The 144,179-nt window shown below is 43.2% G+C and overlaps 1 protein-coding gene across 8 annotated transcripts; it reads right to left on the bottom strand.

Moving 5' to 3' along the window:
* Positions 1 to 45,538: 45,538 nt before the first annotated feature.
* On the bottom strand, positions 45,539 to 135,701 carry LOC137372742 (MAP kinase-interacting serine/threonine-protein kinase 1-like). Of its 8 annotated transcripts, none has more exons than XM_068036936.1 (15): positions 135,616 to 135,701; positions 125,190 to 125,282; positions 121,916 to 121,978; positions 115,130 to 115,247; positions 104,045 to 104,146; positions 96,438 to 96,535; positions 93,141 to 93,220; positions 91,122 to 91,195; positions 68,252 to 68,356; positions 61,656 to 61,711; positions 59,676 to 59,771; positions 57,886 to 58,080; positions 55,226 to 55,390; positions 54,462 to 54,505; positions 45,540 to 49,572 (listed from the first exon to the last, which is right to left on the bottom strand). In XM_068036936.1, exons 2-15 carry the CDS (start codon positions 125,190 to 125,192, stop codon positions 49,320 to 49,322), a joined length of 1,452 nt encoding a protein of 483 aa, XP_067893037.1. In that variant the 5' UTR covers positions 125,193 to 125,282; positions 135,616 to 135,701; the 3' UTR covers positions 45,540 to 49,319. The 8 variants fall into 8 exon arrangements, with proteins under 8 accessions (XP_067893042.1, XP_067893040.1, XP_067893041.1 ...); XM_068036938.1 differs by lacking the exon at positions 135,616 to 135,701 and adding an exon at positions 135,429 to 135,496; XM_068036937.1 differs by lacking the exon at positions 135,616 to 135,701 and adding an exon at positions 134,662 to 134,853.
* Positions 135,702 to 144,179: the final 8,478 nt, after the last annotated feature.

Here is a 144,179-nt window from a genome sequence, read left to right as displayed (position 1 = left end):
TGGACAACGATTTAATTGAACCCAGGCCAAGCAGGTGGAGCTCCCCTATTGTACTAGTATCCAAAACCGACAGATCAACCAGACTTTGCATTGACTACCGCAAAGTTAATGCAGTAACAAGAGCAGATTCATACCTAATCCCCCATATTGTGGACTGCATCGACCAAGTAGGAAACTCCACCTACATTAGTAAAATCGATTTACCGAAAGGATACTGGCAAGTACCTATGATCACCCAAGCAAAAAAAAATTTAAGCATTTCTCACCCCTGATGGCTTATTTCAATGTAAAGTAATGCCATTTGGTTTAAAGAATGCCCCAGAAACTTTCCAAAGATTCGTGAACCAGGTGGTAGCTAGTTTAACCAACTATGTCATCTACCTGAATGACCTTTTAGCTTACAGTGATACCTGGGAAGACCACTTGAACCATTTAAGGGAACTCTTTAAGGATTTACAGAAAGCTCATCTAATGACCAATTTAGCAAAGAGCAAATTAGCCAAGGCTGAAGTAACCTTTTAGGCCACATTGTAGGCCAAGGTCAGGTGTTGCCAAGAGCAGCAAAAGTGCAAGGCCTGGTAAATTACCCCACTCCTGAAATAAAGAGGGAAATAATGTGTTTCCTGGGAATTGTGTGGGTTTTACCAAAAATTTGTTCCAAATTCCAACTCCCTAGCTGCACCTTTAACTTACTTGTTGAAGAAAAATGTAAAATTAGTGTGGTCAGAGTGGTGCAAGCTAGCTTTCGAAAAGTTGAAGGCAATTTTAACAAATGACCCAGTATTGGCAGCCTCAAATTTCAACAAGCCTTTTAAGATGGCTATTAACCCCAGTGATGTCAGAGTGGGAGCAGTCTTACTCCAAGATGATGATTCAGGCCCCCAAACCAAGATGAGTAGGGGTGAAGCAGCACAATTGTAACTGAATGGTCCCCATCCAGATGCCAACAGATAGCACTGATTTCCATATCTTAGACCATTGTGTAGTCACACCAGAGGAGAGGGCCCTGTAGCACATGACAGAGACTCAAATGTGATGGATTTTTACCTCTGGAGAGAGAAGGGAGATCAAGCAAAGATCAGAGAAAGCCAGTTCCAGCTAAAGGCTGTTAAATTAGTCTAGCCAAGGAATAAGCCCTGCTGCTGATACTAGACTTCAATTTGCTGCAGCAGAGAACTTAAAAAAGCGACGACCACCTCTGGACTGATGTTTTAACCACCAGAAAAATTTAACCTTCCTTTTTTAACAAATGAGAAAACCTATCATTTGTCTGCTTATTTGAACCTCAAAAAACACTCAGGGACTGGCATACCGGCGGGGGGTGGGGGGGGGGGGAATTTTATGCTCTCCCTAAGGCGGGGCAGCATAAAATTGGGTGGGATGGACCCCGCCATCTTGCCATCTCTGCCAAAGTTAAATCTGTCGCAGGAAGGCCTGTAGATGGCCTTCGCACCCGCCAAAAATTGAGACTTTTGACTGAGGAATTGATGCACAATTAAGGGCCTCATCCTGCTGCCACTACCACAATTAGCCATGTGGTGGGTAGCTCTGTCACCGCACAAGAAGCACAACATGAAAAACTGTGCGGGCTGCTTCCCGGCTCAGGGGGTGCGGTGGTCCCTCGTTAAAAGGCACTTAGTGCCTGAATGAGGGACACAGCATCGGCAGGAGTTGTGGGTGGGGGTGGGGTGGATGCTTTTTGGAGATGGCAGATAGATTGAACAGATATTTTGCATTGGTCTTCATTATTGAGGATGCAAGTAACAACCCAGTATTAGCTGTAAGTCAGGAAATGGAAGTGAGGGAGGAACGCAAGAAAATTACAATCACCAGGAAAGAGGTACTGAACAAATTGTTGGAGCTGCGAGCTGACAAGTCCCTGGGTCCTGATGGACTTCATCCTTGGGTGTTAAAAGAAGTGGCTAGTGAAATAGTTGATGCATTAGTTTTAATTTTCTAAAATTCCCTAGATTTGGGGAAGGTTCCTTTAGATTGGAAAATAGCAAATTTAATTCCTTTATTCAAAAAGGGAGGGAGACAGAAAGCAGGAAACTACAGGCCAGTTAGCTTAACATCTGTCTTAGGGAAAATGGTAGAAGTTATTATTAAAGATGTTATAGTAGGGTATTTAGAAAATTTCAAGGTAATCAGGCAGAGTCAACATGGTTTTGTGAAAGGGAAATCATGTTTAACCAATTTATTGGAGTTCTTTGAGGGAGTTACATGTGCTGTGGATAAAGGGGTACCAGTGGATGTATTGTACTTAGATTTCCAGAAGGCATTTGATAAGGTGCCACATCAAAGGTTATTGCAGAAAATAAAAGCTCATGGTGTAGGGGATAACATATTTGCATGGATAGAAGATTGGTTAGTTAACAGGAAACAGAGAGTAGGCATAAATGGGTCATTTTCTGGTGAGCCAGTTGCAATGAGTAGTGTGCCACAGGGATCTGTGCTGGGGTCATAACTTTTTACAATTTATTTAAATGACTTAGTTGAAGTGACTGAAGATATGGTTGCTAAATTTGCTGATGACACAAACATAGGTAGGAAAGTAATTTGTGAAGAGGACAGAAGGAGGCTACAAAGGGATATAGATAGGTTAAGTGAGAGGGCAAAGACCTGGCAAATGGAGTATAATGTGGGAAAGTGTAAAATTGTCCACTTTGACAGGAAGAATAAAAAAGAAACATATTATCTAAATGGTGAGAGACTACAGAGCTCTGAGATGCAGAGGTATCTGGGTGTCCTTGCGCATGAATCGCAAAATGTTAGTATGCAAGGACAGCACGTAATCAGGAAAGCTAATAGAATGTTATTGTTTATCATGAAGGGAATTGAATTCAAAAGTAGGGAGGTTATGCTTCAGCTATACAGGTCATTGGTAAGACCACATGTGGAGTACTGTGTACAGTACTGGTCTCCTTATTTAAGGAAGGATGTAAATGCGTTGGGGCAGTACAGAGAAGGTTTAATAGACTAATACCTGGAATGGGTGGGCTGTCTTATGAGGAAATATTGGACAGGCTAGGCTTGTATCCACTGGAATTTAGAAGAGTAAGAGGTGACTTGATTAAAACATATAAGATCCTGAGGGGTCTTGACAGGGTGGATGTGGAAAGGATGCTTCTCCTTGTGGGAGAATCTCAAACTAGGAGTCACTGTTTAAAAATAAGGGGTCACCCATTTAAGACAGATATGAGGAGAAGTTTGTTCTTTCAGAGGGTCGTGAGTCTTTGGAATTCTCTTCCTCAAAAGGCTGAGGAAGCAGAGTCTTTGAATATTTTTAAGGCAGAGGTAGATAGATTCTTGATAAGCAAGGGGGTGGAAGGTTATCGGGGGTAGGTGGAAATGTGAAGTAATCAGTTCAGCCATGAAATTGAATGGTGGAGCAGGCTTCAAGGGTCGAGTGGCCTACTCCTGCTCTTAATTCGTATATTCATACATATGCCCGTGCTACGACCACCATACAACCCCCTCCCCGCAACTCCCACCCTGCAAGACTCCCCCTGCCCTGACCTACCTTTGGCCTGGGTCCAGTGACGCTCCTGGGCCTTGGGTAGGTGCGCCACTGGCAGCGGCCACTGCCTCGGCGGACTTCCGTCACCGGGGTCCTTCATCCTGTGGAAGGCCCGCCACTGTCCAATTAAGTGCCCAATTGGCACTAGATTTGGCGGGCCTTCCACAGAAGAAGTGCCGCAGGGTTCTCGGCATCACATTTTCTGGACCTCGAGACCCCTGTCACCAGCATAAAATCCCGGCCATCGTTTTTAACAAACACTATCTCCGGTCAGTTAGGAGGTGAAAAGTAGAAGCCATTCACACCACTTACCACCTGTCTGTAATAAATGCTTCCTCTTGACTTTGTGGGAGGTAGAAGAGATTCCTCTTCATCAATGTATAGACAATCAGCAACCAGCAACCAGGATTAACAACAACAGCTTGCATTTATATAGCGCCTTTCATCTAGAAAAATGTCCCAAGGCACTTAGATCGAGCAGGTCAATATCTGCTTCCTGCATAGAAGTCAAGATACTTTTATTTCTGAAATTACAGTTGTGCACTGAATACTGCACAACTATGAGCTCAGGAAAGGAATTACTCTGCAGCAGGACAAGAGGAGGGGAAAGAAGGGGCAAAGGACAACAAACTGGGAGGCCGACCCTGAGGATTATCTGCTGCAGCAGCAGCATGCATGACAGATTTGATGTTTAGTGAAGAAACAATACTCCTAAGATTTGGAAGCTTTCCCATTAAAAGCAATGCTATATAACCTTCCCAACAAACTATCACACCCCCCCAACAGCACATGATGTCATGGCCCAGCACCACACGTCACATCGAGTTGTATCCTAAAATGCAGTATTAGACAAAGCAACTCCCAGTACAAAGTTGGAGTTAAAATTCTCAACATTTATTTGTGTAGTACTGGCTTTTTTGGTGCAGTGGCAGTGCTTTTTGCTCCAGTGTTTCCCAATGTTCCCTATAAACTTTGCGCATAGCAACCCAGAAGGAATTGTATAGGCCACTCATATGTTGTCCCCTTTAAGATAATGCGTAGCCAGGCAAAAAAACTAAAGGTAACTTTTTTAAAAAATTAAATGAACAGGCCATACAAAACAAAACAAAAAATTAAAGGGGACATTGGTGCTTCCCCATTGTGACAGCACGTGGTGTGTGCCTTACTAATTAATCTAGTGCTCCTTCTAATGGGAGAAGCAAATGAGGTGTCTGGCTGTTGAATGTTCCAGATGGCTTCCTGGGATGGAGGCAGCTCATTATTACTTTCTTCAAAGTCATCAGATATCCTTGCAACTGAAGTCATCATGCCTGCTATTATCTGCGACCTCTACTACCTAGAAGGACAAGGGCAGCAGATGCATGGGAACACCACCACCTGCAAGTTCCCTCCAAGCCACACACCATCCTGACTTGGAACTATATCGCCGTTCCTTCACTGTTGCTGGGTCAAAATCCTGGAACTCCCTTTCTAACAGCACTGTGGGTATACCTACCCACACGGACGGCAGCGGTTCAAGAATGCAGCTCACCACCACCTTCTCAAGGGAAAATGCGATGGGCAATAAATGCAGTCCTAGTGCGATGCCCACATCCCATGAACGAATAATTAAAAAAAATCTGCCTGAGTCTGCTCACTTTCAGGCCCAATTGGTTGGCACGAATAGTGCGCTGATAGACAGTTCCTTCAACCATGCCGATTGCTGCCATGGCCTACTGCTGGACATTCTGTTAGAATGTTCTGCCATCCCCTAGCAAAAACGTATCACAGAGATTGGAGCCCAGGATCTTGAGGGCTTGAGAGTTAAACTGCTCCTAAGAGAAACTTTGGACCTTAGTTGAGGGTGGTTTCCCTCCAGATGAGCCAGCAGGTACCACCGTCAGTTCTGTGAAGTGGTTAAACATCACGGCATAGATATGGATAGTGGAGTGGTCCATATTAACATTGTAGAATTCCTCGCACACTCTCAAAAGCCTCTTGGAAGTGACAGTGCTCAGAAATCAAACATTTTTTGGTAGGCAAATTTTAGATGGCACCAATCACCAAATCAGTATCTGAGGGTGGCCTAACGCTGGCCCTCTGGGTAACTTCCTTCTGCTCCTTGACTGCTGCCTGCACTTGTTCCTCCTCACTCATGCTGTTTGCTTTAGCTGCTAAGCCCAGCTCTAACTATTGCTGGACTAATTCTTTAGATTGATCGCTGTTGTGCTATTTAGGCTGACAGCCTCAGGCCCTGCAAGCTTCTGCTCCACTGAGGTTCCCATGGAAACACAAAAACTATACATTTCAATATGCAGGATACCCCTAATAACATTTTTCAGTAGACCATACATGTTATGATGTTATGTTACCTGGTAAGTTTTACATGTTAAGGTATTGTGGTACCTGGTAAGTTTCCTTGCAACAGAATGCCTGAGTGCGTGATAAATATATTGAGGGATAACAATGTGACAAGAATGGGTACTAACCTGCAGATACAGCTTTACCGGTTGGGCATCTGCATGTGGCGCTTTAATGGGCTCCACAGAATGTTAATGCACTAGAAATAGAGTTAGCTCCTCCTGCTATTTTAAGGGCTTAAAGATGGGTGTGCCCTAGGATTGACAGCCTCCCTTCTATTGTGGGCCTTCATCTCGTGCAATCATGAAGAGTTGGCAAAATGTGATTTGTTTAATGAACCCTACCATAGTTATGCAATTAGCCACTGCTACAGCATGCAAGTGGGTATTGGGGGAGCCTTGTAAACACCTATTCATTGCCAGTTTGCCAGTGAGAGATTTCCTCAGTAAAGTGAAAAGTGGCCAAACAGGTTAGGCCTTTATTCATCAGAGTTTAGAAGAATGAGGGGTGATCTTATTGAAACGTACAAGATTTTGAGGGGGCTTGACAGGGTAGATGTTGAGAAGATGTTTCCACTAGTGGGGCAATCTCAAACTAGGGGACATAGTTACAGAATTAGGGGACACTCATTTAAAACTGAGGTGCGAAGGAATTTCTTTTCAGAGGGTAGTGAATGTCTGGAATTCTCTATCCCAGAGAGTTGTGGAGGCTAGATCACTGAAAGTATTTAAAAAGGAGGTAGATAGATTTTTGAAATATCGGGGAGTTAAGGGCTATGAGGAGCTGGCACAAAAGTGGAGTTGAGGTCTGGGCAGATGAGTCATGATCTTATTGAATGGTGGGGCAGGCTTGAGGGGCCAAATGGCCTACTCCTGCTCCTATTTCTTGTGCTCTTATTAGTGCGGGAAAATGGCATTGAGGCAGAAGATCAGCTGTGATCTAGTTGAAAGGTGGAGCAGGCTCGAGGGGCCGAATGGCTTACTCCTGCTCCTGTTTCCTATGTTCCTATGTTCTGCGCATTCCACATCACATGGCTGCACCTACAGGTGAACAGCAGGTCGCTGTTGTCCTTGGTGCCTGTCCTCCTTCTCCAGATCTCCTCCGGGAGGAGCCTCCTCCAGAATGGACAATTCCCATGTCACCTGTGCACTGAATATATAATGGGGGTGCCTTTCCAGTGGGTGCTGAAAGGACACGTAATCCCAACCCCCATATTAGAAATCTCTTCCAAGATGGCCCTGCCAGGAGGATTACTTGCTTAAGTGGGCATAAGTGTGCCAACGATTTCTGCCCTTCTCCTTTCACTGTCCTTTAATTTGAAGCCTTAACTTCATTAGCCCTGGTCCTTCAGGTACCTGCATCTGCCGCCCCGTTGCCGCTCATTTAAAGGTGCCGAGGCTCCGACCCTCCTGTGTAGCAACATGTGTACCCCGTAAAATGCTACAGCGATCATAAAATACAAGTTAATTGGATTTCAAAATATCTTAATTGGCTTTTATCGGATGGTGAGCAGAGTCTCCAGCTTGCTTGCTGTCAATGCAAGTAAAATAGCGTTCAGGTATGATGCTGTCGGGAGCCTGAGCCGACGTCATTATGCGCCATTTTTTGTCCCCCCACCCCCCACCACCTCCAACAACATCTATTTTTCAAAGGTAATATTCCGTCCGAACAGTCTGTAAAGGGATATAGATAGGTTAAGTGAGTGGGCAAAAACTTTGCAAACAGTATAATGTGAAAAAATTGTGAGGTTATGAGGGTGGTGAGTGCCTGGAACTTGCTGCTGGGGGAGGTGGTGGAAACAGGTACGATAGCAACGTTTAAGAGGCATCTTGACAAATACATGAATAGGATGGGAATAGAGGGATACGGTCCCTGGAAGTGCAGAAGGTTTTAGTTTAGGCAGGCATCAAGATCAGCGCAGGCTTGGAGGGCCGAATGGCCTGTTCTTGTGCTGTACTGTTCTTTGTTCTTTGTGTCATGCATGAATATAGATTGCCTTATTCTTGTGCTAGAGGCCCATGAAAATGAGGAAGCATCATACTTGTGTATGCAGTGGTTGAACTGAAGGTAAGTGTGTGACATGCCAGAGTAGAATGCTGATAACATCAGCAGGCATGCCATTTAGCAAGCTTCTTTGAAATATTGAATTTTTCTTCATGTGGGAGGAAGGCCACCAGACATGAGGAACCTACAAAGGATATTGATAGGTTAAGTGAGTGGGCACAAAGTTGGCAGATGGAGTATAATGTGGGAAAATGTGAACTTACCCACTTTGGCAGGAAGAATAGAAAAGCAGTATATTATTTAAATAGTGAGAGGTTGCAGAACTCTGTGGCACAGAGGGATCTGGGTGTCCTGGTACATGATTCACAAAAAGTTAGTATGCAGGTACAGCAAGTGGTTAGGAAGGAAAATGGAATGTTGGCGTTTATTGCAAGGGGAATCAAGCATAAAAGTAAGGACGTTTTGCTACAGTTGTACAGGGCGTTGGTGAGACCACATCTGGAGTACTGTGTACAGTATTGGTCTCCTTACTTAAGAAAGGATATAATTGCATTAGAAGCAGTTCAGAGAAGGTTCACTCGACTGATTCCTGGGATGAGAGGGTTATCTTATGAGGAAAGGTTGGATAGGTTGGGTCTGTATCCGTTGGAGTTTAGAAGAATGAGAGGTGGTTTTATTGAAACATATAAGATCCTGAGGGGACTTGACAGGATAGATGCTGAGAGGATGTTTCCCCTTGTGGGAGAGACTAGAACTAGGGGACACAGTTTAAAAATAAGGGATCTCCCATTTAAGGTGGCGATAAGGAGAATTTTTTTCTCTCAGAGGGTTGTTAGTCTGTGGAATTCTCTTTCCCAGAGAACAGTGGAGGCAGGGTCATTGAATATTTAAGGCTGAGTTAGATAGATTCTTGATTGACAAGGGAGTCAAAGGTTATAGGGGGTGGACAGGAAAGTGGATTTGAGGCCACAATCAGATCAGCCATGGTCTTATCAAATGGTGGAGCAGACTCATGGGGCTGAATGGCCTACTCCTGCTCCTAATTCATATGTTCATATGTTGTATGACAACGGACACTGCATTGACATGCTCCACGACCTCTTCTTATGATAGATGCCTTGTGAGGAGCATGCTGCTCTGAGCCAAATATACCAACCTTCCATTGCACTACCTCAGTCAGAATACCTTCCAACGCTCTGTCCAAAAATGGAGCCATTCTCCCACCTCCCTGGCTACTTGCAGGCTGGTGTCTCATCTTTCAAAATATGCAGTGCATAAAGCAAGGCAAAAAAAAAAATTACAAGTGACGGTGCCTTTCTAAGGAGCTGCATCTGTACATTTAACCTCCTGCCGTAGATTTCCTCATCCCAACCCGCACATTCCCAGTGCTTGGGCCAGTCCATGTTGGGAACACACCACATTTATATAAATGATGGGACTGTCAAGAGTGTTGAGAGGTCCTTCACCATTCCAGTAATGTGGATTGCACTGGCACATTGTCAGCTGCTTCTGCTCCTTCTCCCCAGTAGATTAACAGCCCTAATATTTGTCCACATATGGGACATGTCACTTTAATTGCACCCATCACTTTAAATTTAACCTGAAGCCCAGGTGTTTCACATGTCCTCATTAGGCTTGCTCCTTACACAAGACCAAAACTGTACAAGTAGATATGAATAATTATTCAAATGACTTGACACAGACAACTAGAGGCAGTCAGCTCACATTGCTGATAGTTAGCTTTGCATCAGCAGGTAGCAAGAAAAGCATAAACTTAGCCTGGAGCAGAAAATGCCTTAATCAAGCAGGATTGCATAGATGTTCAACTTGTTTCAAAAATAATAACATTTCAAAAATGAGGAGGTGTTCATAAGATCAAAGAAAACTGTTAAGTGACCTCGGTAGGATGGTGAGCATACAGTTGACTTATAATAAAAAAAATTATGAAGGAAGCGCAAGAATTGAGATGAATTATCGATAGAATTAGATCCTCTATTAGAAAGAAAGGTATCCACACTTTTCCATCTCATGAGTAGGAACTGAGCACAACCAGTGAATTTTTAGAGCATGCAATGGCTGGATTCTCACTTTGCTGCTGAAAATGAGATAGACAAGATTCCCAGCTGACAACTGTCAAGACCATTAACCCTGTTGGGACTCAGTCATTTAAATAACTAGGGGAGACAGCTCTAGCCTGTAGAGATGCAACAGGGGCAAGCTTCCCCTTGAGAAATCAGAAAAATCGGAGTGGCACCCTGTCACTCCAAGAGAAGGAACTTCAGATCCAGAAGAGTTCATTTCAAACACAATTTTTTGGTCTCTTTGAGACATTTCCCCTCCCAATTATCCAGCACTTCTAGTATTTTTTTGTATTTCCAAAATATACTTTATTCATAAAAATCTGTAAAAATTACATTGCCAAACAGTTTCAAAACAGCACCAAAAAATACAAACATTGCAAGGGAGATCAGTTTCCTTCAATACTGTCATGAGTTTCTTCACAACCCTTCCGTTTCACAATTGTCATGTCAATTTCAGTTTTACATTTACAGCAATTGAGAATATTAACGATACAGTTCGAGGGGTTTCCCCTGGATCCAGCCCCTCAGTTCAGCTTGGTGGGGGGGCCTTACACTGTGGTCTTTCCCCATTGAGCCTTTGCTGCGGCTGCCCCAAGCTTTAGTGCGTCCCTCAGCACATAGTCCTGGACCTTGGAATGTGCCAGTCTGCAACATTCGGTGGTGGACAACTCTTTGCGCTGGAAGACCAGCAAGTTTCGGGCAGACCAAAGGGCATCTTTCACCGAATTGATAGTCCTCCAGCAGCAGTTGATGTTTGTCTCGGTGTGTGTCCCTGGGAACAGCCCGTAGAGCACAGACTCCTGTGTTACAGAGCTGCTTGGGATGAACCTCGACAAAAACCATTGCATCTCTTTCCACACCTGCTTTGCAAAGACACATTCCAGGAGGAGGTGGGCGACCGTCTCTTCCCCACCACAGCCAACGCGGGGGCACTGTGCGGAGGGGGCGAGACTTCGGGTGTGCATGAAGGATCTGACGGGGAGGGCCCTTCTCACCACCAGCTAAGCTACGTCTTGGTGCTTGTTTGAAAGTTCTGGTGATGAGGCATTCCGCCAAATGACTTTGACGGTCTGCTCGGGGAACCATCCGACAGGATCCACCGTTTCCTTTTCCCGTAGGGCCTTGAGGACATTCCGTGCAGACCACTGCCTGATGGACCGGTGGTCAAAGGTGTTTTCCCGCAGAAACTGCTCCACGAAGGATAGGTGGTACGGCACGGCCCAACTGCATGGAGCGTTCCGCGGCAATGTGCCCAGGCCCATCCTTCGCAACACCGGGGACAGATAGAACCTCAGCACGTAGTGACACTTGGAGTTTGCGTACTGGAGATCTACACACAGCTTGATGCAGCCGCACACGAAGGTGGTCATCAGGATGAGGGCCACGTTGGGTACATTTCTCCCGCCCTTGTCCAGAGATTTGAACATCGTGTCCCTTCGGACCCGGTCCATTTTAGATCCCCAGATGAAGCGGAAAATGGCTCGGGTGACTGCCACGGCGCAGGAGTGGGGTATGGGCCAGACCTGCGCCACGTAGAGCAACAACGTGAGCGCCTCGCACCTGATGACCAGGTTCTTACCCACAATGGAGAGAGATCGCTGCCCCCACATGCCCAACTTTTGTCGTACCTTGGCTACTCGCTCCTCCCATGTTTTGGTGCACGCCCCGGCCCTTCCGAACCATATCCCCAGCACCTTCAGGTAATCTGACCTGACGGTGAAGGGGACAAAGGATCGGTCAGCCCAGTTCCCAAAGAACATGGCCTCGCTCTTGCCGTGGTTAACTTTGGCTCCCGAGGCCAGTTCGAACTAGTCGCAGATGCTCATCAGTCTGCGCACGGACAGCGGATCCGAGCAGAAGACGGCGACGTCATCCATGTACAGGGAGGTTTTGACCTGAGTGCCTCCGCTGCCTGGGATTGTCACCCCTCTTATGCTCGCATCCTTCCTAATAGACTCAGCAAAGGGTTCAATACAGCAAACAAACAAGACCGGGGAGAGAGGACAGCCCTGTCTGACTCTAGATTTGATCGGGAAACTTTCCGATTCCCACCCGTTGATTGAGACTGCGCTACTGATGTTTGTGTAGAGCAGTTGGATCCAATTGCAGATTCCCTCCCCAAACCCCATTTTGGAAAGCACGTCCATCATGTAGGTGTGCGATATCCTGTCAAAAGCCTTCTCCTGGTCCAGGCTGATGAGGCAGGTGTCCACTCTCCTGTCCCGTACGTAGGCGATCGTATCCCTGAGTAGCGCGAGACTATCAGAGATCTTCCTGCCGGGTACAGTACGGGTCTGATCGGGGTGAATCAACAACTCCAGAGCAGATTTGACTCGACTGGCTATGACTTTGGACAGAATCTTGTAGTCAACATTAAGCAGTGAGATGGGCCGCCAATTTCTGATTTCTGCCCTCTCCCCCTTCTGCTTGTAAATGAGGGTGATGATGCCTTTCCTCATGGATTCTGCCATGCTGCCGGCCAGGAGCATACTCTCGTATACTTCCAGCAGATCCGGGCCGACCCAGTCCCACAGGGCCGAGTACAACTCGACCGGTAAGCCGTCGCTCCCGGGAGTTTTACTCGTCTCGAAGGACTCGACGGCCTTTGTCAGCTCGTCCAGAGTTAGCGGCTTGTCCAATCTCTCCCTCCTGCTGTCATCTAAGACCTCTGTGATAGATGACAGGAAGGACTGGGAGGCTCTGCTGTCTGTGGGCTTCACGTCATACAGCCCAGCATAAAAGGATTTGCTGATCCTTAGTATGTCGGACTGCGAAGACGTTACCAAGCCATCTTCTTCCTTCAAGCTGCTGATAACAGAGCTTTCTCTGTGTACCTTTTGGAAGAAGTAACGCGAGCACGTCTCATCCTGCTCGATGGAGCGGACTCTGGACCGAAAGATGATCTTGGACGCCTCCTTGGCAAAGAGCGAGGCCTGCTGGCTCTTCACCTCTTGGAGGTCCTCTTTGACCTCGACCCCCATTGACTGCAACCGGAGTAGATTTTGCATAATTTTCTGGAGTCGGGACATTTCCCTCTGTCTCTCTCTCGCCCTCTGAACACCTTTGTGGATGAAGAACCTCTTGATGTTCTCCTTGATCGCTTCCCACCAGTGAACTGGAGACTCAAAGAGGGGTTTCACAGTCCTCCAACCTTTGTAATCCCTTTTGAGTTCCTCAACGTTCTCTGGGATCAGCAGTGTAGCATTGAGCTTCCACATCCCTCTGCCAACCCGCTGGTCGTCCTGTAAGTGACAGTCGGCCAGTAAGAGGCAGTGGTCGGAGAAGAACACCGGCTTGACGTCGGTGGATCCGACCGTGACAGCACGGGACACAAACAGGAAGTCAATCCTGGAACGGGCAGACCCGTCCGATCTTGACCATGTGTATCTGCGCTGCGCTTCGTCTGCAGGTTTGCTGAAGACGTCGTACAATTTGGCATCTTTAACTGTTTCTATTAGGAATCTGGACGTAGAGTCCAGTTTGCTGGTGTCACTGCCGGATCGTCCAGCCGCATCGATGATGCAGTTGAAGTCACCGCCTAGGATGACCGGCCTGGACGTCGCCAGCAGCAGTGGGAGCTGCTGGAAGACGGTCAGCCGCTCGCTGCGTTGTACCGGGGCGTACACGTTGATCAACAGGAGCGGAGCGTTGTTGTACATCACGTCTGCTACGAGGAGGCGACCGCCCGCCACCTCCTTAACTTCGGAGAAGCACTTCTAGTTTTTTTTTTATTTCCAAAATATACTTTATTCATAAAAATCTGTAAAAATTACATTGCCAAACAGTTTCCAAACAGCACCAAAAAATACAAACATTGCAAGGGAGATCAGTTTCCTTCAATACTGTCATGAGTTTCTTCCCAACCCTTCCGTTTCACAATTGTCATGTCAATTACAGTTTTACATTTACAGCAATTGAGAATATTAACGATACAGTTCGAGGGGTTTCCCATGGATCCAGCCCCTCAGTCCAGCTTGGTGGGGGAACCTTACACTGTGGTCTTTCCCCATTGAGCCTTTGCTGCGGCTGCCCCAAGCTTTAGTGCGTCCCTCAGCACGTAGTCCTGGACCTTGGAATGTGCCAGTCTGCAACATTCGGTGGTGGACAACTCTTTGCGCTGGAAGACCAGCAAGTTTCGGGCAGACCAAAGGGCGTCTTTCACCGAATTGATAGTCCTCCAGCAGCAGTTGATGTTTGTCTCGGTGTGCGTCCCTGGGAACAGCCCGTAGAGCACAGACTCCTGTGTTACAGAGCTGCTTGGGATGAACCTTGACAAAAACCACTGCATCTCTTTCCACACCTGCTTTGCAAAGGCACATTCCAGGAGGAGGTGGGCGACCGTCTCTTCCCCACCACAGCCAACACGGGGGCACTGTGCGGAGGGGGCGAGACTTCGGGTGTGCATGAAGGATCTGACGGGGAGGGCCCTTCTCACCACCAGCCAAGCTACGTCTTGGTGCTTGTTTGAAAGTTCTGGTGATGAGGCATTCCGCCAAATGACTTTGACGGTCTGCTCGGGGAACCATCCGACAGGATCCACCGTTTCCTTTTCCCGTAGGGCCTTGAGGACATTCCGTGCAGACCACTGCCTGATGGACCGGTGGTCAAAGGTGTTTTTCCGCAGAAACTGCTCCACGAAGGATAGGTGGTACGGCGCCGCCCAACTGCATGGTGCGTTCCGCGGCAATGTGACCAGGCCCATCCTTCGCAACACCGGGGACAGATAGAACCTCAGCACGTAGTGACACTTGGAGTTTGCGTACTGGGGATCTACACATAGCTTGATGCAGCCGCACACGAAGGTGGTCATCAGGATGAGGGCCACGTTGGGTACATTTTTCCCGCCCATGTCCAGAGATTTGAACATCGTGTCCCTCCGGACCCGGTCCATTTTAGATCCCCAGACGAAGCGGAAAATGGCTCGGGTGACTGCCACGGCGCAGGAGTGGGGTATGGGCCAGACCTGCGCCACGTAGAGCAACAACGTGAGCGCCTCGCACCTGATGACCAGGTTCTTACCCACAATGGAGAGAGATCGCTGCCCCCACATGCCCAACTTTTGTCGTACCTTGGCTACTCGCTCCTCCCATGTTTTGGTGCACGCCCCGGCCCTTCCGAACCATATCCCCAGCACCTTCAGGTAATCTGACCTGACGGTGAAGGGGACAAAGGATCGGTCAGCCCAGTTCCCAAAGAACATGGCCTCGCTCTTGCCGTGGTTAACTTTGGCTCCCGAGGCCAGTTCGAACTGGTCGCAGATGCTCATCAGTCTGCGCATGGACAGCGGATCCGAGCAGAAGACGGCGACGTCATCCATGTACAGGGAGGTTTTGACCTGAGTGCCTCCGCTGCCTGGGATTGTCACCCCTCTTATGCTCGCATCCTTCCTAATAGACTCAGCAAAGGGTTCAATACAGCAAACAAACAAGACCGGGGACAGAGGACAGCCCTGTCTGACTCCAGATCTGATCGGGAAACTTTCAGATTCCCACCCGTTGATTGACACTGCGCTACTGATGTTTGTGTAGAGCAGTTGGATCCAATTGCAGATTCCCTCCCCAAACCCCATTTTGGAAAGCACGTCCATCATGTAGGTGTGCGATATCCTGTCAAAAGCCTTCTCCTGGTCCAGGCTGATGAGGCAGGTATTTTTTTTTTTTTTTTTTAATTTCCAAAATATACTTTATTCATAAAAATCTGTAAAAATTACATTGCCAAACAGTTTCCAAACAGCACCAAAAAATACAAACATTGCAAGGGAGATCAGTTTCCTTCAATACTGTCATGAGTTTCTTCCCAACCCTTCCGTTTCAGAATTGTCATGTCAATTACAGTTTTACAGTTTTACATTTACAGCAATTGAGAATACCTGCAAATGAGGCAGGTATATTCCCACTAAAGTTACATTGGGAGTATGCCAGTAATGCTGTGGACTTTAGTAAGCTACCCTAAGGTCATCTCAAAGCACTTTACAGTCAACTAATTACTTCTTGAAGTGTACTTTTGAACATCACAAAAACAAATCATTTCCTTTGTTGTAGTTTGTGTAGTCTTGCTGTGTGCAAATTGGCTCCAGGATTTCTCTAAATTGCAACAATGACTACACTTCAAAAGTACTTCACTATCTGTAAAGCAGTTTGGGATGCCCTAAGGTTGTGAAGGGCACTATGTAAATGTGAATTCTTTCTTTTCTAACTGTTGCTGAACCAAAGTTGTGAGTACTTCATGTTAACACTTTAAGGCTTAATTTTAGGTGACTGCGCTTTCAATGGGCACCAGAAGTGCATATTGGGAATTCATGTTTGCACTCCACGTGATCTTCCATCTGGTACAATTGTCTTTTATGTGTCAAAAGTGAAAAAATGTCTCATCCTCCATCACCCATCCTAAACCCGCAATCTCTATTGCGTAGAAGGACAAGGGGAGCAGGAGCATGGGAACACCACCTCTTGCAAGTTCCCTTCCAAGCCACACACCAACCTGACTTGGAAACATATCACTGTTCCTTCATCATCGCTGGGTCAAAATCCTGGAACTCCCTCCCTAACTGCACTGTGGGTGTACCTTCACTACATGGACTGCAGCGTTTCAAGAAGGCGACTCACCACCACCTTCTCAAGGGCAATTAGGATAGATTATTAATGCTGGTTTTGCCAGTGATGCTCACATCCCATTAACAAATTTTTAAAAAAACATCCTGACAAACAGAAAAAGTCATGGGAAATAGTTCTTTTGAAACCGGCACAGGAATGAAAAATAAATATATCAGTATGTATCATCCCAGAATTTGTTGGAGTGGAGCATCTCATGGCATGCCCATTAGTCTTTCCTCCTCATCTTTCAGTTCAAACTTCTCTTGTGCTGGATGTGCAAGAAGGCAGCGGGACATTTGGGACCTTAGTAAACAGCTGGACAAACAGTCTATCTCCTTGACCAATGAAACTGAATAAACAAAGAAATAAGAAAGAGAAATGAGGGTGAATTAGAGTCAAATTAGATACATAGAGTCATAGAGTTATACAGCACAGAAACAGGCCCTTCGGCCCATCGTGAAACAGAGAGAGAAATAAAGAGAGGGAAAGAAAGGTTGGATTAAGAGAATAAGAAAAAAGAGACGAAAGGGAAAAGTAAGAAAAAAATTTAAATTTTAAACTTAAATTTTAAAAATCTGTAGAGCAACTTAGCACATGCAGAAATTAGACTTCTCAGTTTAAATTGTTCCTTTCTGTGCCAGAGAGGTTGAGTGGCGTTGTAGGAACCTAAATCTTGTCATTAAAAGGTTCCTGATACTGTTAACTACAAGCCCTAACATTCTATAGCAAGTTTAATTCATATTTACTGCAAAAATTCAGCAATTTCTTGCAACTCACGGCCACAAATTGCTGAACAATTTACATACTAATAATGGTGCTGCATTAAACTCACCATTATGTCACCACCAAATATTTAGGAGTGAAAGAAAGGATAAGAAAAATGGTCGAGTGGCAATATTATTAAAATATGTGCTGCAGAGATGGTTGATGCAGACAACAAGGAGCGCAATCAGTCAATATGGTGGAGCTTAATGTTGCATTAGTCGGGGTATAACAGGATTACAGAGCAACAGTGAGATGAATTTAAAAAAAGAGATTCAAAACTACAGAATAAATACATTCCATGAAAAGAGAAGGAAACTACAAGAGGTTTCAGGATGCCATGAATAAGTAAAGGAGATAAAAGTCAATTAAAATTGAACAACAAGAATGGAAAAAACTAAAGGAGAATATCAGAAAATAATAAACGTCATTAATAGAAGGATAAAGAAAGTTAAGAGGGAGTACTGAAAAAAAATCAATGACCATCAAAAGGAATAATAAAATATATTAAAAGTACATCAGTGTAAATAGAATTGCTAAAAATGAGACTTAACCCTGTGAGATGAGAGAATTATCAATTTGTAGATAATAATCAAAAAATGCCAGAGACGTTCAATAAGCATTTCGTAGCAGTCTTTACTAAATAGAATGATATCGGCGAAGAGATGAATCCTGAAATGATCAAGAGTGAGATGAATGACATTATGGATAAAAGGAAAATTTTACATAAGTTAGCTGGACTAAAGGAATAAGAAGAAGAAGGAACAATAAAGCTAAAGCCTGCGGGATGTATCCTAGGATCATGAAGGAATAAATTGCCAAAGCTCTAGAAATTATATTTAATCGCTTGATTGAGTGTAGATGTGTGCCAGAGGTCTAGAGAGTGAATGGTAGTATCCACTTTAAAACAGGAGGCAGATCCAATCCAGGCCAGTTAGGGTATCATTAGTGGTAGGGAACATTTTAGAGTCTTTAAATAAAGATGAAATTACAACATAACTAGAAATAGAGAAAATAGTTAAAAATAGCCAGCACAGATTTAGGTTTGGTACCTTATGTTGCCAGCTTCTCCTGATATTTGAAACCAGGTCCTTTGGTTGTTGCGAACAGTGTCCCCCTGCCAGATTTGTTGCATCAGTAATTACTGTGCAGGGTGCTCTTCAGTGCCAAGGAGGACAGCCCTCCTTTCCGGCAATTCATACCTTTCCAGCACAGCATTCACAAATCTGGTGGTGTTGTCAGTGTCCAGAGACATTGCAGCTCCAGACTTCTTCCCTTGTGTTCCAACCAAAAATGCATCATTTTAATTACTTCTGAAGCCTTTTAGAGGAGGCCAGCTTCTGCGAACACTCCATTATGCAGGCTATTGTATAGAATAGACCAAATATGCCAATGCAAGATAACAGAGGAATAAATGGCCATGTGAGCGTGATCACAAAAAATTATTGTCCTGTCCAGTAAAGACATGTCATTTTCCTAACATTTAAATTGACTTTTCCTTTAAAAAAGGAGACTATGTGCTGCAAAGGTGGCCATCGAAGGCCAGATGACCTAGCCTGTGTATTCAAAAACTGCCACACAGTCTCAAAGGGAAAAAAGGATACATTCCATACTAAGAGGTGTTAACTACATTCATCCTGAAACCATTAAGAGACATTCCTTGAATGGGTTTCTTTTGATACAAAGAAGGAGGGATGTAGCCACATCATAACAGAATGGTACCCATCCAGACATCAAAAGATAGTCATGGATTCTACATCCTGGTCCATTGTGTGGTCACACAGGGGAGAACATCATGTGTCAACTAACAGAAATGCTACTGTGATGGATTTTGACCTTAAAAGGTAGCCCTCTAGAAAAAAAGAAGAGATCACAGCCACATCTTGGAAAGCAGTCCAGCCAGTGTCTGTAGCAAGAAGTCCGGCCAGGCAAGGAAGGAGCCCTGCTGCTAATCCTGCACATCAACTTGCTGCAGCAGAGAACTGAAAGTGACCACCACCTCCAGTCTGAAATCTTAACCACCAGAAATCTACAACACCTCAACAAGCACAGATGTGATGGGCTGAATGGCTTCCTTCTGTGCTGTAATCTTTCTATGGTTCTATGATTCTAAGTTCAAGATTACAAACACCCAGGCCTGCACCTTTTAAAGAGTTTGTCCTCCTTAGAAGATTCAACAGGTTTACCATAAACACAAACACGTACCTCACCTTGAATTGCATCCTATCTTTCTCTATCTTATGTATGCATATGTGAGTGAATGTGTGTGTGTGTGTGTGTGTGTGTGTGTGTGTGTGTGTGTGTGTGTGTGTGTGTGTGTGTGTGTGTGTTGCGAACATTTCGGGAATTGTGTAAAAATAAAAGTTATCTTTTGTTTAACCTATGAGAAAACCTATCATTTGTCTGTTTATTTGACCCTAAAAACACTCAGGGGCGAACACATCGCTTTAAACAAAACATAATTGTGGTCCTGTTGGGAGGTGGGCAGCAGGAACCACCCACACCCCTTACCACCTGTCTGTAACATAATGGTAACGTAACTCTTACTCTGATTTGTAAACAGCCAAAAAATTTTAGCCTCATATGTTGGCAGTGCAATTGAGCAGCAATAGAAATAACTGGGCGAGAATTTCCTTAGAGTTGCTCCTGCAAGTATATGGGGTTTCTCCCATACTTCTGCCAACATTACAGTGACGGAGCAGGAGCAGCTCCAAGGAAATTCCCGGCCAATGAACCTGCAGGCTTTGGATGAGGGCATTATATTTATTTATGATTTTAACATGCAACTGAAATATCCAAATACTAGAATACCTTCTCCATAATAATTTACAGCTGCAATAACTATCTTTGGGCAAAACAACTGTAGGATGATTTACACTCAGTGATATAAAGATTCCCTTAGCAAATCATAGGAATATGCAGTTGTAGTTTTGTATATGTAACAAAGATATAATATAGATTTATTCTTAACCATGGAACATCCAAGCTTTTTGTATCGGTGGGACAGGGAGGTGCATGCCATGTAGCACCATGGGCCATATATAAAATTTAAGTCTCTGTTTCCATTCATTTGCATTCATCCCCAAGTAGCTGATACAACAGCTCTTAAGACGGAACTTTCAATATCTGTGAGGGCATAAAACTGACAGTACTGAATCAACTGCCTATCATATGCCCTGACCAATTTTATTCTCCATTAATTTTTCACAACTTAATTGATGAGGTCAATTAGAAGCCCATTAGTACCTTTGTTCAACTCCTGTATGGTCTATTAATAAACGGCAAAGTAGAAACTCAGAACTGCTAGGACATCACTTCAATATGTGCAGTAGCAAAGGGAGCTTATTAGTAATCTAATGACTGATCACAGTGACACAGCACCTTGAAAGACAGAACCTCCACCAGTGCAGCATTGCCTCAATACTGTGTTAAACTATCAGCCTAGACTATCTAGAATCCAGCATAGAACTTGTCCAGAGTGCTTTTCCAGTATTTCTAGTATGTATTTTTACAATAAACAATAATCTGCTGTCTTTAGTTTCATTTAGGGTACATTTCTAGAGGAATAGAACTCGAAAGCAGAAAAGTTATGTTCCACTTATATCAAACCTTGGTTAGACCACACTTCAAATACTGTGCACAATTCTGGTCTCCATATTACAAAAACAATATAGAAGCAATGGAGAAAGTACAAAAACATTTACAAAGATGATATTAAAACTGAGAGGATGAAACTATCAGGAAAGCCAAAACAGACTGAGGCTCTTTTTTCTTGAAAAGGGAAGACTGAGAATTGATCTGATAGAGGTCTTTAAAATTATGAAGGGTTTTGATAGGGTAGACAACGAGAAGATTTTTCCATTTGAGGGGGCTGTCCAAAACTACGGGCTATAAATATAAGATATTCACTATTTAATGCAGTAAGAATTCAGGAGAAGCATCTGTATTCAGAGGGCTGAAATTTACTGGTCCCTCGATGCTGCGGGTCGCGGCGCGGAGGCCGGTAAAATTCTGTCGGGAGAAGCCCGCCTCGACCTGCAACATCGAGAGGGGCCAGCCGCAAATTATCAGCGGTGGGAGGACCTCGGTGTGGCCCCCCCCACCACTTGGCGGCAGCGCCCCTAAAAGAATATGTTAAATGGTACTTACCTCTGCAGATTATGCAGCCCGCCGCCTTTCCATGGACACTTCCACATTTTTCGCTGAACGAGCGGCCGTCACTTGCTGTCCCGTTCACAATTTGAAAAACCGGCGGGTCCTCAGAGGCAGAAGTTGATGCCAGCGAAGGTAAGTTCTGCTATTCTATTCAGGGGTCTCACTCTGCATTACGGAAGGGAGGAGGGAGGGGGGGATATTCAGGGGTCTCCCTCTGCAGACTGGAAGGGAGGAGTCAGGGGGGATATTCAGGGGTCTGACTCTGCATTCTTAAAGGGAGGAGGGAGGGGGGATATTCAGGGGTCTCACTCTGCATTCTTAAAGGGAGGAGGGAGGGGGGATGTTCAGGGGGCTCACTCTGCATTCTTAAAGGGAGGAGGGAGGGGGGATGTTCAGGGGTCACTCTGCATTCTTAAAGGGGGGAGGGAGGGGGATATTCAGGGGTCTGACTCTGCATTCTTAAAGGGAGGAGGGAGGGGGGATATTCAGGGGTCTGACTCTGCATTCTTAAAGGGACAAGGGAGGGGGATATTCAGGGGTCTCACTCTGCATTCTTAAAGGGAGGAGGGAGGGGGATATTCAGGGGTCTCACTCTGCATTCTTAAAGGGAGGAGGGAGGGGGATATTCAGGGGTCTCACTCTGCATTCTTAAAGGGAGGAGGGAGGGGGATATTCAGGGGTCTCACTCTGCATACTGGAAGGGAGAAGGGGGGGGGATATTCAAGGGTTTCACTCTGCATTACTGAAGGGAGCCACTGCAATTCTGCCCTCCGTAATGGTTGGCAGCTCTGTCTTTGAAGGAGCAATGGCGCTCGAGTCACCCTATATGTGGGGAGAGTGTCAGAGATGGTAGGTGTGTGAAGCCTATATGTATTGTGGGCCAAGCGATGCAGCTTGTTCAATCTTCATGTGGTCATGCGGTGCCATTCTTAGTGGGAGCTAAGCCAGGCAATGTTATGCCATACCACACAGTTGCTGCATGAAAGCACCTGATGTACCACTCAACATCAATCTCTGCCCTGTCAGGAACCTTCAAAGAATTGAAGGAACCAAGTTGAATTGCAACTTGAAGATGGGGATGGTTCACCCTATATTCATTGATGTGCTCTTTGAGAGGATCCATATGCACCGCAGGCAAAACCAAGAGGCATTTGTAGCCCACATAGAGGCCCTCAGTCGTGAGCATCAGCAGTTCCCGTTGCTGTTCATTAAAATGGCTCAAATGGAGGGGTGGCTTCTTGGAGGTAAGGGCCACCCCTTGCATGCAACGCTCCTGACACCAGTGAAACACCACAGCATTGCTGCAGAAGAACGATACAATGCCATTCACAGAGCTACGAGAGCCACCATTGAACAGGAGATCAGCATGGTGAAAATGTGATTCCGCTGCCTGGATAGATCGGGTGGTGCCCTGCAGTACAGGCCGGCAAGGGCAGCTCGCATCATTGCTGTTTGCCGTGCTCTGCACAGCTACACACTCAATGGGGGGAGTGGGGGGGTGGCCTTGCAGAATGAGGAGAGACATGAGCAGGACTCATCCTTGGACAATGAGAACACTGAGGTCTTATGCAAGGAAGGCACATGGGAGGACAGAGAACATTCAGACCGCATGCAGGGCGAGCAAAGAGCTAGGGATGCACTGCAGCGCCTCATTGATCAAAGGTACTCCACGCTGTAGGAACCACCATGGGCTCTGCGAGCCACACAGCACCCTCATTCACCTGTTGTGCAGCAGTCTGCATCTGCAACATCTTTGTGTCCACCATTACTGGCAGCAGAATACTGAGCCATTGTCCATATTACTGCATCCATGGAGGCGCACATAAGTGATACTGGCATGGCAATGATGTTATTCCATACATTGGCAATTCTGGAAGGCCAATAATGTAATAGGAGGAGCCATTTGCTGGCACATTTCGTTCACACAGTAAAAGCAACACAATGTTAGTGACGCCGATTTTGTTTCTGACCTTTCTAGAGTGTTGTGTCACCCATGCAGACCCATCTGTGTTGGGATGCTTTTCGGAAATGCTTGCAGATTCTCCTATGCGGTGCCACTTCTGCGCTAGCAGCCTGACTATAGGAAGGCTGCTGATATGATAGCCCTTTGGCTGTGGGTGACTTTGGCAGTCGTACCCTGTGCGCATGAGGCCTAGAGGGCTCCGGCTGGCTGGGAGAGTGATTGTTCATCCCCTTCCAGCATTGGACCCTTTGACGCCAGATAGCCCCACAGCTACTCCCTTATCTGTCACCTCCAGCCAGACTGTCTTGTTCAGGCGAGAGAGCCTCTTACCATCGCTGGTGAAAAGGACCTCCTGCTTTGCCTGCACAGTCTGGCGGAGAGTGAGCAGGGAGGCTTCGCTACACTGTGGGGCCACCCTAGATAACCACTCTGCCATCCTCGGCTTTTGGTGTGGTCCTTTAAATGCAAAGGTGACTCCACCATGTAACTGCTCTGACTTCTGGCTGCAAGGTTTGCCTTGCACATATTTGAAGACCTATGCAGGACTAGTGAGGAAATCTGTGCTGTTGTCATGGTTTTATTACACATTGATGCATGTTCATGAACACTTTGCTTCTGCAGCAGCTAATCATATTTATTGGTGTAAATTTCTAGTTGGCAATGCAGCTAGAATATGAACATAGTTTCCTGCTTTTTAACACAGATTGTTTAATAGCAGTTACCTGTATTTTCACATAACAGTTGGCAGTGAAATTAATACAGATTCCAAATGCCTATTAGTCTGCAGCTTTTCGGAGTCAGATGATTAGAAGCCCTTAGTATGTAAATATTCTTCAATTATGGTTTTATTTCTGTTGTGTATTTGCATTTTCGTGTACATTTAAGTCTAATGCCCTGGAATGTGTAATATTAAGATTATTCACCCAGGTGCGGCATGCCTACAAGAAGCAATGTTACACTTGAGTGGAAGAAGAGGATCACAATTTCACAGGACACTGGGACACAGCAGGGTAAGTATGTGGCAGCAAAGCAGAAAGTGCTGGGGTAACTCAGCAGGTCAGGCAGCATCTGTGGAGAAAGAAGCCGAGTTAACTTTCAGGTCTGTGAACTTTGTCAAGTTAACTCTGCTTCTCTCTCCACAGATTCTACCTGACCTGCTGAGTTTCTCCAGCACTTTCCGCTTTGCTGCCAGATTGACAGCAGCCCCGCTCTTCAGCAGTGAGGTAAGTATTTCTTTGACAGCTGTCAGGAAGCAGGTCCTGGGGCGCTTTAAATAGGGCCCCAGCACCTCCTACACAGCTGTCAAAGTCACTGTGCCAAATGTCCCGCCTCTCCCCACGTAATATGGGGGGGAGGCTTGGCGCAGTGATGCCCATGAGCCCCCACGCATAATATTGGGGGGGCTCTGCAGCAACCGCTAAATGCGGGCACCCTGCTGAGTTTAAAGGGCGCCGCCACAAAGCACAGTGCCCAGATAAAATTCAGCCCAGAGTGTGGTGAAAAAGTGGAATTCATTACCACTGGAGTAGTTGAGGCGACCAGCATAGCTATATCTAAGAGGAAGGTAGGTAAGTACCTGAGGGAAAAAAGAACAGAATGATATGTTGATAGGGTGAGATGAAGAAGGGTGGGAAGAGGCTCTTGTGGAATATAAACATTGCCATATGCCTGTCGGGTTGAATGGCTTATTTCTGTGCTGTAAAATTTACTGTAATTGTATGTAACAGACTTTCATAGGTTCCTGAAGTAATGACATATGTGGTTGATGTGCAATTCCTGCCCGCAACATGAAGTCAGCTATTTATTAGGTGGAACTGAAACTAAAAACATGAGAAATTTTCAACATTTATCCCAGAACATTCAATTAGTCAAGTTCACGGCCACAAAGAAGTGAAGCGTACTTAGAAAAGACTGAATGAGCTGGTGTTCATGACTTGTCTGGAGCTTATATATCTAGTCGTGCTTTGACCAAGTGTATTTTGATTAGGAACTTAGACAAAATTTTTGCACATTAGGGAGTTTAAAAATCAGATAACAGGCCTGATCCTGCAACTAATTTGTCTCCTAGCATCCATTTTGAAGTTAGACAAGAGAAATTAGCTTCCATCCTAACTTTAATTACTTCAGAATTGTATCTTTGTATACATTTTCCCCATTTAACCCAGGATGTAGAGTTTGTTTTTGTGACAATATGCATGAGTACTGAGGATTGGACTTCAAAGAAGGCAGTGGATTACCATGGCCTATACCCATCTGGTATATTCCTATGTGATGCTGGTACATTTTCCTAATATATCTGTCACCAATCCTCCCAGCCTTACTCTATATACCTATAACGATCCTTTGTCTTTTACAAGTGCTCCCAGTCTTCTCCCACCTGTCGAACTCACCACCACCTCTCTCGACCGCTCCACTGTCTCTGATTGGTCGCACTGCTTCTTCAATGTCCAGTAGTGGATGAGCAGAAATTTCCTCCAACTAGATATTGGAAAGATTGAAGCCTTAGGTTGAATCTTAACTCCCACAAATTGGTGGGTTGGTGTCAGATCAGAGGTTAAAATTCAAAAAATCTGAAACAGGAACCCAACCCACCCCAAAATTGGCCACTTCTGATTTTAGCAGAGGGCAGAATGAGGAGTGGGAGACCAATCCCATCAGGGCAGGCGGGTTGGTCATTTAAATATCATAATGAGGCTGCCTGCCTTCATTGTAAGTCATTCTATTTTTAGCACATGTCAACCAGGTTTCCCAGGCCTCAGAAAACCCAGCAGTTGAAAGGAGGCAAGAAGGGCTGAATCCATGAGGTAAGTGCCTTTACAGCACTGTTTGTGAGCCAGGAGTAGCAGAAATGCTATCCTCCTGGCCCAACAAGCTACCCAATAAACCCTGTCCCACCCCCCCAATCTGTCTGTTCCCCCTCCCCTACCATCAGACCCCACAACCACAATCAGACCCCCACAGGACCCCCCCAGCTGCCCAACTATCATTGGAACCCCCAACCACAATCAGACCTGCCCGACCACCATTGGACCCCTTGACCACTATCAGACCCTCCGTAAACCATCGAAAAACCCTCCCCAACCACCCTCCCCATCCCCATCGGAGCCCCCTGACCACCATCAACACATCTGACCACCATCAAACTTCCACGATCACCACTGGGACCATCCCACAACCTCTCATACCCGTGGAGAGCCAGCATGGACTCCATGGGCGGAATGGCCTCCCTCTGTGCTGTAAATGACTCTATGACATTGTCCCTGCCTCAGCTCCTTTGCAGTTGAAACTGTACTCCATGCCTTTGTTACCTCTAGATTGACTAGTCCAATGCACTCTTGAAAGGTTTGCCATCGTCCACCCTCCATAAACTTGAGTTCATCCAAAACTCTGCTGCTCACACCAAGTCCTATTCACCATCATCCCTCTTTTCACTGACTTACATTCAATTCTGGTCCAGCAATGCCTCAATTTTAAAATTCTCATCCTTATTTTCAAATCCCTCCATGGACTCGCCCCTTCTTATCTCTGTAATCTCTTCCAGTCCTACAACCCTCCTAGATCTCTATGCTCCTCCAATTCTGGCCTCTTGAAGATTCCCAATTTTAATTATTCCACCATTGGTGGCTGTGCCTTCAGCTGCCAAGGCCCTAAGCTCTGGAATTCCCTCCCTAAACCTCCCTGCCTCTCTACCTCAAACTCTTCCTTTAAGAAACTCCTTAAAACCTACCTCGTTGACCAAGCTTTTGGTCATCTGTCCTAATATCTCATGTGGCTCAGTGTCAAATGTTGTCTGATAACGTTTTTGTTAAGCACCTTGTGATTTTTTATTACAGTAAAGGTGGTCTATAAATGCTGATTATTTTCTCCATGACGGGCTTTGCTTTCTAGGGCTCTCATTATCTATACTTCCCACAAAAATACAACTATCATAAAATATCTACAAACATTATATTCAGCTCTTAATCTTTTGACTATCAAAGTATCAAAACATTCAACAACTAACATATTTGAAGAGTTTATCATGAAATCCCATTACAGAAAATGCTCTGCCTCCTTTGATTTCCAATGTTCCTTGTTCGCACATATGCTAGGCAGTCCTACAGCAAAGGTCAGTAGATAAATGAAATTCTCCATGGATTGAGCATTGAATTGTGTGGGGAAACTCTGTGGAAAGATCAAAGCCCTACTGTGTGAAGCAACCAACTCATTTCCTCATCTTGGCCTCTCTAGCTTATTTCAATTTCTTCCATACAATGCACCAACACTAATAGTTTGTCTGGAAGGCAATTATGTTTCCACTTTACATTATTTTTAACTTTAAAAAGGAGAGACGGAATGACCAATGACCTTTCCTTTGTGATTGTATTTCTGAAAACACTGATTGCAGGACTATTCCATTGTTCCCGCAGGGTCTTTTTTTAACAACCTTTGTTATTACAATGGGTCAAAATGTTTAAAAATCTATATTACTTTTGATTTACCCTTCACTGGCTCAAGTAATAACTCTAGCAGATACTGTATTCTTTGCACACTGCTGCTAAAGGAGCAGCTAGTTACTGCAGTGGTTGCTACAGTAACGGGTTACCATAGCAATCAACTTCATAGCCCATTCATGCAGGATGTATTGGTGTTGTCCTGCAAATAAACACAGCCGAGTTTAGTGTAACCATGGCTTTCTGACCATTTCAACAATCTCCTCCAAAGGTTTTAAAAAAGAGAAAAGTAAATACTGTGATTCTATCAGTTTAAATATTATCCATTGCAAGGCTGCTCTAATGACATGGAAGACATTCTTATCAGGCTTTTGCCATGAAAAATGCTAAGTGGTTAATGAATGGTATTGCCGGAGTCCTGGATTAAGCATGTAAGTCTTACTCAACAACTTATTGCACATTTATTCTAGCTCATTAAAAACAAACATACTAACTGCCAGATTGAAAAGTCCATACAATTAGGGGCATGTTATTAAAAACCTGAACTGTTTTACAACATTGAAATTCACTGCTTCTGCATTTTGTAATTTTATACAATGTTGAAAATAATGGCCATTGGAAGGCATGGTAAAAGTGGAACACTGCCCTTTCACCTTTCAAGCTTGGATTTAAATCTGGACTACACTGATAGGATGGGAATTGCTTTCCACTGGCTCTAAGAATCCGATGTAAACTGAATTTGGGCTGCCTCAACCACTTTCCACTCTACAGTGCAGTCACTGTTGTAATGTATGCAAGTGTAAAATGGTCAGCACAGACTCGGTGGGCTGAAGGGCCTGTTTCAGTGCTGTATCTCTAAATAAATAAATAAAAGATCCCATGATACTATTCAAAGAAGAGCAGAGCTGTCCTGACAAATATTTATCCCTCAACCAAATAAAATGATTATTTAGTCATTTATCTTATTGCAGTTTATGAGACCATTCTGTGTGCAAATTGGCTGCAGAAATCTCCTACATCATTAGAACGTAAGAGCAGAAGAAATAGGAGCAGGAGTAGGCCATTCGGCCCAATGAGCTTTCTCTGCCATTCAATACGATCATGGCTGATCATCTACCTCAATTTCACCTTCCCGCAACTCCTTTATCCCTATATCCCTTAATTCCCTTAGTATCCAAAAATCTATCGAATATACTCAACAACTGAGCATCAACAGGCCTCTGGGGTAGAGAATTCCAAAGATTCACAACTGTTTGAGTGAAGAAATTTCTCTTCATCTCAGTCCTAACTGTCCAAACAGTGACTACACTTCAAAAGCCATTAACTGGCTGTGAATTACTTTATGATTCCCTGAGGTTGTAAAAGGCACAAAGAAATTACATTTTTTTGTATAACTCTTGCTGCACCAAAGCTGCAAGAACTTTAATATTAACACTTCAGGGAATTTAAGAAATTATGCTCTTAGTGGGCACCATGAGTGCACATTGGGAAATTATGCTTGTGCTGTATATGATTTCCCGTCAAATACAATTATGGGAACATGTATTCATAAAAACATCTTTCATGCACCAGAAGTGGGAAATGCCTCATCCTCCATCACCCATCCTGACCAGCAGAAAAGCTCATGGAAAATTGTTCTTCTAAAACCTGGTTGCAAAGAGGACATTAGCCCTGAATTTGCAGGAGTGGAGCATCTTGTGGCCTACCCTGTATGTTAGACTTTTCCGATTCTTTTGAAAATAATATTGCGTATCTTCCAGGTGGCAGATTGTTCCATGCAAGGACCAAGAAGTTGGTTAAGGAAATCCCCTCAGGTGAATCCCCAACTGATTAACATAGCCAATCTAAAATGTTCCTGCATAACAGGAAGCTTTATTCAAAGCTGGAAACTTATGCCAATGAAGAGCAATTACCTGAAGAGGTTTCCTGATTTTCTTACCCAAAAAGTTCTCTGCACTCAGCTGGCCTGTGTAAATCGGACAATAACAGGCAGGGACATCTAGTCTTTCAAAAAGTGAGCTGAATTACTCGATTACTTATTTCAGCAATCAAAATTCCTAATGTGTTTATTGGATTAAGTGTTTTGTCCTAACTTGAGATTTTCGATTGAAAGAAGAATGTAAGCCAGGTTTGCTTTCACCCGCAGTGTAATATCCACAGACTCATGTGTACAGAACTATGCACACCTGCCTAGAAATATCAGATGGTAACTGCTTTTGCAGTCCCTGATTAACCAGGGTGAAAATTCTGTGCCATCTTCAGCAGCACCTCCCAAAACCGTGGCTTCTGCCACCTAGAAGGACAAAGGGAGCAAGTACATAGGAACACCGTCAGCTCCAAGTTCCCCACCAAGCCACACATCATCCTGACTTTGACAATCACACTCCTTCATTGTCAGTGGATCAAAATCTTGAAACTCCCTCTCTAAACAGCACTGTGGGAGTACCTTCATCACAAGGACTGCAACAGTTAAAGAAGAATTTACATAGAATTACATAGAATATACAGCATTCAGCTTCTTATTTTCTAAGGGGTAAGTGATGTTTCTATTTTTGCCACCAAAGTGCATCACCTCCCATATATCTATGCTAAAGTTCATTTGCCACCTAACTGTCCAGACCACAAATTTTCTGATGCCTTCTTGTATTATGTTGCATTTTTCCTCAGTGTTAGCTATACCACACCAATTTAGTATCATATACAAATGTTATTATTGCTACTTGTTTCTAAATCCCAGTCATTGATGTAAATTATGAATAACAGTGGTCTCAGCCCTGATTCTTGTGAAGCACTGCTTTTTACTTTCCACCAATCTAAGTAACTACCATTTACCCCAACTCTTCCTTTATTTTAGTTAATTTGCTATCCATTTAGTTATTTGTCTCCTGACTCCAGATGTACTAACCTTTGTCATGAGCCTACTGTGCTGTATCTTATCAAATGCCTTTTGAAATCCAAGTATGGCATCTACTGTATTACCCTTGTCTACTTTTTCCATTACCTCTTCAAAGAATTCTATCAGGTTAATTAGGCATGATTTGGCCTTGCAGAATCCAGGCTGACTATTTTTTATTATATTTTCTGTCTCTGTTCTTTTATTACTCTTTTAGTGTAGATTCCAGTATCGTTCCTATTACTGGCATTATGCTGACTGGTCTATAGTTCCAAGTTTTTGTTCTATCTCCCTTTTTATATATAGGAACAACATTAGCTGTCCTCCAGTTCTCTGGCACTATCTCCTCTTCTATGGCACTTTTATTTATGTAAACTAGTCCCTCTGCTATCTTCTCCCTAGTTTCCTTAAGAATGTGTGGGTGCATACCATCCAGACCTAGGGTCTTATCCTCTTTCGTTTTGCTAGTCTGGCACTATTTTTTTCCTTTTCTATCCCAAAAGTATTAATATTCTATTTTAAGTGCATCCTCTAGTGAAGTGTCTATTTTGTTATCTTCTTCTGTAAAAACTGAAGCAAAGTAATTATTCAATACTTCTGCCATTTCTCTGTCATTAATGGCAACACCTATGCAGCCATATTCAGCTGGCCTCAGACACCGGAAACATCAGAGGAATGTATGATGGCATGAAGAGAGCTCTTGGGCCAACCATCAAGAAGATCACCCCCCTCAAATCTAAATCGGGGGACATAATCACTGACCAACGCAAACAGATGGACCGCTGGGTTGAGCACTACCTAGAACTGTACTCCAGGGAGAATGCTGTCACTGAGACTGCCCTCAATGCAGCCCAGCCTCTACCAGTCATGGATGAGCTGGACGTACAGCCAACCAAATCGGAACTCAGTGATGCCATTGATTCCCTAGCCAGCGGAAAAGCCCCTGGGAAGGACAGCATTACCCCTGAAATAATCAAGAGTGCCAAGCCTGCTATACTCTCAGCACTACATGAACTGCTATGCCTGTGCTGGGATGAGGGAGCAGTACCCCAGGACATGCGCGATGCCAACATCATCACCCTCTATAAAAACAAAGGTGACCGCGGTGACTGCAACAACTACCGTGGAATCTCCCTGCTCAGCATAGTGGGGAAAGTCTTTGCTCGAGTCGCTCTGAACAGGCTCCAGAAGCTGGCCGAGCGCGTCTACCCTGAGGCACAGTGTGGCTTTCGTGCAGAGAGATCGACTATTGACATGCTGTTCTCCCTTCGTCAGATACAGGAGAAATGCCGTGAACAACAGATGCCCCTCTACATTGCTTTCATTGATCTCACCAAAGCCTTTGACCTCGTCAGCAGACGTGGTCTCTTCAGACTACTAGAAAAGATCGGATGTCCACCAAAGCTACTAAGTATCATCACCTCATTCCATGACAATATGAAAGGCACAATTCAACATGGTGGCTCCTCATCAGAGCCCTTTCCTATCCTGAGTGGTGTGAAACAGGGCTGTGTTCTCGCACCCACACTTTTTGGGATTTTCTTCTCCCTGCTGCTTTCACATGCGTTCAAATCCTCTGAAGAAGGAATTTTCCTCCACACAAGATCAGGGGGCAGGTTGTTCAACCTTGCCCGTCTAAGAGCGAAGTCCAAAGTACGGAAAGTCCTCATCAGAGAACTCCTCTTTGCTGACGATGCTGCTTTAACATCTCACACTGAAGAATGCTTGCAGAGTCTCATCGACAGGTTTGCGTCTGCCTGCAATGAATTTGGCCTAACCATCAGCCTCAAGAAAACGAACATCATGGGGCAGGATGTCAGAAATGCTCCATCCATCAATATTGGCGACCACGCTCTGGAAGTGGTTCAAGAGTTCACCTACCTAGGCTCAACTATCACCAGTAACCTGTCTCTAGATGCAGAAATCAACAAGCGCATGGGTAAGGCTTCCACTGCTATGTCCAGACTGGCCAAGAGAGTGTGGGAAAATGGCGCACTGACACGGAACACAAAAGTCCGAGTGTATCAGGCCTGTGTCCTCAGTACCTTGCTCTATGGCAGCGAGGCCTGGACAACGTATGCCAGCCAAGAGCGACGTCTCAATTCATTCCATCTTCGCTGCCTTCGGAGAATACTTGGCATCAGGTGGCAGGACTATATCTCCAACACAGAAGTCCTTGAAGCGGCCAACATCCCCAGCTTATACACACTACTGAGTCAGCGGCGCTTGAGATGGCTTGGCCATGTGAGCCGCATGGAAGATGGCAGGATCCCCAAAGACACATTGTACAGCGAGCTCGCCACTGGTATCAGACCCACCGGCCGTCCATGTCTCCGTTATAAAGACGTCTGCAAACGCGACATGAAATCGTGTGACATTGATCACAAGTCGTGGGAGTCAGTTGCCAGCATTCGCCAGAGCTGGCGGGCAGCCATAAAGACAGGGCTAAATTGTGGCGAGTCGAAGAGACTTAGTAGTTGGCAGGAAAAAAGACAGAGGCGCAAGGGGAGAGCCAACTGTGCAACAGCCCCAACAAACAAATTTCTCTGCAGCACCTGTGGAAGAGCCTGTCACTCCAGAATTGGCCTTTATAGCCACTCCAGGCGCTGCTTCACAAACCACTGACCACCTCCAGGCGCGTATCCATTGTCTCTCGAGATAAGGAGGCCCAAAAGAAATGGTGAGTTTAACTTGCTCATCCATAATTCCATAATTACATTTTCCTTTTGTTATTTATGTGTCTAAAGAACAGTTTACTGTATTTTTATATTCATTGATAATTTGATTTCATATCTTCTCTTTGTCTTCCCAGCTTTTTTTTTACTTCTCTCCAAGAGGTAAATGGAGTTAAGCTACAGATCAGCCATGATTTAATTGAATGGTAGAAAAGGCCCGAGGGGCTGACTGGCCTCCTCCTGTTCCAATGTTCCTAATTGAAGAACAGAGTAAGAAGCAAACTGAATGCGACTGAGAGAAGAAAGGTTCTTACAGGGAAAAGTTTTGGAGAGGATTGGAAGGTGGGTAAATGCATAGATAAAGTTTTAGAGGTTGGGATAGATAAATTTACAGATTGAAAGATGGGCTTAATAAGTTTATGAATAAACTTTTATGGTTTTATGTATCTATATTCCAAATGGGATTTTTAAGGTTGCAGAGTGGAATGAGTCTTAAAGGTTCAGAGAGGTTGAGGGAGGGAATTGCCACACTCAGGACCTCTAATGCTGGGGTGAAATGAGTGAGGAATACAGAATTCTTGGAGTATTGTAAGGCTGGCGAACATTACAGAAATAGGGAAGGTGGAGGCCATGAAAGGAATTAAACACTGGGGGACAGAGAGCCAATGTAGATCAGTGAGCAGTGAAATGATGCATGAAACAGCAGATTTTAGGATAAGCTGTACAGTATGGTGGGTAGTGGATGGGAGGTTAGCCAGGGAAGATTTGGAATCGTCAAGTATGGAGATGGGAAAGGTACGGGTAATGGTTTTAGTAACAGAAGGGCTATCTCTGGGGCAGAAATGGAAATGATAGTAGGTAATCTTGTAATGGAGGAGATACAGGGATGAAAGCTCACCTGGGGTGAAATAGGACGTCAAGGGTGTGAACAATCTGGTTCAGCCTAAGACAGTGGTTAGGGAGGGAATGGAATGAGTGGCAAGAGTATGGCTTTTGTGGGTGGGGAAAAGACAATAGCTTTGGTCATCCCAATGTTTAATTGAAGGAAATTCTAGCTTATCCAGGATTGGATGTTGTACAAGCAGTCCAGAGACAGTGGAGAAGTTAAAAGGGGTGGTGGAGTGGTACATTTGGGTGTCCTCAACGTACATGTAGATGATAACCTCCTGAATTTGGAAGATATCACCAAGGGTGGTCTGTATATAATGGAGATGAAGAGTAGGGGGCCCAGTATAGATCCTTGGGGGATCTGAAAACTAACAGTACAGGGGTTGGAGGAGAAATCATTTCTGGAAATGCTCTAGTTACGATTGGATAGCTAGGTAAGAATGGATCCAAGCAAGGGCAGTCCCACTGAGTTGGACATTGGAGGAGAGGCATTGGAGAAGGATGGTGTGGTCAACAGTGTCAAAGGCTGCAGAAGAAGAACAAAGAGGGATAGTGTATCTTATAGTCACAGAGGCTGACACTCATGAATTTGATTAAAGTCATTTCAGCTAGGGCAAAAACCTGATTGGAGTGTGTTGCCACCAGGTGAGAAAGAGGTCTGCGGTTCCCTTTCAGCCGTCACCTCGTCTTACTGTACCAGGGTTTTATTTTTACACATCTTTTTTTTTATAGCTCCTCCTTAGTGAATGCTTGTTCAACACTTTTCAATTATAAGGCAAAGAAACCAGCACACACACACAGGTTTTCTTAGGTTTAAAGAAGAAAGATCGAAATTTATCAACTTAAACTCTAATTCAGTTAACGCCTACGGATACACAATGCGCCCATGCTAGCTTGCATACGCAATACACACATGCAAATAGAGATGGAAAAGAGCAGAAGAAATAAAATGGAAAAGTGTGAGGCAATATCTGAAGAGTTTTTGTTACGGGTCTTCGAGCTCACTGTAGAGTCCTTGATTGTGGGTAGATCTTGCCTTTCGTTGGGGCCCAGCATTCTTCTTAAACTTTGTTTGCTGTAGGAGACTTTTCTCTCTTGGGGTTCATGTGTCTTCAGTGGATTCAGTTCTGTGAGAATGAGATGGGAGCAGACAGAAGAGGCTGTGGCGAGCCAGCCAGGAGAGGTCTTTTCAGTCCAAGAGCAAAGAGCTTTCTGCCCAGTTCAAAGACTGTTTCTACAATTTAAAACTTCCCAAGTTGGCCAGCAGGGTAGTCACGTGACTGACTGGTATAACCACTTCTGGCTTTGTGTATTGTGTGTGTCAGGGAATGGTCCTTTATCTACAAACACTGTCTGTTGAGATGAAAAAATGTCTTTCCAGCCAGGGGCCTGGCAACCCCTTGTCACAGGCCTTCTCTTCTTCCCAGCAACAATTTGAAATTGAATGTCCATGTGGCAAAATTAATATGCCTCATTCTTGGCAGGTGGGGGCCTGAATGACAGAGTGTTTCAAACTTTTGAGAAGAAAGGGTGGTTAGAAATGAGGTAATAGTTTCCACTCAAGTCTTACACTTTGTTATATTATTTTTACTTTGAAGAGAACTGCATGTAACTTTCAACATGGAACATGCTGAGCGGAACAAATTGCTTCATCTGGTAATGTCTTTGATCAGCAGGGTCTAAATGCCACAGATCTGAGTCAAAAAGTTTCAACTTTGAATCTTCAAAGGACTGATGAGCTCTTCCAAAGCTTTTTACCAGCATTTTTAAGGTCAGTTAGTAATGTAGTTTATGTCATCTCTAAGGAGGACAGAACGAAGATCCCTTAAAGTGATGCACAATAGCAATTTTCGAAAGTTTAATTGGAGTTATGTAATAGATATACAGAGAATGCTAAATGGAGAAACTGAGATGCTGGAATTGTTTTATTTGGAGGCTCTATGATGGTCTGATTACATTTGGGGAGATATGCATTTGATTTTGCAACCTCATTTACTGGGTTTAGTGAATTTTTGTGACTTTTTTCTACACTAAATTAGATATGCCCCTGTGCCTCATGATTTGCCCCACAGATGCAAATGCTGAAGCAATATTTTTTTCACAATGGTTTATTCATATCATATATTGCTGAAAATAGAGACATGTTGTCAAAGCTTTTCGTCTTGCACGCATCAGGACAATCCACAAGAATAGCCAATGTAGGGGAAAACAACAACTTATACTGTATGTGAAGGGAGTGCTGATTGGTTGGCAAGGGAACCCTGATTGGTAAAGGCATTGCCATCGAGAATGCACCCATTTATGGTGACTGACAGTTAACTGCCCAGCTTAGTTTGAAATTTAAACCTAGCAGCTTGACTCTGATTGGTCAAGGCATTGCCCTGAGGAATGAACCAACAAATGACTGTCACTTATTTTGTTCAGCTGAAACAGGTGCAATATGTGTACATGTTCTTTCTGTCTGCAAAGAACAGAGCCCTGTGCATTAATATATGTAGCTTCCAAGACGTGCAAATGTGCCACACTGCGAGCCCTACTGACAATTTTAAATTGGTTGTCAGCGTAATTCTTAGCGCACTGCGGATGATTTAGCAAATGTTGTCCAATCGTGGAACCACATCTCATGTTGGACACTGTGGCCGGAATTTGTCGGCTCCCAGCGACTCCGGAGCGGCCGGGTCGGAAGTGGCCGAGTAAACCGAATCTGCTCCGCACTGCCTGCCCACCAGCATCACGCGCGGGGCAGCCAATTAGCAGCCCCTTGGTGTATTCGGCACCTGACAGGGCGCACGCGGCCGGCTGAATCAGTGGATTTGGGGGCGAGGCCAATGTTAGCCCTTTAAAAAAGCATACAACTTTACAATGGAGCAGCCGCTGAGGGGAATTCAGCAGAGGAGAAGTTGTGAGTGTAACTGCCGAGGTCACCAACTGACTGGAAAGCCAAGAAGTGAAGGAAGACTGACAGTGCCCAGGGGCAGGAAAGGAGAAAACATATGCAGAAGAAATCCAGAGTGATGGAGGGGAGAAGGTTCATCACAGCCCCCAGGATTCTCAGAGGAATCTCTGCAAGTCCTCCTCCAGGTGGCGGAGGCGAGGCTTGATATCTTATTCAACGCTGATGGCCGAAGAAGGCCTGCAGAAGTGGCCAAGAGAGCCTGGCTGGAGGTCACCGAGGAGGTCAGCAGCTGCTGTGTGGTACGGAGGACATAGCTCCAGTGCCGCAAGCGGCTCAATGACCTGCTTCGCTCTGCTCGGGTAAGGGGTACTTCTCATTAATCTCATTGTGAATGTATCAGAGAAGGATCAGTCTAACGATGCAAGGTAGAAACAAGTAATGAGCAGTCCTTGCCTGCTGCATTGTATTGAGACACAAGATGGGCAGCTCTGGGATGCATGGTGATCTGTATGTGTTCAAATTGGGCATTGCATTGCAGTAGCGGTAAAATGCAACTACAAACCCAATGGGCGAGGATGTGAGATATCAAATCATCAGTCTAAACTAGGTGTGCTTGTTTAAATAGAAGAAGAGGGCTCATAATGCCTGAGAGAGGTCCCGGACCAGTGGTGGCTAGGGCAATCAGGCATACCTGACAACTATGGAGGAGGATTCTTTGATGCTGGCAGGGGAGGACAGAGGACATGCCGTAGCAGATGGCAACGTTGCCAATAAGGTCAATCTTATAGCTTGTGGAACTCTAAGAATCCCAACGCGTGTATTGACCAGTGAAGGTAGGTTTGTGGTCGACCGTGGTAGAGAACTCCTTAGCAGACTTCTCAACTGTAAAAGCTTCCATTCATTGAACATTCACCTTGTATGCGATCATCGCAAGAGAATCATGCAGGTTTGTGCACGGTGCCCAGGGAGTTGCCACGATGCATATATTCTCAGAAACTCTCAGGTGCCTGCTCTTTTCAGTCCCCCAGACAGACTGGAAGGTTGGATACTTGGCAACAGGGGTTATCCTTTGAAGACATGGCTGATGACACCCGTGAGAATCCCAAGGGGTCATGCTGAGGAACGCTTCAATGAGAGCCATGTGGTCACCAGAGTGACCATCAAACAAACGATTGGCCTGATCAAGATGAGCTTCAGGTGTCTGGACCACTCAGGTGGAGCACTGCGGTACGCGCCAGCACGGGCATCCAGGATCATTGGCATTTGCTGCGCCTTGCACAACCTTGCGATGGGCAGGGGAGACTCCATCGAGGAGGTTCAAGGTAACTGTGAGGCTCCATTTCAAAGGTGAATTTGAGTGCAGGATGGAGCCTATTAAGACATGCGAGGAAATTAATTATCTGTTTATTATAAAACAAGACTTATCCAGTAACAAAGCGAAGCATTAACACATAGATTGAAATATGAAAGTTAATTTTTTACCTTAGCCCTTCACACACAAGCGCTCTCTCTCTCATACACACACTGGTTAATCGAAAAATAAAGAGCTTTGCTCTGCAGAGTTTTTAAAAAAAAACATAAAAAGGCGGCGCAGTGGTTAGCACCGTCGCCTCACAGCTCCAGCGACCCGGGTTCAATTCTGGGTACTGCCTGTGTGGAGTTTGCAAGTTCTCCCTGTGTCTGCGTGGGTTTCCTCTGGGTGCTCCGGTTTCCTCCCACAGCCAAAAGACTTGCAGGTTGGTAGGTAAATTGGCCATTATAAATTGCCCCTAGTATAGGTAGGTGGGAGGGAAATATAGGGACAGGTGGGGATGTGGTAGGAATATGGGATTAGTGTAGGATTAGTATAAATGGGTGGTTGATGGTCGGCACAGATTTGGTGGGCCGAAGGGCCTGTTTCAGTGCTGTATCTCTAAACTAAACTAAACTAAATACTTTGGCCAAAGACTTGTTAATTCTTTAAAAAAAATGGACGAGGAGATGGTGGCATAGTGGCAATGCCACTAGTCTAGTAATTCAGTATGCAAGTTAATGTATGGGCTCGAATTCCACTATGGCAGATGGTGAAATTTGAGTTCAGTTAATGAATCTGGAATAAATAAAAGTCTAATAGTGACTGTGAAACCATTGTCGATTGTTGTAAAAACCCATCTGGTTCACTAATGTCCTTTAGAGTAGGAAATCTGCTGTCCTTACTTGGTCTGGGCTATTTGTGACTCCAGAGCCACAGCAGTGTGGCTGATTCTTAAATGCTGGCCTAGTAAGTGATGCCCCCATCCAACAAATGAGTTTAAAAAAATGTTGTGTCCCAAAATGGCACATGGTCTGGCATCTGAGTACATGTAGACGGGTCACTGGGATCTTTTCTGGAATAGTTCTTTTCAGGCGGCGTCGAGAATTAATCTGGCGAGCATCTGAGGAGAAACGCAGCATTTCACAGAGACAAGAGGAAGGAGGCAAGCTGGGTGTTTCCCTCTTGGCAGGTTGATCTCCAACTACTTTCAAACACAGTCCACACCCCAACTGAACCAAAATAATATCTCAGAAAGAAAACCAAACAGCAATCCAGAACTTCCTGACCCTCATAAATCATGATGTCACTTCTCTGCAAACATCTTCCCCAAGTCACCAAGGTTTCTGTTGTTTATTGAGCTTAATGTGTGTGATTTCCAGTCAAGGTTGTTTTCATAAAGGCCTCAAGTTTCCTTCCGGCAACGTCTTTTAAAAAACAAAGTCCAACAGCTATGGAATTACTTCAGTTCGCCAATGCATCCATCTCCACAATTCTAAGACACAAATCCTCCAAAAAAATTTTTAAATATAGAAGCACCTTCACAACACCAGACACGCCGGACAAGTAGAAACTTCAGTCAGGATTTTTTGCCCGACAGACATTTCCATATGGCCTACAGGGCACACAAATAGGTGAAACATGAATATAGAGATTGTTATGATCCCCGTGGAAATCAACAAACAAAAAGAACCAGATTTACTGAACAGCCCCAATTAAAAAAAACAAATGGACAAGATTTCACTTTTACAACTTTTACTTTCACAATCAAACCAGAATCAACATAAATTAAATATCATAGAATCATAGACAGATGCAGCATTAAAACAGACCCTTCGGCCCACCGAGTCTGTGCCGACCAACAACCACCCATTTATACTAATCCTACATTAATCCCGTATTCCCTACTACATCCCCACCATTCTCCGACCACCTACCTACACTAGGGGCATTTACAATGGCCAATTCACCTATCAATCTGCAAGTCTTTGGCTGTGGGAGGAAACTGGAGCACCCGGCGGAAACCCACGCGGTCACAGGGAGAACTTGCAAACTCCGCACAGGCAGTACCCAGAATCGGACCCTGGTCACTGGAGCTGTGAGGCTGCAGTGCTAACCACTGCGCCACCCAAATATGAAATAACAGATAGTTCATGGTCAATATATATAGTTTACAGATTACACGATAATTATCAGATACAACAAAGATAGATCTCACGTATTTTCTAGGCAGTCCACTCAGCAAATATGGCACTGAACAGCCACAAAGTCCTCCCAAGGTCTGAAGTTCTTCAAGTAGATTTCCCACTCCTTTCTCCCAAGACACAGTCACTGATTTGCATCTGACATCTGTTCCCCTGCAATCCCGAACCCCACAGGTACAGTCTCCACCAAAAACGGTGTGCTACTCCCGAACTTCCTTGGTTCTACTCACAACAGTCTTGATGGCTTGAATCCACAAGTATTTCTCTAAGTCGCCGAAACCAGCTGCCGCAACTCGTATTTGCCAATGGTCAGAATTAGCTACCAGTCTCTGCAGCTTGTCGGCCTGCAGCCTGCTTGAACTCTGCAATCCTGTAATCTGATCTTGGATAGCTCTAGTCATATGCCTCTGGTCAAATGACGCTGTCCTAGCTGGTTCCAACCAGGTCTGTCTCCCTCTGAAGATTTTAGTTTCACTTTTAAGTTAGGGACCGTCTCCAAAAAAAAACAAGCTTTGAAACCAGAGTCAGTGCACCTAACAGAATTCAACAAGTCGCCTGTTCAGACAACAGTCTGCACACACTCCTCCACTGGTCTCGCAGACTGCAAACTCCATCACAAGATAGCTCACAGAGAGAAAATGATTCACTATAGAGGCCATTCGCACATTGTGCTGGCTTTTTTGATACAGCAATCCAAAATTATCAATTTGCTTTGAGTTAATTTGCTTCAAATATTTATCTACCTTTTACTTAATGGATGCATTGGTCTCTACCTCAATTATTCCCATTGGCAAGGAATTTCAGGCTCCAACAACCTGCTGCAAATTTCTCCCTCTCTCTTTACTCGCTTAGTTTTAATTTTAAATTTTTTTTATTCGTTCATGGGATGTGGGCGTCACTGGCTGGGACAGCATTTATTGCCCATCCCTAATTGCCCTTGAGAAGGTGGTGGTGAGCCGCCTTCTTGAACTGCTGCAGTCAATGTGGGGTAGGTATACCCACAATGCTGTTAACAAGGAGTTCCAGGATTTTGCCCCAGCGACTGTGAAGCAACAATGATATAGTTCCAAGTCAGGATGGTGTGTGGCTTGGCAGGGAACTTGCAGGTGGTAGTGTTCCCATGCATCTTAGGCTCCTTAGACAGCACCTTCCAAACCTGTGACCACTACCACCTAGGACAAGGGCAGCAGATGCATGGGAATACCACCACCTGCAAGTTCCAGTCCAAGCCACACATCATCCTGACTTGCAACTATATCATTGTTCCTTCACTGTCGCTGGGGCAAAATCCTGGAACTCCCTTCCTAACAGCACCATGGGTGTATCTACTCCACGTGGACTGCAGAGGTTCAAGAAGGCTGCTCACCACCACCTTCTCAAGGGCAATTAGCAATGGGCAATAAATGCTGTTCTAGCCAGCAATGCCTACATCCCATGAATGAATAAAAAACATCTGCTGCCCTTATCCTTCTAGTTGGTAGAAGTCGCGGGTTTGGAAGGTGCTGTCTAAGTGAGCCTTGGTGAGTTGTTGCTGTGCATCTTGTAGATGGTACACAGTGCTGTCATTGTGCATTGGTGGTGGAGGGAGTGAATGTTTGTAGATGGGGTGTCAATCAAGTGGGCTGCTTTGTCCAGGATGGTGCTGAGCTTCTTGAGTGTTGTCGGAGCAACACCCGTCTAGGCAAGTGGAGAGTATTCCATCACGTGTCTTGTAGATGGTGGACAGGCTTTGGGGAGCCAGGAGGTGAGTTACATGCTGCAAGATTCCTAGCCTCTGACTCCTTGATGACTCCTCAGTGCTGCCCAATCAGAGGAAATAGCTACTCCCTATTGATTCTATCAAAACCTTTCATAATTCATAAGAAAACATTTATTAAATCTCAGCCTTTTTTAATTCCTCTGGAAATAAAAAGCTTTAATTGTGAGACACTAGAGAAACTGTGGATCTTTTCACCAGAACAAAGAAGGTTAAGAAGCAGTTTGGTGGAGGTATTCAAAATTTTGAAGGATTAGCAGGACAGCAGGTGCTACATTTGGATTGGATGTTCTGTACTTGGTTTGGAGGAAGGTAAAATGACAGGTCATGACTCCCAATTGCTATTCAGTGACTTCTGTTGGAAAGTTCCTTTGTGTGGTATTGGCATGCAACTCCAGCCCTACTATCCAGGCAACGGGAGAAAATTATGAATACGGAACTGCGCAGCAGGTTTCTTGCTAAGAATTATTATGAGCAAGTTCACAACCTCCACTGCCCTACAAAGGAGAATGAAATGAACTGAAAAATAAATCAAAGGGAGTATCAACCTGGGTCACTGCCACACACACTCCCAGCAGTTTGCTGCAGAACACTATTCTCAGAATAGTGTATGAAGCCAAGGAACATTAAAAAAATGAGGGAAATGTGCAATCAAAAATTGGAAGCATGTAGAAGAGAATTTTTTAAAGAAATGCAGCATGAAATCAGTCTTGGGGCCAATGTAATTTTTTTCAATAAATTGCTCTTGAACTGTAAGCATTTTATCAGTAGATAATAAAACTACATAGATCAACGCTGAAATTTAGTTTCCTGTAAAAGTTGAAAGGATTTTACTCAAGCTAAGAATTATGCCGAACGGTTTGACTTTAACTTTCCTTCCTCATTTAGGCATTCTGTGCATCAAGGAAGTATTATGAATTAGTACAAACAACAATAAAGATGCAATCCCACTGCCCAGAACAGCAAGCATCAGTGCATTTTTATAGTCTGCATTCTCACAATGATGTCTGCCTATTTGTTCATAGAACACACCTTATTCTGACCTCATTATAACCTCTACTGGGCTTTCAACTTTCTTATGCTTTAGAATTGTAAAATAATTAACTTATTTTACCATTCTATGAGCCATGTAAAACTGTCGTGCTGATGAGGTGGTATCACAATACCAGCTGGTGGAACTTTGGAGGACACACATACCTAGACCCAGAGAATCAAACTGCACCTCCAACCTGCATTATAAAAACATAGGAGCAGAAGTCGTCCATTCAGCCCCTCAAACCTGTCTTGCCAATTATAAGATGAAGGTGGATCTGAACCTCAACTCTATCTACCCATATCTCTTAGATATTCATACCTTACAAATATCTATCTCAGTCTTGAAAATTTAAATTGACCCTGCTTCCACAGCCTTTTGGGAAGCAAGTTCCAGATTTCCACTATCCTTTGTGTGGAGTTAGTGCTTAAGATGGCTTAGCTCTAATTTTAAGATTATGCCCTTTTGTTATCTATCAATGTGTTGATAATTCAACACATTCAGCAAAGGGTCCAATAGACTACATTGGCTTTCCAAATCAAGAATGCTCTTTTTAAAATACTAATTGAACTTCAGATGTAAGTGAACAAGAGCAAAGGATGTTTAAAAAAGTTACAAATCCTTTCCATGAAGCAGTTATTTAGACTTAAATAAAAAATGTCCAAGTAGTTCTTCTTCATGGTTCTTAAGTCCTTATCAGACAAAGGAACAATGCCTTCAGTTCAAGTAAAAGATCAAGGACCAAACTGTGGAGTGGGTTTGTGGCAAAGTGGAAAATATGATTGCAAAGGTGGCATGCTCTGGGCTATATTGACTGGTAAGGAAACTCTGATACCCATCCCTTTGTCAAAGAGCTTAGGTGAGGACCTGGACTAAGCAATTGAAAAGTAAACCCAAGCAACCTGAAGGTATGGAACATCAAGGTGGATAGCATATCACACACAGTCCTGCATTGGTCATTTTACCACACTGAAGGCAAATGGCCACCAATAGCTGATCAGAAAACTCAGTCTTGGGAATGCCAGCTATTGGGAGGCTTTGCTACATAAATGAATGCAACTTGCATATCCCTAGTTCAGTGCCCAGTAAGACTGGTTGCAGACATATAAGCAGTTGCTGCTGAATCTTCATAAATGCAACATCAGTAGCATGTCTATGCTGCGACCCCAAAATGCATTCACATTTAATGGTAATATGAAAACTTAGACGTTCTTGTTGTCTGCTTATTGAGCGCTCATCAGTTACCTAATGACCATATTTGGACAGACAGAAAGTAAGCAGGGCTCTTTTGGGATCAAATTGACTCCCAAATGTGCTTTGCGATGGGATGTTGGAACAGATTTGATCCTCTATAGCAGTTGGTGTAAACAGATTCCAAAGCAGGCAGGTGCATAGTATTCCAGTTGGTAGTTAATTAATCAGCTAACCCAGCTCACTAAGTATCCTGAAGGGCCAGACTAGCCAGTAGGAGCTGGGATTCTTTCCAGAAATTTCAAATAACCCTACAGTTATCCTTGCAATTAGAGTGGTTTCAGCTGGAGAATTAGTGGGTAGCTCAAAAGTTCTTTGTGCCCATAACCTGTATGATATTAGCTGGTTAAACTCTAGCATTACTCTTGTGCATACTGGGTTCATAAACCTTGATTCTTGCTAACCTATACCCTAATTTTTTTCTGGGCATCTGTTCCTATGGGGAGACAGTGTACACTTGATTAGGTGTAAGATGACCCTACTTATGTGGTTTCACAATATTTTAGTTTGGAGACTCAAATATGATGGATTCCCATGCATGTCAGCATGCAGCTGACCATAAAAAAAAAATCTATCCAGAGCAGCAGTTATATAAATTTATATAGACATACACACATCCTTCAACTACTCCTTCTTCTGGACTAATAAAAACTAAATCACAGCTCAAGGCTGGAAGTTATACAATTCTTGAATAATGAGAAACTGTAAAAAGCAAAGATAATTGTTGGAAAATTTGGACCAGTATATCCAATAAAGTGCAATTTTTTTATTGAAGGACAATATTGAACAAGTAATTTCACTTTACTGGAAACAAAGTGGATTACAATCGAAGCAAGAACCTTGGATTATTAAAGGCATTTATTTTCACTGACCCTTGGGCAGCTTAATGTGAGATTACATTTCAAAACCATATGAACTAACAAGAAGCTGATGTGTCTAACTGGCCCTGTTCCTTACAAATAATCACATTATTCTACTACTCACCACCCACCCCTCAACTCCCCAACTTTTTTTTGGCAGTCTGTCTGGGTTTTACCCGAGTCCACAGCAGGCAGCTTGTCCCCATGCCTTTTCAGTGGAACTCTAACCAGTCACTGGAAGATACAGGAGTAGGGTAGCACAGTGGTTATGGTCTAGACTAATAATTCTATGGCCTGGATTTAAGACCTCAGGCAGGAGCTCAAATCCCACTATAACAATTGGGGAAATTTAAATTCAGTTAATTAAATAAATCTGGAATAAAAAGTTAGTATCAATAATGATGACTATGAAACTACTGGATTCTTGTAAAAATCCACCTGGTTCACTAATGCCCTTTAGGGAAGGAAATCTGCTATCCTTACCCAGTCTGGCTTCTACGTGACTTTAGCCCACAACAATGTTGGTAACTCTAAAATGGCCAATCAAGCTACTCAGTTGTATCTCAAGGGCAAGTTGGGATGGGCAATAAATGCTGACCTTGCCAGTGATGCCCACAGCCTCTGAATGAAAAAAGGGCAAGGACCTGAAGTCTACCCTACAGCAGCATAGTATGCTCAAGAATTATGTGAACTTGTGCTTCTATTCTGTACTGTAACTCAATCATGAAAAACAACACCCATCTTTCAGATGGGGCTTCTCAATTAAAATAGGACTAAATACAAATTAAGAGACCGATTGGCATCTTCATAAAGCAATGAAAAAAAAGAAACAATTTTTCCAGACAATATACAGTCTGCCAGCTTCCGTCCCAAAGCAAGTATGAAACAAACACAATAATGAGAATCAGAGTACAAATGGAATAGAAATTCACAGCTGCAATTCCTTCACCTGGCTTAAATTCCAAAATGGTGATTCTGGTTCAAGCAGCAGCATTTCTGCCATTGCAATGCAAGGTAGGGATGCACAGCTACATTCCTAATAGGGGTCAATTAAATTCTAAGATGTCAAACTTGTGTCTAGCATGGGAAAAAAAAATTACTGTTGGCAATCTTTTCGTTTTGAAATGAAATCAGCAAATACAGAATTGCCAAGATTGCAGAGACATGGTCATTTCCTTTAACTGGGATGCGATGACCATGGTCATCAATAATTAAAACTAACTTTCAACAAAGATAACACGGGGAATTGGGAGAATTACCTGCAGGGGAGGGAAGGCAGTGGTGTGGGGAGAGAAGGCAGTGGTGTAGTGGTATTGTCACTAGACTAGTAATCTAGACCACCAAGCTAATGCTCTGGGGACATGGGTTCGAATCCCACCACGGCAGAAAGTGAAATTTGGGTGGCGCAGTGGTTAGCACCGCAGCCTCACAGCTCCAGCGACCCAGGTTCAATTCTGGGTACTGCCTGTGTGGAGTTTGCAAGTTTTCCCTGTGTCTGCATGGGTTTTCTCGGGGTGCTCCGGTTTCCTCCCACAAGCCAAAAGACTTGCAGGTTGGTAGGTAAATTGCCCCTTGTATAGGTAGGTGGTAGGGAAATATAGGGACAGGTGGGGATGTGGTAGGAATATGGGATTAGTATAAATGGGTGGTTAATGGTCGGCACAGACTCGGTGGGCTGTTTCAGTGCTGTATCTCTAAACTAAAATTCTACCCCTTATCCAACCTCCAGTAATATTCTCATTCTAGCCCTCTATCACAGAAGCCATAGAAATTCTTTTCCCTTCAAACTCTTAATAAATGGGTCCCAATAATGTGGTTATAAGGTGTTGTGCAGGGAGTAATAAGTGTGATACGAAAGCATTGTAACAAGTTAAGCTTTGAGGTAAATTTTGGGGTTTTATATTATTCGAAGTGTAGATGCCTTTTTTAAAAATCTGAACAAAATCTGTTTGAAAAACAAAGTATGTTTGTGATTTCTCATACTGCTGAATCAGATCTCATGTAGGAATTTTAATGAGTGCTTGAACAGACTGACTTTTATTCACCCTGTTCACATAGTTACCGTATTGAATCTCTCGACCATGATTCTTGGTGCTCATTTTCTTCTCCCCACTATTTTTAAGTCAAAAAATTAAGTATTTTCCTTTAAGAGTGATGAGGGGGAAGAATGCTTGGAAATTCCAGTATTCTGCTGTGTGGATCCCAATGATTTGACTGAAACCGAATTATGCCTTTATATTGTAGGGTTACCTCTGGAAGGAACCCTATAAGCAATCCTATAATTTTGCCACAAGTCTCAGCATCAGTAAAGATGTATAGCTCGAGGTGGAAGCACCTGATGTTAGCACCTGCAGTTTTTGCAAATATTACCAAATCTGCTCAGTGGTAGAGGAGGGCACACACTAGTGAACAGCTTACAATGGAAGAGTTTCAACAACAGAAAAGAGGCATCAATCACATAGCGTGCACATTGAATATCATACTATTATGATATAATGATGTACATCAATGAAACACACAAAAAATTAATAATTTGTTTGAATGTACTGATGTGATAAAAACAGCTTTAAGTATTATTTGAAAAATTGCATCCCTTCACACTAGAGTTTTCTATATGAGCAGCATCAAAACCCTCACATGACAAGAATGCCTATTGCACTGTCTTGTGAAATCCTTCAGATTTTCTCAGTTGACAAAGAGCTCACCCACTTCATGTCCATTACTGTTAAGAGATAATACCTTTACAGATGAGTGCAGGGATTGGGAATTATTCACCCGCAACTGCCAGATGTGTTATTTTAATTTTGACCTAAATGTACTTCTTAGAAAACTGTCTGATTATATTAAAATGCAATCAAAGAAAGATGATTGAGGCCTTTAGTCTCAGTCGGCACACCAGTACCACATAATAATGTTTGTGTTTAATGGGGATCCCTTCAGCTGAAATTAATCTATTGTAAAACCTCTTGAAAAGTGGATATTTGTGCAATGTAAGATTTTTATTAATGATCTGGATGTAAGTGTTGGGGACACAATCTGCAAATTTGCAGATCATACCAAGATCCGTGTGAGTGTTAGCGGACTGCAGACAATGCTTGTCTGCTTCATGCAGATCTCGATTTGTTGGGAGGCTGGGCTCATGACTGGCAAATGATGTATAACTTGGATAACTGCAGTGCTATGCATGTGGGAAGGGAGAATGCTCAATGTTGATTGATATGAAGCAACGATCTATAAATAAGTGCTTCACAGTAACCTGAAGAGTTACTTCCTCCTTTGTGATAAATCCCTGAATCAGCTTTATTTGCATCTTTCAGGTAAGTTCAAAACACAAAATATACAACGGATAGATGTTAAGATAAAAATATATTTATAACAATGTACAATGTTTAAAATTATCCCACAACCTATTCTTGTACAAAGAAATTAGAGTAAACTGCAATAAAAACAGGAAGTGCTGGAAATACTCAGCAGGTCTGGCAGCATCTGTAGAGAGAGAAGCAGAGTTAAAGGTCTTTGACCTTTAAACCTGTGACCAGTAAACTGCAGGCTGCTGTAGACTGAGCAGCAATATCGTGTTTTGTTTAAAATAAAACTTTCGCAGATTAAAGTATTCCGAACTCTGTGTCCAAAACCATAGTAACACAAGCAGTCTGGTGCTGACTGCTGCACAAGATGGGTTATGTCAGCTCTGTATTGGTTGAAATCTGATATATGTCCATCAGGAAGCCCCATCACTGACACTCACTGTCGGACTGCATAACTGCCGCTGGATAACTGAGGTTTTCTCAGCCTGCGCCTTGGCCCTGCGTTTAGCGAGCCTGGAATTGGAGGGAGGGGAAAGTCGCATGGAACAAATGGTCTTGATGATGACTTCCTGTTCCTCTTGCATCTCTTCATCCTGCTGTGACAGCTGTCTGTTGAAGGCAATGGCTTCTGCAGCAAAACTAGTTAGGTCCTTCGTGCTGCTGTTTCTGAAGGAGCAAGCCACATGTTTAAATATGTCATTAAGCTGGTCAACAACACTGGTAACTCACTGCAAAATATAATCTTAAAATGGATATAAAAAGAGTGTTATTAATCTAGTAAAAGGACATTATTGTATAATGTAACATAAGTTAGGATATTGTCCTGTAATTGCTAAATCCTATTACTAATTTAATCATGTGATTTGATATCCGCCATGACAAACTTCTCCAGCCCAATCAGAAAATTATAAGGAATCTGTACGTTTGCACATATTCAACAGTAAAAGGGCAGCCAGAGAAGATGTGAGAACCATAAAAGATGCAAACAGGCTTGAAAATAGAGGATGTGCACAAGATCATTAATATTCTGAATGATTACTGCCTCCAAGTATTCACAAGGGAAGACATGAACAATATGCTTTCCCTGAGCAGAGATAAACTAAGCAGAATTAATGAGTTTGATATAAATGAGATAGATCGAAGTCTTAGGCTAAACGAGCTACCAAACAAATAAATCTCCCATAACAGTGGCGCAGTGGTTAGCACCGCAGCCTCACAGCTCCAGGGACCCGGGTTCAATTCTGGGTACTGCCTGTGCGGAGTTTGCAAGTTCTCCCTGTGACCGCGTGGGTTTTCGCCGGGTGCTCCGGTTTCCTCCCCCAGCCAAAGACTTGCAGGTGATGGGTAAATTGGCCATCGTAAATTGCCCCTAGTGTAGGTAGGTGGTAGGGAATATGGGATTACTGTAGGGTTAGTATAAATGGGTGGTTCTTGGTCAGCACAGACTCGGTGGGCCGAAAGGCCTGTTTCAGTGCTGTATCTCTAAATTAAATTTAAAAATTAAATTAACACGTGGTTGTTTTCCCAGGAGAGAGAGAGATTCAGAAGCATATTTTTTCAGCATTGATGATCAAGGGAAGTCATTAAACACTGTACCAGTAGGTTGGAAACAGCCTAATATGAAGCCCACACTCAAAGGCTGAGAAAACAATCAAATTTGCAGGCTGTGCCAATGTAGGAGGGGCAGTAGAATTGGATGAGACAGCTCAGAAATGACAAAAACACAGTTGGACTAAATATGTAAACCACTACATCTTGTCCTGATCCCTAAGATACAATCAAGTAATGGAATCGGTATAAAGAGCCATGAGACTGATTCCTAGGGCTGGATTTTCAATCTGGGGTTGGGAGCCCGATGCCTAAATCATTTTTGGGTCCCAACCCACGCTCCATGACTGACGCAACGCATTCGTCATATACATAGGGTCCAAATGGCCCAGGGACAAGTTTGGCGTTCAATTAGGGCACTGGGAGTAGCCTGGAGGTGAAGTCAGTAACTGAGGGCCCTTTGAAAAAGTGAACGGCAGCCATGACAGGGTTTGCTGTTCGCTGATTACATGGACCAGCAGGGTACTCAGGAGGCCCGCGCTGGCACGGGTGTCACCAATGTTCTCCGATGCCTCCTTGAAGCTTTAACCGAATTAGTGGCAGACAGGAGAGAGATCTTGTTCCCAGCATCTAGAAGAAGAAAAGGGCCTAGAGACACAAAGAGGGCCTGGATGGAGGTGGCAGCTGATGAGTGATCAGAAGGAGGTGGGTCCAGTGTAGAAAAAGACTCAATAACCTGATAAGTCTGGAAAAGTGAATGGCATGTGACACCCGAGTGACAGGGCTCTAACTCTGTATAAACCAGCATGCAGACGCGCTGAGCAGACTGACTGTCCATAGTTCACCCTAAAATTGTCAGATCAAGTACCCAGTTGCATCACTGAGACATGTGCAACCCACACATATGGGGCACAATTGAGAAGGGGGCATCGATGAAGTGTGAAACAGCTGATGTGAATGTCATGCTGGAAGAGGTGAGGGAGGGCAGCCTACTCATAAATCACTCCTTATTCTGCAGGAAAAGAAAGGGCACAACTGCAGGACATGCCTCGGATGGGTGACAGTGTACCCAGACCTCCACACTCTTGACCCCGATGGAAGCGGCGGTGCTGGTAATTGCAAGGGTGCCATCATGTCATCATTCACCTTCAAGGCGGTTGTGGGGAGAGACACTTTACTGAGCCAGCATTGTCACATTATTCCTTCGCACAATCCACCAGCGCAGACACATGCAACTTGGTTGGGCCTCAGTCAAGATTACAATGGGCAGCACATCACGAGTGAGCAGAGGGAGGGAGAGGGGCAGGGTTAGCTTTGGGCCGTCTCCAACAGACACAGCTGAAGATGCTAGGCCTCGGGTGTCCCAAAGAAGCAAAGTTTTCTGGAGCATCAGGGGTAGATCAGTTCTCGAATGTCGGAGATCCCAGAGGCATTGTGGAGCCATGGGCAGACAATGGAGGAGTTCTTGCAGTGCATGTGCTCTTTTATGACTAAAGGTTTTGAGCCCATGAGCTCCTCCATCGAGAGAGTGGCCAACCTCTTGGAGAGTCATATGCAGCACCACTCTGAGTGGATACAGCAGCAGCACACTGATATGCACAGAAAGAGTGACACTTTTTGTGGTATGGAATGCTGTGTCGCTAATAGCACAGATGCTTCAAGTGAATGCCAGCTGCATTCCAGCTGGTGGCCTCATCCAGCATGCAAGGGCACCATGAAAGGGCTGCGGAAGTGAAAGAGGCTGATAAGGGGGCCACATCTCAGGGGCAACGGCGCCATCCCTCACCTCCTCGGTCCCTCCAACTGAAGAACAATCCATGCTGCAAGGCCCTGTGACAGAGGTTGACTCTGCAATGATGCAGGTGCAGCAGCCTGTGAAGGATCCTCCATGAGCTCCTCCAAGACAATGAAGGAGGCCATGGGCATATCAGCTGGCTGCAGAGACAAAGAAGCAGGCCTCCTCCACCTCATCTTCAGCCACAGGGGAGGACCCCGTAGAAGTGGACAAGGCGGCAAGGCGCCATGCCTTTAGTTGCACTTTATGGGTCACCTGGGTAATGTTTTCTGAATTTATTTGTTCATTGACTTTTCCTATAATAATAATTGCTTATGCTTTCAATCAGACTTGTGTGTTATTATTGCTTGATGTCAAAAGGGAATGAGTTTCGTGGGGGGACGTGGCCTGGCCTGTGATGTGGGAGAATGTTGGCAGTGGAGACCCCATTCTCAATGGTTTAGGATGGCAATGGGATTCTTCAGATGTGTGTACTTGCTGGATGATTTCTCTCTCTGATGGAAGGTGAGTTACAGAGTCATCTGTCATAGGGGCTGAAAAGCGCTCAAGTGAAATACTGAATTAGCATGGTCTTTGCGGCCATGCCAGCCTGCCGATCATGAGGCCTCAGTGGTTTTCCTCAAAAGTCTGGTTGCCGGGCTCCTCTGCAGCGCCGCCTTCATCCTCCTCTTCCCCTTCTTCCTCCTCCAAGGAAGAGTGGTGTTCCAGGTCCTCCTCTTCATCCAGCTCCAGGCCTCTTTATATAGTCATGTTGCGTAGCGCACAGCAGGCAATCACAATATAAGACATTCTGGCTGGCTCATACTTGAGGACACCACCTGACCAGTCAAGGCAATGGAACAGCGTCTTCAAGATGCCAATGGTCTGTTCAATGCAACTTTGTGTTAGGTGACGACTCTGGTTGTAGCACCTCTCTGTATCCGTGTCTGGGTGCCGGATGGGAGTCAGGAGCCACCTTCTCAGGGGATAACCCTTATCACCCAGCAGCCACCCATGGAGTGTTGGCCTGAAGAGGTGCAGAAGCTGGAACTCTTGAAGGATAAAGGAATCTTGACAGCTGCCAGGAACCGAACGCAGACCTGCAAGATGTGCTTCCTGTGGTCACAGACCAGCTGAACATTGTGAGTGGAAGTCTTTTCTGTTCAGAAATCTGGCTGGCTGGTCTATCAGTGCCTTGATGACTGCATGGGTACAATCGATGACAACCTGGACACGAGGGATTCCATCAGTGGCAACAATGCCCAATGCCACCTGTGATGGCTCATATGTCTCAAAATGGACATCGTTCCCCCTCCACCCTCGGAATAGGGCATCAGTGACCTGCCTGAATACATGATGAGCTGCCAACTGCGAGATGCCATCCAGGTCTGCAGCTGATCCCTGGAACAACCTGGATGCATAAAAATTCAGCGTGACCGTGACCTTGATGGTTGCAGGTAGGGAACTGCCATGGGGGCCGCAAGGCATCAGGTCACTGTGCACCAGAGCGCAGATGTCAGAAATCACCTGCCTTGATAGACACAGCCTCCTACAGCACAGGCGCTCTGTCATTTGCAGGTAGCTGCATCATGGGCAGCAGACCCTGATGTCATGGGTAGTGCCTTCTTCCCCTTGCAGCCCTTTGCTCTGCCCCTTTGGCGTCCTCCTGACAGCAGGATGCATCTGCTGCAATCCCCCTCACTACTCTGTCCAATGTTAGAGTAGCTTGCTCCCATGTCAGCTCCCTCAGCTGCCACTCATTCATTCCCAGGGCTTCCTCTGCCAACCTCTTCTGCCCAAGTGATGCGAGCAGCCTCACGTCCCTTCAAATCCTACCACTCATTGCTCACAAATGCAGCTGTGCATTATTCTCCACTTACGTATATTGACCCAGTGCATCCATTAGCCCTCATGGCTGCCCACTGTGTTCACGACAGCTGCACCCTGACATGTCCCAAACAATGCATTTTCTCCATGCCTCCTGATTGAAAATTTAAAGCTGCTGCTCTGAAACCTTTTAATGAGCTCAACAACGACTTAATTGGAGGAATGCAAGTTTCTGGCTCACACCCACCCTTTGAAAATCACATCGCGTTCTGGAGGCGTCAGGCTCTATGACACCTTGCAGGAACGTGATTTTCAATGCCCGCCTGCACCTACACTCACCCCACAAGCAACTGAAAATCCAGCCCCTGGTATGTGAGTTAATAGGAAAGATTAGAATCCTCCTTACCTCTGTAGTAGTTGTGGTGTGGGCAGACGTCTTTCTGGCGCATTCTACAAAGAAAGGATCATTACTGTGATATATAATTTGTTTTAGTTGCAAAAGCATTTTTATAGGTGGCTCTCCTTCCTCTTGTTAAAGTTAATCCCAAAGTTTCCTTCATTAGAACAGTGACTACACTTCAAAAAGTATGTCATTGGCTGTAAAGTGCTTTGAGACATCCAGTGGTCATGAAAGGTGCTATATAAATACAAGTGTTTTTAAAAATGAAGGATATTTCACAGAGAGGCATGTGTTACAGAATTCCTACATGTATGTATGTATTTCACTTTTTAAAAATAATTAAAAAGGACAAAGTAACATTTGAAAGGATGAATACAAATTACAAGGGAATTTTGTGGGAGAACAATTTTTGTACAAATTAAACGTATCTTGGATTGTTCTCGGTACACTTTAATACTGAAAAATGAAGTAGATGCACTTAATGATGGCTCAGCATAACATGGTCTTCTCAAAGTATGTTAGACACAGTAATTTAGAGGGGGGGGGGGGCGGGTACAGGAGAATCCAGTTACAGTGATCAATTTGATCAGCAGTCTCAATGGTCACTAATAACTGATCAATTTTCAACTTGATAATTCCAATGTATTTATGTGATAGAAGATAGGTTAATGTTTCCAGAAACTAACAAATGTTTCAGTTGTTAAATGACTAATTGGTTTATTTGTGATTTCTGGTAATGAAGCATTTAGAAATAAGTTATTCACACTTACCCCCTGTACCCAGGGATGCTGAAGGACATGTGCAGCACTTAGCCTATCCTTTGCATCACGCACCAACAACTTGCAAATCAAATCCTTGGCCCCACCAGAAACGTGAGCCCAATCCTTTTCAGGGAACTCATATTTGCCTTTCTGTATGCTCTCAAACAGTATGTTCTGTAGGCAATAAAGCATTAATTAGAACTGGGTGTTGTACTTTTCACAGAATGCACCATTAATAAAATCACAGCTTTTCCAATGGCTCAATTAGTAAAGACACTGGGTAGCTGAGTCACAGCAATCAGATCCAATTCTTGTCAATGTTATTCCCTAATCTGATCGGGAGTAGCAGAAGAGGTGTGACAATTGTCCTCAGGAGCTCCAGGCTAGGAAAGGAAAACATCAGCCCCTTGTTCAATACCTAGTGACCCCTGCTGAAAGTCCATCCATGTGAACATCAAGATATAGCTTGGCTGTGATACCCTGTACTGAAAATAGGATGCCAACCCTCACTGTTCAGGCACATACATGATATATGGCCAGTTGGACAAGGTAAAAGTTACACTAATGGAACTATAGTCCTACCCGGATACGGTAGCATAGTGGTTATGTTAGTGGACTAGTAAACCAGAGACTATGATCCAATGACCGGAGTTCAAATCCCAACCATGGCAGTTGGGAATTTGAATTCAGTTAATTAAATAAACACAGAATAAAAAGCTAGTATCACCAAATTGTCATAAAAACCCAACTGGTTTACTAATGTCTTTTAGGGAAGGAAATCTGCGGTCCTTATCCAATCTAGTCTATGTGTGATTCCAGACACACAGCAATGTGGTTGACTCTCAACTGCCCTCTGAAATGACCTTGCAAACCAATCAGTTGCATCAAAAATCACTATGACAAGCTGTAGCGGTTCAAGAAGGTGGCTCAGAACCGCCTTCTCGAGGGCAATTCGGGATGGGCAATAAATGTTGGCCCTGCCAATGACACCTACATCCCGTGAATGAGTAAGTAAAAACACATTCAAGAGAAAGGAGAAAAAATTAATATAAAAAAATGCATGTTAGCATTAGATAAAGCATTATAATGTTGTGAAACATCTACTACTCAACATGTGAATGCAGCTACATAAGAAATTTTATGAGTCACTATGGCGCAGTAATGAAAATTCCCTAGTGTTTTTAACTAAAAGCATGGTTTACATAAACAGTGCTCTTCGACAGACAAAACATTCAAATTTTCATTTGTTCATTTCATCACCCTCTTGCCGAATACATTTTATTTATTTATTGTATTGAGTCATTCTGGCATTGCTGCATTGATTTATCCCACATTAAACCATCAATGAATACTGAAAATGATATTTACAAAATGTCAGTTAAATAATGAGAAAAAAAGGGAATCTTGAGAAATGGAACCCCAATAAGAACTTTTTAAACTCCATGAACTTGATAAAGTTTATTGTTTCATCATAAAACCACCCTTTTAAAAAGCTTTAACCTAATCAAACATTTCTCAACTCCAATAGCAAACAGGCAATCTGCTTACAGGCCTCTGATGTCCTTCTAAGAGCTACATAAAAGCTTCGCAAATTAACTCAGTCCCTTCTCCCAAGCAAGGTACTTAGTCATGCAGTTTGAGGCTTAAACACCCAACAGAAGCATTTATCTCCCAAGGGTATTCATCTTGGCTCGTTTGCAATTTTTTTTTCAAGAATGTTACTATTTCTAATATTGTTGCAGTGTTTTTCTTAACTTCACTGGATTTAAAGTGGTGTGTGGAGCAGCGCCCATTGTCTCTCGAGATAAGGAGGCCAAAGAAGACTGGATTTAAAATACTTTCTCTTTTTTAGGATCTTCTGGTTTGTTTCTTCTTTGTTTGAATAGCAAGGTTTTTAAAAACAAAATTACCAAGGAACTGCAGGAAAGAAAATTTCAGGAAAGACAGCAAACACTGTGAAGTTGAAGAAATGTGACAATAAAACCCTAGGTGACCAAATCAGTGAAAAATGGAAGAGACAAATTGATGAGCATACAGTAAGAAATGTTTTGCAATTATACATGAACTCTGTGGAAAGATCACTGGATCAAAACTGGTGAAGGACATGGAGGGAAATGTAGAGTAGATCAGCGAGGCTATTGTGAACTTCCCAGCAAAGGTATTGTTCAAACGATGACTCACATCAGCAGAAGGGGACACTGCAGCACTAGCCAAATTAGCAAAGAATTTAGAGAGAGAAGTAGCATTAAGGGTGGCAGAACAGGCAATGAGGCAGGAGGAGAGAAAAAGCGTTGAGTGCAAGAATTGGTGTTTAAGTGTCGAAAGATGAGATTTAAACAATGTAAGACTTTTAACCAAGTCTACCAATCAGAATGCAGCTTGGCTTTGGACACTGGCAGTAATACAAGTTTCCAGGGAAACAGAGAGGACTGCAATAATATATGTGGTATTAATCTGATTAGTGCTCGAGAAGATGTTTACCGGTATACAGTGATACCTGTACCATTAAACCTGACTGAATATTCATTTTAGACAGAGCATCATATTTCTGCAGCTCTGACATTCTTCACCTTAATAAGCAGAGAATTTACTGAACAATTTTTACAAATAAAGCATCGTTGCCCATTCTTTGATAAATTATCACCTGCAGATATGTTATGCTGCCTTACCCGACAGGCCACACAGGCCTCTCCTCTGTCCCAGCCACAGTCTGTTCCACAATTCCCCACAAAGGGTGGGTTACCACTCAGCATGATGTACAGAATTACCCCAAGGCTCCACAAATCGCAACGCTTATCATAAAATGACGCTTCCTCCGTGAACGTCTCTACCACTTCAGGAGCCATGTATTCCGCAGAACCACACTGAGGATATTAATGCAGTTATTAGAAATTAAAATGCAAAATCATTTAAGCATGAATTTCTAACCAAGCCTGCAAAATAAGCATGTGACTAATCTAGGCTCAGTAGTATTTTGGGGTTTGGAGCTGCAAATAGAAACTCTACCTGGCCCCATAAATAATATTTCCTCAATACACTCATCATATAGATTGTGATGATTATATTTTATGCAGTTTAATATTTTACAATATATCTAGTAAACTACATTTATGCAACTAAAAAATGTGCAGAGCTGTAAGGAACTAAACACTCCATATTTAATTTGTCAAGAATATAATCTCTGCGCAGAGATGGCAAGTATAATTTAATCATGCAGGAATGACCACTACAGGGCATTTTAATAGAATGGAGTTAGAGAGGATAAAAACTATGTTAGACTACATAAAGACAGACCTGTCAGCATGAATTTTATAAGGGTCCACAGTAGCAGCTTCTTCCACTAAAAACCCTTAGCAAAGAAGTAAAACAGCTGAAAAAAAGATAATGGCCCGGATTTTGAGGTCAGTGGTGAACAAATGGCGCTAGTTGTTCATTACACTTATCCACAAACTTTCTGTGGGCTTTTATAGTGCAAGTTGCAGTTAGTAGAAATCCAAAACAGCATGGTGCCCTCTGCAGGGGATCTGGAACCTGTGAGAACAGGGCAAGCAATGGTGTGACTCCTTAACCAGATTGAAGAATCCTTACTGAGATATGCAGAGTCTAAATCAGGAAGTGTTAAGTTAGAATAGCTAATTCAAAGTCAAATCATGTACAGAAAGTTAAAGGAGAGAAAGAAGGGATTAAGAGAGAAATAAGAGACAGAAAGAAAAGTAATTTTTAAAAAATTTCCAACAATAATTAAAATCTGAAGGAATGAGAATACACACTTCTAAAAGTTAATTTTCAGTGCCAGAGAAGTTGTTTGGCAATAATTAAGACTTATCACACCATTAAAATTCACTAACACTTGAACAGACAAGCAGTGGTGTATTTAGTGGGCAAGTACCACAACTTCATGCTATTCCATGGGTTTCAATGCTGAACCTCTCGGCGAGATACCATTATAGCTGGAACAGCAGGGTAACTTGGACAGCAACTTCCTGATTTCTGCATGTAACTATGCATGTGTGCTCAAAGTTGCTGTCCGATTTATTCTTTGCTAATTGTGAGCGCGACAGCCTCACATTAGTTTTACCACAAAATCTGGACCAATGCCTCATTTCTGACCTGCATGATGATATTTTCTGCTTACTGATGGACTAATTCTTCTTGGGCACTGGACAACCCATCCAACATTATGGCATACATATTTTGCAGAGTTGCCCGGTTTCAAAGGTGAGACAAACCTCAAGAGCTTTTACACGAAAATATTTCAAGCAACGTATACTTATATAGCAACTTTAATGTAAAGAACACATTAAGGATATTCAGAGAGAGAGATATGGAAAACATGTCATTATTACCTCTGAAAACTAACAAGACAGTTACTATACTTAATGTCAGAAATAATTGCAGTGATGCAGTTCAGGAAATGCACCACAGATTATAAACAGAAGCTGTAATTATATTTACATACCGGAGTCATCAGCTCAGGCGTGGTTATAGGAGTACATGCGCTGCTCAACTTCACCCCACTACCGAGATCAAAGTCACAAATCTTCACCGGGGATATCTAGGGAGGGGAGTGTGGAGACCGAGAGAGAGGGGGATTTCTGTTTAGGATCAAACTGTCAAAATGGCATGGGTCCCAGCAGGAATTGAGAATGACATTTTCAAGCTCAAAAAACAGCATCCGAGAGCAACAAGAATGTCGGCTCCTGCTCAACTCAAAGGCAGCCTACCAGAAAGGGACTCAAGTCACTTCAAAACTGCTCTTTTACAGCCCAGAGAAATAACATGGTGGGTCTCCAAGAAGCTGCTTCCCAACTTGCATAAAATGAAATACATCTTTAAAAAGAATATGCCCTTCGACGGTTCACTTTATGAAACAAAAGTACGATGGCAAATAACTGTTGGAAACTGCAAGTGGAAGTGCATTCATCCAGTTTTATACACTGCTACACAAGATACTGAATGCAAGATATTTAACCGAAATGCTGTACTATTTTAATGAGGAATAATTATGATCTTAATGCACCAGAATAATAGAACTCATTTTAACAATTGTTCAGTTACTAATTGATTGATTTCTCCCCATTTTAACTAAGTGTAAGCTTTAATCTCTCAGAGCACTGTATTAAGACTGAAAGATAAGACTTTAAAAAGAAACTTTCTCCTGCACAGTAGATGAAAGAAATTATAATTAAGGTGAAAAACCTCCAGTGATTAATTCAACCTATTGCCTTTTCACTCTTCCATTCTAATTAAACATTCAATGCCTTGGTGCAGAGGCTAATTGAAATCTTACAAAAGGAATAACCCTTTGAGATTAGGGAAGTAACCAATTTATTCCAAGTAAGACAAGGTCTTAAAAAGTTAAACCTATTACAGCGGCAGCAGTTACTCACAAACTAGAAAAGCAGTGTTCTTGGGTATCCCCATAGCGTAAAGAGATAATAAAAGGCAGCTTTAAAGATATTTAAAATGCCACAGCCACAATAATAAAAACAGGTGGTTGAACTGACTTGTACCTGCATGTTCCTACCTACCAGCAATCAAATCTAGTTTCACAGCAAACTAGTGAAAGGTGCAAAAAGAGACTTCATTGAGCATATCACTATAACACATCCCTGAACATGGTTTCACTGACCAATCATGAAAATACAAGGAAGTAGGGAAAATCAACCTAATTTTATATAGAATGACATTTAAGAGCATTGCTTGATGTACAAAACTCCATGTCAAAGCATCATTACATTCCGCCCAAATGACAACATGGATGTGAGGGGCTGACTACACAGACATGTCCCATCTTGAAGTCACGTCACAGTTCTATACAGATATCCACCCTGGCTAAATCTAACCAACAGTTTTATAGCACAATATGGTAAAATGGGGAAGAAACACCAACTAAAATGCTGGCATTTTGCTTAATCTAATACTTTTGGAGCTGTTTGTACAAAGTTTTGGCTTATTTTGAAATTATAGGTCGAGGAAGTTGAAATTCAACTTGGCATCAAGCCTATCATGACTGGGCACTGCAGTGGTTCACCAGCCATCAGTTTTTACTCTTTTTCTTTGAATCTGCCTGCCTCATTACATATTTTCCATCCTCCCCACCCCCATTGCTCATCTCAGTATTTTCTTCCTGTCTGTTCTCCTGCTAGTAAATAGTGTGAAGTCTGTAAAGGAAAGTATATTGAAAGTTATAAAAATGACAACCTACCATATGAATAATCACATTTCAATGACTGAAAGAGCTAACTATATAGGCAGCTCATTTTAGTCATTAAAATGCGCAGTGAGCAGCACTCCATTAATGCATTAGAGAATGCAAGCAGCGAGCTCAGCTTTCCAGAACCTTTCAGTGACGTAAGCAAACAACAGAACCCTTTGTTAAAATGCACTCGGTATGATAACAAGTTGTACAAGGTAAAACAGTACAACAGACATTTACCTGTTCTGCGAATTCACAAAGGATGTTCTCTGGTTTCAGATCTCTGTGCGCTATACCTTCATGAGAAGAACCAACAAAAAGTGATTACATAAGAGAATATCAGTTGCAGGAACTCAGTCAGAGAGCCCTAAATTTTGCACTGCATGGAATACATTTCCCTAATCTATTTACAGTCTAAACTTGACATACCCAATCTACATTTGCAGCCAAACTCACCAATAATTCAATTTTCCAATTAAAATCGACCATTTACAATATCCCTCCAAGAATAAATAAACATTTTCTACTTTTAAGCACAGAGAATGCTGGAAATACTCACCAGGTCAAGAAGCATCTGTGGAAAGGAGGACAGTTACTGTTTAAGGCCGATGCTCTTTTGTCAGTTCTGATGACTGACCTACTGAGCATTTCCAGTATTTTTTGTTTTTAATTTCAGATTTCCAACATCTGCACTATTTTGCTCTAATATTTTCTATTTTGAATAGAGTACTGCTCCCAATACCCTGCCATGGTCACTAATCAGATGCCATCAATGTGGCAGAAAAGCAGTAGTGATATTGGATAGGATGAAAAAAATAAAGAGGACATACTTAAAAGGTTGTCAGCTCTCAAAGTAGAAAGGTCACCTAGTCTGATGGAATCTATCCTAGGTTACTGAGGGAAGTAAAGGTAGAAACTGTGGAGGCACTGGCCACAATCTTGCAACCTTCTTTGGATATTGGGGTGGTGCCCGGACTGGAAGATCGCAACTGTTATACCCCATTTAAAAAAGGAGAGAGGGATAAACCCAGCAACAAGTCAGTCAGCCCAATGTGGGAAACTTTTGGAGACAATAATCTGGAACAAAATTAATTGGCATTTAAAAAAGTATAAGCTAATAAATGAAAGTCAGCATGGATTTGTTAAAGACAAATCACGTTTGACTAACTCGATGGAGTTCTTTAATGAAGTAACAGAATGGGTTGATGAGGGTAGTGTAGTTGATGTATGGACTTTGACGAAGTATCATATCATACACTTGTTAGCAAAATTAAAGCCTACGAAATTAAAGGGACAGTGGGAGCATGGATACAAAATTGGCTAAGGGACAGAAAGCAGAGACTAGTGATGAACAGCTGTTTTTCAGACTGGAGGGAAGCAAACGGCGTGGTGTCCCCTAGGAGTCAGTATTAGGACCAGTGCTCTTTTTGATATAAATTAATGACTTGGACTTTGGCATACAGAGCGTGATTTCAAAGTTTGCAGACGATACGAAACTCGAAAATGTAATAAACAATGAGGTGGATAGTAACAGACTTCAGGAGGGCATTGATAGACTGCTGAAATGGACAGAGAATTGACAGATGAAATTTAATGCTAGAAAACTATGAAATGATAGATTTTGGGAGGAAGAATGAGAGGCAATGTGAACTAAATGGTACAATTTTAATTGGGGTGCAGGAACAGAGACAATTGGGAGTGTACGTACAAAAATCTTTGAAGGTGACAGGACAAGTTGTGAAGGCTGTTTAAAAACAACATATGGGATCCTTAGTTTAGAGGCACAGTGTACAAAAGCAAGGAAGTTATACTAACCCTTTATGAAACACTTGTTAGGCCCCAGCTGAAGTACTGTGACCAATTCTGGGCATAATACTTCAGGAAGGACATCAAAGCCTTGGAGAGGGTGCAGAAGAGATTTACTGGAATGGTACTGAGGCTCAGAGACTTGAATTACGTGGAGAAACTGGAGAAGTTGGGGTTGTTCTCCTTAGAACAGAGAAGGTTAAGAGGAGACTTCAGGTGTTCAAAATCATGAATGGTGACAGAAGGGGCAGTAACTGAGGGCACAGATTTAAGGGGATTGGCAAGAGAACCTGAGGTGACATGAGGACATTTTTTCCCCACTCATCGAGTTGTTGTGATTTGAAATACACTGCTTGAAAGGTTGGTGGAAATAAATGCAATAGTAACATTCAAAAGAGAAATGGATAAATACTTGAAGGGAAAAAAAATACAGGACTATGGGGAAAAAGCAGAGGAATGAGATTAATTTGATAGCTCTACCAAGGAGCCAGCACAGGCAAGATGGACCAAATGGCCTGGTTCTGTGCTGCATCATTCTGTGATTCTATAATGCAAGAAAGTGGCTGGCTCAGTTGCTGTATATATGTTCTCCTACCCACATGTGATGGCAGACACAGCAAACTCATTCAGTTGATCCAGTGGATAGGAGTGCTAAATGAATTTAAATGCACTGGGGAGCTATAAGCAAGTCTGGAATTTTTAAATGAAATATTCTTAATTACACAGTAGACTTTGCAGATTAGTTGGAACATTATTTACAGAAAATGCTGGAAATACTCAGCATCTGCGGAGAGAAAACCAGAGTCAGCATTTCAGGTCTCTGATCTTTCAAAATGGTAACTGTTTTTCTCTCCACAGATGATGCCTGAGCTGATTATTTCCAGCACTTTCTGTTTTTGTTTCAGATTTCCAGCATCTGCAGTATTTTGCTTTTGGAACATTATTTACCTTCTCTACGATGTACATCCTAATTACACACCACTCGTATATCGCATTTCTACTGCAGCTATTCATCTAGGAAAGCGAAGAGTGTTTTGGTGTCAACCCTGGTACCTGCAGTATGAGTTTTAGCCAGGCCATACCCAGTTTACAGTGCCTGGCTAAAACTCAAATTTGCCTATCCGGGGCAGAGCGGTGCCCATGTGTACTTACAGAGTTATGTTTTAGTGACTTGTCCAGTGAATTCTCATCATACTTTAAATATCTTTCCACACAATGAAAATAATCAAGAGCACGGTTTGTTTTCTAGATTGTCAGTGAATAGGTTTAGATGCCATAAAGCTAAAGGGTTGGTTCCCTAACCTCAAAGGTTTTCTGTTTTTAACAAAGTCACATGCGTACACAGAGCTGCTTTCCCAACAATTAAAATTTAAATGCTTAGACTAAGCAGGTGGAAGAATCTGCACTGGCTAAACTCTTGAATCAATTCCAACTGGGTTTAAAAATACTCATCACATCCAAGGGACCCCTCCTCAGGGAATTTTATAAAACCACTTTGGTACTGACTGGAGATAGACCTATGTATACCATACCAAAGCAGTAAGACTATGTCCTTTGGGGACTCTCACACTGGTTCTCTTTGGAGAAAGGGTTAGGCCCAATTCTGGATTTGCACTGCAAGATTAGCAAGAAATACTTCGGCAATGTGTTCAAGTAGCTTCTGAAGTCAGAACGGTCAATCATCCATGATTAACAAAATATGAATTATTGCATAAAATGCTAATACTAAGATATTACCCCTCATCCGGGGCCTCACATCGTTTCACATATATATTAATGACATAGGTAGCAGAGTAAGTTGTGTGGATGGGAAATTGCAAAGGGACACTGACATGGCCCCTGACAAACCACAACAGACGGATTCAATGTGAAGAAGTGTGAGGCTATCCACCTTAGATCAGAGAAAGACAAATCAGAGTAGTTTCTTAAATGATGCAAGTCTAGCAGCTGTGGAGGAGCAAAAGGATTTAGGTGTGCACGTACACAAGTCACTAAAAGCTAGTACACAGGAGTGGGAAAAACAGTTGGCTGTGATGCCTTGCACAATCAAACAGCATGCCAATAATCACTGGGTTCACACTAGGAGAGTGGTCACTTGGTTGCTTGGGGAACTGGACCCCAGCAACAATCCTTAAGAGAGGGGAGAAAAATGGGTAGGTGATGTGGAGGAAAGGGAAAATTAGCTTTATTCCTTAGAAACAATGTCATATATGAATGTCTAATAGATACTTCCTTGTGCATGTGTGATGCATAGACAGAAGCTGAAAATTGTGAGCAAGACCAGCTTCACTGCTGACAAAGGATTCAGCTTAAATTTTCTAGTATCTAAAAATCTAATTAAAAAAGGCATTATCTTTCCCATACACAGGTATTGTCAGCTTGAAGCAGCATATATTGTAGATTCAGAACTATTTCTGATGCAGCAAAGTTTGAAACACAAACCTTGACGCACCTAATTCCTCAGTCATGCCTACCTCAAATAGACTTGGATACAGTTCAAGTTAATGTTAAACTTGTTTCCTTTAGCAATCATAACCAGATGAGTTACAGATGATATTCATCTATAATTGTATTTATAAATAATATGAAATGATAATAGTTTCAAATTAGAGGCGCTTTTTTATTTACAATTCCAGGGCAACTGTATTTCGAAGTTATTAAATCAAACCCACACGCTTACTTTTTTGTCTAATTCGAGGTCAGTACCCCGATGTCAGGAGCATTTCCAGGTCCCGACCCTGAAATGCATCAGCATCTAATGCCCGACACAAATTTTATCAGGCAGGCCAATCAGTGACCCGATGGCCGACTGTCATCCAATCAGGGGCGCTGGTGGCAGGCAGGAGGCGGGAGCTAGACATGCCGAGCCTAATTTAATGTAGTGTGGTTGCAGATTCATCTCGTGATAAAAGAGAGTGAAGAACAGAGGCCCAGCAGCAGGTCAGGTACCTGTGGAAAGACAGCCCCACGATTCTTAGATGTCTCCATTGAGGTGTTCTTGCAGGCAGTGGCATCACGGAAGTGTGTTTTGTTCAAGGACAGCAGCAGGAGAAGGCCAGCCTGCCAGACTAAGCAGCCATGGCTGGATGTGGCTCGTGAAGTCAGTAGTCAAAACGCCGTCAGGATGACATGGGTACAGTGTCAGATGCACTTCAATGACCTTCTGAGGGCTGGTAAGATGAATGAAACTCGACAACCAGGTGACAGACCTGTAGTCACAAGCAGACCCACGAGTTGAGCAGCCTGAGGAAGCATTGTGCTCCTGAAACTGGAAACAAATTTCTTCCATGAGCAGTGCTGAGCTGGGGACGCAACTCAAACCCCCAGCAATTGTGGTGGAGTCAACACTGAAGCCAGGAACTTCACATGTGCAAATGCAGTTGGAAGTGGTGAAGGAGGACACTGTGGTCTTAATTCTCTTGCTTTTGACCTTGCAGAAAAGAGCACACAACTCCAGAGAAAGGGCTCGTTCAGGTGTTGGAGTGTCCCATATCACAATCTTATTGTCCATGGCGAAAGCAGCCCTTGGCCTGGCCAGGATGGCCACGCATCAGGAAGTGGGCGATGGCAAGATGGGAGTCCATCCAAGACAAGGTGAAATGCTGTGAACATCTCCAGGTGACTGGGATGGAGTTCCCTCCTCCCTGATTTCCTCCACGGCAAAGCAAAAGCTCTAATAGCCTGCGTCATCTCTGCAGAAACAACAGCTGACATAGGGGAGTCTTGCTAACCAGCTTCTTCTATCTCCCTCAGGGCCAGTTGTGGAGGGGGAGACAACCCATTCTACAGAGACACCCACATCCCCTGAAAGAATTTTTAAAATGTAGAGCGGCGCCTCCCAACAGTATGAGGAGAATAAAGATGGCTGACATTGAGCTGTAGGACTAGAATATCTGAAAGTTATACTAGTCACCTGCAACACACAGTATATCAATAAGTAGTTAGGCTCCATCAACCTGATTTAATTGCAAGGGCTGCCACCCACCACTCAATAAGCTCACCACAAAAGGAACAGTCACAAACTCCAACTCTTATGTATTTCATAGAACAATGTGTTTTAAGAAAGCAAGTAGTTTCAGGCTAAGAGAACAATCGTAAAGCACTTGAATTTTTGCTATAAGCCAAAATGTTATTTTAGACCCATGCACTTACTCATTTTACAAATGTTAAAACACAGGAACTCTTAGGAACAGAAAATGATAATTAGACCTTTTAACAAATCAACTCCATCAACCCACCTTTCATCACATTCCTCAACCCCTTCGTTTTCCTAAAATGAAATTCTGCATTACAACTTCAGACCGAGTTTGCCTGTTAGATAAATCTGATATTAAATATACCCTACTTCCTTGAAGTGTTGTCCTCGTATCAGAGTTTAGATTGCTAGGTGCACAATCCTGTTGCAATGTTTTCTGGCATGTGGTGTTCATATTGTCCGTCAGATTGGTATGCCTATTCAGTTCTTTAGTCATTTCCCCTCTTCCATCTTTCATTTCTTGCAGCATGTTGGTCTTGCTAAGGTGGTCTCTTTCTCCCTACCTAAAAGGGAAAAGCACTAGGCTTTCCTTTTTCTTAAATATATAAACCCTTACTCCACAGGTCTGATTATCTTTCATCTTTCTAAAGGCTTGTAACATTTCCATTTCCTTCTTTCTTGGTGTTTATATCTGGAGATCAGTTACCAGCTAACACTTATTATTTATAGAAGATACAGTTCTATCCTTCCAAATATTGTTCTACCTTTCAACTGCCTTTCTTGTAAGGCTGTCTAGTTCTCATCTCTTCTGAACACTCGCTGTGATTTGTAGCCTCTGAGCCAAACACAAAATTTGCTGACTTGTTTCGATCCACTCAGGTTATCTCTATCTACTCTTGTTGATCCCTTGCCATATGGCACCATTTTTGTTTCCCTGAAGTTCATTTTGACCAATGACAGACCTCCATCTGTTCCCATTCCCCACTCCCACTGCCAAAATCCCTCTGATCTCAGAGCACATTTGATTATTTCTTTTGGCATTGACTTTTCATACCTTTGGTATGCAGAAAATCCAAGGCAGACGCAATGTCTTTCACGACAATACTCGCTTCTCTCTCATTAAAGTGCTTTCTTCTCTGGATGTGGGTCAGGATGGAACCTAGAAGAGAGTTTGTTTTTAAATGTTAGTATTAAATGAATAGGATTCTTCAAAGGGCAAAACAGGGTGCAGCCAGGGTTTTTAATTTTGTGTGCGGCTCTAACCCAAGCATCAGAGCAAAGTTGGATTATAGAGTAATGAAATGGTTGGTTGTGCTTGCATTCCTCACAAGGCAAAATATTGGTCTCACCAATGCTCACACAGGATGCTGCAAGTGCTTCCAAACATGTACATTTTCACCAGGTAATATCCTAGGCCAAGGGTACTCAACCTTTTTATTACTGAGATACCCCTCCCGTTTAAAAAAAAATTAATGTACCCTCATAACAGGTATTTCTTCTGCAAAAAAAATGTTGTGCAATTAAAAATATATATTTATTATTTTTGTTTTACTTAATGTGCAACCTGGATGGTTGAATTAAGTGGGGCCGAATGACCTATCTTATCTGTAATTATCATGATCTTGTGCCCTAGGACCACATTTTGTTCACACTAAATTGGTTTAGTCAGACTTGTAAGTGGTAGTCCCATGGTATTCAATGAATGGGCTGCCAAGCCATTCGGTACACCATGACTGGGAAATTTGTGAGCTCGCAGTGTGGTGGGAAAATGTCCTGAGGATTTTGCCCCAGTTTTCATAAAATTATAAATAACGCATTCCATAAAGAGCTGCATGATACTAAAACAATGCAGAACTCGATATAAGTTTATTTCTGTTAAATCAGTTAATAGTCTAATAAATAGAGGCATGGCAGGGCTTCTCAGTCCCATGGAGTGCACATCCTGTTCCATGTGGGAACTTCAGGACACTTCTCGTATCCTGGACAACCACATATGCAGGGAATATCAAGGGCTGGAGGAGCTTGAGTGCGGGGTTTTAGAGCTTCAGCAACAGCAGTGCATCCCCGAGATTGAGAGTTTTGTGGATAACACATTTTAATATTAGCATAGATGTCTATAAATATATGAATAAATATTCAACATTTTTTTTTAAAGTTAGTCAAGAGTCAAAATTCCCAAAGGGATGTTACTTTTTTTAAATCGTTGGAAAATCTGCAACCAACAGTCAAACAGGACATGCAGGAGGCCAAGACATGGTATAAGAAGACAGCAGCCAGCTTTGCAGCAGCAAAATAAATGCAGCTTCCACTGCAGTCCCAAATAAACATTTCAATATTTATTCACTTGCTGGCCAGCGAATTAAACGGCTCCACAATAAAGATTTCCTGATGATCTATTTTTAGAAGCATGAGGACAGGTGCAGGCCATTGGCAGAGCAACAAAGCACAGTGGAAGAGAGGGGCAGTGGGCGAGAGACAGGGATATATCGCAAAATGACATCACAGGACAATGAATCATGTGGGGTGAACACAGGTAAGCTTTTAACTTTTATTATAGTTGATTATTTAATTAAAATTACAAGACTAGATCAATTAATTAGCATAAAACAAAAGCCAATTTGATTATTTATTTGATAATTAATTACTATCAGCGTTCAACTAATTAATCAAATCTAGGAATAAAGTTAACATTAAATAGAAAGGGACAGCTACAGAGGGGGAGGCGGTGGCGTAGTGGTATTGTCACTGGACCAGAGACCCAGGGTATTTCTCTGGGGACATGGGTTCGAATCCCACCACAACAGAAGGTGGAATTTGAATTTAATTAATAAATCTGGAATTAAAAGCTAGTCGAATGATGGCCATGAAACCATTGTCGATTGTTGTAAAAACCCATCTGGTTCACTAATGTCCTTTAGGGGAGGAAATCTGCTGTCCTTACCTGGTTTGGCCGACATGTGACTCCAGACTCACAGCAATGTGGTTAACTCTTACATGCCCTCTGAAATGGCCTAGCAAGCCACTCAGTTGTACCTAACCGCTACAAAGTCAATAAAAAGGAATGAAACCGGACGGACCACCTGGCAACGACCCAGGCACCGGAAATGACAACTGCAAACCCAGCCCTGTCGACCCTGCAAAGTCCTCCTTATTAACATCTGTGGGCTTGTGCCAAAGTTGGGAGAGCTGTCCCACAGACTAGTCAAGCAAAAGCCTGACATAGTCATAGTCACAGAATCATACCTTACAGACAATGTCCCAGACACTGCCATCACCATCCCCGGGTATGTCCTGTCCCACCAGCAGGACAGACCCAGCAGAGGTGGTGACACAGTGGTATACAGTAGGGAGGGAGTTGCCCTGGGAGTCCTCAACATCAACTCCGGACCCCATGAAGTCTCATGGCATCAGGTCAAACATGGGCAAGGTAACCTCCTACTGATTACCACCTACCGCCCTCCCTCAGCTGATGACCTAGCACTCCTCCATGTTGAACACCACTTGGAGGAAGCACTGAGGGTGGCATGGGCACAAAATGTACTCTGGGTGGGGGACTTCAATGTCCATCACCAAGAGTGGCTTGGTAGCACCACTACTGACCGAGCCCTAAAGGACATAGCTGAGACTGGGTCTGCGGCAGGTGGTGGGGGAACCAACAAGAGGGAAAAACATACTTGACCTCGTCCTTACCAATCTGCCTGCCGCAGATGCTTCTGTCCATGACAGTATTGGTAGGAGTGACCACCGCACAATCCTTGTGGAGACCAAGTCCCGCCTTCACATTGAGGATACCGTCCATCGTGTTGTGTGGCACTATCACCGTGCTAAATGGGGACAGACTTCGAACAGATCGAGCAACGCAAAACTGGGCATCCATGAGGCGCTGTGGGCCATCAGCAGCAGCAGAATTATACTCAACTACAATCTGTAACCTCATGGCCCGGCATATCCCCCACTCTACCATTACCATCAAGCCAGGAGACTAACCCTGGTTCAATGAAGAGTGCAGGAGGGCATGCCAGGAGCAGCACCAGGCATACTTCAAAATGAGGTGTCAACCTGGTGAAGTTACAACACAGGACTACTTGCATGCCAAACTGCGTAAGCAGCATGTGATGGACAGACCTAAGCGATCCCATAACCAACTGATCAGATCTAAGCTCTGCAGTCCTGCCACATCCAGCTGTGAATGGTGGTGGACAGTTAAACAACTAACTGGAGGAGGTGGCTCCACAAATATCCCCATTCTCAACGATGGGGGAGCCCAGTACATCAGTGCGAAAGATAAGGCTGAAACATTTGCAACAATCTTCAGCCAGAAGTGCCGAGTTGATGATCCATCTCCGCCTCCTCCTGAAGTCCCCAGCATCACAGATGCCAGGCTTCAGCCAATTCGATTCACTCCGCATGATATCAAGAAATGACTGAAGGCAATGGATACTGCAAAAGCTATGGGCCCTGACAATATTTCGGCAATAGTACTGAAGATCTGTGCACCAGAACTTGCCGCGCCCCTAGCCAAACTGTTCCAGTATAGCTACAACATCGGCATCTATCCTGCAATGTGGAAAATTGCCCAGGTATGTCCTGTACACAAAAAGCAGGACAAGGCCAACCCGGCCAATTACCACCCCATCAGCCTACTCTCAATCATCAGTAAAGTGATGGAAGGTGCATCAACAGTGCCATCAAGCGGCACTTGCTTAGCAATAACCTGCTCAGTGATGCTCAGTTTGGGTTCCGCCAGGGCCACTCAGCACCTGACCTCACTACAGCCTTGGTTCAACCACGGACAAAAGAGCTGAACTCAAGAGGTGAGGTGAGAGTGACTGCCCTTGACATCAAGGCAGCATTTGACCGAGTATGGCATCAAGGAGCCCTAGCAAAACTGAGGTCAATGGGAATCAGGGGGAAAACCTTTCGCTGATTGGAGTCATACCTAGCGCAAAGGAAGATGGTTGTGGTTGTTGGAGGTCAATCATCTGAGCTCCAGGACATCACTGCAGCAGTTCCTCAGGGTAGTGTCCTAGGCCAAACCACCTTCAGCTGCTTCATCAATGATCTTCCTTCAATCATAAAGGTCAGAAGTGGGGATGTTCGCTGAGGATTGCACAATGTTCAGCACCATTCGTGACTCCTCAGATACTGAAGCAGTCCGTGTAGAAATGCAGCAAGACCTGGACAATATCCAGGCTTGCGCTGATAAGTGTCAAGTAACATTCGCACCACACAAGTGCCAGGCAATGACCATCTCCAACAAGAGAGAATCTAACCATCTCCCCTTGACATTCAACAGTATTACATCTGGGCGGCGCAGTGGTTAGCACCGCAGCCTCACAATCCAGCGACCCGGGTTCAATTCTGGGTACTGCCTGTGTGGAGTTTGCAAGTTCTCCCTGTGTCTATGTGGGTTTTCGCCGGGTGCTCCGGTTTCCTCCCACAGCCAAAGACTTGCAGGTTGATAGGTAAACTGGCCATTATAAATTGCCCCTAGTATAGGTAGGTGGTAGGGGAATATAGAGACAGGTGGGGATGTGGTAGGAATATGGGATTAGTGTAGGATTAGTATAAATGGGTGGTTGATGGTCGGCACAGACTCGGTGGGCCGAAGGGCCTGTTTCAGTGCTGTATCTCTAAATAAATTTAAAAAAAAATTACCATCGCTGAATCCCCCACTATCAACATCCTAGGGGCTACCATTGACCAGAAACTGAACTGCAGTAGCCATATAAATACCGTGGCTACAAGAGCAGGTTAGAGGCTAGGAATCCTGAGGCTAGTAACTCACCTCCTGACTCCCCAAAGCCTGTCCACCATCTACAAGGCACAAGTCAGCAGTGTGATGGAATACTCTCCACTTGCCTGCATGGGTGCAGCTCCAACAACACTGAAGAAGCTCGACAGCATCCAGGACAAAGCAGCACGCTTGATTGGTACCCCATCTACAAACATTCACTCCCTCCACCACCAACGAACAGTGGCAGCAGTGTGTACCATCGACAAGATGCACTGCAGCAACGCACCAAGGCTCCTTAGACAGCACCTTCCAAACCCGCGACCTCTACCAACTAGAAGTACCAGGGCAGCAAATACATGGGAACACCATCACCTGCAAGTTCCCCTCCAAGTCACACACTATCCTGACTTGGAGGTATATCGCCGTTCTTTCACTGTCGCTGGGTCAAAATCCTGGAACTCCCTTCCTAACAGCACTGTGGGTATACCTACCCCAAATGGACTGCAGCGGTTCAAGAAGGCAGCTCACCACCACCTTCTCAAGGGCAATTAGGGATGGGGGCAATAAATGCTGGCCTGGCCAGTGACACCCACATCCCATGAATGAATTTTTTAAAAAGCAGCAGCTTGCGTCACTGCGGTACATCCCCAAGGTTGAGAGTTTTGTGGATAGCATATTTTGGGATGCGTTCACCCCACAGCTTAAGGGTGTGCAGGCAGGAGGAAATGGGTGACCACCAGGCAGTCAAGAAGAACCAAGTAGGTAGTGCAGGAGTCCTGAATGCATCCTGCTGTCTAACCAGTATTCAACTCTGAATACTCGTAAAAGCGATGGTTTCTCTACAGGGTGCAGCCAGAGCCTAGTCCATGACAACACAGCTGCCTCAGCTGTACAGGGGGCAGGAGGAAGATTGGGAAAGCAATAGTGATAGGGGATTCTATTGTTAAGGGAACAGACATGTGTTTCTGCAGCTGCAGATGTGAATCCAGGATGGTATGTTCTGATGAAAGGTCATTGACCTGAAACATTAACTCTGTTTCTCTCTCCACAGATGCTGCCAGACCTGCTGAGTATTTCCAGCACTTTCTTTTTATTTCAGATTTCCAGCATCTGCAGTATTTTGCTTTTATTTGATGGTATGCTCCCTCCCTAGTGCCAGCATCAAGAATGTCACTGAGGAGGGACGGGGAGAGCGGGTGAACAGCCAGAGTCGTGATCCATATCGGTACCAACAACATAGGTAAAAGACAGCTAAGGTCCTGCAGCCAGATTTTAGGGAGCCAAGAAAGAAATCAGCTAGCAGGAGCTCAAAGGGTAATCTCCGGATTACTTCCCAATGCCCCATGCTCGTCAGTATAGAAATAGGAGGACAGAGCAGATGATAAGTAGACTTCAAGAGGACACAGACAGGCTGGTGGAATTGGTAGACATGTGACAGATGAAATTTAATGCAGAGAAGTGTGCGATGATACATTTTGTGAGGAAGAACAAGGAAAGGCAATATAAAATAAAGGAATACAATTCCAAATGGGGTCCAGGAGCAAAGGGCCCTGTAGGTATATGTGAACAAATTGTTGAAGGTGGCAGGGCAGGGTGAGAAAGTGCTTTATAAGGCATACAGGATAGTGGACTTTATAAATGGAGGTATGGTGAACCTTTATAAAACACTAGTTTGGCCTCAACTGCAGTACCATGCCCAATTCTGGCTACCATACTTTAACAAGAATGTGAAGGCATCGGAGAACTTGCAGAAAAGATTTACGAGAATGGCTCCAGGGATGAGAGACTCCATTTACTTGGATAGACTGGCAAAGCTGGAGCAGTTCTCCTTAAAGAGAAGGTTGAGAGGTGAATTGATGGAAGTGTTCAAAATTCTAAGCAGTCTGGACAGAGTAGATAGGGAGAAACTGTTTGCATTAGCGGAAGAATAGAGAACCAGAGCGCACCAATTTAAGGTGAACCCAGGGCAACATAAGGAAAACACTTTTACGCAGCAAGTGGCTAGGATCAGAAATGCAATGCCAGACAGTGTGGTGGTTGTAGCAATTTCAAACAACTCACCAAGGCTCCTTAGACAGCACCTTCCAAACCCGTGACCTCTATCAACTAGAAGGACAAGGGCAGCAGATGCATGGGAACACCATCACCTGCAAGTTCCCCTCCAAGCCACAAACGATCCTGACTTGGAACTATATCGCCACTCCTTCACTGTCGCTGGGTCAAAATCCTGGAACTCCCTTCCTAACAGCACTGTGGGTGTACCTACACTCCAAGGAGTACAGTGGTACAAGAACCACCACCTTCTCAAGGGAAATTAGGGATGGACAATAAATACTGGCATAGCCAGCGACGCCCACATCCCACGAACGAATAAAAAAAAAATGTGGCTTTCAAAAGGAAGCTGGATAATTATCTGAAGGAAAAATGTTTGCATGACTACAGGGCCAAGGCGAGAGTGCGAGACCTGCTGAGTTGCTCTTCCAGAGAACCGGCACGGACATGACTTGCCGAATGGCCTCCTTCTGTGTTGTAACCATTCTACGATTCTAGCCTGTTCCACCAGTCAAATGAAATTGTGGCTAATAGTCAAGCCTTTGTGCCATATCCCTTACATTCTTGTTAATGAAAGGTATTATCAATTTCAGATCTAAAGTTAACAATTGATTAAGCATCAATTTTTTTTTTTAATTCTTTCACAGCATGTGGGCATTGCTGGCTAGGCCAGCATTTATTGCCCATCCCTAATTGCCTTCAAGAAGGTGGTGATAAGCCACCTTGTTGAACCGCTGCAGTCCATGTGGCGTAGATACACTCACAATGCTGTTAGGAAGCGAATTCCAGGATTTCGACCCAGCGACAGTGAAGGAACAGTGATATACCTAACCCAAATGGACTGCAGCAGTTCAAGAAGGCAGCTCACCACCACCTTCTCAAGGGCAATTAGGGATGAGCAATAAATGCTGCCCTGGCCAGTGACGCCTACATCCCATGAATGAATATAAAAAAAATATATAGTCCCAAGTCAGAATGGTGTGTGCTGGGAGGGGAACTTGCAGGTGGTGATGTTCCCATGCATCAGCTGCCCTTGTCCTTCTAGATGCTAGCGGTCATGGGGTTGGAATGTGCCTTGGTGACTTGCTGCAGTGCATCTTGTAGATGGTATACACTGCTGCACCTATGCGTCAGTGGTAGAGGGAATGAACGCTGAATGCTGAATCAAGTGGGCTACTTTGTCCTGGATGGTGTTGAGCTTCTTGAGTGTTGTTGGAGCTGCACCCATCCAGGCAAGTGGAGAGCATGCCATCACACTCCTGACTTGTACCTTGTAGATGGTGGACAGTCTTTGGGGAGTGAGGAGATAAGTTACTCGCTGCAGGATTCCCAGCTAGTAGCCACAGTATTTGTATAGTTGGTCCAGTTCAGTTTCTAGTCAATGGTAACCCCCAGGATGTTGATAGTGGAGGACTCAGCAGTGGTAATGTCATTGAATGTCAAGGGGAGATGGTCAGATTCTCTCTTGTTGGAGATGGTCATTGCCTGGCACTGTGTGGCGTGAATGTAACTTGCCACTTATCAGCTCAAGCCTGAATGCTGTCCAGGTCTTGCTGCATGTGAACACAGACTACTTCAGTATCTGAGGTGTCGCAAATGGTGCTGAACATCCTACTTCTGACCTTATGATGGAGGGAAGGTCATTGATGAAGCAGCTGAAGATCATTGGGCCTAGGTCACTACCCTGAGGAACCCCTGCAGTGATGTCCTGCGACTGAGATGACTCACCTCTAACAACCACAACCATCTTCCTTTGTGCTAGATATTACTCCAACCAGTGGAGAGTTTATCCCTCTGATTCCCATTGACACCAGTTTTGCTAGGGATCCTTGATGTCATACTCGGCCAAATGCTGCCTTGATGTCAAGGGCAGTCACTCTCACCTCACCTCATGACAACCTTTGTCCAAACATGGAGAAATGAGGTGAGGAGTTAAGTGGCCCTCGCAGAACCCAAACTGAGCATCAGTGAGTAGGCTGTTGCTGTTTAAATGCTGCTTGATAGCACTGTCGACGACACCTTCCATCACTTTTCTGATGATCAAGAGTAGACTGATGGGGCGGTAATTGGCTGGATTGGATTTGTCCTGCTATTTGTGTAAAGGACATACCCGGGCAATTTTCCACATTGTCGGGTAGATGCCAATGGAACAACTCAGTTAGGGGCGAGGCCAGTTCTGGAGCACAAGTCTTGAGTACTACTGCTGGAATGTTGTTAGGGCCCATAACCTTTGCAGTATCTAGTGCCTTCAGCCTTTTCTTGATATCACGTGGAGTGAATCAAATTGCCTGAAGACTGGCATCTGTGATTCTGGGGACCTCAGGAAGAGGCCGGGAGGGATCATCCATTCAACACTCTGGCTGAAAATGGTTACAAATGCTTCAGCCTTTTCTTTTGCACTTATGTGCTGGGCTCCACCATTGATGAGAATGGAGATATTTGTGGAGACTCCTCCTCCTGTTAGTTGTTTAATTGTCTACTACCACTCACGACTGGATGTATCTGGACTGCAGAGCTTAGGTCTGACTCGTTGGTTGTGGGATCGTTTAGCTCTATCGCTTGCTGCTTCCACTGTTTGGCATGCATGGAAGTCCTGTGTTGTAGCTTCACCAGGTTGACACCCCATTTTGAGGTATGCCTGGTGCTGCTCCCGGCATGCCCTCAACCAGGGTTGATCCCCCAACTTGATGGTAATGGTAGAGTGGGGAATATGCCGGGCCATGAGGTTACAGGTTGTGGTTGAATATAGTTCTGCTGCTGATGACCCACAACGTCTCAGCGATGCCCAGTTTTGAGTTGCTAGATCTGTTCGAAATCTATCCCATTTAGCACGGTGGTACTGCCACACAACACAATGATGGGTATCCTCAATGTGAAGACGGGACTTCGTCTCCACTAGGACTGTACGGTGGTCAGTCCTGCCAATACTGTCATGGACAGATGCATCCGTGACATGTAGATTGGCAAGGACGAGGTCAAGTATGTTTTTCCCCTCTTGTTGGTTCCCTCAACACCTGCCGCATACCCAGTCTAGCAGCTATGTCCTTTTGGACTCGGCCAGCTCGGTCAATAGTGGTGCTACCGAGCGACTCTTGGTGATAGACTTTAAAGTCCCCCACCCAGAGTACATTCTGTGCCCTTGCCACCCTCAGTGCTTCTTCCAAGTGGTTTTAAACATGGAGGAGTACTGATTCATCAGCTAAGGGAAGCAGTAGGTGGTAATCAGCAGGTTTCCGTGCCCATGTTTGACCTGATGTCATGAGACTTCATGGGTTCAAAATGAATGTTGAGAAGTCCCAGGGCAATTCCCTCCCAACTGTATACCACTGTGCCGCCACTTCTGGTGGATCTGTCCTGTCGATGGGACAGGGATGGTGATGGTAGTGTCTGGGACATTGTCTTTAAGGTACGATTCCGTGATTATGAGTACGTTAGGCTGTTGCTTGACGAGTCTGTGGGACAGCTCTCCCAATTCTGGCAGAAGCCCCCAGATGTTAGTAAGGAGGACTTTGCAGGGTCATCAGGGCTGGGCTTGCCATTGTCGTTTCCAGTGCCTAGGTCGATGCTGGGTGGTCCATCCGGTTTCAGTCCTTTTAGACTTTCCTCTAGTGGTTTGGTGCAACTGAGTGGCTTGCTAGGGCACTTCAGAGGACATTTAACAGTCCATCACAGTGCTGTGGGTCTGGAGTCATATGTAGGCCAGAACAGGTTTAAGGACAGCAGATTTCCTTCCCTGAAGGACATTAGTGAACTAGATGGGATTTTACAACAATCAACAATGGTTTATTGGTCACCATAAATGAGACTAGCTTTTTTAATTCCAGATCTATTATTTGAATTTAAATTTCACCAGCTGTCATCGTAGGATTTGAACCAGTGTCCCCAGAGCATTAGCCTGGGCCTCTGGAATGCTAGTCCAGTTACATTACCACTACCCCACAACCTCCCTTCAGTTGCCATTTGCAGAACAAAGTTCCAAACTTTCACCACCCTTTGCATGCACAAGCGTTTCCTATTTTCACTCTTGAAATAGCTGACTCAAATTTTTTTAAGACAATGCCCCCCAGTCCTAGATTCCCCAACCAGCAGAAACTGTTTCTCCCTATCTACCCTAATTATTCCCTTAACAGCTTGTAAACTTTGATCAAATCACCCCTTAATCCTCTAAATTTCAGGCAATACAACCCTAGTTTGTGTAATCTATCCTCGTAAACCCTTGGAGTCCAGACATCATTCTGGTAAATCTCTGCTCCACTCCCTCCAAGGCCAATATATCCTTCCTAAGGTGTGGTGCCCAAAACTGCTCACAGCATGCCAGGTGTGGTCTAACCAGGGCTTTGTACAGCTGAAATATGATTTCCACTCCCTTATATTCAAGTCCTCTAGATATAAAGGCCAGCATTCCATTAGCCCTTCTGATTATTTTCTGTACTTGTTCATGACATTTTTTCGATCCATGTACCTGGACACCCAAGTCTCTTTGGACCTCCATTATTTCTAGCTTTTTCACCACTTACAATGTGCCCTGTTCTATCCTTTTTAGCTCCAAACTGGATGACCTCCCACTTGCCTACACTGAAATTCAATTTCCACTGTTTCACCTATTCATTTAATCCATAAATATCTTTGTAATTTTACACTTGCATTTACACTGCTTACAATGTCACCTATCTTTGCAAATTTGGATATATGGCATTCTATCCCATCACCGAAGTTGTCAATAAATATGGTGAACAGTTGAGGCCCCAACACAGATCGTTGTGAGATGCCATTAGTCACATCCTGCTGTAATCTCCAATTTATAGAAATCTTGATCCTGAAATAATCCTAATTAAGGTACATCCTTGGCAAAATAGCCAGGAACTTTAGCAGGATTTGGCTGCCTTTGTTAGACAACCAGGAACTTTATTTATAAAAGCAAAATACTGCGGATGCTGGAAATCTGAAATAAAAACAAGAAATGCTGGAAATACTCAGCAGGTCTGGCAGCATCTGTGGAGAGAGAAGCAGAGTTAACATTTCAAGTCAGTGACCCTTCTTCAAAACTTTATTTAACTGTTTAAAGTGCTTAGCTTAAGACTGTCATTTTCGGGACATGGTCAGTCACCACAGGGAGGAAAATCGCTGTCCCTCAACAGAGGGGAGATGCGAGAGACCTTTAGCTTTAAAGGTAGCTCTCTGGAAGGAGAGAGAGGGGGAGACCCAGGAAAAAGCATCAGCATACTTGCCCAGCTGAGAGCTGGGAGAAAATATCGCAAGCCAAGAAGGAAGATGCCCTGCTGGGAATTCTACATGTCAACTTGTGCAGCAGAGAATTGGAAATGATCCCCTATCTTCAAACTGAACTTTCACCCACAGAGATATCTACAAACATCTCAGGCCTGCAACTGAAGAGAACTTGACATCCAAGAAAATTCAACCGGTTTACCGTGAACCCCGAAACCCTACCTTACTTAAAATCACTTAACCCTTTTCCTCTTGTCTCTTGTGTGCGCACAAGCAAATGTGAGAGTGGGTGCAGTTGCAACAATTTCGGGATAAGGCATATTGCTCAATAAATAATTAATCTTCTGTTTTAAACCTACAAGAAAACCTGCCGCTGTCTGTTTATTTGACAAATAATACACAAAGGGGTTAAAACCCTAATAACAAAAACATTTGCTGCGGTCAGGTGGGAGTTGAACAGTGGAAACCACCTACATCCCTCACCACATGGCCGTAACAGGATATTTAACTGGAAGGAACATAGGAATATCGGAACATGAGTAGGCCATTCAGCCCTTCGAGCCTGCTCCACCATTCAATTAGATCATGGCTGATCATCTACCTCAATGCCACTTTCCAACGCGATTCCCATATCCCTTGTTGTCATTGGTATCCAGAAATCTATCGATCTCTGTCTTAAACATACTCAATGGTTGAGCTTCCACAGCCCCCTCTGGGGAAGAGATTCCAAAGATTCACCACCCTCTTAGTGAAGAAATTTCTCCTCATCTCAGTCTTAAATGGCCTACCCCGTATTCTGAGACTATGTCCCCTGGTTCTAGACTCACCAGCCAGAGGAAACATCCTAGCCACATCCACTCTGTCATGCCCTGTAAGAATTTTGAAACTTCGAAGCTCGAGAGAATACAGGCCCAGTTTCCTCAATCTCTTCTCGTAAGACAATCCCGCCATCCCAGAGATTAGTCTAGTGAACCTCCGCTGCATTCCCTCTATGGCAAGTATATCCCTCCATAGATGAAGAGACCAAAACTGTACACAATACTCCAAGTGCGGTCTAACCAAGGCTCTATACAATTGCAGCAAGATATTTTTACTCCAGTACTCAAAACCCCTTGCGACGAAGGCCAACATACCATTTGCCTTCCTAATTGCTTGCTGCACCTGCATGCTAACTTTACTGACTCATGAACAAGGACACTAAGGTCCCTTTGGACATCAACACTTCCCAAAAACTCACCCTTTAAGAAATGCTCTGTTTTTTTTTACCAAAATAGATAACTTTACACTTATTCACATTATATTTCATCTGCCATGTTCTTGCCCGCTCACTTAGCTTGTCCAAGTCCCCTCGAAGCCTCCTTGCATCCTCCTCACAACTTACATTCCCACCTAGATTTGTCTCATCAGCAAATTTGGAAATATTACATTTGGTCCCCATATCCAAATCATTTATATAAATTATGAACAGCTGTGGCCCCAGCACTAATCCTCATGGTACCCCACTAGTAACAGCTTGCCATCCTGAGAATGACCCGTTTATTCCTACTCTGTTTTCTGTCTGTTAACCAATTCTCAATTCATAACAGTAGATTACTCCCAATCCCATGTGATCATTTTGATTACGAACCCTCTGTATGGAACCTTATCAAATAGCTGTACTTTAGGAAACTTCATCCTAGGGTCTTAAAAGAAACGGCTAGTGAGATAGTTGATGCGTTGGTTTTAATTTCCCAAAATTCCCCAGATTCGGGGAAGATTCTATTAGATTGGAACATAGCCAATGTAACCCCATAATTTAAAAAGGGAGGGAGACAGAAAGCAGGAAACTACAGGCCAGATAGCTTAACATCTGTCATAGGGAAGAAGTTAGAAGCTATTATTAAAGACGTTATAACAGGGCACTTAGAAAAATTCAAGGTAATCAGGCAGAATAAACATGGTTTTGTGAAAGGGAAATCATGTTTAACCAATTTATTGGAGTTCTTTGAGGGAGTTACATGTGCTGTGGATGTACTGAACTTAGATTTCTAGAAGGCATTTGATAAGGTGCCACATAAAAGGTTATTGCGGAAAATAAAAGCTCACGGTGCAGGGGGTAACATTTTGGCATGGATAGAAGATTGACTAGCTAACAGGAAACAGACAGTAGAGATAAATGGATCATTTTCTGGCTGGCAAGATGTAACGAGTGGTGTGCCACAGGGATCAGTGCTGAGGCCTCAACATTTTACAATTTATATCGATGATTTGGATGAAGGGACCAAAGGAACGGTTGCTAAATTTGCTGATGACATAAAGATAGGTAGGAAAGTAACTTGTGAAAAGGACATAAGGAGGCTACAAAGGGATATAGCTAAATGAGTGGGTAAAGATCTGGCAAATGGAGTAAATGTGGGAAAATGTGAAATTGTCCATTTTGGCAGAAGAATAAAAAAGAAGCATATTAACTAAATGGTGAGAGATTGCAGAGCTCAGATGCAGAGGATCTGGATGTCCTAGTGCATGAATCGCAAAAGGTTAATATGCAGGTACAGCATGCAATTAGGAAAGCTAATAGAATGTTTTGTTTATTGTGAGGGGAATTGAATACAAAAATCGGGAGGTTATGCTTCAGTTATAAAGGGCATTGCAGAACTGTGTACAGTATTGGTCTCCTTATTTAAGGAAGGATGTAAATACATTGGAAGCAGTTCAGAGAAGGTTTACTAGACTAATATCTGGAATTGACGGGTTATCTTATGAGGAAAGTTTGGACAGGCTAGGCTTGTATCTGCTGGAGCTTAGAAGAGTAAGTGGTGAGTTGATTGAAACATACAAGATCCTGAAGGGTCTTGACAGGCTGGATGTGCAAAGGATGTTTCCACTTGTGGGAGAAGCTAGAACTAGAGGTCACTGTTTAAAAATAAGGGGTCGTCCATTTAAGACAGATGAGGAGAATTTTTTTCTCTCAGAGGGTTGAGAGTCTTTGGAACTCTCTTCCTCAAAAGGCAGTGGAAGCAGAGTCTTTGAATATTTTTAAGGCAGAGATAGATAGATTCTTGATAAGCAAGGGGGTGAAGGGTTATCGGGGGTAGGCGGGAATGTGAAGCTGAGCTTACAATCAGGTCAGCCATGATCTTGTTGAATGGTGGAGCAGGCTCGTGGGGCCGAGTGGCCTATTTTTGCTCCTAATTTGCATGTTCGGATGTAAGCCTTCTGAAAATCCAAATTACACCACATCCACGGGCTCTCCCAAATCTATGCTACAAGTACCATCCTCAAAAAACTCTCCCAACAGGTTTGTCAAACATGATTTTCCTTTCATAAATCCTGTTGACTGCCCAATCATATTATTTTTCTAACTGTCTAGTTATAACATCCTTTATAATAGATTTTAACATTTTCCCGACTACTGATGTCAAACTAACAGGTCTGTAAGTTCCCCGTTTTCTCTCTCCCTCTCTTCTTTAATAGTGGGTTTACAACATTTGCTACTTTCTGGTCTGCTGGAACCTTTCCAGAAACTATAGAATTTTGAAAGATAACCACAAATGCATTCACTATCTCTACTGCCATCTCCTTCAACACTCTGGCATGTAGCTCATCCGGTCCAGGAGATTTATCAATCTTCAATCCAGTTAATTTTGAGAGTACGACCTCTTCATTAATATTATTTTTTTCAGTTCCTCTTTTGTACAAGTTCCTTGGTTCCCTAGTATTTCTGGGAGATTTTCTGTATCTTCCTTGGTGAAGACTGACACAAAGTAATTATTTAGTTTCTCTGCCATTTCCCTATTCTCCATTATAAATTCTGCTGTCTCCACCGGTAATGAACCCACATTTGCCTTTGCTAATCTTTTCCTTTTCACATACCTAAAGAAGATTTTACAGTCCACCTTTATGCTTCTCGCTAGCTTGCATTCATATTCTCTTTTCCTTTCATCAGTTTCTTGGTCCTCCTTTGTTGGACTCTAAATTGCTCCCAATCCTCAGACTTACCACTTTTTCCAGCAACCTTATAAGTCACTTCCTTTGATCTAATGTAACCGTTAACTTCTTTTGTTAGCCATGGTTGATTCATCTTTCCTGTTGGGTTTTCTGTCTTAGAGGAATATATATTTGTTGCAGACCATGTAATACTTCTTTAAATACTAGCCATTGCCTGCCTACCGTCAAATCTTTTAATGCATTTTCCCAACCCACCATCGCCAACCTGCCCCTCATACCTTCAAAGTTTCCTTTGTTCAGACTTAAGACCCTAATTTCCGAATGAACTGTATCACTTTCAAACGTAATGTAAAATTCTATCATATTATGGTCACTATTTCCCAAAGGCTCCTTTACAACAAGGTTATTAATTAGGCCTTTCATATTACATAATACTAAATCTAAAATAGCCCAAACCCTAGTTGGTTCTTCAACGTACTGCTCCAGAAACCCATCTCCTACACACTCCAGGAATTCATCCTTCACAGCATTAGTGCTGAGCATTTTACCCAGTCTATATGTAAAATGAAGTTGCCCATTATTACTGTATTACCCATGTTACATGCACCTTTAATGTCCTGATTTATACCATGCCCAACATTACCAATGTTGTCTGGTGGCCTATAAACAACTCCCACCAATGTTTGCTGCCGCTTACTGTTTCTCAGCTCCACTCAAACTGATTCTACATCTTGATCCTTCCATCTGAGATCCTCTCTCACTAATGTACTGATCTCATCCAATATTTAGAACACTACCCCACCTCCATTTCCTTTCTGCCTATCCTTCCTAAATGACAAATATCCTTGAATATTCAGTTCCCAGTCTTGGTCACTCTGTAACCATGTCTCTGTAATGGTAATTAAATCATACCCATTTACCTCTATTTGTGTCTTCAAATCTAGTTTAAACCATCCCCAACAGCACTGGTAAATCTCCGTGAGGATGTTAGTACCGGTCCTGCTAAGGTCAATCCGATCATCTTGTACAGGTCGCACCTACCCCAGAAGTGGTCCCAATGCCTCAGAAATCTGATGCCTCCTTCCTACACCAATTCTCCAGCCACATGTTCAATCGCTCAGTCCTCCTATTCCTATGCTCACTAACACGTGGCACTAGGATTAATCCTGAGATTACTGCTTTTGAGGTCCTGCTTTTTAATCTCATTCCTAGTTCCCTAAAACCTGCTTTCAGGACTTCATCCCTTGTCCTACCTATGTCGTTGGTACCAATGTGGACCACGACCTCTGGCTGTTAACTCTTCCCCAGAAGAATGTCCTACAGCCGCTCTGCGACATCCTTGACCCTGGCACCAGGGAGGCAACATAGCATCCTGGAGTGACCATCCACAGGTGACATGAGTCCTCACTCTGTTGTTGATGTGTTGAGTGTTAGCAATTTATAAAGTTGCATATAATTTCTAACAAGGGGAAAATAGCAATAGGATTGTGTTTATATGATATGGTTTTCAATATAAGGAAAATATGCCAATGGTCTATTGTTATTAAACCATTAAAAACAAAGAGAAAATGCAGTACAGTACTAAGATCGGATTTTAATGCATTAAGAGGATAAAATGTAGCCACTTCTTCCAGCCACTTAAACTACTTAATTGGATTAGTCACAAGTAATATTTAATTCAGCAAAACAATGAGTGGAGGCTGTACCCATTGACTGCCACCAGTTGTCTTGATTATTCTTTTGAACACTGACTCAATTAGTGGGCACTGCATCAAATCTTGTACTTACATTTTGCCTGTGGAACCGATAATCGGTGTCCACTGTCGAACGATAAGCCCCTTTAGTCTGGGAAATTAGTATATAGATGATGTTTTTCAAGCATACATTCTAATACCACAATGGCTGCATGACGTATGCAGGGACAGAGTTGTAACTGCCACTGCAAGACATTACTTGAGGCTGTAACAAATTACAATAATTACAAAATCTACAGCTCAGATAAAGGGCCAATGAATGTGTTATGTACAACACAAAGCACTATCCATTAAGCTCTACTTGAGGACTTGCATGATGTCATATACCATGATAGCAAAGCTAGCAGTTAATTATCTTATGTCTGAAATTACACAGATCTCATTATTTCCCACATGTATTGTTTAAACTTTATGTGGATAAGTTATTGCATTTGATTAACTTCTGAACTGGCAGCATGTCTGTACATTCCCCATTCTCAACGACCGCTGAGTAAGCAAATTCATTATTCATAATGTTATTACCAGCTCTTACTCTTCAGTTTCTGAAACTCTCAAAGTAGAAGAGAGAAATCTACGAGTGCAGATTTACAAAGATTTCTAAAAGCAGTATTGCACATAAAGACAAAGGGGTTGAGGTTTTACAAATTATTTATAGCACAGAAATGGGCCAGTCCAAACCAGTCTTTATGATCCACATAAGCATCCCTAACCCTTCATTTAACCCCAACATACCATTCTATTCCTTTCTCCCTCATGTGCTTATCTAGCTTCCCCTTAAATGTACCTATGTTATTCACTACAACTACTCCTTGTGGCAGCAAGTTCCAAATTCGAAACAATCTCTGGGTAAAGAATAAAGATTTATTAGTTTCTGCCCATTTCAACACTCCCCCCTGCTCTCATGCCCACATCTCTGTCCTGGGATTGCTGCAGTGGTCCAGTGAACATCAATGCAAGCCTGAGGAACAGCACCTCATTTACCGATTAGGCGCGCTACAGCCTGCCAGACCGAACATGGAGTTCAATAATTTCAGAGCATGACGGGCCCCCCCTTTTTATTTTTAGTTATTTTTTCTTTTTTATGTTTATTTTATTTTAGTTTGTTTCTACTGTGCCTACCCACTGTTTTTTTCATGTTTGTGCTTGGGGCCAGGCTGTTAAGTTTTCTGTCAATTAACAGCCTCTCTGCACCAAGGCTTTGTCTTTCACCACACCATTAACATACAGTTTGCCTTTGCTCCATGACCTTCTGGTCAGTTATTCTGTGTGACCTTGTCCTATCAACACCTCTTTTGTTATCTCTTGCCCCACCCCAGCTTTACTTGCATAAAACCTATTACATTTCTAGCCTCTGCCAGTTCTGATGAAGGGTCACTGACCTGAAACGTTAACTCTGCTTCTCTCTCCACAGATGCTGCCAGATCTGCTGAGTATTTCCAGCATTTCTTGTTTTTATTATTAAAGATTTATTCGTGACTATCTTATATTTATGGTCCCTAGTTCTAGTCTCACCCACAAGTGGAAATGTCTTCTCTATGTCTATCCTATCAAACTAATTCATAATCTTAACAGCTTCTGTCAGATCACCCTTCATTCTTCTCTTTTCTAGAGAAAGGAGCTCCAACTTATTCAAACTTTCCTGGTAGTTATATCCTCATAGTTCAGGTATCATTCCAGTAAATCATTTTTGAACATTTCCGGAACCTCTATATCTTTTTAATAACAGGCACCAGAATTTTTTTTTTTTTTTTATTTGCTCACAGGAAGTGAACATCGCTGGAAGGCCACCATTTGTTGCCTATCCCCAATTGCCCTTGAGGAGATGGTGGTGAGCTGCCTTCAAGAACCCCTGCACTGCATTTGGTGTAGCCACAGTGATGTTACGGAGTTCCAGGTTTCAGACCCAGCGACAGCCAGTTCCCTGGCTTTCTGTATGGCACAGTAAGTAATACGCCAGTCCCTGAGGTTACCGATTGTCGTAGTATACAATTCTGCTGATGCTGATAGCCCACAGTGCCTCATGGATGCCCAGTTTTGAGCTGCTATCTCTGTTCTGAATCTATCCCATTTAGCACAGTGGTAGTGCCACACAGCACAATGGATGGGGTCCTCAGTGTGAAGACAGGTCTTGGTCTTCACAAGTACCGTGCAGTGGTCTCTACCAATACTGATATGGACAGAGGCATCTTCAAAAGGTGGACTGGTGTGGATGAGGTCAAGTAGTTTTTTTCTCCCGTGTTGGTCCTCTCACCACCTGCTCTAGGGCCAGTGTGGCAGCTATGTTCTTCAGGACTTGGCCAGCTCGGTTAGCAGTGGTGCTACCAAGTCACTTTTGGTGATGGACGTTGAAGTCCCCCACCCAGAGTACATTCTGCGTCCTCACTACCCTCAGTGTTTCTTCTAAGTGGTATTTCGAGTACTGATTCATCAGCTAAGGGAGGGCAGCAGGTCAGCGATAGGTTTCCTTACCCCCGTTTGACCTGATGCCATGAGACTTCATAGGGTCCGGAGTCAATGTTGAGGATGCCCAGGGCCATTCCCTCTCAACCATATACCACTGTGTTGCTACCTGTGGTGAGACAGGACATACACAGGGATGGTGATGGAGGTGTCTGGCACATTGGCTGAAAAAAAAGATTCTGTGAGTGTGACTAAGTCAGGCTGTTGCTTGACTAGTCTGAGGGACAGTTCTCCCAATTTTGGCACGTCCCCAAATGTTAGTGAGGAGGACTTTGCAGGGTTGATTTGGCTGGGTGTGCCTTTGTTGTGTCCAGTGCCTAGGTTGAAGTCAGGTGGTCCATCCAGTTTTCTTCTTATTGTTCTTCATAGCGGTTTGATACAACTGAGTGACTTATTAGGTCATTTCAAAGGGCAGTTAAGAGGCCTGAGGTCACATATAGGCCAGACCAAGTAAGGCTGGCAGGCTTCCTTCCCTAAAGGACATCAGTGAACCAGATGGGTTTTTATGACAATCCGGTAGCTCCATGGGCACCACTGCTGAGATTAGCTTTCTATTCCAGATTTATTTCATTAACTGAATTTAAATTCCCCAACTGCCATGATGGGATTTGAACAGTAGTCTCTAAATCTTTAGTCCTGACTGCTAGATCACTAGTAGTGACATAACCTCAATGCTACCATACCCTGCATACAAGATTAAGTGGAATAGAGGAAAAAAGTTAATCCAGACCACATTTCAAGTTAAACCAGGCTACAGGATAAGGGGATAAAGGTGCCTGGTTAAAAAAAAAACTGTGGAACTGATTTCAGTCATCAATTTTCCAAACAAAGGGATAAATACTGGTATTGGTATTTCAGATAAGCTAGTGGAGATAAAATCTTTGGAACATGAGTATTGCTGAAAATAGAGACACGTTGAAGGTTTTCGTCTTGCACTCATCAGGACAACCTGCAAGAATACCAATGTCAGGGAAAACAACAACTTTATACTGTATGAGAACAGAGTGCTGATTGGTTGACCCTGATCAGAAAATCTCTCGCTGTATATCGTGCAAACTTATGAAAGGGCCTAAGGCTGTCATTTTCGATCCTGAAAAGAGCCCAGTCTACCTCAAATTATCCTGGAAGGGTAATGTATCCCAAAAGTTTGAGCAACAAGTGAAGCTGGCTATTTCACGCTGCTACTATGCAGTAGCAACACGTGTGGTGTTCACCATTAACAGGATGCTGCCGTTACGCCATAAAAGACATCCTGCCTATAACACAAATTATATACTAATTTCACTGCCAGTGTGATGCTAGGCATATAGGCCGTATGTTCCCAAAGACTGGCGCATCGTATCAAATAATATGTCCCTGACACTGTTCGGAACTGGCAACCAACCAGCCCGTTGCAAAACTCAAAACACAATGTCCAACATTAGATGTGATTCCGCGATTGGACAACATTTGCTAAATAATCCTCAGTGTGCTAAGAATTACGCTGACAACCAATTTAAGATTGTCAGTAGGGCTCGCAGTGTGGCGCATTTGCGCGTACTGGAAGCTACATATATTAATACACAGGGCCTTGTTCTTTGCAGACAGAAAGAATATGTACACACATTACACCTATTTCAGCTAAACAAAATAAGTGACAGCAATTCGCTGGTTCATTCCTCAGGGCAATGCTTTGACCAATCAGAGTCAAGCTGCCTCATTTAAATTTCAAACAAAGCTTGGCAGTTAACTGTCAGTCACCATAGATAGGTGCATTCTCCATGACAACGCCTCGACCAATCAGAGTTCACTTGCCAACCAATCAGCACTCTCTTCCCATACAGTATAAAGTTGCTGTTTTCCCTTACGTCGGCATTCTTGTAGATTGTTCTGATGAGTGCAAGACAAAAAGCTTCGACGTGTCTCTATTTTCAGCAATACTCAAGTTCTGTACTGCCAAACGACTATCTTTGGAACCATTCAACCATACTAAGAGGCAGTGATGGACAGGGGGTAAAGACCATTATTTTTATAGCAGCATGAACCGGAAGAGTCAAATAGTCTCTCCTCAGCCCTACTCAACATTTATTCAAGCCCTCCTCTTCCCCATCTGCCTATACTCCAAGCACTAATCAGTTATAAAAATACAACATACTGTTACGTTTCCAAAGCTCTTGAACCAGATATTAATCATAGGCAGGCGGATAGAAGGGTAGGTAGGCGGGCACAAGGAAGAATAGATGGATGTAAGCCTTGCTTATTTATTTTGCTCCCTGTCGCTATACAAACATCACAAAATTCTTCACATACAATTCATTACTTTAAAGTTCAGTGGCTGTTATGCACAAAACTCTGTACACAGAAAGAGTCCATAAACAGCAATAAGGTGAATGATGAGTTCCTTGTCGTGTTGGCCAAGGGAAGACTGTAGGTCAGAACACCAAGAAAACTCCTTGTTCCTCTTTAAATAGTGTCTTGCGACCTCTACTATTCATCTGAATAGGTAGATGGGACAAAAGCAGAATAATTTGCTCTTCCCTTTCGTCCTTATCCTTCCAGTAAGGAAGCATTCCACCTCAAAGTCAATATTAAATTTTTCCTTCAAAAGGAGTTCACAACTGGAAGCTATTACAGAGCGTATGGGGCGGGAGAGATGTAAACACCACAAAGCCTTGCCTTGTCCTACTGTGCAATAATGCATTAATTCACTCTCACACTTTACCACCAAGCAAAAAAGCAACAACATTTTGCAGTATGCTGTTTGTTGTCAAATAATAGCTATGACCTACCTCCACGCATTTTTTCAAACACCAGGTAAAACTGCGCTTCATCCTCAAAAAATTCAATCAGTTCTAAAATGTTCCTGCAGAAAGAGGGAAACAAATTCAAATCCCAAGAGCCCTTAGTAAATAAGATAAAAGCAGAAAAAAAGTCTTCTGTCCCAATTGAATTGAAAACAAATGAAAACATTTTATCATATATCGATTTCCTTTCTTCATACAGTACATTTCTCGAGTGAGTTTCTCTGTGATAACATTTGAAAATATAACTGGCTTTTTTCTCAGACATTTCATTATGGTGTAGCCTGTATAAGACGTTTTGACACTGTCAAAATCACAGCTTGTATTAATTTGTCTATTTCATTAGCTACAAATCATTTACCAATTTCAAACTTCCACCAAAAAATATTTCTACTACAAAAATTGTAACGGAGGTTTATTTAAAATTAGTTTTGCTGGGATTTGGGTTAAAGCTTGCAAGAATTGGTAGCCATCAGATTCCAACAACACTTATGCATTTAATGCTCAAAAATTAGTAAATGTTGCAGTCAGACATGCCATACCATGTTCTGGTGCAAACATTCACCATTTTGAAGGCCAGTCCACGTTCACAATTAAAATCAAGCAAGACCTTTACTCTCTTCTTCCCACGCCACCCCCCCCACCACATCCCAACTCCCAATCCCCACCCCCCTCCCAATACCAATGTGGGGAACCTGCTCAGGTCCTGCTGCTGCTGCGATAAACCAAAGTGATTACATTTTTTTAAAATGGCAATTAATATGATCTGCATGTTCAACTGGTTTGGCTTGATAAGAAAAACTCATGATTATAGATTCTGACTTTTGAGAAGCTAATATGCTCCCTCATTGATTATTATGGCTTAGTGAAGACAAAGGCAAATAGCATTTCATTATGAGTAAGGTAAAGTGGAAAATTATTGAATTATATACCCTTTACTATGTAAAATGGAGCAAAAATAGGATGGTGTGCAGCATGATCAAGTACTGAAAATTTCATTGCAGCAATTTGCAAGGCAAGAAGAATATTGTGATTGAAAACATAGAAAAAAGCACCACAGAAGTTGCAAGATTCAACATCATTTTGTGAATTTTCCTAAACTGCCATTTTTGAAATGTGGTGAGGGTTCTAAAAATACACAAGCTGAATTTCAATTATGCTGGTACGGGAGGTTCCTTCTGGCCAACTCAAACTGCAGTCAATCACGGTACGCTTCTCTTCTCAGCGCAACTATCCATAACTGGTCTTTTCATCCTGTGCCAATTGAAATTTTATGACGTTTTCCAAGGGCCACAATCCCACTGCAGCAATGACCCTGGCCTACTCTCTGATCATTTTGGTCAATGGTCATCTTGATTCAGGCTTAAACCCTCCCACTGATGCATCAGCTCTGGCCTACACCCTGGTATGCTTGGTTAATGGTCCAACCTGGTCCCAACAGAAAACAAACAAGAAAGAGACAGTTAAAGAACGCAGAATCAGAGGGAAAGAAAATAAGTAAACTAGAAAAGGAGTTAGAACCAGAAAAACAGAGAAACAGAAGTAGATAGAGAGGAGAAAGGAAGACAGAGAAATATCTACAATAAAACAGCCTATTACTACTTTAGGCTGTCCTAATGTTTGTCAGGTATAGTAATGCAACAGTCCCTTCCAAACCCACGACCTCTACCAACTAGAAGGACAAGGGCAGCAAATGCATGGGAACACCACCACCTGCAAGTTCCCCTCCAAGTCACACACCATCCTGACTTGGAACGAGATCGCCGTTCCTTCACTGTCGCTGGGTCAAAATCCTGGAACACCCTTCCTAACAGCACTGTGGGTATACCTACCCCAAATGGGACTGCAGCGGTTCAAGAAGGCAGCTCACCACCACCTTCTCAAGGGCAATTAGGGATTGGCAATAAATGCTGGCCTGGCCAGCGTCGCCCACATCCCATGAATAAATAAAAAGTCCCATAAGATATCACTGTTCATAGCTCCCATATTGAAGGATTTGAAACTTACTGGTTTCCCTGACATTGATATAAAGTCTCAACTTCACGGAACACCCTATTTCGGCTCAGAGCTCTCTTCTTCTCAATAACCTGCAGAGGAGAACACAAAGTGCTTTCAATTATTGGCCTAATCATGATAAAATAAACAAAAGAAAAATTTTCTTGTTTTACATCTTCTGTATGTTGGAATATGACTAACCCTCTTGACTGTGGAAGATCCAAGAATAAGCACATATGGACAGCTCATTGAAAGTTTTGGTGAATACATTACTACATTTTTTATTCATAAGATCACACTAGCTAAATACACAATACTGTTTTGTGCTATTAGGCAAGCCTATATTTTCTCTGCTCAACTAAAGGGGAACATAAGTCTCAGGATCAACCTGGGGAATAGCATGTACTTAATCCATGACAACTTTCCAGTCTGACATCTTCCACCTAGTTTATCATACAATAATAATGTAAAATACCAAAAAGCAGCAGTGTACACAATGCAGTTAAAGACATACAGGCAGACACATTTGTATCGCACCTTTCATAAACTCCGGACATCCCAAAGCACTGTACAGCCAATGAAGTAATTTTGAAGTGTAGTCACCATTGTAATGTAGAAAACACGCCAACCAATTTCCACACAGCAAGCTCCCACAAATAGAAATGTGATAATGACCAGATAGTCTGTTTTGGTGACGTTGATTGAGGAATAAATATTGGTCAGTACACTAGGGATAACACCCCTGCTCTTCAAAATAGTTCATGGGATCTTTTACATCCACCTGAGAGAGCAGATGAGGCCTCAATTTAATGTCTCATCTAAAAGACAGTGCCTCTGACAGTACAATATGTGGGAATGAGAGTTCACACTACCTGCATACCTTACGTCCTGGGCTGTTTGTGAGATCAGCACATAATGGGCTAGATTTTACACAGCTGGCAATGCCAGGCCCAAAAGGCGAGGGACACCACATCTCAGCCCATTGGAGGACCCCTGGCTGTATTTAATAGCACTCGGGCAATTAACTGCCAGGCACTAGGGTTCCCGTCCCTTTAAGGATGGGGATCCTGCCTCCAAGGGCTGCCAGCCAAACAGAGGGCTGGCAGCTCAGCACTCCCAGCACCATCGAAGTTGTGACCACTGATGGAACTGCAGCAGGCACTTGAAGAAGTGCAGCCATGGAGCCTGGGCTGAAGGTAAGTTGGGGCAGGTTGCCGTGGCCACTTAGGCAGGCCCTGGCAAGGGGTGGGTGGTGAGGAAAGTGAGCGGGGGTGGGGGGGGATGGTGGGTTGCCACCGGGGACCTTCAATGGGCTACAGATTGCCCAGGAAATAGGCCCACCAACCCCCCACCCCACCTGCCCAAATACACACGGAGGCTGCCTCAAGTTAATTGGCCACTTAAGAGCCTCAATTGGCCTCTGGGTGGAAAGGCAGTCTTCGGCCTTCCACATCCAGACTAAATTCGAAGGCAACAGGCACTTCACCCACCCACCCACCCTATGCAATTTTATGGGCTCCCCCACCTCCGTTTCCATCCCTCGGGGGCACATAAAATTCAGCCCAAAGAGCTGAAACAACTTTCTGCCGAATATGAGATACAAAGTGTAAGTGAGCTTAAGGCGATGATGAGGAACTGATGGAATGTGTGAAACTCACTCATTCATGCCCTGATGGTCTGAGAGATGTGGATCTAGTTACTTGTGTTTATAGTGTCCAAAATACTCAAGTAAGCCATATAACCATGGTAACAAAATGATTACAACAGATTGAGAAGAGCTAAGTGCATTTCTTGGACTCCATGTTGTTATTCTGATGTCACTTTTCTGCTTCTTTGATATATTGCGATTTAGTGGTAGTATGCATTGAAACTGCTGATCAAAGGGAGAATTAGTATTAGAGTTGTGAGTGACCCATTGTATGTTGCACTCATACTGGATTGCGGAGTCTAGTGTACCTGAATACTCATACCGGATTGTGTAATAACAGCTCAAAAAAGACCCATGTACTCATACTGGAACTGTGAAGTGTCATTGCTCAATAAACAGCCAACTCGGCATTGCTATAACTGATGCATGTGTACTCAGGTGTGTAAAGTAATGAGATGAATTAGAAGAAGAAAGCAATCCAACACAGCACTTCCTCTGTACTGCACTGGAGTGTCAGCCTAGATTTTTGTGCTCAAGTCTCTGGAGTGGGACTTGAACCCACAGCCTCTGACGGAGAAGCCAGAGTGATACCTACTGAGCCACATTTCACACTCAGGCTTAAGTGACAGTGCAGGAATATATTCTTATGCTCACAGACTTTTGCCAGGCTATATAATATTTGTCCTCTTAACCCTCATGATTGTAAGTATGGCAAAACATCACATCCCAGAGTATGGAAAGTCTGATACTCAACCTAAGAGCAAAGAAGTGAGATGATCGAAGTTTTGAGTTTGTATTGTACATACGAAGAGTTTCCATTAAAAGCTGAATTAAATCAATACTGCAACACAGTAATTAAAAAGGGAATACAAAGATCAACTGCAATGGCTTAAAGGATGAAACATCAACGTGCTGCACCAGGTCAACAAGAAAGGTAGATTTAATCTCTTATACTGAAGTTTCCAATCAGCTGTAATGCGATGGGGAGGCAGCCATAAGATGAGAACCCAAAAGAAAATGAGGAAGATTTGTGGCCAGATTACCATTACATGGCTCTCAAGAGCCGGCTCTCAGGCTTTAGTGATTCTTAGAACTGCTACATGCGGCATATACCCCAGTGAAAAGCGTGTAGCAGATTGTAGAGGAGAAATAAAGGGAAAATGTATTATCTTCCCAAAAGTGAATACACGCAGCAAAATATAATTTATTATATCTAATTAATTCCCCTTCCTCCAACTTTTCAATTGTATCAGTTTTATCTGATCATCCTAATCCCCTCAAACGCCATTCATTAAGTAGGCATTACTTCCAAGCATTGCTTTTTTGAACTAGTTAATACTGTTGGCCTCTCTGCGCAATTTTTCCACTTTTTCCCCCGGATTTCCTCGAGCTTTATTCAGCATTGCCACAATGGCCTGTTTGGACCAGAACTTACTATGTCAGAAAACTCTTGGATAAAACCCATATCCTCTACATCAACAGTATATAATCTCCAAAGAATCATGAATTGTGCCACTACAAAAAAACTTACAAGCAACTGAGACTAAGACAGTAGAATACCTCGAACATAGAAAGGCTATGAAACTCAGACAACCTTCAGGAGCCACATCCTCCATTGCAAGTAAGGTATCCCCCATTTGTGATATAATTTTACTGCTTACCTTTACAGCACATTCTTTTCCACTGTGCAAGTTGACACAGCCTTGGACTTTAGCATAGGCCCCTTCTCCTAATTGTTCATTAGTCAACTTGTACAAATCTGCCAATGCAATGAATGATTTAATAAATAATTATTTTACAATGGTCACAATATTGTCAGTGTATTTAACAAGTTATCATGGGAAATCATACTGAACTCATCAAAGTGAGATCAGAACTTAACCAATCACAAATAATTAGAAAGGAAAGGAACAGTCAAAATATGCAGGTACTGCATATTCATTGCCAACTCTAAATGTTCAGAAATTTGATGGCCAAATAGCCTTTTCTGATCCCTGGCTTTTCTTATGTACAACTACAGCAACAAGCACTACAATGCAAAGGAAATACACCCATCAAAATTGAAAACCATTTTCTATAAGATGTTGCTGACGACTTAGGTCAGCACCCTCTCTGTCCCATACCCCCATTTTGTATTCATAAGGTTTAAACTCTCCTTTCAGTTCCACAATGAGGTAGGGTAAGGGTTGCCCCAAAACTGAGAGAATAAAATAAATCAGCAAGCAACCAGAGTGAGCAACAGCCAGAGAATGAGGCCAAGGGAAACAGAAAGGAAAGTCTGGATATGTGCTCAGAGTGCCAGATCAGGAAAACATGAGCACCTAAAATAAAAATACAAAAGTACTGGGAAAGCACAGCAGGCTCATCAACTTCTAGACAGAGGTTAATGTTTTGACTGTCAAACCTTTGTCAGAACTAGGAAAAAGGCACATGACTTATCTCTCTTGGCAATTAGAGATGTTTATATGCTAGCAGAGCAGCAATTAACAAAGAATGTAGAATTCTGAATCTTACATGGTTAACCCACAGAATACAAGTCATTGGATCTGATGCTAAAAATACACTTGCTCTGATCAGCAACTACCAAGTACCATGCCTAATTTTGATTGCCAAGTTCAAGGAAGGCATTCAAGAAGGTTGTACAAAGTTAAGCAGACAATTTCTAGTTTCAGATGACTCAGTTAGAGTCATAGAGTTATACAGCACAGAAACAGGCCCTTCGGCCCATCGTGTCTATGCCGGCCATCAAGAACCTATCTATTCTAATTCTTTTTTCCAGCACTTGGCCCCCATAGCCTTGTATGCTATGGCGTTTCATGTGCTCATCTAAATAATTCTTAAATGTTGTGAGGGTTCCTGCTTCTACCACCCCTTCAGGCAGTGTGTTCCAGATTCCAACCACCCTCTGGGTGAAAACATTTTTCCTCAAATCCCTTCTAAATCTCCTGCCCCTTACTTTAAATCTATGCCCCCTGGTTATTGACCCCTCCGCCAAGGGAAAAAGTTTCTTCCTATCTATCCTATCAATGCCCCTCATAATTTTATATACCTCAATCAGGTCCCCCCGCAGCCTACTCTGCCCTAAGGAAAACAACCCTAGCCTATCCAGTCTCTCTTCATAGCTGAAATGCTCCAGCCCAGACAACAACCTGGTGAATCTCCAGTGCAATCACATCCTTCCTATAGTGTGGTGCCCAGAACTGTACACAGTACTCCAGCTGTGGCCTAATTAGCATTTTATACAGCTCCATCATAACCTCCCTGCTCGTATATTCTATGCCTCGGCTAATAAAGGCAAGTATTCCAAATGTCTTCTTAACCACCTTATCTATCTGTGCTGCTGCCTTCAGTGATCTATGGACAAGTACACCAAGATCCCTCTGGCCCTCTGTACTTCCTAGAGTCCTATCATCCATTGTATATTCCCTTGCCTTGTTAATTCTCCCAAAATGCATCACCTCACACTTCTCAGGATTAAATTCCATTTGCCACTGCTCTGCCCATCATACCAGCCCATCTATACTGTACTGTAATCTAAGGCTTTCCTCCTCACTATTTACGACACCACCAATTTTCATGTCATCTGCAAACTTACATATCATACTTCCTATATTCACATCTAAATCATTAATGTACACTACAAACAGCAAGGGTCCCAGCACCGATCCCTGCAGTACACCACTGGTCACAGGCTTCCAATCTCCAAAACAACCCTCGACCATCACCCTCTGCCTCCTGCCACTCAGCCAATTTTGGATCCAATTTGCCAAATTGTCCTGGATCCCATGGGCTCTTACCTTCTTAACCAATCTCCCATGTGGGATCTTATCAAAAGCCTTACTGAAGTCCATCTAGACTACATCAAATGCTTTACCCTCATCTACACATCTAGTCACCGCCTCAAAAAATTCAATCAAGTTTGTTTGACACGATCTCCCCCTGACAAAGCCATGCTTACTATCCCTGATTAGTCTCTGTCTCTCCAAGTGGAGATTAATCCTGTCCCTCAGTAATTTTTCCAATCGTTTCCCAACCACTGATGTTAGACTCACCGGCCTGTAATTACCTGGTTTATCCCTGCTACCCTTCTTGAATAATGGTATCACATTCGCTGTCCTCCAATCCTCTGGTACCTTTCCTGTGGCCAAAGAGGATTTGAAAATTTGTGTCACAGCCCCTGCTATCTCTTCCCTTGCATCACATAACAGCCTGGGATACATCTCATCTGGGCCTGGGAATTTATCCACTTTTAAGCCCGCTAAAACCGCTAATACTTCCTCCCTTTCAATGCTAATTTGTTCAAGTATATCACAATCCCCCTCCCTGATCTCTACACCAACATCGTCCTTCTCCAGTGTGAACACAGATGCAAAGTAATCATTTAAAACCTCACCTATATCCTCTGGCTCCACACACAGATTACCACTTTGGTTCCTAATGGGCCCTGCCCTTTCCCTGGTTATCCTCTTGCCCTTAATATAAAACGCCTGGGGATTTTCCTTTATCTTGCCAGTGTTTTTTCGTGTCCCCTCTTCGCTCTCCTTATGAACAAAACCTGGAAAAACTTACAGCTTTGCAGTCTTGAAATTCAGAAGTATGTAAGGTAGGAAAGGTAAATTTGAAACAGTACATGAAGTTAAACTCTGACAATAAGACAAGTGTGTGTAAGTTTCAACTAATAATATTAAAGTCTTCACACAGATTTCCTGTTGGGTAGTACAAGAAAAAAAATCCTGTAGCACAACTGATACTAAAATGGAGGATGGGAAACAAAGTTGTTTCTGAGCAGATGCGCTAGAAACTAAGATGAGCCAAATGGTCTTATTCCTCATCGCATGATCTTGTAAAATGATTCATTAGTTATCTGAAACCCAAGACTGGACTGCTATCATCCTCATCCAGATGTTTGCCATTTTACTTTACTTCCCATATTTTTGCAATCAGAAATGCTTGTTCAAATGCAGTTTTATATTACTACATTTGGCAGAGATGAGTGGCTCAGGTAACATCTTACATTTTGAGAATAAATAAATAGTAAGTTAATAGCTTGATTGAGATTTGATCAAGTAATTTTCATTTGTCTTTGGTGTGCTCCATGCTTTGTGAATCAACGTGGATTTGGGTGTCACTCCCACCCCTTCCGAATTGCACATGGTTGCAATGAAAGGCCAGTAACACCAGAATCATTTGTTCATTTGTGTCTGAGGGTTGCAGCTTGATATTGTCTTTGACTTACTGATTTTCAAGTTTGTTTTTTGTTCTCAGCGTTTGATAAAATCGGTGCAACCGTCTTCGGAAATGGACATAAATATCAGTGTAGATGGCAGTAAAGCCAATCCAATATTTCTCTCTGACCTTGTGACTCAAATTCTTTTTTACATATATAAAAAAGCAGGCAGAAACACTGAGGATGTGTGAAAATTGTATATGTTTTCAGCACAGGTAGTAGTAAAGAATGGAACTACTGGGGATGCTAACAACAAATAGGTCAGTGGCACAGGATAGCAGGTATTTGTTCTCAAGGGGATCGAGGAAAGGCAAGACTAAAGAAAACACTTGAGCTGTAGGGCACTCTATAGTAAGAAGAACTGATGGTCATGCTTGCAGCAGTAGATTCTAAGAGTCCAGAATGGTACGATGTTTTCCAGGTGCCAGAGTTTAGGTCTGAACTAAAAGGGTGATTAGATCCTATGGTGGGAAGGAAAAAAACTAGAGGCTGTGGTTTACAGGGGGACCAATGACGTAGGTAGGGTAGAAATGGAGGTCTAGAAAAGGAATTTCAGAAAAACTGAAAAGCTCCTCGGGTAGCTATGATAGATCAATGTGTTTTGTCTAGTTTCCTCTTTAAAGCTAAGTCACTGTAGAGAGTTTGAGCACCACTGAAGCCAAAGTGGTGCACGTGACCTGGCCTGATACAACACTGCAAGTTTTTTTCTTGTGATCTCCCTGTTAACAGGTTTGAAAGAATATGGCATGATTTTCAAATATATACAGACTTCAGCATTGGTTTCTTTGCAAGTAAGTAACAGCAAATCTTTAAATTTGAGGGGCACAATATTCAAAATGCAGGATGCACGACCATTTTGGAAGTTGGAGTATCCTTTGAGAAAGTCAGCCGTATAGCCATTAGCCAAGAGTATATTTGAAAATCTAAGATAAGAAAAATGTTCTATTTGAAAGCCATTATATAAAAAAATTAGATTAGTTTAGATCTTTGTATATTTTGTCTACTTGAGCTAGATAAAAGACGAGCTACTTGTTAATAGATTAATATTACATTATTCACAATTTCATTATTCACTCGCTCTGCCACTTACTCGGCATATTAGAGAGGGAGTCAGATCAGGAAGGTCAATAAATGGTTCCTCGCCACATGTAGAGGGAGAGGTTCATATTCTTGACCCACTGAGTCTGGGAAGATAAGATAAATAATCCAAGGAAATGTGGAAAGAAGATAATAATGTGGGCCAATTAGGCATATGAATTTCACAAGAGAGCAAGGAATAATCCAAAAGGTATTTACATAAATGCCAGGAGTATAAGAAATAAAATGAATGAGTGAGAAGCGATGGTAAATAGGGAGCTGATAAATACTGCAGGAGTTACTGAACCCTAGATTATAAAAGAGATTAAGTGGGGAACAAATCTGCAAGGACTGTGTATGCTTCAGGAAGGAATGAAATACCTATTTGGATTTCAGAAAGTATTTGACATTATTTCACAAAACAGACTGCTCACAGAAGAGACAAGAATTGGGATAGATTGACATACAGCTGAAAGGTAAACAACATCATAGGTATCAGAGTGGAAACCTGTTGCAAGTTGAGTACCACACAGGTTAGCCTTGGGGCCACTGTTTATCATTTTTATAAATGATTTACAGGATAGAATGTTGTTCAAGGCATCAAACATTGCACCAAATTGAGTGCAAATTTGAGAATGCTATCCAAAGAGACCTGGATAGACAAAGTCAACATGCAGAGAGACTTGGAAAAAACTAAAAACATGAAGTGAATGTTGCATAGTAGAGTGTTGAGGTAAAAAACCAAGAAAGAATTTGGGGAATTTTGCCAGATAGGCCATTAAAACTATCACTTCAGTGGTCACAGGCAATCAAAAAAAAAGTGTTGTTTGTATATATAGCTAGAAGTGTGACAAACACAGCGACAGCGATGTTGAAATTGTATCTGACCTTGGTGAGGTACAATCAGGAGTACGGTGTTGTTTTGGTCTCTATTATGTAGGAAATGTAGAATTATTGGAGACAGTCAAAGGCTGAAGACTAAAGTATGAGGAAGGATTGTTCACCCTGAGACTTTACTCTCTGGAGAGGAGTATGGGTGATGTCTATTTGGAGAGGAGTATAAGGACAAATTTAATACAGCAAAATTTTCAAAGCTAAGAAAAATTTCAACCAAGGAAGTTCTTCCATCAGGCACAGGATTCAATGAGAGGATAACTTTTTCAGTTAAGGGAGTCAAAGAAGAATAAAAAATTTAGACACTTTTTTTTTTATTAAGATGAATTGTGTAACAGGCTATCATTAGAAATGGCAGTAGAGAAAATCTTTACAGATTTTAAGAAAAAGACCGGATGAATTCCTGTTTAGAGCTATTAGTTCCAGGGCACAATAAGAACTCTAATGGGACGTTTGGGAGGATCAGTTAGATGACCAATGATCTTCTCATGCTCTAGACATCACTATGTATGTTACTCTGTATTTTATATGTATTTATGGTTCGTAACAATTTATTAGCTGTCTAAAGTTTCTATTTTACCTCTCATACATTTCTTCTTCCACAAATGGAGTGGAAATAAATTGCTCTGAGTATTTATCTTTTCTTGTTTGAATAATTTGTCTCTCTTTCAGTATTGTTACGACCAGGTGAGAAAGGGTCTCGGGGTTCCCTCTCAGCCTTTGCCTGGTTTAACCGTAACAGGGTTTAATTTGAAAACACAGTGTTTTTAGCTCCCCTTAGTGGATCCTTGTTCACTGGTCCAATTGTAAGGCAAAGAAATCAAACAGGTTTCTTTAGATTTAAACAAGAAAGGTAGAAGTTTATTAATCCTAAACTCTAATCCCATTAGCGACTACGAATATGCGACATGACCACGCTAGCATGCATATGCGATAAACACACGCAGATAGAGACAAAAAAAGTGGAAAGGAATAAAGGAAAAAAGTTTGAGGCAATATCTGTTACTATTTACTGTCCTTTGAGTTCAATGTGGAGTCTTTGGTTGCTGGTAACTCCTGCTATTCGTTGGGGCCCAGTTCACGCGTCAACTTGTTTCAATGTCGGAGACTTTTCTCTCTTGAGGTTTACATGTCTTCCGTGGGTCCAGTGGCGGCGGGGAGAGAAAGAGAAAGAGAGAGAGCAGCTTCCTTGTTCCAGCGTTAGTCATGTGACTAGCTCCTTATTTGGAACAGTCTCTCCTGTATTGTCTTAGCAGGCGCTGGAATGCGCTTCCTTACACCTTCAATGTCTGGTGATCAAAATCCATTTGGGTTAACTGGAACAGGGAATAGTCCTTTGCCTCCACAAGCAGTGTCTCTTAGTATGCAAATGTCCTTCCAGCCCAGTGTATGGTGATCTTCAAACAAGTCATTTCTTCACTCCAGCAACAGTTTAAAATCAATGTGCATATGACAAAATTAATATGCCTCATTCTTGGCAGGTGGGGGGTCTGCATGACAGTATGCTTGAAACATTTGGAAAGTGTAAGCTTAGATTTGACAGTAATGGATTTTACTTAGATCCAGCTGACAGGTTTTCCAATTTTATAAGCTTAAGAGTTTATTTTCAATACTGTGACACAGAACTGGAACACCACCATCTGCAAGTTCCCCTCCAAGCCACAAATCATCCTGACTTGGAAATATATCGCCATTCATTCACTGTCACTGGATCAAAATCCTGGAATTCCTTCCCTAACAGCACTGTGGGCATTCAGACAGACTACAGCAAGTTAGGAAGGAAGCTCACCACAACCTTCTCAAGGGCATATAGGGATGGGCAACAAAGGCTGGCCTTGCCAGCGTTGCCCACATCCCATGAAACGAATAATTTAAAAAAACATGAATCTGCTCCTCAGCAAATAGATCATCTCAGGTGGCGAGTAACAATGGAATATGACAGATCATACAAAGGTCCTCATTGACCTAATAAGACACACGGAAGTGGTCTGTAACGTTATCTTAAAGGAAATGCTGTCATTTAAACTCTACCGAACAACTATCAGAAGTCAACAAAATAAAGTCACTGACCTTCAAACCTTCCAGTAAAGCTGTCCGAAGTCCTGGCTCTTCTCTTTTTCTTGTTGCGCTTGCCACTGTCAACAATATTAACTGGCTGACTGGACATGATTTCTGTGAGGATCCAAAACAAAGCAAAAACACATGTAAATGCACATGCCACATATTTATTGATCAGTTGATTAAACAAATGCTATGAATTTCCTCTTTCACCCCCACCCCTCACTACTGCATAGGTAATAAATGACACCAATACAAGAAACTGAGGGCTATCAGACAAAAATTAACACTAAGTTCTACTGTAAAATGGGAATATTATTTGTGGAGTTCACTCCATCACAGTTGACTGACAGTCAATTATTCTTGAAGCCCACGGAGAAATTTGTCTTCTCAAAACTTTGATCTGTGGTTAGTCATACCTCTAGATACTCTTAAGTATATCACATGTTCTACACAAGTACAAATTATACGTGGTCTCTCAGAAAGGTTGGCTCTAATGGACATTTATTTGCTCTATCATTTGCTATTAAATATAATCACATACCACCTCCTTTATCCATCCCATTTTGCCACTGTCTCAATCTTAGAGATCTTTATAACCCACACCTGTGGCTAAAGGATGGGCAATTTACTCCTAGGATTCATTCAGCATTGCTCTGCAATTGGCAAGTAGTTGATGCCCTACCGAGATTCCTATTCTAAGGAGGTGGCTTACTTTCCCACAATGATGTAGCTAATGCAGGAGATTCTCCATCGTAAATTTGTTTATTTTCCATTTTGGGATCCAACACCGTATAACAATGAAATAAGCAACTATTCTTTAATAAAGGGAAACATTTATTATTCTAGTTTATAGTCCTGCGTGAAACATTCGGCCCAACTATTTGATGCAGCAACCAAGGGGAGTAGCATGGCAAAATGACATAGGCAAAATTAATTCTTCATAGCACAAGTGCAATGAAGCACTGTGATCAAAGTTTTCAGTCTTTCTGGACAGAGACCAGTTATGGGGCTGTATTTGATAATATTTATTAATAGAAATGTAAGTTGGGGCAGGAAGGACCTGTACAAGCCAGGTGGATTGCACCTATATACAGCCAGGACTAAGGTCCTCACGATAGTTAACTAATACTGTATGGGAGCATTTAAACTAATTTGGGGGAAGAGGAGAGATAAACTGCATAGAAAACTAGGAGAAACAAATATTAACAGAATAAAGAATCGTACAGAAAGAGCATGAACTACATGGAGGAAAATGCAAAGCAGACTAGCATGATGTTGGAATGCACACATGTTAATGCAAGGAGTGTTATAAATAAGGTTGGTGAGCTGCAGGCACAAGTTGCTACATGAGATTATGACATAGTGACTATAATGGACAGCTGACTTAAATATGGGCAGGAATGGGAACTAAACATTCTTGGCCTACAATGTATGCAGGAGGGAGGAGAAATGGAAAAGATAGATAGATTTTGGGGGGACAGCAGCCATTGATCAAGGATAATATACATGTCTGACTAACTCGTTCAAGTTTTTTCATGAACTAACAAGAGCAGGCTGATGAAGGTAGTGCAGTAGATGTTATATATTTGGACTTTCAAAAGGCACTTGATAAAGTAGCACATAACATACTTATTCAGAAAATAGAAGCACATGGGGTTAAGGGGGCAATGACTACTTCAGTATGTATTTGGCTAAGGGATAGGTGAACAGAAGTTTTTCCTAGGTGGTGGTGAGAAGTATGCTATAGGCTTTTGGCATCAGGACCATTCCTTTTCATGTTTTATATAAATGACCCGAACTTGGGTATAGGGAGTACAATTTCAAAGTTTGCAGATGATACAAAACCTGGATAGCAGTAGACTTCAGGAGGTCATAGACAGACTGGTGAAATGTTCAAACACACAGCGGATGCAATTTAATGTGATAAGTGTGAGGTGACGCACTCTGGGAGGAACAACATGCAGTGGAAGTATAATCTAAATAGTACATTTTGAGAGGAGTGCAAGAGCAGAGGGACCTGGGGTGCATATTCACAAATCTTTGATGGTGGCAAAGCAAGTTGATAAGACAGTTAAGAAAGTAGATGGGACACTTGGCTTTGTAAACAAGAGTATTAAATACAAAAACAATAAAGTCATACTAAACCTTTACAAATCTCAGCTGAAGTATTGTGTACATTTCTGAGAATACACTTTAGGAAAGATTTCAAAATTTGTGGATCACACAAAACTTAGAAGTACTGTGAACTATGAGGAGGATAGTGATAAACTTCAAGAGGACTTAGACAGGCTGGTGGAATGATTAGAAAAGTGGCAGATGAAATTTAATGCAGAGAAGTATGAAGTGATTCATTTTGGTAGAAAGAATGAGAAGGGGTAATATAAAATACAGGGTACAATTCTAAAAGGAATGCAGGAGCAGAGGGACCTGAGGGTATATGTTCATAAAATCACTGATGGTGGCACAGCAAGTTGAGAAAGTGGTTAATAAAGCATACTGGATCCTGGGCTTTATAAATAGGGGCATTGAGTACTAAAGCAAGGAAGTTATGATAAACCTGAATAAAACACTGGTTCAGCTGCAACTGAAGTATTGTGTTCAATTCTGGGCACCACGCTTTAGGAAGGATGTGAAGCCACTGGAGATGGTGCAGAAAAGATTTACAAGAATGGTTTGAGGGAACTTCAGTTACATGGATACTTGGAGAAGCTGGGGCTGCTCTCCTTGGAAAAGAGAAGATTAAGAGGGGATTTGATAGAGATGTTCAAAATCATGAGGGGTCTTGATAGAGTAGGTAGGTAGAAACTGTTCCCATTGGCAGAAGGGTTGAGAACCAAAGGATTTAAGGTAACTGGCTAAAGAAGCAACAGCGACATGAAGAAAAACCTTTTTACGCAGTGAGTGCTTAGGACTGGAATGCACTCCCTGAGAGTGTGGTGGAGGCAGATTCAATCAAGGCCTTCAAAAGAGAACTGAATATTTATCTGAAGAGAAAAAACTTGCAGGGCTATGGGAAAAAGGCAGGAAGTGGGATTAGGTGAGTTTCTCTTGCAGAGAGCTGGCATGAACACAACAAACCAAATGGTCTCCTTCGATGCTATAACCATTCTATGATTCTACATCAAGGCCTTGGAGAGGGCTCAGGAACTTCAGCTGATTAGAGATACAGCACTGAAACAGGCCCTTCAGCCCACCGAGTCTGTGCCGACTATCAACCACCCATTTATACTAATCCTACACTAATCCCATATTCCTACCAAACATCCCCACCTGCCCCTATATTTCCCTACCACCTACCTATTCTAGTGACAATTTATAATGGCCAATTTACCTACCAACCTGCAAGTCTTTTGGCTTGTGGGAGGAAACCGGAGCACCCGGAGAAAACCCACGCAGACACAGGGAGAACTTGCAAACTCCACACAGGCAGTACCCGGAATCGAACCCGGGTCCCTGGAGCTGTGAGGCTGCGGTGCTAACCACTGCGCCGCCCACTTGCGTGGAGAGATTGGAGAAGCTGGATTCTTCTCCTATGAGCAGAGAAGAGATATTCAAAATAATGAGGGGTTTTGATAGAGGAAAGAGAGAGAAATGGTTTCCTCTGGCAAGTGAGTCATGCTTTGAAATAATTAGGAAAAGATTAGAGGTGAAATAACAAAGAGTTTTTTAATCCACACAGAGGGTTATTCAGATCTGGAACACACTACCTGAAAGAGTGGTGGAAGCAGACTCCATAGCAACTTAATTTGTCAGGATATGGAGATAAATCTGGGGTGTGAGACTAAATTGGACAGCTCTATCAAAGAGCCGGCACAGGCATGATAAGCAGATGGCTTCATTTTGTGGTGTAAGATTCCATAGGCGAGAAATTGGGCTCGTTACTGCCTATTTTCTGGGAGCAATAAGTGCCCTTAAAGCTTCAAAATGGCTTCCACAGCATGCAAACATACTTGTGGGGCAAGTCGCGCTGGATGCCATTTTGGCAATCCATTATCGCACACACAGTGAATGTCCGCCAGAAGTAAGCAGAGCAGGCAGATCATGACATTAATTGGCATGAAACACTGATTTGACCCCAGCAGTGCTGTTTTGGAGCCCAACGCTCCAGCTAACGTCCTCTCTTACCCTTGCACAACTGAACACTCATTCAGTAGCAAGGACGCCCCACCTATCCCATTTAAAGGGATCATCAACTACTTACAAGTCAGTTGCTGATTCCTTGTGGCTGTTGCTTTGATTCTTCAAATGTTTGGTGCGTTCTATAATTGCTTCAAATAGCAAAAGTCTACAGGGGTTGTATGGTAGCTGCTGAAGGGTTTTTTGCTGACTTCAAGGCTTCTGCATGAAACAGCTGCTCCAAGACACTAGTAGGCATTTCCTTTGGAATACAGCATAACTGAGAATGAACTCAGGCCACACAGAGCAGGACAAGCTACTGGAAGAAAAAAGAAAAAAGGGGGAGAAGGAGGACGACTCTGCAGCAGGCCATATCCACCCAGGGTACTCAGGGAGCATTTCTCCTACCTGAATGTTACTGGGGAACAAAGTGTAAGATATCTACGCTTTAGTAAGGATTTAGTAAAGTCTTGATTGAAATATGCCACCTGCTGCAACCTCAGAACAGGGCAAGAATCAGATTTTGTGGCAATGAACTTTTATGCATCAGGCTCCTTCCAGGCTGGAACTGGAGATAGCTGCAACATCTCACAGTTTGCCATCCACTGTTGCGTAAGAGAGGTCACTGAGGCTCTCTATTCAATGAGAGCTAATTACATTTTCTTTCTGTCTTGTTAAGAGTCAAGCAGGTGGAGCGAGCATGTGGCTTCGCTCGCATTGCAGGCTTTCCTGCAGTTCAAGATGCCAATGGCTGCACGCATATCACTTTGCCGACACTACTTATCATCTCTGCCCCATATCTCCTCCAGCAACTTGGCAACTGTGCTATCCTTGCCCCCTGCCCTGGCTGCAACCCACTCATGCCATGTCTCATCACATGCAGATCCTGCCTCTAATCTATTCTCTAAGATATTCACAGTGTCAGTATCTGAGCTGGTGGCTACAAACGATCAAGTTTTTCTTCTCTGCCTTCATCACTCTCTTCTTGGTGTTCCTCCACTGCCTGGCCAGGTTGCACCTCTTGGGGACCTGAAAAGAAAAAGCCACCAGGATATGCTTGTGCTGCAATGGTTGTGGGGGTTGTTGTAGTGGGGGTGGTGGGGGGGGGTAGTGGCAGTTGTGTTACAGATGCATGCTTACACCACCTGCAGTTTATAAATCAGAAGAAAGTGTGGGACAAGGGAGGAGTAAGATGTGAGATGGCAGATTAGGTACCGTCAGCTTCAGTGGTTTCAGCAAAGGGCATCCCAATAATGCCCAGCACAGTCTCCTCCACAGCGATTAGGATATGCAGACACTCCTGTCTTCCTCTGGGTAGTTCCTGCTACCTCCAGTTGTGCGCACCTTGTCCTGCAAGAGAGAAGGAAGCGTGCATGTCAGTGAATGTTGTGCAATGTGTTTAGCTGATGTGACTATCAATGTTGAATAGCTAGCAGTGTGCGCAAGCTGTGAGATGTGGGTGTGAGGTTTGCAGCAGTGCCAAGTGTTTGAGAGTGAAGTGAAGCCTATCTTCTTGCGACACTGCATCTAGGCTCTCGAGACTTGACTACTGGCACCAATTTCCATGGCTGTCTGCTCCCACTGCCTTTTGAGCATGTCTGGAGGGTCTCCTGTGGATAAAGGACATTTCTGCCACTTTTCACCTCCTCCACTAAAGGCTGCAATGCAGCATCCATAAATCTTGGAGCCAGCACTCTCCTGTGTTGTGCCATTATTCAGTTTTTCCATGTCACTTCTTGAATGATTGCCAGCACCTGCTCCAGCCACAAAGCACCGCTGTTTTAAGAGGTGCAGGCTCGCTTTAACTGTTGTGAGCAAGTTATGATTTTGGGCCCCCTGCTAATGTACACACCCAATGAACAGCACAGTTAGTGCTGGCTGCATGGGGCAATCATTTTCATAAGCAGGCAGCACAAAGTTGGCATGTTACCTGCAGTACACTGAACGGGTGCGGATTAATTGCCCATCACGATCCCCGGGCTTGTTTTCAGGGGCTATCCGATTTAACCCGCATAATCTATGTAGCATTTTAATGCGTTTTTTAATGGTCTATAAACCTTGGAGGTGAGACTTACAGACCACCACTTGTCATTCAACATTCACTCTGAACTCTCTTCTCTTGTTACTTCTAAATCCTCTTCCACTGTGTTGAAATCAAGACTCGTTGCACAGTATCCTGTTTTAAATCTCATTTCTTTTCCCTCAGGACCTCAAATTCTCACTTTTCTCAATTTTACTCTTTTCACACTTGGTACTATGCTGTGCAATGTACCCTGTCCCTTCATCTTCAGATTCTGAATAAAATGAAGATGCATTGTTCTTTACAGTAGTTAACCAAAGGAATTATGCTTCCAATTTATTTTAATTCAAACATTTTTTTGTTTAAATAAAAACTTAACTGACTTGCTTTTCTTTCTCCAGTAAACTGTTTCAGGCTGGAAGTTGCCATTTTCCAGCAACTGGTTCGTAATTCAAATCACAATCAGATCACTAAACGAGGTCACAGAGTAATGTCTCATCACCCCACACCCCCCCCCCCCCCCCCCACAAGTACATCACAATTTCACAAAATTCTTATTTTCATCCTTTTCTACTGCCAGAGACAATTGGCTGGATTTTGCCACAGGCTTCAGGACCCCAATGTCAGGACCAAATAGGTGTGTCCTGAGCCCACACTTACTGGCAGCAAAACAGGCAGAGAAATCTTCCGGGAGGTGGCCTCCTAATTGGCTGCATCCAAGCTCGCCATTCTATTAAGGACAGCAGGCAGCTCCCGATGGCACCAGCCCAATCAGAGGACTGGCAGCCCCACCAGGAGAGGTGGACACTGCTCAGGGAACATGAGGGCACCTTCACTATCCTGAACATCAAATAACAGGGATATAGACCGGTTTGTCAATAGGGTGGAGGAGAAACCCCTCCAATGCAGCCTTTCATGAATGTAGCCCCTCTTTGCGGCATGGAGTCTCTGGCTCCGATGGCTCTCCCGCCTGCCACAGGGAGGCTGCCTCCAAAGAGATGGTGGCCTCCGTACATAATACCATTAGCATCCTAATTGGGGCCTTAATTACTGTAATAGGCTGCCTGCCTCCATGGAGCAGGTAGCTGATATGCTTCCCAGCCCACCCCAGTGGCCATCCCGACGTGGCTCCCTCCTACTTTCCCCACCTCTGAGCCCACTATCACAGGGCTGGGAAAATTCAGCAATATAAGCTCACTTATCCACAACAATTTACATCTGCTAAGAAATAAAATGAGGGAAGCCCACTCTAGCTTTTATTTTTAGCATTTCATCTCACTATCACCATATTAACAAGTGTAGTGTTAATCAGCAGATTCAATCTCATCATATATTTTAGCAGCTTCCCTGAGTTTGTTTTTAAAAAGATCTCACAAATCAGATAAAGCCACACTACTTTTCCGAAGACAGAAATAAATAAAAGCAAAGATAGAATTGGCTGGAAGAGGGTGCGGCAAAAGTAGGATTACCTCCCCATCTGGGATTCTCTTCCTAAACCTTCCCACCTCTCTCTCCTCCTTTAAAACACTCCTTAAAGTCTATATCTTTGACCAAGCTATTGACCAAATCTCTCCTTTCATGACCCAGTGCCAAATTTCGTTACGTTAAAAGTGCTATATAAATGCAAGATATTACTGTTATTGTTCAAATACCCCAGAAGCAGTACCCTAGTGTGAATACCCTTGGATTATTGTACACAGTTCTTGCTGCAATAGGGACATTCAGGTATCAGAAGCAGTGAGGTTTTAGGAATTATTGCAGGAAGTGTTTTTCTTAAACATCGAAAATGAACAAGGGTTGGAATGATTTGCCAGGAGGGTGGTTGAGGTCAGGACAACAGATTCACTAAACTGGATGCTGTAATCCAAAGAAGAAACAGTTGTATGTTTGCAAAAATTAGATAAAATAGGTGAATCTATAATTTAGGCTGGCACTTCAGTGCAGCAAGGGGGGAAATGTTGTAATGTCAGAGATGCCATCTTTCAGATGAGATATTAAACCAATGTCCTATCTTCTTTGTCAGGTGAACAGGAAAGATGCCATGGAATTATTCAAAGAAGAGGAGGTACTTTTCCGATGTCCTGGCCAACATTTATCCTTCAACCCATACCACCAAGAATAAACTGTCTGGTCATTTATCTCATTGCTGTTTGTGAGACATCATTGTGCAAAAAAGTGGTTGTTGTATTTCACTGCAGTACAACAGTGACTACACTTGAAAATACTTCATTGTGAAATGCTTTTTGATGTCCTGGGATCATGAAAGATGTTGTTTAAATTACAGCTCTTTCTTTCTAATGATACAAATCTATAATCAACTAAGAGGTATGAAAGAGTATCTTAGTAAAATCTGGACATGTTCTTCCTGTGAGGAAATGTCCAGCCTTTTCACCACTTTACTGCAACACTGCCTAGAAAATCAGGAGTTAACTGCAGAGGGAATGCGTACACAAACTGATGTTGCACCACTCTACTTCACTGTGTCATTGTGCCCGATCAGGAAACATAGTTTAGTATTGCTGAAAATAGCGACATGTTGTTCATGCTTTTTGTCTTGCACTCATCAGGACAATCTGAAAGAATACCACTGTAAGGGAAAACAACAACTTTATACTGTATGAGAAGAGCGTGCTGATTGGTTGGCAAGTGAACTCTGATTGGTAGAGGCATTGCCATGGAGAATGCACCAGTTTATGGTGACTGACAGTTAACTGCCAAGCTTTGTTTGAAATTTAAACCAGGCAGCTTCACTCCGATTGGTCAAGACAGTGCCCTGAGGAATGAACCAGTGAATGGCTATTTTGTTTAGCTGAAATAGGTACAATGTGTGTACATGTTCTTTCTGTCTGCAAAGTACAGGGCCCTGTATATTAATATATGTAACTTCCAGTACAAAGAACAAAGAAAATTACAGCACAGGAACAGGCCCTTCGGCCCTCCAAGCCTGCGCCGATCCAGATCCTCTATCTAAACATGTCGCCTATTTTCTAAGGGTCTGTGTCTCCTGCCCATTCATGTATCTGTCTAGATACATCTTAAAAGACGCTATCGTGCCCGCGTCTATCACCTCCGCTGGCAACGCGTTCCAGGCACCCACCACCCTCTGAGTAAAGAACTTTCCACGCATATCCCCCCTAAACTTTTCCCCTCTCACTTTGAACTCGTGACCCCTAGTAATTGAATCCCCCACTCTGGGAAAAAGCTTCTTGCTATCCACCCTGTCTATACCTCTCATGACGTGCAAACGCGCCACATTGCAAGCCCTACTGACAATCTTAAATTGATTGTCAGCGTAATTCTTAGCACACTGAGGATTATTTAGCAAATGTTGTCCAATTTAATGTTGGACACTGTGTTTTGAGTTTTGCAAGCATGGGCTGGTTGGGTACGACCTGTGCCTTGCCCGTTGCGAACAGTGGAAGGGACATATTGTTCGATAAGATCTGCCTGTCTTTGGGACGTATGGCCTATATACCTAGTATCACACTGGCATTGAAATTCAGATATCACATTACTCAATTGTGTGATAGGCAGGACGTCTTTTTGGCTTAACGGCAGCATCCTGTTAGTCTCAAACACCACACATATTGCTACTGCATAGCAGCAGCGTGAAATAGCTAACTTCACCTGTTGCTCAAATTTTCGGATAATTTGAGGTAGACTAGGCACTTTTCAGGACTGAAAATGACAGCCTTAGGCCTGTTCATAAGTTTGCGCGATATACAGCCAGAAAACATCCTATCAGGTAGCCATTGTCATGCAGGATGTCTTTGATTCGCCCTATTTCAGCATTGAACTTGCATGCTGAGCAAATGGCTCAGGCCCTATTTATGAGGATGCCGAGGTCAATCTCATAGCGCTTGGAACTGTAAGAATCCCAACACATGTATTGACCAGTGAAGGTAGGTTTGTGGTAGACCGTGGTAGAGAACTCCTTAGCAGACTTCTCAACTAATACGTCAAGGAAAGGGAGCTCATTTGACTGCTTCATTTCAAAGGTGAATTTGAGTGCAGGATGGAGCCTATTAAGATGTGTAAGGAAATTATTGCATGCAGCTGCGGATTCAAATACATATCAGAAATATGCAAGAGGTAGGAGGTTAGGTGTCATTCCCTCAAAGATACGTTTCTCATGGAACCCAACAAAGATGTTTGCGAGAGCTGGGCCTAGAGGAGATCCTATGGCAACACCTTCTATTTGGGCATACATTGTGTCGTTAAAACTGAAAACTCAACACAGGGACCAACATGGACAAGTTTCATCAATGCTCAGCAACGCTGCATGTTCACAGATGCAGAATCAAGACACATGGTAGGGTCCCATACAGTCAAGAGTGCTTCATAGGAGTATAAATATAGCGATGGCAGGGGATTGTTCACAGAGCACATGTGATGGCAGGGTAACTAGGCTGCACCGTGGATGCGATGGCAGGGCCACTGTGCAAGGAGGTTCATGAGATGGTGAAAAATAAATATACAGCATTTCATGCATCACCAATACTGAATCACGTGGAAAATCCCCAAGAACAAGTTAAAGGGATTCTTAATAACATTAAGAATATATAAAAAAGATTGCAGTACAGCACTTCCAAATACATTCTTCATATGCCTTTTAAAAAAATCAGAAATTACTGGAAATGCACAGCAGTTCAGTAAGCATTTGAAAGAGAAAGATAACATTAGTTGGTTATGCTTTTCATGCTTTCAAGTCTCTTTTTGGCTCAAGGTCATATTTTGAACTAATAGGGGATATTGAAATAACCAAGCCACACACCTTTGTAGAGAAGATTAAGTCCAGATATATGCTTCTAATGAAACATTAACTATTGCTTTTCTCTCCACAGATGCTGCCTGACCTGCTGAGTGTTTGCAGCATTTTCTGGTTTTATTTCAGATTTCCAGCTTTTGTTCAAGCATTCAAATGGTTGTCTAAAGGGGAAAATACACCTGTATGATACCTGGTCTTGTCGGTGAATTCCGGGTAATTTCTTCAGGACAGTTGGTTGCAGGATGACTAGAGCAGCTGCTGTTGTCGAAATCACTTACAGGGATCGGGGAGAGTCGAGTGCTCTGCAACTGTAAGCAGTAATCAATTACTTAAGTACAGAAAAGCACTTAATTGTAATACCAGAGTATTATCTTAGCCAACAGTGAAAGCACCAGAAGACAAGGCTGTGACTGAGGAGGTTTTTTGCAGGGGTGGAAAAAAGAGGAATTCTCTCTCCCACCCATTTTAAACACTATAGCTTTCCGTTCTAAAAATCCTGTTCACCATACTTCTCATTCCGCCAAAGGGTACAGGCAGTAGTTTCACGAATGCTGCTGTGAACTTTAACATTGGATATGTGTATGAGCTGCCTAAGTCCATTCACTGTCTGAAACACATTGGCTTAAAATAGGAAATAAAAACAAGAAATGCTGGAAATACTCAGCAGGTCTGGCAACATCTGTGGAAAGAGAAGCAGAGTTAATGTTTCGGGTTCCGAAGAAGGGTCGCTGACTCGTAACGTTAACTCTGCTTCTCTTTCCACAGATGCTGCCAGACCTGCTGAGTATTTCCAGCATTTCCTGTTTTTATTTCAGATTTCCAGCATCCGCAGTATTTTGCTTTTATTTTAGGGCTTAAAATAGGAGTTCAGCACAAATGTCCATTCCTCACATGACCAGCCAAAGAAACCCAGTAGCATTTAGGGGGAAAATAACTTAGCACAAGACTCTCCATTCAAACACTACTTTCTTTCCCTTGATGTAAGCTCCCCAATATTCCATCCAGATGGCAATGAGGTAGCTAATTTCTCAGTCCCTTCCAACAGCACTATTTAATCAAGCATCCACAAAAGAAATCTATATTGGCTCACCCATTTGACTCTTTCCTTTTTCTCCTTGTAGGGAAATCCTCAGTTGATGTGGTCTACATGGATTTTAGCAAGGCTTTTGACAAGGTCCCACATGGCAGACTGGTTAAAAAAATAAAATCCCATGGGATCCAGGGAAATGTAGCAAGGTGGATACAAAATTGGTTCAGTGGCAGGAAACAAATGGTAATTGTTGACGGCTGTTTAGCGACCGGAGGGCTACTTCCAGTGGCGTTCCGCAGGGCTCAATACTGGGTCTCCTGCTTTTTGTGGTGTATATTAACGATTTAGATGTAAATGTAGGGGGCATGATCAGGAAGTTTGCTGATGACACATAGATTGCTGTGTGGTAGATAGCTGTAGGCTGCAGGAAGATATTAATGGTCTCGTCAGATGGGCAGAAAAGTGGCAAATGGAATTCAACTTGGAGAAGTGTGAGGTGATGCATTTGGGGAGATCAAACAAGGCAAAGAAATACACTATTAATGGGAAAATACGGAGAAGTGTAGAGGAAGTAAGGGACCTTGGAGTGAATGTCCACAGATCCTTGAAGGTAGCAGGATAGGTCGATAAGGTGGTTAAGAAGGTATATGGAATCCTTTCCTTTATTATACAAGGTATAGAATACAAGAGCAGGGAGCTTGTGCTGGAACTGTATAACTCATTGGTTAGGTCACAACTTGAGTACTGTGCGTAGTTCTGCTCACCTCATTACAGAAAGGATGTAATTGCACTAGAGAGGGTACAGAGGAGATTTACAAGGATGTTGCCAAGACTGGAATAATGCAGCTATGAGGAAAGATTGGATAGGCTGGGGTTGGTCTCCGGGGAACAGAGAAGGCTGAGGGGAGGTTTGATTGAAATGTACAAAATTTTAAGGGGCCTGGATACAGTGGAGGTGAAGGGTCTATTCACCTTAGCAGAGAGGTCAGTGACGAGGGGGCATAGATATAAAGTGACTAGTGGAAAAATAAGAGGGCAGATGAGGAAAAACCTTTTCACCCAGAGGGTGGCAACGGTCTGGAACTCAACTGTCTGAAAGGGTAGTTGAGGCAGAGACCCTCAACTCATTCAAAATGAGTCTGGATATGCACCTCAAGTGCCGTAAGCTGCAGGGCTATGTACCAAATGCTGGGCGGTGGGATTAGAATAGGTGAATCGTTTTTCTGCCGGCACAGACACGATGGGCCAAATGGCCTCTTTCTGTGCCTTAAACTTTCTATGATTCTAATAGGACGTGACGGCATCCTCCAATACTTTTTTAAATTTCATACTTCTCACTAATCTCTTCGATGAGCCTTGTATACTCTTCATCAACCACACCTGCATCCTTTAGCAGGGATTTTAATCTTTGACAAGAAGGGTGAGCAAATTGTGTAACATTAAGACAATTTTTTTTTCTTCTCACCTGATGCCATTAATACTTTTCTGACACTCAATAGAAACATCAGGTTTTGTTAAGGGGATACAATAATGCCGACTGGGTAAACTGCAGATCCACTGACTTTCAAAACACAATCGCCTTATCATGCTCCAGTTCAAGTTTCGTTTGTGCCTTTTTCACAGAAGGTTTACTCAACAGAAAAGGAATTTTACTAGAGACAACATCAGTAACTGATAAAGTGGCTTACTCCGATTATTTTACATGGAATCACAACTCTCTTTAGTGACCTCAATGTGTTGTCATCACCAAACCTAAAGCAGGTAGTATTTTTTATACTCATTAACCTTGCATCAATCCTCACCACTGAGTGAACCTAGATAACATTTTAACCAATCTGTTCCCCGTACGGTCGACGTGCAAGTACTAACACAGCACAGCTGAACGAATAGACAGGGAGAAACTGTTCCCATTGGTGGAAGGATCCAGAACTGGAGGACACAGATTTAAGGTGATTGGCAAAAGAAGCAACAGCGAATTGAGGAAAAACTTTTTCACACAGTGAGTGGTTAGGATCTGGAATGCACTGCCTCAGTGTGTGCTGGAGGCAGATTCAATCAAGGCCTTCAAAATAGAACTGGATAATTATCTGAAGAGAAATAATTTGCAGGGCTACAGGGGAAAGGTAGGGGAGTGGGGGGCGGTGTACAGTGTAGGTGAGTTGCTCTTGCAGACATCTGACACGGGCAGGACAGGCCAAAAGGCCTCCTTCTGTGCTGCAACCATTCTATGAATCCGTGACTAACGCATTCATCACAGTACTGAAACTCATGACTGGTACAATTCGTTCAGATTCATCATCATCTTCCTCTTCTGCCTCAGAATTCTGTGCCATTTCAAGGATCGTGCCTCTCCGCTTTGGGCAGTTCATTGCAGAATGATACTTCGAGTCACACCTGAAACATCTATGAACTCTTCCTTTGGCATTCCTGGGATTGATTCGTCTATTATTGCTGTTCCAAATCTGTCTTCTGCTGTAACAGCCAGATATGCCAAAGGTGCTTTCATCCTCATTCCTCCTGTCTGTACTCTTCCTGATAGCTGCATCCAGTATGTGGACCGTTTTGAAATCCAGCAATCATTGAGTCCTCAATTCTTTGTGTCACCACAAAATGTCCCATTTATTCCACCAAGACTGTAGGAAATGGCTGTTTCCCCAGAATTTTTTTTTAAGGTAGCAGGCATCTGATCCAACAGGGAGTCTTTTTCCAAGAACCAGGGATCGAGCACGAAGATGGGACTGACTGGATTGCTCCACAGAGAGCTGGCATGGACTTGATGGGCCAAATGGCCTCCTTCTATTCCGTAAATGACTATGACTTTTCAGACAGAGATTGATCGCAAAATCCTCATATTTATGGCTCTGCTTTTCACTGATAAAGCTTACTGAGCCAAATAGACCACACAAATTCAGTTTAAACTGTTAAAAATAGGGAGGAATGGTGGTGGTGGGGGGGGGGGGGGGGGGGGAAGGGGGGGGGGTGGGTGTCCTCTTTCCGGACGCAACCTCCAAAAGAGTAATCAACAATGGAATTAAACACTATAGGTGTGGGTAGGAGTGAAAACTTGAGGAAGTCCCTTTCCTGTAGATATCTGTAACTTTAAAACAACAAACCATTTTCTGTCAAAGACGACTATAGCCATTCCTTCTTTTCTCTCCTAAATGCTTCAAATCATGTTGCAGTATGGTTTTATAGGCACTGTAGCCATACACATGAGCTTGCATAGCACATGATAGAGGGATAATTGATCATATAAGCATCACAACCAAGCCAACCTAGTCCTTGCCCAACATTCATAAAGCATACTTTCAGCAGGAGTCACTGGAGAAGTCAGTGATAAGAATCTAGACCAATTTCCCTAATAGGGGTTGAACACAATTGCAATTCCTTTCACACCAATGGGATGCAGAGGACACAGCTTTATCAAGCTGTCTCAATCTTCACGAGGAGGAATCTAAACTGGAGAGTGGTGGCAAGTAAAGCATACTTTGGAAATACAATGCAGACAAAATGGGAGGTGAGTAGCCTAGGAAGAGACAGAAAAGTAAAGAAACCGGAAAGCACTAGACAAATAGATGCTATCTGTAGATAGCACCTAAGTGTGTTTTCACTCAAAATTAATCTCAGATTGGTCACCAAGGCACTTTACTGTTTACTAAAACACCCAGATTTATGGTAAATGTTCTGCAAAGAAAAAGCTGCATCTCTAATTCTCCCACTTGAAATCATCAAAATTAAGTTAGAGAAGACACCTGCACTCCAGTTTGGATTGTATTTGATCAGGTGAAAGGACAATATTCTACTCAGCTGCCATACCATAACAATTTATCAGCATCTCCAGTGTCCAGTAGCAATTCCATAAACTCAGCCAACGTGACTTGGTGCACATAGAAATGACTGTTTGATTGCCTCCTTTGATTTGGAACTGAATTTTAGGAGTCCAGTTCAACTGCTTTCTTGAAGTAATACTGTGTCAGCCCCATCATTCTCACTGCATCCTCTTTTTGTTCATTGCTCTGTGTTATTATGAAACAGTCTATGCTGATTTCAGCACTTCAGTGGCTCAGAGTTATACAGTTATCAGGAACTTGCAGTTTCCTCACAATGGAACTTCAGTCAGACACGTTTTAAAAGAATGAAGGAATTCATGACTTCCCTTCAGACAGATATATAGAGTTCACCATGTCTTTGTGGTAGGATTCTCAAAAAGCTGGAGAAAGCTTCCTCTTGAACTTTTCTAACTTAGAACCACTGCCTCTGACTAGGAAGAAAATGAACTTTTAAAACGTAGGCCACATTAAGGGAACTAAACATAGAGGTAAGGATAAACTCATTGCCTGTAACAAAGGTAGATTTATAGAATTAAATCCAGCAGTTACTGCTTTCACTATTCATCAGCGTTTCTGATAGTATATGTTCTTCAATTAGATTGTCTTTGAGATGTCTAATCATTTTACTCTAATATTGTACTCATACATTGAGACATTAACAGTTAAAAAAAGTAATGGTTTCTTCAAATTTGAAGATGAAATATCCTGCACTTATTTAGTTAAAAAAGTGCATGCTTACATGAAATTTTAATTCTCCAGCACTTCTCAATCTGAGTTAAAAAACAGGCATACCATTTATTCATAATAAAAGCAAAATACTGCGGATGCTGGAAATCTGAAACAAAAACAAGAAATGCTGGATTCACTCAGCAGGTCTGGCAGCATCTGTGGAAAGAGAAGCAGAGTTAACGTTTCGGGTCAGTGACCCTTCTTTGGAACTGACAAATATTAGAAAAGTCACAGATTATAAACAAGTGAGGTGGGGGTTGGGCAAGAGATAACAAAGGAGAAGGTGCAGATTGGACCAGGCCACATAGCTGACCAAAAGGTCACGGAGCAAAGGCAAACAATGTGTTAATGGTGTGTTGAAAGACAAAGCATTAGTACAGATTAGGTGTGAATATACTGAATATTGAACATCAGCAAGTGCAAACCTGAAGAAAAACAACCTGAAAAAAACAGTGGGTGAGCAAACTGAACAAACTAAGATGAACTGAAATAAATACAAAAAAAGATTGTAAAAAATGTAAAAAGGAATGCCAAAAAAAAAAGGAAGAAAAAATAACTAAAAATGACTAAAAATGAAAGTAAAGTGGGGGGCTGTCATGCTCTGAAATTATTGAACTCAATGTTCAGACCGGCAGGCTGTAAGTGTGCCTAATCGGTAGATGAGATGCTGTTCCTCGAGCTTGCGTTGATGTTCACTGGAACACTGCAGCAATCCCAGGACAGAGATGTGAGCATGAGAGCAGGGGGGAGTGTTGAAATGGCAAGCAACCGGAAGCTCAGGGTCCTGCTTGACCATTTATTCAGTTTGTTTATGCAAAGCCTTTCTCTGGTCAGAGAACAGGCAAAGTCCTGTACGATCACATCACCATCACAGTTATTGTCGCGTACCATTACTGTGTTTTGCAGTTTGCAACTTTCAAAAAGCTCACAGAGTAGCAGGAAATTGTCCACGGTCAAATGAGTGGTGGACATGCCTTTTCATGATGGGCGTTGATGGGCCTAATTGCTGAATATTCAAATTTGTACGCGTGTCATATAATTTATATTATAATATTTAAACCCAACTGATTTCCCATGTTCTCTCTAGTTCTTTTTATTTCTTTAGTTTAGACATAACACAAAAATAAAACAATTCCACATATCGAATCACAAACTTTGTACGCCTAACAATAGATCCCTGCATTAAGACCGCATAGCTAATTTCTTCCCTTCTTTACAACACCCAATTGGTACAATTTCTTCCGCCAAATTATCAAAATATCAAAGACACACATGACAATTTCAGTAACTCCATGATTCTTAGCATGAAGCCTGAAAGAATCCTCTGAATAGTATGTCCGCATCAGCTGCTTGTCAAAGAAAGTTATTTATCTTCAGTAATGCTTACCTTAAGGGAGCGTTGAAAGTTTTTCCGTTCAGTTATCTTGCTCTGCCTCACCATTTCTGCCAACTGAGTGACAAAGTAAAATTAGTCGCATTTTAGTGGAACTAATCAAAAAGCAAAGCAATGCTTCTGAGAATATGGTTACAGCAGACTATCATTCACACCCTAAGCAGAAGTTCTGATTCTCTGCATATTCCCCAGGCAAAGAGACCATCAATAATAGTTAACATTTCAACAAGAGTATTCCTAATTTCCTTCCTTGCCCCTTCCTCCGTAGATTTTTTAAAATATTAAATCAGCTGCACAATGAACATTAATATCCCCAGTACTCTGTAGTCTTTTAAAAGTTATAACTGATATTTCCCAGGTCACCAATAGCCACATAGAACAAATTACCAGAGATGAATTATGTCAGAGTAATGGCATCTGGAAAGGGAATTACCACGCTTTAGTTCTACTGAGGGATTCAAACAAAAGCTGATATAGAAGATAATGATGGATACTTAGTAGCATTTTTACCCTGCAAAGATGTTCAGATGGTTTATAAAGATAGACATCAAAGTAAATCACTAATTTAACCGATGAAAAATCCAATCAGATAAAGAACAAAGAACAAAGAAAATTACAGCACAGGAACAGGCCCTTCGGCCCTCCAAGCCTACGCCGATCCAAATCCTCTATCTAAACCTGTCGCCTATTTTCTAAGGGTCTGTATCTCTTTACTTCCTGCCCATTCATGTATCTGTCTAGATACATCTTAAAAGATGCTATCGTGCCCGCGTCTACCACCTCCGCTGGCAATGCGTTCCATGCACCCACCACCCTCCGCGTAAAGAAATTTCCACGCATATCCCCCTAAACTTTTCCCCTTTCACTTTGAACTCGTGTCCCCTTGTAATTGAATCCCCCACTCTGGGAAAAAGCTTCTTGCTATCCACTCTGTCTATACCTCTCATGATTTTGTACACCTCAATCAGGTCCCCCCTCAACCTCCGCCTTTCTAATGAAAATAATCCTAATCTACTCAACCTCTCTTCATAGCTAGCGCCCTGCATACCAGGCAACATCCTGGTGAACCTCCTCTGCCCCCTCTCCAAAGCATCCACATCCTTTTGGTAATGTGGCGACCAGAACTGCACGCAGTATTCCAAATGTGGCCGAACCAAAGTCCTATACAACTGTAACATGACCTGCCAACTCTTGTACTCAATGCCCCGTCCGATGAAGGAAAGCATGCCGTATGCCTTCTTGACCACTCTATTGACCTGCGTTGCCACCTTCAGGGAACAATGGACCTGAACACCCAAATCTCTCTGTACATCAATTTTCCCCAGGACTTTTCCATTTACTGTATAGTTCACTCTTGAATTGGATCTTCCAAAATGCATCACCTCGCATTTGCCCTGATTTAACTCCATCTGCCATTTCTCTGCCCAACTCTCCAGTCTATCTATATTCTGCTGTATTCTCTGACAGTCCCCTTCACTATCTGCTACTCGACCAATCTTAGTGTCGTCTGCAAACTTGCTAATCAGACCACCTATACCTTCCTCCAAATCATTTATGTATATCACAAACAACAGTGGTCCCAGCACGGATCCCTGTGGAACACCACTGGTCATACGTCTCCATTTTGAGAAACTCCCTTCCACTGCTACTCTCTGTCTCCTGTTGCCCAGCCAGTTCTTTATCCATCTAGCTAGTACACCTTGGACCCCATGCGCCTTCACTTTCTCCATCAGCCTACCATGGGGAACCTTATCAAACGCCTTACTGAAGTCCATGTATATGACATCTACAGCCCTTCCCTCATCAATCAACTTTGTCACTTCCTCAAAGAATTCTATTAAGTTGGTAAGACATGACCTTCTCTGCACAAAACCATGTTGCCTATCACTGATAAGCCCATTTTCTTCCAGATGGGAATAGATCCTATCCCTCAGTATCTTCTCCAGCAGCTTCCCTACCACTGACGTCAGGCTCACCGGTCTATAATTACCTGGATTATCCCTGCTACCCTTCTTAAACAAGGGGACAACATTAGCAATTCTCCAGTCCTCCGGGACCTCACCCGTGTTTAAGGATGTTGCAAAGATATCTGTTAAGGCCCCAACTATTTCCTCTCTCGCTTCCCACAGTAACCTGGGATAGATCCCATCCGGACCTGGGGACTTGTCCACCTTAATGCCTTTTAGAATACCCAACACTTCCTCCCTCCTTATGCCGACTTGACCTAGAGTAATCAAACATCTGTCCCTAACCTCAACATCCGTCATGTCCCTCTCCTCGGTGAATATGGATGCAAAGTACTCGTTTAGAATCTCACCCATTTTCTCTGACTCCACGCATAAACATTACAAGACTTGCTGAATTGTTACCTGAACTTAATGATTAGGCTTCTATTTTAAATTTACTGCAATCTCAACTGTTGTTTATAGTATAACCAAGATGGTGTGCAACATTTTATCTTCCGGAACAAGTAACTACTTCAGTCACAATGTGCTTCATAACATTAAAAGGGTTTGGAAATTCTGCTTCCTCAGCTCTATTACCCAGCGCGCGCGCGCGCACACGCACGCACACACACACCTGTACATAAAGAGTTCAAGTTGTGGAACTCGTGAAAATTTCACTCTTTACTTTTGTCATTAAAAAAGCATCCAAATGAAAAACAAGGTGAGGGACGGTGCCTCACATAATGCTTCACATTGAAATTTGTTAGTAATCCTTCAATAGGAGCATCTTTTTAAAACTCACTTGCAAGCAAGCAGGAGTGAATAGCATATTGAATCACAAGACAACGTCGCCTTTAATCTGTTTTTTGAAACATTTTCACACATTGTACTCATTCATAAAATTAGATAGAATCACAAGATTAGGTAGGGAAGTTAATGGCTGGAGACAAAAGAAGTACATCAGCACAGAGGGAGATTATTGTCCACTGAGTGTGTCAACAACAACCAGAAAACGTTTTTTTTTCACAAATACACAGTGAGAGCCATCTCTTTCAGCTTGATATCTGTCTTCTGTTACTAAAACGTGTCCTAAGCTACCCACAAGGGCTCAATGAATTTATACAGGAGAGGAGTTAAACAGACAGTGATGCTCCACGTTTGTTCCCCACTCTGTTGAGTTGGCTGATACCTGTTGGTTATGGGAGAGGAGAAATAAACTCAGCAAGGATTCTCATGCCTGTTTAGACAATGCTTGTGATAGGTGATATTGGCATTGGGCTCAGCTGTGACACCCCAGCATCAAATAGCCTAGTAACACTCACCATCAAGGGTCACACATAAATAGTTGCCAACTGAGCAGTGTATCGGATACCAAGTGCCATCCATGTATGTGTATCTCAGCAAGGAGGTAACAGCTTCAAGAGAAGAGAGAAAATTGGTTAGAGAAAATGCCCCCTCACTTTTGCGTATCCACCATCTAATGTGTTACATATCTGAAAATAATGCATTTCAGACAAGCTTGATCCTAGTAGCAGGTAACTTGAATTTATGGGCTCATTTTTAATCCCCCTTGCTCTCTACACAGACTTACAGCCATATTGTCACAGAATTAGATGAACTGTTTTGGTCTATCACACTATGACTGATGCAATATGTCAACCGTTATATTCCACTACCAATGCATACGGTCATGCAGACCCCCACCTGCCAAGAAAATTAATTTTGTCATATGAACATTGATTTTATACTGTTGCTGGAGTGAAGAAAGGACTTATTAAAAAAATCACCAGACACTTGGCTGGAAAAACATTTGCATACTAACAGACAGTGCTTGTGGAGACAAAGGACTATTCCCTGCTCCAATTAACCCAAATGAATTTTGATCATCAGACATTGAAGGCAAGGAAGCGATTTCCAGGCCCTGCTAAGATGATACAATCCACAGAATCAAGACTGGTTAAATCAGCTGGTCAGATAACTAACTGGCTGGACCAGGTTTTTTGAACGAGCCACAGGACAGTTTGAATTGAGAAGATTGCTTTGAAACTGAAGCTGAAACAAGCAAGTCTCTCGTCTGGCTGTGTGTCTCTCTCTCACTTTCTCCCAAGCCACCGGACTCAAGGAAGACACGTAAACCTCAAGAGAGAAAAGACTCCGACCTTGAAACAAGCTAAAGCGTGCACTCGGGCCCAAGGAATTGCAAGTCTGACCAGCAACCAAAGACTTCACAGCAAACTCAGAAGACAGTAAAATAGAAACCCATCCAAGCCTCAAACTTTTTCCCTTTATTCTTTTCTACTTTCCTGTTTCTATCTCAGTGTGTTTATCGCGTACGTATGCTAGCATGGTCGCGTTGCATATTCGGAGTCGGTAACCAGATTAGAGTTTAAGATTAATAAACATCTCCCTTTCTGGTTTAAAAATCTATGAAAACCTGCCTGAATTGATTTCTTTGCCTTACAATTGGAAAGCAGTGAACAAGGATTCACTAAGGGCGAGCTAAAACACAGTGTTTTTTAAAAATTAAACCCTGTTACGGTTAAACCAGGCAAAGGCTGAGAGGAACCCCTAAACCCCTCTCACCTGATCGTAACAATATGTACTATGCAGTGCAATATCTGAGTACTGAGAAAGCCACTCACGCAATTCAGTAAGAAATTGCCTCTAAGAAATACCAGATTCTATGATACAGTTATATTAAAGCTGGGGACTACCCACAACTCCCCTATCCCTCAACAAATCGGCATCTCTGCTTGTTGTTTGTCAGCCTCACTTTAACTTCAAGTCCTGACCGCACAGCATTATAGTTATACTGGCTGGGACCAGTCAGTCTTGCTCCCGTGGTGAGAATGACATGTTAATCAAGATAAAATTTAACAGCAAGGGTGGTTAGGCCCTTCCGATACCAATCTGATGTGGAGGAGGAAGGTTGAAAAGCAACTATCCCCTGAGAATGGAGCAGTACATAGCAGCAGTCAAACCACAATTACATTTCATGTAAAGGATCATTCAGTAATATTAACTTCAGCATGGACTGCATATCCTAAGAGTCTGAAAGAAAAGTCACTTGCACACTGGATTTCCGAGCAGAAATCCCTGTGGCATTGCTGACAATTCCAGTGTCCCACTGCTGATTGCGAAGGATGTAGACGAGGGGAAACAGAACCCACCGGAAATAATTATTTAACCAACTCTCAACAATTCCAATGTTCGTATAAATACAATCTTTCTTTTTTCATATCTTTGACATATAGCTCATATTCCTATTAGCGATGAAAAAAACAAGAAATGCAACTCCTTTCAATTACTAATTAGACAATAAACAAATACAGATTTGCATGGATTGGGCAAGATGCAGGGCTCAAAAACCTCAATCATAAAACTGAAGAACAAGAAAATGGCATTTGACTCACTAAAGCTCACCTCTCCAGCATAAATACACTTCGAATAATACAAGCTTAGTGTGAGTGTGAAGTAATTTGCACCTTGCACAGACGTTAAACTGAAACTGTACACCAGGAATTAAAGCTCAGCTTGATTATGGAATTAGGTGGCGCCAGACTCCCTAGAAAAGTCTCATACTGTTGGATTTGGCACTGCAGTGTAAATCCAGTGTGTTGTGAAACCTAGTTTGCAAAAATACTCAGGGAGCACATTGGACACATTTTCGACTAACATGATTAAATATTTAGTTATCTTTTAAAAGGAAGCTCTGCAAAATCATGTATCTGTGCCGATGCCGAGTTCTTTTATGGGCAGTGATACAGCCAAGGCGGGGATAATGCACTGTTAATTCAGTCCCACTACTGCACAGGTCACAGCATTTCAAATAAAGTTTCCCACCGACCGAAGACTAGCCAAATTAAACACTGTATTTTTCTCCCAGAATAAAGCACACCAAACCAGATTTATTTAAACAACATTAACTATTTATTAGAACAGAAATAATAGGTCATAAATACTAATGAAATAAATCTATACATGAAAAACCCTTATTCCTTTAACCCTCATGCAAACACACATACAGTCAAAAAGAAACAGTTAACTGGTTTCAAAAGGGGGTTTTGGATTATAACTGTTTCTTAGGAATAGAATGAATAATAAAAAATAATTGAGATTCACGTTCTGGTAGGATATTTTCAGTATGGTGAGGTGTCCCAGGGTCAAATAGTCAGATGCCACTCGTAGCTTCTCCAGGCAAGGTTGATTAACATAAAAGCAAAATACTGTGGATGCTGGAAATCTGAAATAAAAACAAGAAATGCTGGAACCACTCAGCAGATCTGGCAGCATCTGTGGAAAGAGAAGCAGAGTTAACGTTTCGGGTCAGTGACCCTTCTTTGGAACTTGATTGATTGGTTGATTAACAGTCTGTGATGGGTAGGTGTTCACAGCAATTTAACTGCAGCTGGCGTCACATAGGTCTTCCATCAGGGGTGTAGCAACAGGTCTGCTTGGGTTTGAAGCAGCAGTCTAGCAGTAGAAGAGTTCTTCAGATTTCAGAATTTTCATAGAACACAGGAATTTCACTGGATGCAGAAATTCTTCAGAGACTGGAGGCAACAGGAATCTGCCACCTTTCAAATGCAGAATTCCTTTTCCCTTTTCTGGGTCTTTTCTCTGTTGCTCCAGGCAGGTCAAGTAAAGATTTCAAAATGCCAGCTCTCTGTCCAATTTGCTGGTTTCTAAAGGGTCCAAAGTGAAAAAAGCACCTTCTTAAACATGGTCACATGTCCAGTCACAGTGTCTCCCCTTGGTCACTCAAGCTGCTCTGAAGAAAGGTCAAACCCCTATGATTTCCTCAAAACTGCTGACCTTCCTGTCCTTTACAAGTTTAACTTCCTTTCAAAACACCCACAAAGTTCAACTCTTTGTTCTGAACAACCTTTTAAAACATTGCAGGAATTCCAATTATTTTTGCAAGCGTCTTTCACTGTGCAATATCCTTTTTTTCAGTTTTTTTTTGAAACACATAGAAGTCCAAGATTTTAGTGCAAAAAAAACCTTTTGAGACAGCAGGATGGTAACAGTATCAGGCCGAAGCCAAGTAATGCAAGCAAAGTATTGCCTGGCTGAAACTTGAACTGCAGCGCACAGTCGTGCTGTAGTATAAAAACATCTTGAATTCCCAGCCTAGCATCCAAATGTGTTTTGAACAGCCCTAAATTCTGCACCTCGACTACATCTCTTCAGAGATTATTCAGGACATTTTGAATGAGTTATTTTTTTAAACTGGATTTACATCCCAGGTGCAATCCATCGTCTACCAAGACGGACCGATGTTATCATCACATTTTGTTAGATTACATACATGATCTGTGGCCTCTCATTTTATTTCATATTAAGTAAATTCACTGTAAGCGCAGACTTCAAACAGTTTCTTTTACTTAACAAACTGTTACGGACACGGTGAGGGAAAACTGCTGAAATCCCTGTTCCCTTCCAACTGTCCGTAATCAGTACGTTTTTGAGAGGAAGATGTGTTATTTTTTAAAACACGAGTGTGTGGACAATTTGAATAACCAGCAGCAAGCTCTTCATGGGTTCAAATAAAGACAGAGGATTGTTTATTTACATACTCACTCCAAGTGCAACACTACGGCATTCACTCGCAGTCACATACAAACACTAAAGGAAAGTACAGTTGAAGAGAGGAGAGCACTTTTACAGGTTATAAACAAAAGAATAGTTCATAATTCATATGATTGTCTTGTTCTGGACAAGACATGCTGCAGGCCTGATGAAGATGATGTCTTCACTCCTGAAGTGTAGTTTTGATGAGTTTAACAGCCAAAGTCATACTCTCTTGAAGTGGTGGACTTTCTGCAAGTCACGAAGTTGGTTGCTTGTATGCTTGTTACCAGGAGGTCAGTTTGCTGTATTGGAGTCCTGAAATGGAACAGGTTTGGAGACCTTGCAATGTTACAGCCTCCGATTCTTTTAAGGCACAGATAGGTACTGCTTTGGCTCCTGCCACTTCTTTTTTTGCAGTCCGCATTTAAAGATTAAAAAGGAGACAAACATGCCTGCCCTACCATGTGACTTCTCACAGTTCCTTTTCCAAATATGGTGGTGGTCTTAAGTTGATTAACCAAATCATAGTTTATTGTTGTAAGACGTTCATCCTGAGCTTGGGGGGGGGGGGGGGGCGGGGGGGGCTGTGGTGGGGGAGGGGGTTAAGACAATCAGTTTCTTTGTCTCAAAAGAAACACATTCAATTACACCCTGCTCTCATGCCCACATTTCTGTTCTTGGCCTGCTGCAGTGTTCCAGTGAAGCTCAACACAAACTCAAGGAACAGCACCTTTATCTTCTGATTGGGTACTCTACAGCCATTGTGACTTAACATTGAGTTCAACAACTTCAGACCATGACCGGCACTTTGATTGTTTTTTTAATCACATACCAGCCTTAAGTTTGATTTTCATGTTTTTGCTTTTGGACAGAGCTGTTCATTAATCTGGCATGAATACTCTCTCTGTACAAATGCTTTGTCTTTTACTCTGGCTATTACCACTCCCTTTACCTTTTATTCCAGCTATTACCACTCCCTTTGCTTTCATCGATCTCACCAAAGCCTTTGACCTAGTCAGCAGACATGGTCTCTTCAGACTACTAGAAAAGATCAGATGTCCACCAAAGCTACTAAGTATCATCGCCTCATTCCATGACAATATGAAAGGCACAATTCAACATAGTGGCTCCTCATCAGACCCCTTTCCCATCCTGAGTGGCGTGAAATAGGGCTGTGTTCTCGCACCTACACTGTTTGGGATTTTCTTCTTTCTGCTGCTCTCATATGCGTTCAAATCTTAAGAAGGAATTTTCCTACGCAAGATCAGGTGACAGGTTGTTCAACCTTGTCCGTCTAAGAGCGAAGACCAAAGTACGGAAAGTCCTCATCAGGGAACTTCTCTTTGCTGACGATGCTGCATTAACATCTCACACTGAAGAGTGTCTGCAGAATCTCATCGACAGGTTTGCGGCTGCCTGCAACGAATTTGGCCTAACCATCAGCCTCAAGAAAACGAACATCATGGGACAGGACGTCAGAAATGCTCCATCCATCAATATCGGCGACCACGCTCTGGAAGTAGTTCAAGAGTTCACCGACCTAGGCTCAACTATCACCAGTAACCTGTCTCTCGATGCAGAAATCAACAAGCGCATGGGAAAGGCTTCCACTGCTACGTCCAGACTGGCCAAGAGAGTGTGGGAAAATGGCGCACTGACACGGAACACAAAAGTACAAGTGTATCAAGCCTGTGTCCTCAGTACCTTGCTCTACGGCAGCGAGGCCTGGACAACGTATGTCAGCCAAGAGCGATGTCTCAATTCATTCCATCTTCGCTGCCTCTGGAGAATCCTTGGCATCAGGTGGCAGGACCGTATCTCCAACACAGAAGTCCTCGAGGCGGCCAACATCCCCAGCTTATACACCCTACTGAGCCAGCGGCGCTTCAGATGGCTTGGCCATGTGAGCCGCATGGAAGGTGGCAGGAACCCCAAGGACACATTGTACAGCGAGCTCGCCACTGGTATCAGACCCACCGGCCGTCCATGTCTCCGCTTTAAAGATGTCTGCAAACGCGACATGAAGTCCTGTCACATTGATCACAAGTCGTGGGAGTCAGTTGCCAGCGATCGCCAGAGCTAGCGGGCAACCATAAAGGCGGGGCTGAAGGGTGGCGAGTCGAAGAGACTTAGCAGTTGGTAGGAAAAAAGACAGAAGCGCAAGGGGAGAGCCAACTGCGAAACAGCCCCGACAGCCAATTATATCTGCAGCACCTGTGGAAGAGCCTGTCACTCTAGAATTGGCCTTCGTAGCCACTCCAGGCGCTGCTCCACAAACCACTGACCACCTGCAGGCGCTTACCCATTGTCTCCCGAGACAAGGAGGACAAAGAAGAAGACGACCACTCCCTTTACCTTTTATTCCCTGACATCTTTGTCATTTAACTTCTCCTGCCCCCCACCCCCACCCTATCACAGACCTTCTCTTTTGTTGTTCTTCTCCCCCACTTTCTTTCACTTGCTCAAGCCTAATACATTTCTAACCTTTGCTAGCTCTGATGAAAGGTCACAGACCTGAAATGTTAACACTGTTTCTCTCTCCACAGAGGCTGCCAGACCTGTGTATTTCCGGCACTTTCTGTTCTTATTTCAGATTTCCAGCATACATAGTATTTTGCTTTTATTACAGGAATGTCTCTCGATGGTTTCAGGATGGGTGTAATTGACACCTCTTAGTCTGGAATGTACCCTTTTGCCCTTTCGAGACAGTGAGGGAGGAAGGAACTCAAGAAAATTACAATCACCAGGAAAGTGATATTGAGCAAATTGTTGAAGCTGCAGGCTGAAAAGTCCCCAGCTCCTGATGGACTTCATCCTAGGGCCCTAAAAGAAGCGGCTAGTGAGATAGTTGATGTGTTGATTTTAATTTTCCAAAATTCCCTAGATTCGGGAAGGTTCAATTAGATAGGGGAAAAAAACAAATGTAACACCTTTATTTAAAAAGGAAGACAGAAAGTAGGCAACTACAGGCCAGTTAGCTTAACATTGGTCTTGGGGAAAATGTTAGAAGCTATTATTAAAGACGTTATTGCATGGCACTTAGAAAAATTCAAGCTAGTCAGGCAGAGTCAACATGGTTTTATGAAAGGGAAATAATATTTAACAAATTTATTGGAATTCTATGCGGAGGTAACATGTGATGTAGATAATGGGGAACCAGTGCATGTACTATACTTAGATTTCCAGAAGGCATTTGATAAGTTTCCACATCAAAGGTTACTGTGGAAAGTAAAAGCTCATGGTGTAGGGGTTAACATATTGGCATGGATAGAAGATTAGATAGCTAACAGGAAACAGAGAGTCGGAATAAATGGGTCATTTTCTGGTTGGCAAGATGCAACGAGTGGTGTGCCACAGGGGTCTCTGGGGCCTCAATTTTTTACAATTATATAAACAACTTGGATGAAGGGACTGAAGGTATGGTTGCTAAATTTGCTGATGACACAAAGATAGGTAGGAAATTAAGTTGTGAAGAGGACATAAGGAGGCTACAAAGGGATAGAGATAGGTTAAGTGAGTTGGCAAAGATCTGGCAAATGGAGTATAATGTGGGAAAATGTAAAATTGTCCATTTTGGCAGGAAGAATAAAACATAAAAAAGCATATTATCTAAATGGTGAGATTCAGAGGGAACAGAGTGTCCCAGTACATGAATCGCAAAACATTTGTACGCAGGTACGAGTAATTAGGAAAGCTAATAGAATGTTATTGTTTATTGCAAGGGGAATTGAATACAAAAGTAGGGAAGTTATGCTTCAGCTATACAGGGCACTGGTGAGACCACATCTGGAATACTGTGTACAATCCTGGTCTCCTTATTTAAGGAAGGATGTAAATGCATTGGAGGCAGTACAGAGAAGGTTTACGAGACTAATACCCGGAATGAGCAGGTTGTCTTATGAGGAAAGGTTTTTATTATTTTTATTTATTTTTTTTTTATTTAGAGGCCTTTGGCCCGAGTCTGTGCTGACCATCAACCACCCATTTTATACTAATCCTACATTAATCCCATATTCCCTACCACATCCCCACAATTCTCCTACCACCTACCTACACTAGGGGCAATTTACAATGGCCAATTTACCTATCAACCTGCAAGTCTTTGGCTGTGGGAGGAAACCAGAGCACCTGGCGGAAACCCACACAGTCACAGGGAGAACTTGTGACTGCAAACTCCACACAGGCAGTACCCAGAATTGAACCCGGGTCGCTGGAGCTGTGAGGCTGCGGTGCTAGCCACTGCACCACTAAGCTTGTACACGCTGGAGTTTAGAAGAGTAAGAGGCGACTTGATTGAAACATACAAGATCCTGAGGGGTCTTAACAGAGTGGATGTGGTAAAGGCCTGTTCAGGTCTGTAAACGAAACCCACGCCGAGCCCAACAGAACCACATCTGACCAGAGTCCGACCCGGGCCAAATCCTTTCATTTTTTCCCGTGCCCAACCCAACCGCCGGAATAAAGTTGATTATATTGAAGAGGCTGTGCCCTATCTTGGATGGAATCAGTCATTGCAGACTAGTGCAGAGTGTTTCCCGCCTTGAGGTCCTGGCTGCCACTGTGTCCGGCCCGGCCCGGCCCAATCCGAGCCTGAATGCCAGACCCGGAAGAGTGACCCAACCCGAACCCGACACATGTCATCGGGTCCGGGTCGGGTAGCCATGCTCTACCTTGTGGGAGCATATAGAACTAGGGGTCACTATTTAAAAATAAGGGATCTCCCATTTAAAACAGTGATGAGGAGAAATTTTTGCTCTCAGAGGGTTGAGTGTCTTTGGAACACTCTTCCTCAAAAGGCAGTGGAAGCAGAGTCTTTAAACATTTTTAAGGCAGAGGTAGATAGATTCTTGATAAGCAAGGGGTGAAAGGTTATTGGGGGTAGGTGGGAATGTGGAGTTCAGGTTACAATCAGATCAGCCATAATCTTACTGAATGGCGTGGCAGGCTTGAGGGGCTGAGTGGCGTACTCCTGCTCTTAATTGGTATGTTGGTATGAGACAGTTTTTGAATACACAGGACAGGTTATATGACCTTCGGCAGCCATCTTTGCAGCACATTGTCCACTTTTTAAAGGAAAAGTCAATTTTAACCAGTCCACATTGAATAAAGTTTGTATCTTAAAAGTTAAGAATATATGTATTTATTGAGAAGAACGCCTATCAGTTAGCAGAATTTACGTCCTCAAAACACTATCTACAAATAACCACCTTGTCCACTTACCCTCGGGTGTAACACAAACTTTCACACGCCTTGGAGTTTATCATCAGCTGAACTGAAACAGGTTTTAAACAAACCCAAATGAAATACGATCATGCATACCAAGAGATTCAGATTAAAATCATTGGCAGCTTTTTAAAAAGAGACACCGAGTGACGGTGCCGGGGTGTACAGCCGATCATAAATTTGATTGAGGCAATACTAATTCCACTGTGATCAAGTTCGTTCACTGAATGTTGAAACTGTCCCAGTGAGTTGCATCACTCGGTATTAATTGCAACAGACTAAAATCCACTGGTTTTCTTTGCTCAGCAAACTGATCAGAAATTTTAACTGGTTCCCTATGTTGGCATCACTTTTTAGATTTGGCGCATTTCTATTAATAAATTTTTAAAAATTGAAAAAATAGGATGAATGATCCTTGTAATTTAACAGCTCCAGCTTTCACATGAGTCAGCGCTGAAAGAATCTGGCTTCACCCCGTGGAAAAAAATTGTATTTGCAAATCAAAGGGGCGCAGGATCAATTGCCCTCACACCCCACAATTTACCTTTCCTCTGGTTGAATACTAACTGTGTATAAACTGAAGGCTCCTTTCTCTCAAGGCCACACGGCCTGTTGCCTTGTCTCTGTGGCCATTGACTCAGCACAACCTCTCCCTGTGCCCAGCCACACTAACTAATAATACTGACCGACCGAGGGAGGAGGAAGCAATAATTAAATCACAACAATCAACTCAGTTGAGGAAACAATGTATGAAAGTTTCTCACAAGAGCTGTACGGGTTTCACTGACAGAAAGTTGTCGAGCGGTGACCGGGACGTCCAGGAGCCGGGTCGCGGGGGAAAACCCCATCGGCTCCGGGCTACCAGCCCTCGTACACAAACCAAACCTACACCTTCCCATTTAACACTTCCACCGAGTTAGACTGAAGATTAATAACTCCGTTTGTTATTACCTGGAAACTCCTGCTGTATGGACTAAACTCCACTCTCACAGCTTCCACCATCTTCCTCCCCAGTACCACTATCCGCGTTTCGAAATTCTGCACTATACGAACTGACCCGCGCCCCTCGGCCACCGTAGTGACGCCTTGTTGGAAAGGTAAAAGATCGTTCTTCCGCGCCATATTTTTACGGTCAAATGTACCAGACAAGTAAAAAAAACCTAATGATCTTCCAGTTCTACTTATTCCATTAGGTTTGCAATCTATGCCACTGAGACTAAAATTAATAGTTAGTTTTGGTTTAAAATGTCGATCTTCCAACTCGGGGATTGTAACAGCCAAAGCTCTGAAGGACTAACCCCTATTCTGTGACACGGAACACAAAAGTCCGAGTGTATCAGGCCTGTGTCCTCAGTACCTTGCTCTATGGCAGCGAGGCCTGGACAACGTATGCCAGCCAAGAGCGACGTCTCAATTCATTCCATCTTCGCTGCCTCCGGAGAATACTTGGCATCAGGTGGCAGGACCGTATCTCCAACACAGAAGTCCTCGAGGCGGCCAACATCCCCAGCTTATACACACTACTGAGTCAGCGGCGCTTCAGATGGCTTGGCCATGTGAGCCGCATGGAAGATGGCAGGATCCCCAAAGACACATTGTACAGCCAGCTCGCCACTGGTATCAGACCCATCGGCCGGCCACGTCTCCGCTTTAAAGACGTCTGCAAATGCGACATGAAATCCTGTGACATTGATCACAAGTCGTGAGAGTCAGTTGCCAGCGTTCGCCAGAGCTGGCGGGCAGCCATAAAGACAGGGCTAAAATGTGGCGAGTCGAAGAGACTTAGTAGTTGGCAGGAAAAAAGACAGAGGCGCAAGGGGAGAGCCAACTGTGCAACAGCCCCGACAAACAAATTTCTCTGCAGCACCTGTGGAAGAGCCTGTCACTCTAGAATTGGCCTTTATAGCCACTCCAGGCGCTGCTTCACAAACCACTGACCACCTCCAGGCACGTATCCATTGTCTCTCGAGATAAGGAGGCCCAAAAGAAAAAAAAAGAAAGAATTACCCCTCGCTCTTTTGTTAATTAACTGTGTCTTCACTTTGATTAATACTTACTCAGGTTGGAGGGTCTGAAAACTTAATGTCTGAAAATATGAAATATATCGCTTACACCTGATTTACAAGCGGAGTTTTATACAACATACAAATAAAACTGAATGTTCTACCAATGTGAAGCTTCGAAATAGTAACTTGTTTATAATTAAAGTTGTTATAATCTAAGTCACTGTAGGTCATAAATGTCAATGTAACATTTCCCCCAATACTAAATGTTCTGTATCACTGTTTTCTCAACAGCAACAAAACAAATCACTAAGACTATATAGCAATGTACCGGAAATTACAAATTAATTATGCAATGTACAGTATTAATTGGGAGTGGCACGGGCTGGTTTACAAAGTTTACATTATTGTTTCTCCTATGACTAATAACTAAACTCCCTAACCTAGTTTCTTTTGATTTTCAGTTTTAAGTTATGCTTTTTTGCCCAGAAAATCAGGCAATCCACTCAAATCTGCCAATAATGGCAAAAGAGTTGCCCAACTGATTTACCTATTTCTCTGTGGGAAATTATTCTTCCCAATAACCTTGCAGTAATCAGAATCAGTGATCTGCAGTCACTCTGCTTTCATCATCTTTGAGAAAATAAAATAACATCTCTGGACAAAAAATATTAATTTTTCCTTGCTTTTAATATTAGAAAGCTGCAATAAACAGTTGAATTTTTTGTTCATCACAGAACAATGGACTACTACAATCAACAGTGTAGAACAGAAACATACATTATGGTAGATTTTAATGTGTGAAGCTGCTGATTAATGACAATGAGCCTTGTTATTGCAAGCAATTTCTGCTCACCTCACAGAGAAAGAAAAACTATCAAAATAAAATGCTGTTCTAAACCTGTCTCGAAATACATAATTAAAATCTTATGCTCATTGCTGCCCCCAATGTGATTTCTTTCTCTTTTGGTCGAGAAAGTTTTACCTTTCACCTAAACAATACTAACAAGTGTTTGCTGTTGACATTACTGGTGGAAAGCAATATATCTTACTGGGTGCAGGTACTTGGCAAGGTCAGTGAATGAAGCGGAAAAGAGGCTGCAGGGTGCTGAAGCTTTATTGAATTGCATGGATCTGTCATTGCGGATCATGTTAAACATGCCTGTATTAGCAAGTCCCGAGCCTCCCTTGAACATATCTCATGGCACCTTGCATGTTGTTCCTTGGGTTCTTCAGCATCCTGTGCCCGGACATCATCTTCATCCATTTCCCCAACATCAGAGGAGATATCACACTCCATGGTATCCTCATTGTTCAAATGCTCTCCCCACTGTAGGTCCGGGTTGTGCAGAGCATAGTGCGAGACCCTTGCTGGGACATCCTGAATGGCTGTACCAGATCTATCCAGGCATCTGAACCACATTCTCCAGAAGCCCTATGGCCTGCACGATGGTCGCACAAGTTGTCCCTTTGCAGATATTTTACCCCTCCTCTGGATCAGTGCTTGAGTTCCTAACAGATATTAGTAGCCATGTCTTCAGTGAGAAGCTGTTATCACCCAGTAGCCATCCTTCAAGATGTGCAGGGGAACCTGAAAAGCTCTAACACCTGGGACTACCTTAGTATATGGGCGTCCTGGGTACTTCCCGGGAACTGTGCACACACCTGCAGGAACTGCGTGTGGTGGTCGCAGACCGGTTATACATTGAGCCAGTGGAAGCCCTTGATGAACGTTGCAACCTGGTTGATGGGAGCCTTGAATGGCCACATGCGTGCAGTCAGTTACACCCTACATCTGGGGGAATCCAGCAATGGCCCTAAACCCTAGAGTCCTCTCAGCCTGACTACCCGGATTGGTGCAAAGGTGTATGTATTGGCTGGCCCTCTTGAAGATGGCATTGGTGGCCATCTTGATGCAGCGATGAGCTGCAGACTGGGAGCACCCACACATATCCCCAGTGGATCCCTGGAATGATCCTGAGGCACGGAAATTTAACGCAACTGGCATTGGATGGCCACCACTTCCCATGGGGCTCAGCTTGTCCTCTATTATGGAACACAGCTCTGTGATGGCCTCCCTGGAGAGGCACATTCTTCAATGACACTGCTGCTCCGAACTTTGAAGGCAGCTGAGCCTCGGCCACTAGATCTTCTGTGGAGGGTAACCTCTTCTTCACACAAGAGGCTGGTTGTGTGCCTTACTGTGCCCTCCTGCTTCCACCTCCCCGTGCACACCCCCCCCCCCAGCACCCCGTCCACAAGGCTCCTGCTGCCCTTCTGATTGCTGCTGCCCTGTTCTGATGCTCCTCCTCGCTGAAGGTCCTTAAGCCTGAGTGAATGAGGCTTATGGAAGATAACGGCACTCCAGAACCTCTTGCCAAAATGGCTCCGGCCCCCCCCTCCCCCCCCAACCGCAACACCCCCTCCACTTCACGCACACGTGCCAGCTCTGAGATGGCACTCTGGTGGTTTGCTCCTGCAGTGCTGGCAACTTATCCCCTTCTCCAGATTGAAACTGCCAATGCCTACACTGTTCCACCATCCCTGCCAAGCCACACTAGGTCTTTTTTTTATTCGTTTCATGGGTTGTGGACATCGCTGGCAAGGCCAGCATTTGTTGCCCATCCTAATTGCCTTTGAGAAAGTGATAGTGAGCTTCCTTCTTGAACCTCTGCAGTCCATTTGGTGCGTTAGCAGTGCTGTTGCGGAGGGAGTTTCAGGATTTTGATCCAGCTACAGTGAAGGAACGACAATATATTTCCAAGTCAGGATGGTGTGTGGCTTGGAGAGAACCTTGCAGATGGTGCTGTTCCCATGCATCTGCTGCCCTTGTCCTTCTAGGTGGAAGAAGTTGTGTGTTTGGAAGGTGCTGCTAAAGGAGCCTTGGTGAGTTGCTGCAGTGCATCTTGTATATGGTACATACTGATAGTGTGTGAAGTAATGCATTTGGGGAGGGCAAACAAAGCAAAAGAATACACAATAAATGGGAGGATATTGAGAGAGTTAGAAGAAGTGAGAGACCTTGGAGTATATGTCCACAGGTCCCTGAATGTGGTAGAACAGATAAATAGAATGGTGAAGAAGGCATATGGAATGCTTTCCTTTATTGGCCGAAATATAGAATACAAAAGCAGGGATGTCCTGGGACTGCGATGATTGGCCTCCACCAACCACAACTATCATCCTTTGTGCTCAGTTTGACTCCAACCAACATAGAGTTTTTCCCTTGATTCCCATGACTTCAAATAGGCTAGGGCTCCTTAATGCCACACTCAGTCAAATGCAGCCTTGATGTGAAAGGCAATCACTCTTACCTCATCTCTGGAGTTCAACTCTTTTGTCCATGTTTAGCCTAAGGCTGTAATGAGGTCAGGAGCTGAGTGGCCCTGGCGGAACCCAAACTGAGCATCGGTGAGCAGGTTATTACTGTTTAAGTGCTGCTTGATAGCACTGTTGACAACACCTTCCATCAGTTTTCTGGTGATCGACAGTAGACTGATATAGCGGTAATTTATTGGATTGGTTTTGTCCTCCTTTTTGTGCACAGGACATACCTGGACAATTTTCCACATTGTCGGGTAGATGCCAGTGTTGTAGCTTCATGATGGCTGCCATCTGGAGCCAGGACTGACCTCTCACTAGCTCACCATCTCCTTATAACTGGTGAGGCTCTAAAGCCTCGTGGTTCCCGTGCACTCTTGGAAAAATCCGAACACCACATTAAAATTGAAGTTCATTGCCTGTTTAATAGGCTTAGTTACCTTCCCACCACATGTGAGCGTGAGGTCCTCCACCATGCCAGCCACCCTTCAGAATATCCAGTTGCGATATGAAGATGTCGGGTTTCCATCCCGATATTCCGACATCTCCCACCTTGCAGCCCAACCCCAAAGGGCTGGGAAAATTCAGCCCATTCTCAGATGCCTATTTTCCAAGCTGAAAAGCCCAAGACTCCTAGTCTTTCCTCAGAACCTTGACCCGATAATAGGAATAAGCCTTGTAGCTCTTCTCTGAACTATCTCCAGTACTTTAATGTTTCCTTTGTTTCTTGGCAAACAGAACTGGGCACTGCAATGAAGATGTGGTGTGACCAGAGCACAGTACAGTTTGGTCAGGTCTATGTTGGACTTATATCTACTGTTTTGGCATTTCAGTTCAATACTTTACTGGATTAGTTGATAGTGACTCTGTAATTGTTGGGCAATTAAGTGCTACAATTGTGGAGTTTTTAACCCTCTCCTCTTACAAGTCTAACGATGATTCTTGTAAGCACATATAATTTGAAAACTGTAACTATTCTATAATCTCTCCTCACAGAGGGTCATACCTAAGGGCTAAATATTACTTGACATACAGTAAACTACTTATTAGACGGAACACAGTTTCTCTTCAAATTCTCTTCAAAATGGCAAAGAGAACCAATAATTTACAAAGTTACTAATAGCTTTATTTTAAAACAAATAGAATAACAAAGCCCAAAAGCAGAAACTTTTAAAAGTACAATGCACAAGTAAGAGAAACGTAATGAGAATGTCTGCAATGCCTTAATTATTCTTACTGTAGGTGGATTTTTATTTAGTCCAAGTATCACTGACAATTTTAAAGCTTTACACAACATGCTGTAAATTTCACCCATCTTCACTCCAACACAAATTCTTGTCGAAAAGTAATTCACAATCTCTCCAGGTCACCGACTTTCAGAAGATGATCCTGCCTGTTTCAAAGCTCCTGATTTCAGCACCATAGATATCAAAACCAACACTTGTGGAGGACTGAAATAAAAGCAAAATACTGCAGAGGCTGGAAATCTGAAATAAAAACAGAAAGTGCTGAAAATACACAGCAGTTCTGGCAGCATCTGTGGAGAGAGAAATAGTTATCGTTTCAGGTCCAGGGCCTTTCATTCTGACCTGAAACGTTAACTCTGTTTCTCTCTGCGCAGAGGCTGCCAGACCTGCTGTGTATTTCCAGCACTTTCTGTTTTTACTTCTAGAGGACTCTCGAGCATCATCTTTCTCAGATCAAATAAAAAGAAAACTCATGTACCTTTCTGATTAATAGATTTCTGCAGATGAAACAATACTCCATAAAAAAACAAAATCAAACAAATGAGACTTCACGTGGTACAAATTTTAATTTACAGAAGTTTGAGAGAAAAATGATAGTTTGCATGCCTGCATTGAAAGTACAAGATTTTATAATGGAGCATTTCAGTTCTTTAAATCAAAGAAAAAAACTCATTAAATGAAGGAACTTTTAAACATTTAACATTTGAAACTAAGGTAATGGGATTTCCCAAATGGCTGAGCACGTTCATTTGGTGAATATCGGAGCCATACACACCAGGAAGGTTCCTGGTTTGATTCCCCTATCTGTACTGTTAGCTGGTTTCAGACAGAGTGGAAGTAGGCGTGCTACAGTTAGACTCAGTGTCACTTAGTGTTGGGAGGGAAAACTGGTCATAGTATCCGCTCCTGATTGCTATCCAACAACCTCAGCCGGAAGTGCACATGTATGGACTTTCAGTAAGGACAGTATCTGACTTGTCCATGACTTCCCCCATTCTTAAGCAACTTACTTACACTCAGCATCAAAGCTTGGGCATGAATATTGACTATTTGAGTGAGTTATCAATGAACAACTGCCATCCATCAAGGAATCAAGAACTTCAGGGGAAGGAGGAAATTGGTGAATAAAAACAACTTTAAAAATAAACAAAACAAACTTTGTCAAAGTAAGCCTGTCATAACAACAGTAAATTTCCAACTACTATTTGTGAAAAAATCAGAAATTATTACTAAGCATTCATTCATATAAAAGTATAAAAATTGAATAAGTGCATTTTTAATGCAATTTTTTTTTGAATGCCTGCGTTAAGTCCCAAGATAAATGGATTTTTTTTTAACTGTAGGACTAATGTTTCCTAAGTCATTAAGGCTCAGTTATCAGAGAAGACGCATGTTGAGTAATGGTAGTTAGATCACAAATTGGAGCCTTCCTCAAGTTCGATATGTCTAAGTCAGTGACTTGTGTACAGTTCACAGTTCTCTTGAGCTGAACTCAGAAGTGTAAATAACTGATAAGGTTAAACTTTATTAGCTGACAATCGAACTGTTACTTCACTGATATGTGCCCTCCAATCATTCGCTTTGCAAGCTGGAACGTCAGAACTATGTGTCCTGGCCTGTCGGAAGACCTTACACAAATCAACGATTCTCGGAAGACCGCCATCATTAACAACGAGCTCAGTAGACTCAATGTGGACATTGCAGCACTTCAGGAGACTCGCCTCCCCGCGAGTGGCTCTCTAGCAGAGCAAGACTACACCTTCTTCTGGCAGGGCAGGGATCCTGAAGAACCAAGACAGCATGGAGTGGGCTTCGCCATCAGAAACTCCTTGCTCAGCATGATAGAGCCTCCCTCAAATGGCTCGGAACGCATACTGTCCATCCGACTGCTCACCACCTCTGGTCCAGTACACCTACTCAGCATCTATGCTCCAACACTCTGTTCCGCACCTGAAGCTAAAGACCAGTTCTATGAACAACTCCATAACATCATTAGCAGCATCCCCAACACCGAACACCTATTCCTGCTGGGGGACTTTAATGCCAGGGTTGGGGCCGACCATGACTCATGGCCCTCCTGCCTTGGGCGCTATGGCGTTGGAAGGATGAATGAGAACGGGCAGAGACTGCTTGAGTTGTGTACCTATCATAACCTCTGCATCACCAACTCGTTCTTTCACACTAAACCCTGTCACCAGGTTTCATGGAGGCACCCAAGATCACGTCGTTGGCACCAGCTAGACCTCATTGTCACAAGGCGAGCCGCCTTAAACAGTGTTCAAATCACACGCAGCTTCCACAGTGCGGACTGCGACACCGACCACTCCCTGGTGTGCAGCAAGGTTAGACTCAGACCAAAGAAGTTGCATCATTCCAAGCAGAAGGGCCACCCGCGCATCAACACGAGCAGAATTTCTCACCCACAGCTGTTACAAAAATTTCTAAATTCACTTGTAACAGCCCTTCAAAACACTCCCACAGGGGATGCTGAGACCAAGTGGGCCCACATCAGAGACGCCATCTATGAGTCAGCTTTGACCACCTACGGCAAAAGTGCGAAGAGAAATGCAGACTGGTTTCAATCTCATAATGAAGAGCTGGAACCTGTCATAGCCGCTAAGCGCATTGCACTTTTGAACTACAAGAAAGCCCCCAGCGATTTAACATCCGCAGCACTTAAAGCAGCCAGAAGTACTGCACAAAGAACAGCTAGGTGTTGCGCAAACGACTACTGGCAACACCTATGCAGTCATATTCAGCTGGCCTCAGACACCGGAAACATCAGAGGAATGTATGATGGCATGAAGAGAGCTCTTGGGCCAACCATCAAGAAGATCACCCCCCTCAAATCTAAATCGGGGGACATAATCACTGACCAACGCAAACAGATGGACCGCTGGGTTGAGCACTACCTAGAACTGTACTCCAGGGAGAATGCTGTCAC

Source organism: Heterodontus francisci, chromosome 8, assembly GCF_036365525.1.
Source record: "Heterodontus francisci isolate sHetFra1 chromosome 8, sHetFra1.hap1, whole genome shotgun sequence".
Taxonomy (NCBI): domain Eukaryota; kingdom Metazoa; phylum Chordata; class Chondrichthyes; order Heterodontiformes; family Heterodontidae; genus Heterodontus; species Heterodontus francisci.
Note: the sequence above shows the minus strand (reverse complement) of the source record. Positions and strands in the feature narration are given on the sequence as shown.

Bases quoted from the DNA above. Each gene is read 5' to 3' on its own strand.
- LOC137372742 (XM_068036935.1), bottom strand. From the start codon at position 135,666: ATGGTGGAAGCTGTGAGAGTGGAGTTTAGTCCATACAGCAGGAGTTTC. The intron at 104,147-115,129 runs GTATCATACAGG...GGATCCTCACAG, and splicing joins GAATTCACCGACAAGACCAG to AAATCATGTCCAGTCAGCCA. The intron at 58,081-59,675 runs GTATGTAAATAT...TAATATCCTCAG, and splicing joins CGCCTGAGCTGATGACTCCG to TGTGGTTCTGCGGAATACAT.